The sequence below is a fragment of the Sus scrofa genome, chromosome 17 (assembly GCF_000003025.6).
Source record: "Sus scrofa isolate TJ Tabasco breed Duroc chromosome 17, Sscrofa11.1, whole genome shotgun sequence".
NCBI lineage: Eukaryota > Metazoa > Chordata > Mammalia > Artiodactyla > Suidae > Sus > Sus scrofa.
The window spans coordinates 54,577,981-54,722,159 of NC_010459.5; the positions used below are offsets into that span (position 1 = coordinate 54,577,981).

Here is a 144,179-nt window from a genome sequence, read left to right on the forward strand (position 1 = left end):
GGTATACCTTACAATTACCTGGCTCTCCTCAGACTCTCGAGTACCTAGGGCTTGCTGGCTGCCCTGGGCACGCAGGTCAGCATTCTTGTTCCTAACTGGCTTCCCAGGCAGTTCCGATACTCACCGAAGGCCCTAGCTGTTAGGAAAACAATATGTTCATTCAATAAATATGTACAGAGATATTTATTGCACCGACTATGTGCAAGGATCATTCTAGATTCTGGAGACACACCCGTCAACAAACGAGGCAACCGTGTCCCTGTCTGTTAGGGGCTGTCCTTTTAGAAGAGAGAAAGAAAAGAGGTGCATAAATATATACACTATAGCGATGGCTCAGGAGCTAGAAAAATCCTCATTGAGTAAGGAGGTGCTTTTTTGACAAAAGTCTAAGGAAAACCAAAGGAGGGAATAGTTAATGGAGCTGGAGGAGAGAAGGCATGAAGAGTTGGGAGCAGAGGAACTGAGAGTCCAGCATACCTTTTAAGAGGGTCCTTCTGCTACTGCATGCAGCAGTGACTCTACCGGTACCGGGGATAAAGAGGAGCGAGGTTTATGGCAAGTGCAGCCAACCTAGTGAGAGGTGATGGGGGTGGACCAGGATGGTAACTGACACGAGAAGACATGACTGCATTTGGGATGCAGTTCAAAGTTAGAACTATGGGGACGGCTCCTGCATTAGATTTGGGATATGAAATGAAGCCAGGTTTTAAGGATGTCATCTATGTCCCAGCCTTAGTAACAAGAATCATGGCATGGCCACTCTTTGGACAGAGAAGACAGAGAAACAATTGTTTGCAGAATGAAGATCAGGAGTTCAGTTTTTCATGTGTTGTGTTTGAGATGCGGCATCACCTATTGCCGCACAATAAATTTTCCCGAAACTCGGAGTTCCCATCGCGGCTCAGTGGTTAACGAACCCGACCAGTAACTGTGAGGTTGTGGGTTTGATCCTTGGCCTTCCTCAGTGGGTTAAGGATCTGGCGTTGCTGTGAGCTGTGGTGTGGGTCGCAGACGCAGCTCAGATCCCACGTTGCTGGTGCTGTAATGTAGGCTGGCGGCTACAGCTCCAGTTCGACCCCTAGCCTAGGAACCTCCATATGCTGTGGGTGTGGCCCACAAAAGGCAAAAAAATAAAAATTTTTTTAAATAAAAATAAAAAAATAAATTTTCCCAAAACTTAACATCTTAAAAGAACAAATAGGAGTTTCCGCTGTGGCTCGACAGGTTCAGAACCCGACTAGTATCCATGAGGATGTGGGTTACACTGCTGGCCTCCCTCAGTGGGTTAAGGATCTGTTATTGCCATGAGCTGTGGTGCAGGCTGCAGCTGCAGCTCTGATTAGACTCCTAGCCTGGGAACTTTCATAAGCTGAGGGTATGGCCCTAAAAAGAAAAAAATATATATATTATCTCACAGTTTCTGTGAGTTGGGAATTTGGGAGCAGCTTGACTGGGTGGTTCTAGCTCACGATTTCTCACGGGGTGGCCATCAAGATGCCCGCTGGGGCTGCAGTCATCAGAAGGCTTAACTGGCACTGGAGGATCCAGCTTCAAGATGGCACACTCAACACGGCGGTTGGCAGGAGGCTTCAGTGTCTTGCTGACTCTGGGCGGGAGGCCTCATTTCCTCACCTTGGTTCTCTCCCCAGGACTTGTAGAGGGGTCTCTCATCATGGCAGCCGGCTACCCCCAGAGTGAGGGATCCAGGAGGGCAAGGCAGAGTCGCCTCGGCTTTGATGACCCAGCCTTGAACTCACACGCTGTGACCTCCATAATATGCTGTTAGACGAATGTCATCAACACAGCTCACACCCAAGGAGAGAGGAATTCAGCTTCACTCCTTGATGACGTGGTATGAAAGAATTCATATGCACTGGCGTTCCCCTTGTGACTCAGCAGAAACACACCTGACTGGTATCCATGAGGATGCGGGTTCCATCGCCAGCCCAGCGCAGGGGGTTCAAAGGATCCAGCTTTGCCGTGAGCTGTGGTATAGGTCAGCTCAGATCCCATGTGGCTGTGGCTGTGGTGTAACCTGGCAGCTGTAGCTCCTATTCAACCCCTAGCCTGGGAACTTCCATGTGCCTGGGTATGGCCCTAAAAAAAGAATTCATGAACATTTTTTTTTGGCTTTTTGGCTTTTTGCCATTTCTTGGACCGCTCCCGCGGCATATGGATGTTCCCAGGCTAGGGGTCTAATCAGAGCTGTAGCCACAGGCCTACACCACAGCCAGAGCAACGCCAGATCCGAGCCGCGTCTACGAGCTACACCCCAGCTCATGGCAACGCCGGATTCTTAACCAACTGAGCAAGGCACCAGGGATCAAACCCGCAACCTCATGGTTCCTAGTTGGATTCGTTAACCACTGAGCCATGACGGGAACTCCTGATGAACTTTTTTTTTTTTTTTTTGTCTTTCCTAGGGCTGCACCTGTGGCATATGGAGGTTCCCAGGCTAGGGGTCTAACTGGAGCTGTAGCCACAGGCCTATGCCAGGGCCCCAGCAACTCGGGATCCAAGCCACATCTGCGACCTACACCACAGCTCATGGCAACACCGGATCCTTAACCCACCGAGCGAGGCCAGGGATAGAACCCGCAACTTCATGGTTCCTAGTTGGATTCGTTAACCACTGAGCCATGATGGGAACTCCTGATGAACTTTTTTTTTAAAAGCCATCATAGATGCCTATTAGGCATCGAAGGGGAGATGTTGTAAATTCAATACAAGTCTGGAGATCGGCGGAGAGGTCCGGAGTGGGGATACAGCCTGAGGGTGGATGGTATATGGTTATTTTCATCATGATTATATTTTTATGACCACACCCACAACATATGGAAGCTCTCGGCCTAAGGGCTGAATCTGAGCTGCGACTGCCACCTACACTGCAGCTGTGGCAATCCTGGATCCTTTTAACCCACTGCACTGGGCTAGGGATGGAACCTGCACTTGCTCAGCAACCCACTTAACTCACTGCACCAGCGGGGACTCCCCATCATTATATTCATACACCGTGGGGGCTGTGAGCACCAGCTTTGGCGTTAGGTCTGTGCTCAGATCACACTCTTGCTAGCTGTCTGACCTTGATCTCCACGTGCAAAGCTCTTGCAGTCTCACCCTCCTTCATAAAAAGGGGATAACAGGAGTTCCCATTGTGGCTTAGCAGTAAGGAACCTGACTAATATCCATGAGGACACGGGTTCAACCCCTGGCCCTGCTCCGTGGATGAAGGATCCACCATCGCTGTGAGCTGTGGTGCAGGCCGAAGATGCGGCTCAGATCCCGTGTTGTGTGGCTGTGGTGCAGGCTGCGGCTGCAGATCCAATTAGACTTCTAGCCTGGGAATTTCCATAAGCTCAGGGTATGGCCCTAAAAAGACAAAATAAATAAACAAATAAAACAGAGATTTAAAAAATAAATAAAAAGGAGATAATAATACCTAGTCTTATCTCTCTGGTGCTCTGGTCCATCCAAAAGCCTGAAAGGGAGGCAGGGTGGTTTCCCAAAGAAAATATAAATTGCAGCACGAAGATAAGGAGAAAGGAAGCTAGACAAATACCAGCGGAAGCCCCTACAGACAAGTCAAGGAGAGCCAGGCCAATGAATCCCTTTAAAAGACGGTTGCCAGTTGATATGCAAAACCCTTTTCTATTTGTGCCACAAAAATGGTCAAGAGAGAGATGGGCGCCTAGGAAAGAAATGGCCTGAAGGGGTTTTTACAGTTTTAAATGAGGGAGAGACAGGGACTTGGGGAGGCAGGGAGGAGAAAGAGACGGCATACTCAGAAGCCAGAGTCTGGAGTTCCTGTCTTGGCTCAGTGGTGAACGAACCTGACTAGTATCCATGAGGACGCGGGTTCGAACCCTGTGACCTGTGGTGTAGGTCGCAGACGTGGCTCCGATCCCGTGTTGCTAGGGAACCTCCACATACGGCCCGAAAAAGACAAAGGACAAAAAAAAAAAAAAAAGAGAGAGAGAAAGAAACCAGAGCCTGAGAGAGAGAAGAGCCCTAAACGAAGCCGCAGAGGGAAGGTTTTGGAATTGCACGAGCTTGGAGAAGGTGGACCTCAAGTCATTTTAACCCGGATCTCAAGGGGCCCGGGGTTCTCTAGCTGTCATCCAAGTTGTAACTGTGATCATGATTAGAATTTTCCATCTGTCCCCACCGCCACGCCCAGCAGAGATGAGGACAACTCACCTGAGTTATGACACCCCCCACCCAGACTTCTGAACTGCGGGACTCGGATCCAATGGGCGGGGAAGTGAGGTATAACTGACTAACGAGAAGCTAGCGGGAGGCGAGACGGACGAATCCCAGTTTTAAAAAAGTTTAAGATGGCTCTCCTTGCAGACACAGAGCTATGCGGAAGGAGGCTGATTCATTTTTTATCACGATTTTATGAAAGCCTGGGTATTTTTTTAATAAGTTTCAGATTTATAAAAAGGTATTGGAAAGGCATAAAGCAAAAACATTTGCGCCTACTACTCAATTTAAAAAAAAAAAAGAAAAAACTTTATATAGTTAAAAAGCGTGTAGAATGATTCGAGTCTTTAAACTATGGCTGTGAAAAATGGAAAAAGTGAAAAGAAGTTATTAAAAACTGAAACGAACAGTAGACAGAGCAAAAGAAGAAAATTTAGCAATACAATTACAGTGGCAGCATCTCGCATGCTCATAATGGACTGTGTCTTTAAATAGCTGTTTTTCTTTCATGAATAAAAAATTTCATCCATTTTTTTTTTACCATAGACCCCTGTAAACCTCTCCCCTCTCTGATCATATTTCCCTCCCTCTCCCCTAAGATACTATGATCCTGAATTTGATGTTTTCTTCCCATGCATATTTTCATATTTTTTAATTTTTATCCCTGTATGATATACACTCTTCTGCATGTTTTTTTAACTTATACCGGTGGTATCATTCTGCACTTATCCTGCAACCTGCTTTTCTCACTACAGAGTAGTTTTTTTGTTTTTGTTTTGTTTTGGTTTGGGGTTTTTTGTGGTTTTTTTTTTTTCTTTTTTGGTCTTTTTAGGGCTGCACCTGTGGCATATGGAGGTTCCCAGGCTAGGGGTCGAATCAGAGCTGCAGCTGCTGGCCTACACCACAGCCACAGCAACACCAGATCTGAGCTGAGTCTGCGACCTGGACCACAGCTCAAGGCAACACCGGATCCTTAACCCACTGAGCAAGGCCAGGGATCGAACCAGCAACCTCATGGTTCCTCGTCGGATTCGTTTCCACTGCGCCACGATGGGAACTCCCACAGGGTAGTTTTTGAAAGGTATCCATGCTGATTAGGCTAACTCTGGGTTGCTTCATTTCTGCAGTAACCTGACTTCCCCTTCTAGGAAAAGGACACAAATTAGTTATTCAGTCTCCTGATGTTGAACTTTAGTATCCAATGTTTGGCAACACAGACATTTTGGCAGCTGATGCCTTGTCCACATGTGTGTTTTTCTAGGTAAACACCTAGGAGGGAAATCGTGGGTCTTGGAGGATTCCTGTGAAAAATCCCCTTTGCTCCCGCCCCTACCATTTCTTGCTTAAAAAAAAAAAAAAATTTAAAAATGTTTTTGGCTGCACCCGTGGCATGCAGAAGTTCCTGTGCCAAGGATCAAATCCACACCACAGCAGCCACCCAAGCCACAGCAGTGACAAAGCTGGATCTTCAACCTGCTGAGCTACAAGGGAACCCCAAAATGAATTTTTAAGAATATGGTTAAGGGAGTTCCCTTCATGGCTCAGCAGTTAATGAACCTGACTAGGATCCATGAGGACACAGGTTCAATCCCTGGCCTCACTCAGTGGGTTAAGGATCCGGCGTTGCTGTGAGCTGTGGTGTAGGTCACAGACTTAGCTCGGATCTGGCATTGCTGTGGCTCTGGTGCAGGCAGGCAGCTACAGCTCCGATTAGACCTCTAGCCTGGGAACCTCCTTATGCCTCGGGTGCAGCCCCCCAAAAGCCAAAAGCTGCAAAAAAAAAACAAACACAACAACTCGGAGTTCCCTTTGTGGTACAGCAGAAACAAATCCAACTAGGAACCATGAGATTTCAGGTTTGATCCCTGGCCTCGCTCCGTGGGTTAAGGATCTGGCGTTGCCGTGAGCTGTGGTGTAGGTCAGCAGCTGTACCTCCGATTTGACCCCTAACCTGGGAACCTCCATATGCCACTCGTGAGGCCCTGAAAAGCAAAAAACAAACAAACAAACAAAAAACAAACTCAAACAGTTTCCAGCAAAAACGCAAATGATTTTCCACCAAGAACCTTCACCCTTTCTTTTTTCTTCTTAGGGCCACGCCCGTGGCGTATGGAAGTTCCCAGACCAGGAGTGGTGTTGGAGCTGCAGCTGCCAGCCTACACCACAGCTCACGGCAACGCGGGATCCTTAACCCACTGAGTGAGGCCAGGGGTTGAGCCTGAGTCCTCACGGATGCTCGTTGGTTTTGTAACCGCTGAGCCACAGCGGGAACTCCACCCTTTCTTCTTCACCAGCAGAACCCCGATTTTGTTTCGGGCCTCTTTCCTCTCTGACGCGGCCCAGGTGACCCGTGAAGCTGAGATGATGCCAGCTGTTCAACCTTAGAGGTGACAGATCCAAGAGCTCAGCTCTCCCGACCCCAAAGGCCAGGGTTTTCATTGTCAACAGAGTAGCAGTGGCACATAAAGCAGGAAGATGCTCAGCTGTCAGACGGGAAAGCGTTGACAAGACTGAGAACATTCAACCTCCGCACGAGAGGGGAGAGCTAGGCAATCATCCGACCTGCTGGTGGGCGTGAGAATCTGTGCATCTGTGGCAGAAGCGAATTTAGCAATAAAAACTCAAGTTGAGGAGTTCTCATTGTGGTGCAGAGGAAACGAATCCGACTAGGAACCATGAAGTTGCGGGTTCGATCCCTGGCCTTGCTCCGTGGGTCAAGGTTCCTTAACCCAGAGCTGTGGTGTAGGTCGAAGATGAGGCTCGGATCCTGTATTGCTGTGACTGTGGTGTAGGCCAGTGGCTGTGGCTCTGATTTGACCTCTAGCCTGGAAACCTCCCTATGCCATGGGGGCAGGCCTAAAAAGACAAAAAAAAAAAAAAAAAAAAAAAAAACCCTCAGGTTGGACAAGCACATACCCAATCCCCCAGCAAGTCCACTTCTGGGCATGTGCCCGAGAGAAGTACCATCACATGTGCCCTAGTGGACAAAGCAGGGCTGTTTTCAGCAGCACATGTGCAAGCCGACCCCTTCATGGAGAAAGGCCTCACGTGTAACCAATACAGCCACCAGCCACTTCACCGAGGCTGCATGTCACCGCACCGGAAGTCTATGGTAGGGACGTGACCTCTGCCCTCTACCTAATGTTAAAAGTGAAAAATAAGCAAATTACAGGAAAACGTATGAGAACGAGGCTACCTGCATTTTTTAAAAACGTTACCTATCTCGGTGATCCATGGGGAAAGATGCCGAAAGATACACTCACTGCCGGCACGGGTGATCTCCGAGAAGCGGGTGGCTGAGCCAGGGCAGAGGCTTAAAGAGCGACTCGTTTTTTCCTGCAGTATTTGCAGAGCTTACCAGACTATTCATGCTTCCTTGGGACATTTTTGCAGAGCGCCGGGATTAGATAAGGCTCAGTAGAAAGGGAGACCACCGCACAGTGATTCATAATTTTCCTGACAGCTCATTCCGCTGGGGGGAAAAGTGCACATTTTGCACATCTGTACAAAACTGCAGGCAGGGGTTTCACCAAAAAATGTCTGCGAGACCTAGGGACCCCGGGTTGAACATGCCCACAACACAGGCAAGGATTGTGGTGGATGAAGCTGCCATCCTCACTGCCCTCCCGTGGAGAGGTGGGGTCTGGTCCCCCGACCTTGAACTGAGTGGCCTCAGTGATCGGCTGGACCCGCAGAGCGCAGCAGCAGCGCGGTTCTGTGACCTCCGAGGCTTCTCCGAAGCCCTGGCTGCAGCTCCACCTTTGGGATGCTCGCTCTGGGGGGATCAGACCTCCCAGACCTACCCGCTGGGTCCAGCCTTGTGGCCATCACCCCAATGGACACGGAGCAAAGCCACCTTCACTTCCAGACCAGCCGGTCCACTAGATCTCAAGTGACCACAGTCCACACCGCGAGTGGCTGGCAAACCACCCAGGTGAGCTCTGACCCGCAGCATCAGGAGACAGACTGCACGGCTTGTGGCTTTAAGCCACTGAGTTTTGGGATATCTGTTGCTTGGCAATAACCGGAATGGGAGGCACTCCTGCCATCGGGGGTGAAGTTGGGGACCCCACCTACCCAGGGACCCTGGAAGGGGTTTGCCCTTCAGACCTGATATCCGAAGGTGTGTCCTAGCCTTCCACTGAGAAAACTACCTTCTTCCTTCTTCTCTCTCTTCCTTCCTTCCTTTCTCCCTTCCTGCCTTTCCTTTTCCAAACATTAATTGAGCACCTACTAAATAAGTACAAAGCACCGCCAGACTCTGGGGAAACATCATCCTATTATTCCTATTCTCACGCGGCCATATCAGCCGGAAATGGATGGACAGGCGCAGTGACAATAATTGTCAAAAATCATAGTATCTACAATTGTTTCATGATACTAAAATAATTAGCATAGTAGCAAAATATGGATAAACCCGTGGCCCCTCTAAGACAGAGGCCATTATTATTTCCACCCATCTGATGGCGGAGACTGAGGCACAGACATTAAGAGATGCCCCCGAGCAAATGAATAAGGAGCGGCAGAGTCCCAGTGTGACCCAGGCTGCTGGCTCCCAAAGCCCAGGAGCTCTTGGGGGTCAGACCAGACGGTGGGGCCCCAGGGAAATCGGGGAGACCCTCGAGGGGCCGATGGCCACAGCTCAGGTCCAGGGGAAGATGTTTGTCACCGATTAGGACTGAAGGGATGAGCGCAGTCAGGAGCCATCAGGCTGGAGTTGCACCGAGACGGTCAGCCTGATGGGGTCGCCAGAGAGCTGGGTTCCCACGAGCCCTTTGAAGCACGTGGGGCTTGGGGTGGGGGTGGGGTGGAGAGGGAGAGAGAGGTCAAAAATGGGGCAAGACCTGGTGGGAATTTCACTGCTAAAAAACAAAAACCAAAAAAACACCCCAAACTGCTCAAAATCAGAGGGACAGAAAGCACCAGGGTTGCCAGGGGCTGGGGGGAGGGGGAGTTAGCAGTTAGCGTGTGGAGTTTCAGCGTGGGAAGATGAAAAGTTCTGGAAATGGAGCAGGCCAATGGCTGCAGAACAATATGAATGGACTTAATTAAGGTCACAGATTTGTGCCTGGAATGGGTGAAATGGTACATTTTATGTTATGTGTATTTTACCACCACCCCCCCAAAAAAATCACTGGATTTTTGGACTCTGGAAAATTTAGAAAATTCGGCAAGTCTGTGATGTGCCTCCAGGTGCCCAGGCCCCCAGCTCAGGGGTCAGGACCTTTGGAGACCCGGGTTTCACGCCTCCTCTGGCTGCTTCCTTCGGCTCTGTCCTGGTCCCGAGGCCCAGGAAGGGTCAGGTGAGAGAGCCGCCGGCACAGCTGGGACCTCGGGCTGAGTCCATCTCTAATCACCAGGACTGTTGCTGCCCAGCGCTGAGCCAGCTCTGCGCCAGCATTGAGCAGTCACTTAGCAAACCCTGAAGCTCCTCCAACAGAAAAGCATGGCCTGGCCCAGGCCTTGGCAGACAGGCCAGGCCAGGCCACCCTCCAAGATATGGCAGGGGCTCCCGGCCTGGAAGAAAGAGTGGATGCAAGGCCACTGACACAGTGAGGGGACACTTCTGCATGTCGCCAGCCTGTCTGTGGGTGCGCATGCGCGCGCGTGCGTACGTGTGTGTGTGTGTGTGTGAGTGCACGCGCGCACACGAGTGCATGCATGCAGGTGCGTCTGCACACACGTGCCTGCTTTAAGGATGCTCAGGATGCAGCCAGAGGAGGGGACACAGTGAGGCCGGTGCTCATGGCAAGAGCGGCCCAGCCGCCCGGGTCTCAGTCTGTAGACTGAGGGAGGTAAGAAACAGCAACTTTGATTTTCATTCCTTTTAATTTTTTTTTTTTTTTTTTAGTCCCTCTATATTAGTTTCCTAGGGCTGCTGCAACCAATCCCTCTAACGCGAGGGGTGGGCAGGACCTGCTCTCAGGGCCACGTGCTTCCTGCCTCTTCAGGTCCCTGGCAGCTCAGGGCTCATCCTGGCAGCAGCGCTCCCAGCTCCACCCTCGTCTCCACCCGCCCTCTTCCCCGTGGCTGTCTGCCTCCTTTCTTCACCTTCCGCCAGAGGACCCCCCAGCCCAGGACCCCCTCAGCTCGCCATTCTTACCTTAGTACACCTGCCAGGTCTCTGATGCTAAATTAGGCCACATCCTGAAGTCCCAGATGGACATAACTTGGGGAGGGGGACATAATTTAACCCACACATCTTCTCATTTCAAACTTGGGTCCTCCAGTCACAGGGCCCAGGGAATGTGCCGCCTCCACCCACACCCCTCCCGCCTCCCACTCAGGTATTTCCTTGCTGTGCAACTTGGGTCACTTGCTTAACCTCTCTGTGCACAGTTTCCTCCTCTTATTAATAGGGATAATAGTCATACTTACCTCCTAGGATTGTTGTAAAGACTGAATGAAGCGATGCAGCCTGGCACATAGCCCATATGTGTGTCTTTCACCTCCATCACTATATTTGTTTGTTTGTTTGTTTAATGTGTCTGCACTATGTTTTTTGGTTTTGTTTTGTTTTATTTTTTGTCTTTTTGCCATTTCTTGGGCCGCTCCCACGGCATATGGAGGTTCCCAGGCTAGGGGTCGAATTGGAGCTATAGCTGCCGGCCTACGCCACAGCCACAGCAAAGCCAGATCCGATCCGAGTCTGCAACCTACACCACAGCTCATGGCAATGCCAGATCCTTAACCCACTGAGCAAGGCCAGGGATTGAACCTGCAACCTCATGGTTCCTAGTCGGATTCGTTAACCACTGCGCCACGACGGGAGCTCCACCACCATCACTATTATCTGAGCTGCATAGATCAGGACACACAAGCTGGAAGTTTGCCAGGATGTTTCATTTGTCTTACATGTCTTTTAAATTTTGAACCAGTTTTTTTTTTTTAGGGTCTCACCCTTGGCCTACAGAAGTTCTCAAGCTAGGGGTCGAATCAGAGCTATAGCTGACAGCCTACACCACAGCCACAGCAATGCCAGATTGCTGACCCACTGAGCGAGGCCAGGATTCAAAACTGCATCCTCGTGGGTACTAGTTGGATTCATTTCCACTCATCCACAATGGTAACTTCCTGAATCAATATTTTTATAAAGGGAGTTCCCGTCGTGGCGCAGTGGTTAACGAATCCGACTAGGAACCATGAGGTCGCGGGTTCGGTCCCTGCCCTTGCTCAGTGGGTTAACGATCCGGCGTTGCCGTGAGCTGTGGTGTAGGTTGCAGACACGGCTCGGATCCCGCGTTGCTGTGGCTCTGGCGTAGGCTGGTGGTTACAGCTCCGATTCAACCCCTAGCCTGGGAACCTCCATATGCCGCAGAAGCGGCCCAAGAAATAGCAACAATAACAACAACAACAACAACAACAAAAAGACAAAAAAAAAAAAAAAAGACCAAAAAAAAATATTTTTATAAAGGGAGATTTCACGTAAATATCCAGGTTTCTGGCTTCTTTCCAAATGCTGAAGATTTGGGGTTCCCATCGTGGCTCGGGGGAAACAAATCTGACTAGCATCCATGCGAACGTAGGTTTGATCCCTGGTCTCATTCAGTGGGTAAAGGATCTGGTGTTGCTGTGAGCTGTGGTGTAGGTCTCAGATGAGGCTCGGATCTGACATCGGTGTAGGCCAGCAATTACAGCTCTGATTTGACCCCTAGCCTGAGAACCTCCATATGCCCTGGGAGCAGCCCTAAAAGGATTGAAAAAAAATTAAAAAATAAAAGCTGAAGATTTGGCAACATGGGGCTTGCACTCCCACCTGGCCCCAGTCAGCCAGAGCTAAATAGCCACTGCTCCTTTAAAATGGGTCCAGGTCCCCAGGCTGCCCCCACCCTAATTCACAGGTGCACATGTCTGCTCACACTTGAGCCATTTGACTGGCCTGATGGCCTTGGAGTTTGTCACCTCCACTCTAATTCAATCCCTTCATTTCCTCAGTGGGGCAACTGATGCCCAGAGAGGTTATGTGGCCCACCCAAAGTCACACAGCAAGTTGCAGTGGAACTGGGTCTGGACCCCAGGGCCCTTGGCTTCCAGCTTTTTTGTTGTCACTAAGATACTTATAAATGAAGGGCTTCCAGCTTCCAGAACTGTGAGGAATAAATGTTTGCTGTTCAAGCTCACCCAGTTGACGGTATTTTGGTTGTGGAATGCTGAGATTTTGAAAAATAAGCCTCCTTCTCTCTACATTCAGATTTTTTTCTCAAAAGTGAAATATAATTTTTTTAAATGTTTGATTAGACAGACACCAGAAATGACTAAATAGAGATACTGTCTCTTCCCTCATAAGAAAATGTATAGATGACATATGCACATATTTTAGATTAAATCATGTGACCTTTATTATGACAATTAACAGTTTATGCTCTGCCTCATTTCACAAAGGCCTTAAAACAGAAATTTGGACGTATTTCATGGACATAACTATCTACCTCAGACTCTGCTTCGTTACCGTAATATTCAAAAAGTTTCTTTGAGAATTATATTTTTAGGGGAACTCATAGGCCATCAAACGAGATGCTGGTATATCCAAAGAAAATGAAAACACTAATTTGAAAAGCTACATGCACCTCAATGTTCAGAGTAGCATTAGTTACAATAGCCAAGAAAGGAAAGGAACCTAAGTCTCCATCAACAGATGATGGATAAACAAGGTGCCATAAACATATAATGGAATACTACTCAGCCCTAAAAAATGAGGTTTTTGCCCTCTACAACAATGCGGATGGGCCTGAGGGTATTATGTTTCATGAACTAAGTCAGGCAGAGAAAGACAACCACTGCGAGTATGTTATCATTTATATGTCAAATCTAAAAAATTAAATGAATGGGAGTTCCCTTGTGGCACAGCAGGTTAAGAACCTGGTGTTGTCACTGCAGTGGCTCAGGTTGCTACTGTGGCTCAGGTTGCTACTGTGGAGTGGGTTCAATCCCTGCCCCAGGAACTTCCACATGCTGCAGAGGCAGCCAAAAAAAAAAAAATGAATAAGAATGAATAGGACAAAACAGAAACAGACTGACAGATACAGAGAATGACCTAGTGATCACCAGTGGAGATGGGGGGGCAGACAATGGAGGTAGGGGATTCAGAGGTACAAGCTACTATGTATAAAATAAATAAGCTACAAGGATCTATCATACAGCACAAGGAATCTTGCTAATATTTTATGAGAACTATAAATGGAATGTAATCTACAAAAATTCTGAATCACTACATTGTGCACCTGAAACTAATGCAATATTGTAAATCAATGAAACCTCAGTAAAAATAAATAAATAAATACAATAACAAGGTGCTCAACCAGGGTCCCCAAGCTTTTTCTGTGAAGGACCAGATAGTAAATGTTTTAGGCTCGGTGGGTTACAGGGTCCATGTTGCCACAAAAGCAGCCACAGACAACACATAGCCAGAGGAGGGCGCTGTGTTCCCATGAAACCTGAGTGGATCTCTATGAGAAGACGCATGTTGGCCAAACCTTCTGTGCAGTCGTTTCACAATCTATGCAAATCAAGCCATCCCCATGGACCCCTTAAACTTATACAGCGAGATATGTCAATTCTTTCTCAATGGAACTGGGGGGATTTTTTAAAAAAGAAAAAAATAAAATATTCTAGCCTTTGGCCCGATAATTCTGCTTCTGAAAAACCTAACCATAAGGAAATCCGAAATGTACAAAAAGCTAAATGCACAAAGACATCCCGTGCGATATTTTCTATAAACAGTGGACACGTGGAGACAATTAAGTAAGTACTGTGGGGAGTTCCCATCCTGGCTCAGCGGTTAACGAACCCGACCAGGACCCATGAGGATGCGGGTTTGATCCCTGGCCTCGCTCAGTGGGTTAATGATCAGGCGTTGCTGTGAGCTGTGGTGTGGGTCGAAGACGTGGCTTGGATTCTGAGTGGCTGTGGCTGTGGCTGTGGTGCAGGCTGGCAGCTGCAGCTCTGATTCAACCCCTAGCCTGGGAACCTCCATGGGCCGCAGGTGCAGCCCCGAAAAGCAAAATTAATTAATTAATTAATTAAAGTAAGTGCTGTGGTTTGTGGGTTTGTGTTCTCCCGAAGTCCATATGCGGAAGTCAGGGCCTTTGGGAGGGGTGTGTCATGAGGGTGCAGCTTCCTGGGTGGGAGCCGCCTTGCAAAGGAGACCCTAGCCCCTTCCACCTGTGTGAGTCTGTAACCAGAGGAGGGCCTCCCCCTGCCATACGGACCCCCCCAATCACAGGTCTCCCATCTCCTGAACTGCAAGAAATAAACTTCTGTTGTTTATAAGCCACTCCGTCTGTGGCATCTTGTTACAGCAGCAGGAGCAGACCAAGACACTAAGACAGGGTAGTAGCGTCAAAATACACATTTCATTCATCAAGGGGAAACGGGGCAACCTTCAATAATGAAGCCCACGGAGGCCACGGAGAACTGGGAAGAACGCTCTATTTTCTACTGTTAAGGGAGCCCCAGAGGATGTAAATTTGTTTCTAAAGTTCTACCTCAAAAAATGACTCTTTAAAAGAAAAAATAATGAAAAGAACCATGCTCACACATTAGCTGCCTCAAAACTGGGAAAGAACAGATGATTTTTCCTTTTCTTTTTTTTTTTTTTTTTTTTTAATTTAGGGCCACACCCATGGCATATGGAGGTTCCCAGGCTAGGGGTCCAATCAGAGCTACAGCTGCCGGCCTACACCACAGCCACAGCAACACCAGATCCCAGCCGACTCTACGACCTATACCGCAGCTCACAGCAACACCAGATCCTTAACTCACTGAGTGAGACCAGGGATCGAACCTGCATCCTCATGGATACTAGTCAGGTTTGTTACGTCTGAGCCACAATGGGAACTCCTAGATGATTGCCTTTTTGATGGTGTACTGGGGTGGTGGTTATTTGGGGGTTTTTTATTTTGATTGATTCATTGATTCATTGATTTTTTTTTTAATTTTATTTTATTTATTTTATTTTATTTTTTGTCTTTTGTCTTTTTGTTGTTGTTGTTGTTGCTATTTCTTGGGCTGCTCCTGCGACATATGGAGGTTCCCGGGCTAGGGGTTGAATCGGAGCTGTAGCCACCGGCCTACGCCAGAGCCACAGCAACGAGGGATCCGAGCCGTGTCTGCAACCTACACCACAGCTCACAGCAACGCCGGATCGTTAACCCACTGAGCAGGGGCAGGGACCGAACCCTCAACCTCATGGTTCCTAGTCGGATGCGTTAACCACTGCGCCACGACGGGAACTCCTGATTTTTTTTTTATTGTTATTTCCCCAACACAATTTTTTTTCTACTGTACAGCATGGTTCACTTGTTAATTTATCAGAAAGCCCATGTCTTTTCTTTCCAGAGCAACCTGGAGCAACCAGCGAACAGCGAAGTCGTGTGGCCCAGTGGCTAGGTGGGGTCGGGGGAGGGGAAGCTGTTGCCACAGTTGGGGTTCACCAGCTGTCTGCAGGTTACATAAACTCTTCCAGGCCTGGTTTTCTTCCCTGCAAAATGGGGATGATAACAAGTTGCTATTTCCAAGGGGAGTCATGAGAATTAAAGGTCAGTGCAAGGAAAATAAAAATATGGAAATACCATGTCGTACAAGTGCAAGGAAAATAAAAATATGGAAATACCATGTCGTACAGCTGAAACTAATATTGTAAGTCAACTATACTTCAACTAAAAAAAGAGGAGTTCCCTGGTGGCCCAGCAGGTTAAGGATTCGCTTTGTCTCTGCTGTGGTGTGGGTTCAATCCTTGGGCCGGGAACTTTTACATGCCATGGCTGTGACCAAAAAAAAGGAGGGGATGGGGGGGAAGAGAGAGAGGAAGGGAGGGAGGAAGTGGGGGGCACAGCCCATTGCATATGGTCAGGAAAGGTGAGTTCTCCTCCAGCCTGATGGAAACAGGCAATGAATTTAGGGAAATTCAGATGAGTTAGCCGGCTTTGGCTGCCTTGATTTCCTTAACAAGTTTCTGTCAAACCAAAAGAATTAATACCTTGGAGTTCTCATCGTGGCTCAGCTGAGAGGAATCCAACGAGCAACCATGAGGTTGTGGGTTCGATCCCTGGCCTCGCTCAGTGGGTTAAGGATCCGGCATTGCCATGAGCTGTGGTGCAGGTCACAGATGTGGCTCAGATGCCAAGTTGCTGTGACTGTGGTGTAGGCCATCGGCTACAGCTCTTGGTTCGATCCCTAGGCTGGAAACCTCCATATGCCGCAGGTGCGGCCCTAAAAGCCAAAAAAAAAAAAAAAAAAAAAAGTTAATACCTTTAGATTAATGCCTCCCCTGGTCTTAAGAAAGTTTTCACTGATCTGCTTCTCATGAAAGTTTTTTTGGTTTGGGGTTTTTTTGGTCAATTGAAAGGATTACCCTTTAGTTTTCAAATATATTTTTCTGCTGTCTTGCCCTCTCTTTTATGAACTGATGGTGATTGTAAATACCAACTGTATCTTTTCACTCCCTTAACCGGTAAACTCAAAACTTCATATCCACCCCTATGACGACGCTGGTTTTTTCAATGCTACTGGTTAATGAATTCCAAAAATCTGAGCACCCTGCCCCCAAAACAAGGCTTCCTGGAGCGCTGCTCTTGAGATGTTTGCAGGCACTGGGCTGCCCGCTCAGAAAGAGACGAGCTAGAAAGTTCCTCCGCGGGAAGCGGTGCCCTTTCTTTGGGTCCTCATTTGTCTGGAGCCATAAATGCGGGGGCCCCGTCCGGACAGCTCTGCAGGCACCTGTCCCGCAGACCTTGGGGAGCGTGTGCTGGGAGCCCCTTTCTCCCATGGAAGAGGTGAGCCTCCTCGCTGTGATTTTCGCAGCTGATGCCTGGTCTGTTTTCTATTTGTTTACCCAGCGTTCTGCAGTTGCTGATGAATTTCCTCAAGTTGGCCTAGAAACCCTGCCTGGCTGCTGGCGCCGGCCGCCTTTGTTCCAATTGCTCTTCTTAGCGAATACTGCCCCCGCGTGGACAGAGGCTGCGTTGCCATCGCCTGGGAAAAACCTTTCCCGAGGCCACCATTTAAGGAAGTCGCTCTAAGGAGCTTTCCCTACTAAAACTCAAGTGCCCTCTCTCCCTGTGTCAGGGTTTGGAGTGTTCCAGAGCTTTCCAGAGAACATAACCCAATTAAGCAGAGACCTCTCTAAGCTGTGGGTGTGAATCTGGGATCCACTGCTGAGAGGACACCCCCTTCTCAGGCCTCAGTTTCCTAAGCAGTAAAGTGGAACAGCAGACCTCATACATAATTCATGAGACTGAGATAGAACACCCAAAACCAAAATACAGTCTATGCTCCTTGACATGGAAGGATCAATAAGCATTTACTATAATTCGGTCTTTGTGGATACTCAATTATTAGCTCAGCATATACAGTACATATATAACAATTTTTCAAATATTATAATTAATAAAGTACAAATACACTGACTAGAACCATAGGACTCTTGGTGGTATCTGTCATGAAGGGTTGCCTCAGTGACTATCATTCATTCATTTACTCAAAATATATTTATTTAGCTGGAGTTCCTATTGTGGTGCAGTGGAAACAAATCAACTAGGAACCATGAGGTTGCAGGTTCAACTCCTGACCTTGTTCAGTGGGTTAAGGATCTAGTGTTGCCCTGAGCTGTGGTGTAGGTCACAGACTCGGCTCAGATCTAGCATTGCTATGACTGTAGAGTAGGCCAGCAGCTGTAGCTCCGATTGGACCCCTAGCCTGGGAACCCCCATATGCTGCGGGTGTGGTCCTAAAAAGCAAAAATATATATATATATATATATATATGTATATAGCACCTCCTGCTTATCACAGTTCCGGGCATTAAAATATCAGTAGTAAAAAAAAAAGGTATAATTGCAATGTCATCAGCACTATTCAAAACAGCCAAAAGGGAAAACAACACAAATGCCTGCCAAGGACTAGAAGATAAACAAATGTGGTCTATCCATACAATGGAATATTACTCAGCCATAAAAAAGCACTGATTCATGCTGCCACATGGATGAACCTTCCAAACATGGTCATCAAAGTGTATGATTTCATCAATATGAAATATCCAGAGTAGGAAAATGCAGAGAGACATTTGCACATTACAACTGCTGATTTTTCAGCTTTTGGAATCAAGTTATGTAGGGGATGGACCACTTCTTATGGTTCCGGAACCCTAGTTAAGTGTCGCCAGTCTTGAACATGGAACAGGAAAAGTACAAATGACAAAAATTGACAAGTGGAGGAGTTCCCATTGAGGTGCAGCAGAAACGAATCCAACTAGGCACCATGAGGTTGTGGGTTGGATGCCTGGCCTCGCTCAGTGGGTTAAGGATCTGGCATTGCCGTGGCTGTGCTATAGGCCGGCAACTGTAGATCTGATTAGACCCCTAGCCTGGGAACCTCCATGTGCCACAAGTGCAGCCCTAAAAAGACAAATAGTAATAATAATAATAATAATGAGATGTGGAAGCAGAGATGTGATAAGGTGGGGCAGGTACCATTGTCACCGTCATCCTACGTAGAGGGGAGGCAAGAAATACTAAGTATGAGGAAGCAAAAATGAGACCTCACCGCTTAGGCTTTGGAAGGTCAGCGGTAGAGCTGTTGTTCTCAACAGAAGGAAGTACCACTCACCCAAAGGACACTTGGAAATATTTTCCTCTCTAACAGGCAGAGCCTCCAGTTGGGGTGGGGCTGGGGACAGGACTACTAGCGGTCCATCTCGCAATAAAGGGACAGCCCCACAAACACGGCGCTGTCCCACTCAAAATGCACATCGGGTCCCCACCGAGAAACACCGCAGACTTAAAGTCCTGGCAGTCAGAGTGGGGAGGGTTCGAGAAACAAGAGCCAACAGCCGTGTCGCTGGCAGTGCCAACAGAAGCTGGCAACACGGTCTTGTAGCAGAAGAGCAAGATTGGGATGGGGGGGGCGGCGCAGACAAGACCCTCATTTTTCATTAAAATACTGCCTGGTGGTTTTAACCATCTGCATAAAATGTTCATTTTTACATGAATGGCGGCGTCAACCGTATGGAAAGGGCCAGGACATAAGGAACCACCATCGGCTACAATCTTACACTTGACATTTTTAAATCTTTTCTAATGCCACATGGCCTTTGGTTTCAAAGGCATATCCGCTTTGGAACTACAGAGCAGCTGCCTGGTTTTCAAGAGAAGGATATGCCTCCTTTGAAGCCACATCTCATCACAACAAAGGAGCGCCCGCATTTCTGTTTACCTGATGACGGGCGCCCCCTTGTGGCGATGCCGTTTCCGGCTCTTCAGGACACTGCCTGCAGTTACGACTTCGAATTTTCTGGCATTCACGCTTTTGCACACGTGGTGCCTACAATGGAACTCCGACCAAGTTGCCGGTTCGCAGTTTTAGATTTGCATAATTCAAATCTGCATAAAATAAGACCTGGCTGAGTCAGCTGGGGTCCAGTCAGGGTGAAAATCTGAAAACCTCTCAACCCCCAGCCACATTTGTGTGGCAGGTGCAAGGAGGCCATCGAGCAGGCTGTGATTTATGCTTACTTGCTTTAGATTAAGGATCAGCAAAAAGAATTTTAAAAAGTCATAGAGGAGTCCATTTTCCAATTCGCTAGTCTTGCCTGCTCACCTTCAAAAATCTAACCAATAATAATGAGGGAGAGTTAATACAAGTTCACCCCAAAGATCAAGTCTTGCCGTTGATTTTTGACATTGCCTTGCTGCTTCTGGGCAATAAAACCATGGGTCTGGTTATTCTTCAACTTTGCCCCCTGCATCTGTTGGCCACAAGATGATGAAAACTCCTTAACCAGCCAACCAGGGCTTATCCAGTCTCCTCAACCCTGCCCTGGCGGAAGACTCTCCACTGAAGTGGATCCCATCCATGGATGATCCCAGAAGTGGGTCTTGCTGCCTTCAGCCTCCAGAGGGAAGTTGGAACAGCAGGTGCAAAGCCTCTCAGCTCCATGTGCAAGTCTCAGATTAGATGGCACTTCTTCCAGGAAGCCCTCCTGACCCTCCTCATGGGAGTCAGATACACCTACAGGTAGGACCTTCCAGAAATGGGAATCCAGTTCAACATGGCAGGAAGAGCAGCCCCACAGAGTCTGTGCTGCATGAAGGCTCGACCTCACTTGGAGGTAACATCAGTGGTTCAGTGATGATACCCCAAACCTTGTTAGGAGCTGGAATGAGAGCTGTGACTCCGTCAGCTTAATTCTCTGCTCAAAGCCCCCCGTGTTTCCCCATCAGGCTCAGAGCAAAAGCCAAACCCTTCCACAGCCAGATCTACTTCTGAAAGTTCTTGATGGAGTCACCTTGCTGGGGGATGGGTGGGGGTGGGGGCGGGGAGAGGAAGGAGAAGTAGGGAGACAGGAAAGCAGGATGAGGTCCATGGAGAAAGAGGGAGAGGCTGGAGGACACAGGCTCACTCTGCTCTCCCTGGAATTAAGAGGCAGCCTTCCTCCAGGACTAGATTTTCTGTCATTTTAGGACTTCGCGCCCCCCCCCAGGATCGGGATCATTGATTTGAACCTGGACCCTCCTGCCCCCACATCCTCCCTGCCAACCAGTAGGCATACCATCCTGCCCCAGCTCTCTCTCAGAAGCCAGCATCAGAGGCAGAGTGGAGAGACGACAGTGACCAGTTTATTCCTTTTTTAAAAAATTAAACCGGGTTTGGGGCATTCCTGGAAATAAACACCAAATAGAAGTGGTGTCTTTCTGCTCCAGTGTAAATACAAGCACGAGGCAATGAACAGAACTAGTTCATGGGATGTTGAACTGCAAAAATATTAAATATTTCCCCCAAAATAAAATTAATAGAGTCTCATATGAAATGACACAAACCATTATTGGTCTGTCTTTGAAATTTTTTCCCAAATAGTTGAATATCAAAGCTGGTTGACCAAGGAAATGAAGTTTGTTTACAACAGCGCCACCTGGTGGCAAAGTTTATTTAACACTTTGCAGTGTTAAAATGTCCCTGGTCTAGTCAATTAGTTTTATGGGGTAAAGTCTTGAATTATTCAAAGTGTTCAGTTATCGGCAATCTTCAAGAACGCACCTCTCACTTACAATTTGGCAGAAGTGTTTTGTACGCATCATCTTCCTCATGACTAGAGACCGGTTTGATGCCGAATGCACTCAAATCTGAGTAACTGCTTCAGCTTAGTTCACAGAAATACCCACATTTTTCAAACCTCAGGTACAAAATCTAGCCAGCTACCTATCTGTGTGTTAAAAGCACAGACCTAGCTCAACCTCTTTATCAGCGGAAATTGACGCAACATTGTAAATCAACTATACTTTAAAAAAATTAATAAATAAAACTGGGGGGGGGGTCATGGGCAAGTTACTTAACTACCCTGAGCCTCAGCAGCCTCGTCTGTAAAATAGTGAGAATAAATGCTCCACCTTAAGATAATACATATGAAGCCCTTTAGTGCTGTCTCTGGCACATAGTCGGTGCTCAAAGCCTTTCTTTCTCTCTCTGTCTTCTTCTTTTTTTTTTTTTTTTTTCCAGAAAATTGGTGTCATTTGTTTCATTCTGAAGGTCTTGTTTTTCTTTTTTCTTTTTCTTTCCTTATTTGCTTTTTAGGGCCACACTTGCGGTGTATGGAAGTTCCCGCCAGGGATCAAATCAGCCAGCCACAGCCACAGCCACAGCAACCTGGGAGCCAAGCCGCATCTGTGACCTACACCACAGCTCATGGCATGGCCAGATCCCCCACCCACTGAGCGAGGCCAGGGATCGAACCCGCATCCTCACGGATACTAGTCAGATTTGTTTCCACTGCGCCACAATGGGAATTCCCAAAGGTGTTTTATCTTCCAAGGAGGGAAGTTTCACTTTCTACACTGTAGCTCTACATGAAGCTTGCTTTTTCACATAGAGTGCTTGTAGTTTTTCAAGCAGGCGAGTTTTGTATTGTGGCAAAATATACACGAAATTTACCATTTTTGTCATTTTTAAGTGTGCAATTCAGGGGCACGAAGCGCATTCACGCTGTCGTGCTTCTGTGACAATCCTCCATCCCCAGGACTTTTCATCTTCCCAAACCCAAACTCTGTCCCCATTAAACTCTTCGTCTTCCTCCCCCACCCCTCGCTCCTGGCAATCCCCGGTCTACCTTCTGTCTATGGATTGGACTGTTCTAAGTGGAATCCTATAGGATTTGTCCTTTTGTGCAAAATTCATTTTGTTGCAGAGTATATAGGAGGCTCTCAAGCAATACCTCCATGCCCTGTATTATTCCAGAAGTTCCTGCCCGGGATCCCCAGGGTCAAAAGGTCAAATACTAGGAAGTTATTTGATCTTCACACTCTCAGGGGCCACATGATGTGTGATGTTTCAAAGGACCGAATGCAAGGGCAGAAAGACACTTGTCACAGTGACAAAACAGTGAAACGCCACCACTCTTCTCCTAAAGTGTTTTTGCCTTGGAAATGTCGTTACTGACCGTAAAAAGATATGTCATTTATATTAACATGTAGTGGGTGTATTGCTTTTCCTCTTGAATTATAGTTTTGTTTTAGGAGTTCCCATCGTGGCTCAGTGGTTAATGATTCCAACTAGGAACCGTGAAGTGGAGGGTTCGATCCCTGGCCTTGCTCAGTGGGTTAAGGATCCGGCGTTGCTGTGAGCTGTGGTATAGGTCACAGATGTAGCTCACATCCCACATTGCTGTGGCTGTGGCATAGGCCAGTGGCTGCAGCTCCGATTAGACCCCTAGCCTGGGAACCTCCATATGCTGCAGGAGCAGCCCTAGAAATGCCAAAAAGACACACACACCCAAAAAAAAAAGTTTTGTTTTAAATTTGAAATGGGAGTGCCCATCATGGCTCAGCAGAAACAAATCTGACTAGCATCCATGAGGTTGCAGGTTCAATCCCTGGTCTTGCTCAGTGGGTTAAGGATCCAGTGCTGCCATGAGCTGTGGTGTAGATTGCAGACTCGGCTTGGATCCCGTGTGGCTGTGGCTGTGGTGTAGGCCAGCCACTGCAGCTCTGATTCAACTCCTAGCCTGGGAACCTCCATATGCTGAGGATGCAGACCTAAAAAAAAAAAAAAAAAAAAAAAATTTAAATTAAATAAATTTGAATATGGTAATTATCAATCGTCATAACACACAGAAACCTTTGAGGGCCCTGAAGAACTTTGAAGAGTGTAAAGTGATTGGAGCCAGAAAGTCCCAAGAAAGGTTACATGATATCTCCTTGGTCTGGCAGAGGCCAAGGCGAGATTTTGCTCTTTGTATGGCTGACTTGTGAATGGCTAAATGTCTCAGCTGTGAAGAATACTGTTTTCCAAGCGCTCTCTCTTATTGCCTACAAACTGCTTATCAAATGTTGCCCTCCAGCCACTCCACACCAACCCCACCCTACCCCCAGCCCACCCTGCAGAAAAACTATCATTCAAGTCTTCCAAACCAAAGCTCTCCCTTCCTACCTACCTTTCACTCCTCCTAAATTACCTGTCCTCCCCCCAAAAGGAAATACCCGTCCACCCCACAATCACCCTGTCTGGAAAACCCCTCTCACATGGTATAAAGATGTCTAAGGAATTATACACCAACCAATGGTGCGTGTGCCTCACATCTGTTGTCATGGAGACATGAAAATGCTTATGTCAAGGAACTCGGTAAATAGCTTCAAAGGTATGAGGTTATTCTAAGCTCATTCTCGGCCACTACCTCTCTGTCATCAATGAATTGCTAGGCTGGGATAACCCATGCGTATTATCCACCCACCCATCCATCCAACCATCCAAGCAACATATATTAAGAGTGTCAATCTTGGAGTTCCCGTCGTGGCACAGTGGTTCATGAATCCGACTAGGAGCCATGAGGTTGCGGGTTCGATCCCTGCCCTTGCTCAGTGGGTTAAGGATCTGGCGTTGCCATGAGCTGTGGTGTAGGTCGCAGACACGGCTCGGATCCCGCGTTGCTGTGGCTCTGGCATAGGCCAGCAGCTACAGCTCCGGTTAGACCCCTAGCCTGGGAACCTCCATATGCTGCAGGAGTGGCTCAAGAAAAAGGCAAAAAGACAAAAAAAACAAAAAAGGTGTCAAGCTCTGGAGTTTCTTTGTGGCTCAGTGGTAATGAATCCTCCTCTTAAGATCCATGAGGATGCGGGTTCGATCCCTGGTCCTGCTCAGTGGGTTAAGGATCTGGCGTTGCCATGAGCTGTGATGTAGGATGTAGGTCACAGATGCGGTTGGGATCTCCTAGCCTGGGAACTTCCACATACCACGTGCGCAGCCCTAAAAAGACTAAATAAATAAAGAGTGCCAAGCTCTGCATAGGGCTGGGGGATACTGATAGCAAATGTCTGCCCTCAGGGAGCTCACCTTCAAGTGAGAAAACCAACCAACCAAACTGTAATAGCAGGTAGTGCTGAGTGCTATGGAGACAAATAAGGCCAGGCCAGACCCCGAGAGAGGGGGCACTGGAAGAGCTTGGGGGCTGAATGACGCATGAGCAATGGAATGTGGATTATTTGAGATCAAAATCATCCCAGGCATGCAACAGCAAGGGCACCGCTGCACAAAGAGGAAGGCGCCTTAAGGTTCCAGAGGGAAAACCGAGTCCCCTCTGGCTTCTGTCATCACTGAGGGGTCTGGGGAAACAGGGGCCAGCCCCAGTAAGCAAAGCCATGGCCAGGGCTAGGTTTCATTCTGAGTCACATAAGGTTATGGGAGGGTTTGAGCAAGGACAGGGTCAAATTCCAGTCAGAGGTCGTTCTGGAAGCCTCTGGAGATTAGACTGAAAGAGACCAGGCAGAAGAGGAAATCGGGGCATCGTCCAGGTCCAGTTAGGGCTGGGGCAACGGCAGTGAGGTGATGGCCAAATGTCCAGATGTGTTTTGGGGGCTTTTTGTCGTTGTTTGCTTCCCTGCTTGCTTTTTAGGGCTGGATCTGTAGCATGTGGGAGTTTCCAGGCTAAGGGTTGAATCAGAGCTGCAGCTGCTGGTCTACACCACTGCCACAGGATCCGAGCCACATCTGCAACCTACACCACAGCTCACAGCAGCGCCAGATCCTTAACCCTCTGAGCGAGGCCAGGGATGGAACCCGGGTCCTCATGGATGCTCGTCAGGTGCGTTACTGCAGATGTGGGAGAGGCAGCAGGGAGCCACACATCTGGGCGCAGGGCCTTGAGACAGTCCTGAGGTTGGACGAATGCAGCCAGAGCCCTGGTCCCAGGGGTCCAGCCGTGTCAGGCGTGAACAGAAAAGAGCCCGCTGCTCTAAAATCCCTGCTGTGACCGGGGGTGGAGGGTGGGGGTTAAAGCGAAAATCCCCAGGGCCCTGAGAAGGCAGCGAGGCCTCTGACGAGCGTGCCTGTGAGGCACGAAGCTCAGGGATATTTTAATAACCTTTTGTCACAGGACTATGTCCCATTCATACTGGGAAGTAGAACCTCATCGAAAGGACAGACAGTCGGGTTACCATCAGGTCCCCCCCCGGTCTGGACACTGGCGCAGAGATGTCACCCAGGCACCACAAACTGCCAAGTGCTAAGGACAGGCTCAGGTCTGACGAAGTCTGAAAATGAACCTGAAATGACGCGCTTCTCTCTGACCCTTGGTAGGAGAGCCGAGGGTTGACAGAAGAGATGCCAAAAGATCCAGCGCCTCCCTCACGGCACCTGGCAAAGTTGTCTGGCCTTGGGGACATGTGGCCCTCTGGAGCCCTCGGGCTCCTCATCTGTCCGGAGCGGATCAGATGCAGCCTCTGAAAGCCCAGCTCTCTCACCCTGGGCCTGTGACATGTCACAGCCACGGGAGGGGGTGGAGCGGGGGCGGGGGGGTCGCCTTATTTCTTTTTCCTTATTTCTTGCCTAGCAGTGTGGTCAGCATATCCAGACCAAAATTTAGCCATTTCCACTTCAGTGAGTGAAAAAGAAGGGAAAAAAAAGGCTTGAATACAGAAAAGTAATTTGCGGTCACACTTTTTCTGGCTTCTTTTAACCACTGCAGCAGCGATGCACTGAGGGATGAAGGCTTCTGGTTTCATGCCCGCCCCTCTGGCCTGCTTTGCCCAGTTACCCTAAAACACCAATCTGAACCCTTTTGAGACCTGGCACTGTGCCTGGTCCATCCCAAGTCTTCCCTGACCTTTAGCGGGACTCTTGACCCTTGCATCGCCTGCAGCCACTTTTGGCCGCGAGCACCGGGGGAGGAGGGCGCTACCGGTGTCTGGTGGCTGGAGGCAGAGATGCCACTCGACATCCTACAGTGCCCAGGACACTGATCTGGCCTCACACGTCACGGGTGCCGAGGTGGAGACCTCTGTCCTGTAGCTACACTGATGCCCGTTCAGATCTTCCCAACACACGGAGCTCTTCCCCACTTCAGGGTCCTGCCCCTGCTTTATTACAGGCTCTGTATCAAAGGCTCGGATTGCACGGCCAGCAACTTTTACTTTGGGGGTCTCTGCTCGGCACCTGGCCTGACCACCCACCTCGTGTCCCTTCTCCGTGCTCTTCTATCTCTTGGTTTCCTCTCACTATTGGGACAGGTCCTGAATGGGTCTGTGCACCAGTTTCCAGTGTGTATCCAGCACCCCCAGGAGAACGTTAGCTGGTTCCTGGACACACTTCCCCAGCACCGGCACCGGCAGGAAAGATGTGCTCCATGATTAAAAACAGCAAGAGAAGCCGCCAACTTCCACCTCTCCAAGTTAGATCTTTCAAGCCCTTTGATTTGTCCAAAACTTACTGAGCCAACTTAAAGTAGACCCTGGACCTCAAAACGATGCCTGCAATTGCTCAAAACACATCATTTTAACACAACATTTTAAAGCTCACTCAACCCCTCGTGTCTGGTGGATGCTGGCCACCCACTCGGCTGTCCTCAAAGCTGGTTAATCAAGGGGGAATCAAGCATTTAAATTTTTTGTTGTTGTTCAAGCTGTATTTCAGGCTCACCTAAGAATCACAAGTGAGGCTTTCTTGCTGCAATTCCAACTAATACATGAGAACTCCTTAAAAAAAAAAAAAATTACCTTTTGCAGCATTCCAGTTCACCGACGGCTGCTAAAGTCCAAAGGGGAAAGGCTGGTGGGGACGTTACAACGGCCGGTCAGCCTGACATCTGACCCACGGATCAAATTCAGTAGCACTACAGGCTGGAAAAACCAAACACTGTGCAATGGGAGAGAGAAGCCCGCTGTTCCCCAAGACTGAGCTCCAACCTACTTTTCACCTCTAGACTTCAGATTCTACCCGTTTATACGACTATAAAGAGAGGCTAGAGAAACAGGTTAGATGAGACCACAAATATACAATAAACCCAAACAAGAATGTGAAAACTTCAGTAGGACAGATGGCCCAGTTTCTTCAATAAGTAAAAGGTCATGGGGGCAGGGAGGTTATATCAAAATAGACTAAAGAAGCCTATCAGCTAAACTGAGTAAAAAGATTTTGTCTGGATCCTGGTTGCAACTCAGCAGTTGTCAGACGACATTTTTGAGACAATCAGCAAGTGTGGACGATAGAGGCTGCTTAGGAGAAACCGCTGTCCACTTAGATGTGAGCAGGTAAGGCCCTTACCTGGTAGAGATACTCACTGAAGTATTTTAGGGATGAAATTAAATCATGTCTAAGATTTGCTTAAAAACACCCGGGAGGAAGGGCTGGGGAATCGCAAAAAACACTGGCAAGATGCTGCTGGGGAGCTCAAGGGGATGCATTTTTCTAACCTCTCTACGATGGTGCACGTTTACAACTGTCCTCATAAGAAGTTAAAATCAGACACCAGGGACACAATAAAGACCAAAACCCAAGACTGCAAAACACCAAATCTATATTTACATCCACATATAATAACATAACTTTAAGCTGAAATATATCATAAATAAAACAAGTAATGTCTACTGTTTGACAAGTATCGACAATTAAAATAAATCAAACTGGAATGAAATAAATACATAAACAAAAATCCAACGCACTGTACCTCTATTATATGTACTGCTGTCTCAAAAAAAAAAAAAAAAAAAAACAAAACCAGTAGTATCCCAATAGTTAATACTGATGGACTAAAAAAAAAAAAAAAAAAAAATTTTGGAGTACAAGGGCTGTGGAAAAAAAAAAAAACAAAACTTATTTTTATTATTCACTCAGAAATGTGGTTAAAAAGGAGAAATCTGAAAGCCCCCAAAATTTCAGCATAACATGAATTGACTTGTTTTCAAATAGATTTGGTGATTTTTTTTTTTAAATACAGATTTAAATTTCAGCCCTCTATTATCATGTATCCCCTTTTAAGATTTATACTTCTCGTCACAGCAAGCTCTCTGTAACACTCATTGGATTAGGTAAGGACAGGGTCAATCATCTTGAAAATGTGTTAATCTTCAAAAATAGGCTATAAAAGTGCAAAACTATGAAAACAAAAATCTAGATTATGTACATATGGCTCAGCTTGTGAACAGGAGAACAGGTCGACAGTGTACGCCTTCCCGGTACAAAGCACTTTGTTGCAGGTGCCAGCAGACGGTCTCAAGTCAGGCCTCCCTTCTCACGAGGGGGTTAAGACGTCTCTGTCAAGTAGGAGTCGTGTCGCATAATGAAAATAAACACAAAAATCAAGATTCTTTTAGGACATCACCCTCGCTCTAATGGAGAAGGGCAGGGCAAGAAAAACGAACAGTGCAAATTTATGTCTGAAGCAGGTTTCTTAATGAAGTATTTTGTGGTCGCGAACCCCAGGTACTGCCCTATACCCAGCCACGGACAGTGGATGGCGGGAAGAGAAGTTTACAACAGCCAGCGAGCCAGCTGGTGGCCAGCCTCTCCACGGAACTCCAACTGCAGGTACGCCGCGGGAAACCACCAGGAATGGGCAGGCGGCCGAGCTCTCAAAAGAGGGCACCTCCTCCCCGAGGCCCAGCAGGCTCAGGCAGCCCGAGAGAGGGCCCGAGCGCTCGGCCAGCGGGCCTGGCGCCTGCAGCCTGCAGAACCGTGTCTCTGCAACGAGCCTGAACACGCCCAGTTAACCCAATCGCCAGACACACCAAGACGTCCAAGTACAGACCTACCGTTTCCCCAGAACTTTCATTGCTTTTGAAATTGCTTCCAATATCAGTCAGTCACAGGTAGAATTGAGCATTTCTATTTCGACATGCTAATTTAGGCAAAGGCCAAACAAACGGCCCACAAGTTGTCCAACAAAAATGATTAATTGGATAGAAAACAAATTTCAGTAACTCCGTATGCACTCTGGTACGTTTACCGCACGTGTGGCCGGCCTGGCGGAGGGAAGTTTCTCCGCAGACGCACACACTGTAAAACTCCCCACGAACCACCACCGGTCCCCTCAGGAAAGGATTGTGGGTCTGGGCCTCTCTCAGGTGACAGACAGACTGAAATGTGCAGGAAAAGGGCACCAAATTCAGAAGAGCTGACCTCAGTATGCGCAGCACGTGTTCACAGATGGTCGATGCTTCCGTTTACACTTTTTTGTTAAGACAATAGACTGAGGAGGATTTAACATAATACAAATCATTGAGAAATTTTTTTAAAAAACGTACATTTTTAAATGAAAGAGGACAAGTAGCAGAAACTTGCTCAGCGTGATGAGCTACATTAGAGAAAAAGAATACACACAGTATTTAAACAAGCAGGTTTACAACATATATTTACACATTTTTACCTGAGGTGCAAGCAGTATATACTTTCTCCCCACCCCCCGCCCCAAAGGATTTCTTTTCAGCAGCGCTCAAGTATGCAAAAAACTTCTTTTTTGGTCAATTCTAAAAAAAATATTATTCAGGACAAAATAGAGATGTCCGGTCTCCATTTGTGTACAACCCAGCTGTTCCAACTAGTTTTTATTGCTATTTGGTACAAAAGTTAACAGAACAACTTTACAAAACCGTAGTGTTCCTTGTATGTTGTATGTACAGTACAATCACAGCTTATTTCAGTAGCTTTCACCAGTTGCTTTTTCAAAGGATGAACTGATTTGATTCCGTGGAGAGTACACACTTACATCCATCAAGACCTAAGGAGGGAAAAAAAGGTTTAAAAATGATTAGAAATAACTAAATACGGTTTCGGAAAAAGCATAACAAATAAATAGAACTACAGGAATCTCAAATGCAGTGGGTTCCACTTAAGCTTAACTGTTTCGATCAAAGTCTCGGGAGACTAAGCAGATGAGCTGTGCTACTGAGGAGGTGCTAAGACCTACTTGGCAGTGATTTGATCAAGAACCAGAATTTCTATCATTCTAATCATTCAATGATTAGCCACCCATAAGAAACTCTGGAAGTGAACACCTTATGAGAGGGGAATACATGACATGGACCAGGAGGACCTAGCAGATGACTTAGAATAACCTCCTCCATCGCTCTGGGGGTTTTTTGTTTTATTTTTAATCGCCACACCCACAGCTAAGGAAGTTCTCAGGCCAGGCATTGAATCCGAGCTGCAGATGCAAGCTATGCTGCAGCAGCAATCCACACCACAGCTGCGGCAATGCAGATCCTTTAACCCACTGCACTGAGCCGGGACTGGACCTGTGCCTCCAGAGCAACCTGAGTCGCTGTCATGAAGTTCTTAACCCACTGTGCCACAGCGGGAACTCTCACCCATGATAACTGCCAACGTCCATCGAGTTTCATCGATGACATACTCAGCAATGGGTGAGGCACCAAATGAAGCCACCGCCTGGGCTGAGCTGGGGTGGAAGTCGGCACACAGAGGAGGTGAGTGCAGAGGGTACGAAAACGGGGCACAGAGGAGACACAAACGGAGAGGACCCAGCTCCCCACAGACATTCTGGTCCTGAAGGATCAAAAGGAGGCTGGGTGGCAGAGAGGGTGCAGGATATTCCCGATAAAGGGAGATGCAGGCAACGAAGCCCAGAGTCTTCAAGAAGAGGCCGGAGCTGGCCGAGCCGAGCAGCCCCCTTGCTCTTCCTGACTGGCTGTCGCGCACAGTGCGTGTCACGTGCTGCGGGTGATGCCCGTCACTTGTCTTTCTGCTCTAAGGCAGAGTGGGTTTCATCTTGCTCTGTGATGAGGCCCCTCCTGTGCTGACGCTATCCGAGCCAGAGAGAAGCATGCGAACCGCGCGGGCTGATGTGTGCCGAGCGGCTCCGTCAGAGGGAGAAATCCTGCCCTGGACCCTCAGAGGCGCCTCGGTACCAAGACTGCCCGTGGTGAGAGCGCGAGACGAGGTGCTGGTTTAACAGGAGAACTACCCCCAGAGGGAATGAATCTGTCCTTGAGCCCCAGAATCTCTTTCAATTTACGGTTAAAAATGCCCTAGTGTAACGCACATGGACCTTACGCCCTCTGCCCAAACCTGGAATTACCTAGCACGTGGGCGCCTCTGAGAATCCCACCTGAGACTCTGGGGTTCCTAGAGGGTAGATACATGTGCCACGTGAACCAAAGTCAAAATAAACCCTACTCTGCCTACTCTGTCCCATCCCCCACCCCCACCAACAGCTGAGGACTTCGCACAAGCGCTTCGACTGAAGGCGTGGGGCACGGCCTTGGATGGTGCAGGCCGAGGACCAAAACCAGGCAGAGCAAGGCACTCAGTCTGCACATCTGTGAAGTGCGCACAGGACCTCCCAGGCCTGCGGTCAGTAAACTGCTTCTGTAACGGGCCAGGTGGTTAATAGTCTCCGCTTTATAGGCCACAAAGTCCCTGTCACAACTACCCATCTCTGGCTGTGGTGGCACAGAGCAGACACAGACAATACGTAAAGGAATGGACATGGCTGTGCGCCAATAAAACTTTATTGACAAAAGCAGGGGTGGGCAGTTGGCTAACCCCTGACTAGTGCCCCTGATGTTTGAAAGATTAAATGGGCTCAAGATGATAAAACATTCAACACCAAATACGAAATGAATGCTCAGTAAATTCCAGTTGCTATTACTGTTTTCACCATCACCGTAACCCACTGATAGCCAGAGACCCTGAGGACTCTGTTTTAAAACACTTCGAAATTCAAATTAAAAGCAAATCTACTCAATATTATTATACTGGATAAGCTAGACTGTTGTTTTAAAAAAAAAAAATACATTACATTTGCTCACCTTTTGTCCCCAAAACAGGAAATCAAGTTTTTTTGTCATTTGGTCGATAATGTGCGTTCCCAATAAAATTCTCATAGTTTCGCTTCTGTAGCATGCTGCTAGACAAGTGTTGATAGGACACAGGCCTTTTTCCTGATTGAAGAAAAAGCATAAAGGGGCATTTAGGATTAAGCTCAACAATTAGGTAAGACATGTGGGTTGTTAGATATCAATTTTCAAAATTCCTAACTGATAACTTCGATCAGAACACATAAGACACACATGTTTAAAAGTTATAGGTGAAATGTTTTTAAGTGCCACAAGGACATTTCTTAGCACAGAACTTTAAGTCACTTGTGCTAAAATTATTGAAGTACTAGAGGGTTATTTTTAAGAAGTAAAAAGCCAAAATAAAATGGCAACATAAAAATGTTAAACCTTTGTGCATCATGAACCAAAACCGTGTGGAAAAGGAGGGAAAAAAAACTGATTTACTTGCAACACAGAGCCATTCCTCTCCAAGTAAAGACAAAGTCATAGAACTCATGTCCATTTTAAGCACCAAGGAGGTAAAAATGGACACTTTTAATCAGAAGGCTGCAAAAACTATTTTATCATCACAATTTTTATACGTCAGTGGCGTGTGTGAAAGCAACTGCTTTTTAAGTCACTATTCCTATGAGATCAACTGGCATCAGGCCATCCTTGACAGAGTATTGTCACCACCCAGAATCTTTAACTTGGAGTTAATACAAACTGAAAGTTTAGAATGACTCTGTACCTTTGGGGCGAACAAACCTGCAGATCTTCCATCTGACAAAGGCGGGGTGGTGGTTTAATCTACTTTGCCAAGTGGGACAGGTCCCCAGGACACTGATCTACGTTTTTACATGCACAGGTATGTGCTGGACACCTCTACAAAACGCTGCCATGAGCAGGCAGGGGCTTCAAAAACATTTCCACGGGGAGAGAGAACTCCAGAGTACCTACGAGTACTCTGCAATACGGGAAAAACTGCTTTTAAAATTCGCTTAGTAGTTAACAAAGGCTAAATGAGGTGATATGATTCTGTAAATCCTCACTACAGCAAAGATGTTCAACAAACCCCGTCTGTTCCTACGGATGGAGGGCCTTTTTGGGTATTTACTAAGGACCCCCCACAGCGGAGGGCACTGACAAGGCTGCACCCCCAAGGTGCACAAAATGCCGTTTTCTGTCCTGAATGAGCTCACAGCCTAGTAAGGGTGGTTAAGACATGGACCCAAGTGCCCCGCCTCCCACCTGGGAGGCTGGGGCCGGGCTGCAGCGCTGGGCACACCACAAGCGTGCAAAGGAGACATGGAGACCGTGGGGAAGTGAGCTGAGCCAGGCGCAGGAAATGACACCTGAGATGTCCCCGGCAAGGCAAGGAATGGCTCAGACTCCTGGTCCTCCACTACTTTCCATTATCCCCCCAAACTTAAATTTAGGAAGAGAAAGGCATCCCTGGGGAATAAGCTTTTTTCCCCGGAGGGGGCGAGTTTTGGGGTCCTGAGCTTTTAGTGCCCCATCTAACTAAGCACGTCTCACCCTCTTAGAAACCCCGCTCCCCTGGTCCAGGGTGCCCCCACCTGGCGACCCACCTTCCAGCGCCGCGCCGGCCACCGGGCCCGCGGGGCCGCAGGCGTACAGGCCGGCCCCGGCGAAGGACTTCTGCGCGGTCAGCACCCCAGCTGCGTCGGCCTCGCCGGCGCCCAGGAAGCGGGGCTTGGCAGGCAGCATGGTGGGCGGCGGGCACACGCACTCGGGGGGCAGCAGCGACGTGAGGCTGCGGACCACGTGGTACTTGGGGAGGTCGAAGCCCCGGCGGTAGTGGGGGCCGGGCTGCTCCGGCCGCGGCCTCTTGGGGAGCGGCTCGCCCAGCTCGGCGCCAGCCCGGCCGCAGAAGTAGTCTCTGGCCGGGGGCGCCCAGGGGCCGTCATTCTTGGGGGGGTGGTCGGCGCAGCCGTTGACAGCGCCCGGGGCGGCCGGAGCTGGGGCCCCAGCGGGAGGCTTGGGCTTGGGCTCGGGCCTCTTGCTTTTATCCGGGGCCGGGGACACGCTGGTTTTGGCGAACATCTCGGAGGCCGGCCTGGTGGCCGGGGCCCCGGGGCCCCCGACACTCTGCGGCGGCCGATGGGACTTCAGGTTGCTTGGGGCTAAAGTGCTGGGGTCGATCCCTGAAGTCGGAGGGGCTTTGCCGCCAGGCCCCGGGGGCGCAGGCTTCGCCTTCTCGGCGGGCAGGGGTTTGGGCTGCGCCGGGAAGGTGGGCTTGGGCTTGGGCCTGTAGGAATTAGGCAAGGGGGGCACATCCTTTCCTAGCAGAGCAGGTGGGCATCCTGTCCGCCGGCTTCGCAGCAAAGACTTGTTTCGACAGTTTTTTTGGATTTCAGGATTGTATTTATGCTCCAGTCTCTGGTGCATGGTTAAGACTTCTGGATAAAACGTCTTGAAGGTACAAAACGGGCAGGTGGTACTTGTGGTTACACTTTTACCCAAAGAAACTGCCGGGCAACCGTGGAGCGGCCCGAGGGACAAGTTCAAGGGTTTTTCCTGACAGTCTGGGCCTGGCTGGTACTTGCAGTCCGAGGCCTCCGCTTTCTTCTCTCTGTGGCTGACTGGGCCGTGATGGGCAGCACTGCCCTCGGGGGGAGAGGGGGTGTCCACTTCTGTCCTACAGATGAGGTTGTTTGCCTGAGGTTCAATGGCTGTTCTCTTTTTTAACCTGTCCAAATAAGCAGGAGCAGGATTTTTGCTCATTTTATCGGCACTGTCGTCAGCTGAATTCTTCCTGAAATCCTGAGTATCTTTGTGTACTGGTGCGAGGACAGTGCTGCCCAGAACGGTCTGCAAGGCAGGGGCCACCCCCTTCAGCTGCTTTGCAGGTGGGCTGCCTTTAACATCTTTGGCACCATCAAAACATCTTTTCAAATTTTTGGTTTGCACACTGTCAACGGTTGTAAGTGCATCTTCGGTCTCCTGGGTTTTCCCGTCGCTCTTGACTTCGGCGGTGGCGTCCACCTGCTTGTCCTTGTGATGTCTCTCCAAGTGATACCGCAGAGAGGTCTTCTGGGCTGCAGCATAGTCACAGAATTCACATTTGTATGGTTTTTCACCTACAACAAGAAAGGTCACTCTGTTACAAAGTTTAGGGAAAGCATCGAAATAGAAGAGACAGAGGAAATGCGGGTCTTCCTTTTCCCTTTCTGTCCATTAATCTTCCAACCCAACATCTGCCAAGAGTCGTCTGTTTCATCACCCCTTCCACACTGAATATTTGAAAATAGGAACATACACCTTTAAAAATGAAAAAGGGAGTTCCCACTGTGGCTCAGTGGGAACGAACCCAACCAGTATCCATGAGAACTCGGGTTCGATTCCTGGCCCCGCTCAGTGGGTTAAGGATCCAGCCTTGCTGTGAGCTGTGGTGTAGGTTGAAGATGCAGCTCAGATCTGGCACTGCTGTGGTGGAGGCCAGCAGCTACAGCTCTGATTTGACCCCCAGCCTGGGAACCTCCATATGCCTCAAGTATGGCCCAAAAAAGACAAAAAAAAAAAAAAAAAAAAAGACTATTAAATATATTCATTTTAAATCATAAAAATTAATACAAAGAAACCCACTACGGCATTAAAAAATACTAAAGCAGTTTTGGAGTTCCTGCCGTGGCACAACAGGATCAGCAGGATCTCTGCAATGCCAGGACGCAGGTTCAATCCCTGGCGGGGTACAAAGAATTAAAGATCTGGCATTGCCTTAGCCATGGCATAGGGGACAACGGTGGCTTGGATCTGACCCTGGCCCAGGACTTCTCCACATGCCGTGGCTAAAAAAGAAAAAAGGGGAGAAAAGGAAATGAAATCAGAACTTAAGTTACTTGAACACAGGAACAATTCAAGACAATGACACTTAATGGAATCAAAAGTGACAGCTACAGTCGACACTACATACTCCATCTCAGGCTATTCCAAAGGTCTAGGAGACGATCTGACAACAAAAATCTGACACAGAACTACATCATAATCCTCTGAACGAACACACGCTGTGGGGAAAAAAAAAAAAATCTACAGGAGTTCCTGTTGTGGCTCAGCGGGTTAAGAACCCAACTAGTATCCATGAGGATGCGGGTTCGTTCCTTGGCCTCCCCCTCAGTAGGTTAAGGATCCAGCATTGCCACAAGCTGTGGTGTAGGTCACAGATGTGGCTCAGATCTGGCGTTGCTGTAGCTCTGGCATAGGCCGGCAGCCACAGCTCCAATTTGACCCCTAGTCTGGGAACTTTCATATGCTGGTGTGGCCCTAAAAAAAAAAAAAAAAAAAAAAAAATCTACGAAGTTCCTTACCTGTATGCGTTCTGAGATGAATATTGAGGTAATAATTTGAACGGAAAAACTTTCCACAATAACTACATTCTCTTGAGGATGTAAGATGCTTTATTTTTCCTCCATCATCATTTTTATCTTAAAATAGAAACAAAAATATTCATATAAGAAGACAGCTCTAATATGTGAAAAGGGCAAGCTGACTTAAATATTCATGAGAGGTACCACCCTCATACCTGTCAGTATGGCCATCGTTAACAAGTCAACAAACAAAAAATGCTAGAGAGGGTGGAGAGAAAAGGGAACCCTCCTACACTGTTGGTGGGAATATAAACTGGTACAACCACTATGGAAAACAGTATGGAGGTACCTCAGAAAATTAAATACAGAACTACCAAAGGACACAGCATTTCCACTCTTGGGCATCTATCTGGACAAAACTTTCCTTGAAAAAGACACATGCACCTGTATGTTCACTGCATCACTATTGACAATAGCCAAGACATGGTAACAACCTAAATGTCCATCGACAGATGAATAGATTAAGAAGATGTGGTACATATACGCAATGAAATACTACTCAGCCATAAAAAAGAACAAATAATGCCAACTGCAGTAATACAGATGGAACTAGAGACTCTCGTACTAAGTGAAGTCAGTCAGAAGAGAAAGACAAATATCATATGATATCGCTTATATCTGGAATCTAATATACAGCACAAACAAACCTTTCCACAGAAAAGAAGCTCATGGACTTGGAGAATAGACTTGTGGTTGCCAAGGGGGAGAGGGAGGGAGTGGGATGGACTGGGAATCTGGGGTTAATAGATGCAAACTATTGCCTTTGGAGTGGATAAGCAATGAGATCCTGCTGTATGGCACTGGCAACTATATCCCGTCACTTAAGATGGAGCAGGATGGAGGATAATGTGAGAAAAAGGATGTGTGTATATATATATATGCATGACCGGTTCACCTTGCTGTACAGCAGAAACTGACAGAACACTATAAACCAACTCTAATGGAAAAAATAAAAATCATAAAATTTTAAAAAAAGAAAAACATTCATGATAGAAACATTTTTTGGAAAGTACAAAATAATTTTTATGTTAGGTGTTGGGGTAAACGAGAAAGGCTAAAAACACGCCAGATGTTGTTCTGAGGTTGCCTGTAGTTATCACAGTATGTGTGAGTCAGGTTTTTTTTTTTTTCTGAGCATAGCAGAGTTCACTGTTAAAGATTCAGTTCTTCATGTGCTTGATCACACAGACTGAGAGGCACGAACAGTTTCCTGTTCTCCCAACAAGTCTGAGACAAGCAGAATCTGGCAAACTCAAGCAGGACCTGCATACGGGCTGGACTAACCAGCCTCTCCAGAACAGGGGTTTAGAAAACTGCGCCAATACAACTCACCAACTTTCCCACCCACCAGAGGAAGGTTTTCATCTTAAGCTGAGGCAAGTCACCACTAGAGGGTAGCAAGCACAGCTTAATCTTTACGGAAAATTAAAAGTTCGATCCTGGGCAAACACCTAGGAAAGTTTGTCAAAATCGAGCGCTGCTTTGGAAAGCAGACTGTATGGTCCACAAGCACACACGTGGGCAAAATGGACCTGTAGAATTAAAATCTGTCCCCGCATGACAAAGTCAAGTTAATCTTCACTCTGCAGGGTGATCGAGACAGTGTAGCCGGTGTGCAAGGAAGTAAATAAAGGCCCACTGGGAACACCAAGGAAAGGAATAGACTGTACTTCCCACACCAGCCCTCCCTGACCTCAGAGATGCTGCAGTTCAGCATCCGCTCAGCCAAATACGAGCACTTCAGTCCTAGTGGCCCTCCTCCTACTGTCGGCCACATTACATACATTACAACAGCCTTACAACAGAAGTCAGGTCATTTCTTTAAATTTACCATAACTGGTCATTTTGCCTTGAAAAACTATAATTTCCAACCAAATGGCCTCTTCCTGGCTCCTTCCGCATTCTGCAGTCTAGATTTACAGATTTACTGATTTTAAAAAGCAGCTTATAAGCAAACCACAGTGAGCCTCCAGCTACAATTAATACAGGACTGTTTAATCTGTGGCCCCTAAACTTCCCTGAGGACAACGTATCCACCTCTAAACCTCTAAACTCCAAGCAGCAGAGGCAGCCCTTGGTCTAAAAAGGTGTCATGCATTGTTAACCAACTATATTTCAATAAAATGAAAAGGAAAAATAAAATAAAAAGCTGTCATGAAGACTTTAAAAAATAATTGACATCAAAACTACTACGAAACCTTGTATTTATAAACACTGAAAAGAATAAAAATATATTTTGCTTTTTCATCTTCTTTAAAATAAACCTAAAGAAAGCCAGATTGACAGTAAATAACAATAAGGTAACCCTAGAGCAGCTCACATCATAACATGACTTCAGGAAAATCCATATCCTAACGCAGAATGCCCAGCTCTCTTTCTCACAATCCCTCCCAAGCAGCTGAGTCTGTAACTGGACTTGCACTTCCTTGCAATTTCCTACTTCCAACTATGTGTCAGGATTCATGATATGTTGCATCATATCCAAAAGGTTATGAAATGCCTTTATTCTAACACGAAGGACATGAAATGTCCACATCTACCTGCTTCCTGCTCCTAAGCATCACCTTTGACTTTGTTGTGCTGTCCTCCAAAGGACTTTTTATAAATAGGCAGTTGAAATCATCCTTGGGTGGTGGAAGACAAGGGTCGATGAACCAATCTCACAAACAGGAAAATCAGGCAAAGAAAGGTTAAGCAACACGTAATGGGTCACAGAACAATACCCTGGTAGAACCAGACGCGATGCAAGTATTGGTGCCCCCAGCTATTATGGGCTATTCTATCTGCCTGCTGGCTGGGCCCAAGTTTGCCATCCAGTTCTTCTGCCCATACCACCTGGTAGATGAGACCAGCCCGCCCTCTTCTTTCAGGGCACTGGGGCATCTCGAAGGCCTCATTATCTCCCCATCACTGCAGGCCCACCAACAGCACTGACACTAAGAGGAACCACTTGAAGACTGGAGGTCTGTGTTTAAAGTCATTTTTATGATGTCATTAAGACACCATAACGCATTTCCTAGATTTCTGGAAAGGGACTATTTTAAGCAAGCTAAGTGCTAGGTTCTCCCGTGTCCCAGGAAACTCAAAACATTCTAAATATTTGATATGAAAACTACGCCTCCCACGCCCATCACATGATCAGAAAAAAAAAAAGCTGGGCACTGGCTCAAGAGACGATGTATTATCTATAGGTCACATTCATCCTGTGTCTCATCCACGGAGTTCTTAGAAGACATCAACACACAGCATTCGTCTAAACCCAAGACCACGTCTCTGACAAATAGTTTCTCCAAGACTAACTTATGTCTCATCATTCACGTGTTGATTATGCAGGGCTTTATTAACTGTTCTCCAGCAGCAGAATCCTCTAGTCAAACAAAATATTATTAAATGGATACGAGAAGCTGTGGTTTAAGCGAAGATGGGCACAACTAGAACCACAGGTGGATCCTTTGCCAGGACTCAAGAAATACATCAACGAGCCTTCAGTGATGGCTTCCATTTCCTCTAATTGCCATTAGTACCTTAGAAATTTGAGCAAAGGAGCGAGATCTTCTTTCAAACATCTTTGGTGTGTTCACATGCTTTACAAACTGCTTCAGTTCCTGGGCTGACTGTGAATGGACACTTGCCCCAGACATAAAGGACAGGGTACCAGGCAGCACCAGATGGCCTAACAGCAATCTCTCAGCTCTGGTTGAGAACCATTCTCAGTAGTGTCTGGGACCACAGATACCCATTTGTGGAATAAATGACTGAAAGCTGGTCCTTGACCGAAAGGGAAGTTGACTGCATTTATGGATAACTTGTTTTCATAGATTAAGATCAGGAATGCTGGGGAAGTGGAAGGCAAGGGTCTCTCAACCCTGCCACTACTGACACCTGGGGCCAGACTGTTCTCCGCTGGGGGGTCTGCCCTGCACACGGGCACCTTTAACAACATCCCTGGCCTCCACCCACCGGGGCCAGTGGCGCACACACACCAACACAGTGTCGACAACCAAAAGAGTCTCCAGACAGTGCCAGTGTCCGCTGGGGGCCAAACCGCCCCATGAAGCAGCACTGCTTTAGGCTGATGCACAAGGTGAGATCACCTGTGAACTTTGCAAAATATGAAATCATCATTTTAGAACAGGAAGAAACTTCCCTAGACCTTTTAACTCAAGCCTATTGCTTCAGAAATGAGAAAAGTAAGGCCAAGAGGTTAAGCGATTTCCAAGAAGGTAACCCCAAAGAGCCAGGCCTCTAAGCCAGCTCTCCACGCCCCTAAGCTGCCGGCGCACCCGGGGGCCAACTGTTGGGGGGGGGGGGGTCGGGTCCCGGCCACGCAGCAGCTTACCCAGGTGGAGCCCTTCTGGAAGCCCATCCTCGGACCCGTCCTCGGAGCCCCCCTCTCGATCCATGGCTCCATTCTCATCCAGGCTGGGGGGCGGGTCGGGGGAACACGTCGGCGGCTGCCTCCCGTCCACTGACATGGTCGGCGACTCGGCGTCCGCCCTCCTGTCCTTCTTGTGCACCCGGGAGTGCAGGACCAGCTGGTGGTAGGTTCGGAAAGCTTTGCCGCACTCGGAGCAGTGCGTCGGCTTCTCCTTGTTAGTGGATACCTTGGGGTCGGCGTCGGCGGAAGGCACTTCACCGGTGGGGTGTCGAGGCTTCTCCTTATCTTGCGAGAGGCCTGGACAAGCGCTTTTGCTCGTCTTGGACTTTGCAGAAGCTTCGGGATGGCTTTTACTCCCGCTCCAAATCTCCCCCAGCTCTTCTTTGTCTGAACAGGACTCGTCGTTGTCCGTGCTCCCTTCCTGGCCCGGCTGCTCCTTCACTTCCCGGCACACGGCCACCTTCCCCCGGGTGGCCAGCTGCCAGGCCTGGTAGGTGGTGAACGGGTCCAGCTGGGGGATCCATTTGGCCGGCTTCTTGGCGACCTCGGGGTGAGACGTGGGTCTTAAGTTTAAAAACTGCAGCAACTCCTGGCCCGGGGACGGCGCGCCCTCCGGCCGACACTCCGCCTGCGCGCCGCCGCCGCCGCCGCCGGAGGAAGCCGTTTCTTTGGTGTGCATCTTCCTGTGATCAATGAGACTTTCTTTATTTGGAAACAGAAAGCCACAAACCATGCAGATCTTGTAGGGAGATGAGACGCTCTCGGCCGCGTGCTCCTGCACCACCTCGTTGATGGTCGCCGGGCTCTCCAGGCCCTGCTGCAGCCGGCTCTTGGCCCCCGACTTCCCAGTGTGTGTGCGCATGTGATTCTTCAGAAACCACGGCTCCTTGAATCGCCTTCCGCACACGGTACACCCGTAAGTGAACGAGTCCTTGTGTTTCTTCATGTGGATCTCGACGTCGAAAGCGACTCGGAACGCCTGCCCACACACTTCACAGCTAAATTCTTCGTTTTCCTTGCAATTCTTGTCCTTTGGAGGTTCCGCTCTCACTTGACCTTTGTCAAGAGGACTCAGGTACTCGGCTTCCACTCGCAGGACGGCGGGCTCACAGAGGATGGGCCGATGTTGCATCAAGACGTGTTTATTGAGGTCTTCCGAACGTGTGAAGGTCTGACTGCAAAACATGCAGTCCAAGGGCATGTACCCTTCCATCGGGATCACGTTCTTCTCCTGCGTGGCTCTGAAAGGAACCGTGGTGGCCCCTTTTATTGTCATGGCATCATCTATCTCCATCTGGCTGCCAAGAGAATTGCCAATAACTTCTGGTCCGTCCATATACACCAAGAGGGACTGCGTTGGCATGTTTCCTGTCTCTTCAGGATTGTATATAAAATAAGAATCCGGCTGAGGAATCTCTGGAGTTGGAATAAGGCCACTTGTAAAGACTTGTCACTCAGCACGCACCCGGCAGCCCGAGGCTTCAAAACTAGAGCAAAAGATTTGTTATAAAAATGCAAAAGAAAATGTGTATTCCTCCAACTTCTTATCTTCAGAAGTCTTAGGAAGCTCAGTGATAGAGGCTATCACTGGATCCTTCCACAAACGAGGCAGACAGACTCCCTGGTGCTTTGATTCAGAGATGAGTCAGCACAAAGCATTAGTTCTCTTTGTCTCCATCGGGTGAGTGATTCAGTTGAGCAAGAAGTCAATTCCAGCAACCTGGAGACAAGGGATTTCCAAAACCTAGAGGGAAAAAAATAGCAACGGGTCAGCTCCAGTCAGAGAAAGAGAGGCGGGTGGCTGGTGGCTGACGCCCCGTGGTCCTTCCCACGGAGAGCAGAGAAGGGACCTAATTGGGAGGCTTCACTTTTAACTAATACAGTGCATCCTGTTAAACATGCTTGTTAATGAAATCATTAGCATCTTATCCAATCAGTACCCTTATCAAAATGCTAGACATTCATGCTGGTTAAGAAACTTAAAACATGGTGCTTTAATGACTTAAATCTGAAATGTAAAGTTTCAGGACAGAAATTGTTAAATTCAGCTCAGTCTGTTTTAACTGCCACTAAAAGGCACGTGTATCCTTACAAACAGCCTCTACAAATCTAGATTATAAAGAACTGTGAAAAATAAGGTGACAACGAAAGCACTTTAGGTAAAATTTTCAAAGCCAGAGATTCACACTGTCTTCCATACAAGGAAACGCACACAATGCCTAAAAGATGATTACACACACACAGGTCAACAAAAGCACCCAAAAACTGGAAACCTTTCCTAAAATCCCCATTCAAGAAACATACCTCAGAATGGTTGCTCATCTTGGCCAAGGGGAACCTTGATATTTTTCGGTTCCCTGGATATTCTGAACCTATTGTACGGCCCAAATCCCAGTTTGCTTCTGCCTTCAACAGGCATCAGGGTAGGGCTTCCTTGCCCAAACGACAAATAAGGAAATACACACACAAAGCTACTTTGTGAATGTACACACTTAAAATCCTCAACATAGCTGGTTCAACATGTCTTAGTCTTCAAGAAAACTGATCCTCTCATTTTTAATCTACCTTTCACATTATGCTTGGGCTAGGTGAAAAATGGATGACTTGATTTAACTCTGCAGGCTGATTCAGAAGCTAATGTTCACTCTGGGAGAAGAATTAACCTCAAAAACCAATACCCTCCACCTTCACAGCAGGCATAGGAACTGTTTTTAACTAGTCCCAGCAACTTTAACAGAAGTCAGTTAATTCCACACAAGAAAACAAAAAGACATGCAAACTACTCCCACCACAGTCAACGTTAAATTAAACACACACACACACACACACACACACACACAACTTTCCTTTCCTTCTCTCCACTTCCTCAAAGAGCAGAGGCCTGTAGGCTCAGAAGAGGAGGAAACATTTCTTCCTCTTCTTTACACTCAGAAGAAGAAAATTCTCATACTCCTGGTTATCTTTAGTTTTGAATAAACTAGCTCTTTAACATTAAACTTTTCTAAATAAGACTGCTGATCAAAGCTTAGGGTAAAGAAAGAATGGACAGAAGTGTTTTATCTTGATTTCTTAGTCTTTTGTTGCAATCACAATGGATAAACACATGGGCCGGCTACCGGCTGGCTGGGCAGGATATGATAGAACACTCCAGAGACCCGAGTTCTAGTCCTAAGTCACAACCTTAAAGCTGTCACGACCACCTCCCCCTCTTTCTCCGTCTGCTTAACGCAGATGGTTCAATTATACGGTGACCTGCAGAGTGCCAGTGTTGAATCTACATTTATGGACACACATACTCAAAAGAGTATTTCAAGATTATGTTCATCAAGACATTAAATGATATTTGGATATGTGGCTGATAATTCAGGTTTCTGTGTAGTCGTTTACTCATTCAACAAATATTTACTGAGTGCCAGTGTCCTGGGTAACATTTTAACAACACATACTCCAGAAAAGCAGTTCTCAAACCCTGACAACACTGTCTTCACTGGCCAACAGCTGAAAGAGAAAGAGAAAAACAACTTAAGGAGCTCTACACAAAGTACATCAATCTACAGGAATTAATTTCAATTTTGAATGAAGACTGTCCTTTATTTGAGGTCCTTTCTACTTTTTGTGCCAACATACCTTTCTTATAAAAGGGAAGTGTGGCTGGCAAGAGCAGAGTTTTGGTGGTTGTTTTTTTTTTAATGTCCTAATTTGGCAAAATCAAAGTCCCCCATCAGACTTCAACGTGATTGTTACTTTTCCTTTTTTTGGCTGCACCTGCGGCATGCCCAAGTTCCCTGAGCCAGGGATCAAACCCGTGCCACAAATACCAGATCCTTAATCCCTAGGCCACCAGGGAACTATTTATTATTATTATTATTTTAGAAATTTGCCTAGGCTGTGACATCTTTAAGTATGGGGGAACTCCACTTTTCTATAAATAATCTTTCCCCAAAAGACCAATCCTAAACTCAGTCTCTGGATTAGAAACATGATTTGGGTACATCCCTCTTATTTTCCCTGTGAGGTAACAGCATATACTAGAAATTCCGGTGTGAGAGGGACGGTTTGGTTTCAACTTTTATCTCTGAAACGCTCAACCATGTGGGCTAAGGCAGTCGTCATCAGCTCCCAACACAAGACACAGTGGGGAAATCCTAGGAGAAAGAGCTTCAGTGCTGCCCAGGAAGGTGAACAGGATGGAGGCCTGAAGATGCAGGAAGGATGTCCTAGGCTAGGGAGTCTTGCGGCGCCGTCAGATGGGGACGAAGACCCTCCCAGGCAGAACTGAAGGACTGCTTCCTCCAGGGAAGCTTCTGGGACAGATTCTCGTAGTCATGACCTGTGCCCAACTGCCCTAGCACTAGACTACCTGGGTCACGACAGCTTCACTATTCTCCCGAATCTTAGAAAAATCATGAGCCATTCCTTTAAAGGCAGATCCCTGGGGCAGAAACCCTGTGGGCCTGGCTCACTGCTGCCCCCCAGTGTCTACAAGGGGTTTCTGGCACAGGGTCAGTTAGGCCCTCAAGAAACAGCTGGTGAATAAAGAGACACCACATAATCAATACAGTGTAGTGAGTGTGTGAATCTCTGGCCACAGTCACCAACATAACTTGATATTAAATTAATGCGAATGCTCATCAAGACTTCTCCATGGCTCTCTGTGGCTGTCATCTAATTACCGTCTTCTGCAATGTTAAGAGTATAATAAAAAATGAATCATATACAATCATACCATAAAGTTGACTAGCACAAGCAAAACTGTATCATTTGGATTTATAACCACTCTCCTTACAGGCCCACAACAAAAATGCAGGCATGCCAGGGAAATCTCTCCGAGCAAATGCCCTCAACTCTTGACTCAGGCAAAACACTTCCTTAAACTATAAATCAATAACCACATTACTTAAAACCAATCTGCTAAACAAAAATCAAAAATCTTTAGAGTGCCTGTAATAATAAAGACTTTAATAATAACAGAACTAACCCCAAACAGACATGCTAACCTATTACGACTGTTAACGACCAACCACCATGCCAGTCGAGAAGAGTGTGTGTGCACACAGGCTTCCCAGAACCTTCGCGTTCTGTGTGTGCAGCAGCGTGGGGGCACACAGTCGCCAGCAGCTCGGCGATGGCAGAGCTGATAAAGTAGATTGTCCTGACAAAGAACTGGGGGTGGGGGGCAAGGGCGATATAAGCCAACACCTCCCGTCTCAACTGCTTTTAGCTTGCAGAAAAGTGAGCATTCGGAACACACTGAGCTCGTTAAAAGGGACTCAGCCAGAGTGTTTTTCAAGGTCTAAAAAAAATGTTCTTAACCTTTACTCAGGTTAATGACAGCACTTAACCATCAGCCATAGACACCTAAGGTACCCAAAGCAAGAAGTTATTCTGCAGAACCTTATATTTGAAGAGAAGAACTAGGGTTTAATTTACATTGTGATCACTTAAGTAGATACTTTTCAATTTACCACAACATAAGCTTGGAAAAGAATGGGAACCACACTGCAATAACTACATGAAATCTAAGTCTGATGGCCTTTAGTCCACTTCTATTTTTTTAAAAACATTTTCATTTGTGAGTAAAGTCACCATGAATTGTCATACCTACAGACCTGGAAATTAGCAACCGCTACCCATGACACAATGCTTAGTGAAAAGCACCAACAAAACAGAGTAAACAGCATCCTGCTGACAACAGCTGCAACTTGGAAATCCTGTTCTTTGTGTCAGGCGGCACTCAAACCGTTACCATTCGAGGCTACACATCTCTGCTTCAACTGAACGGGTTATCTTATATGGCTGGGTATGAAATATTTATAACCAGAGTATGGAGCAGTAAGGTATTCAAGGTCCTTACAATCTGTCAAAAACACACAAATTCTATTTATTCTATCTGCAGTATATGCCTCCAATGTTCCTCCCTACCACCACCCAAGTTATCCAAATAAATGATCGTTAAAACATGGAGTCTAAACAAACTAGTAGGCTCTGGCTAATTCGTTTGTATCCTTTAAACTTCAAAATTATCTCCAAGATCTGGTTAGGAAATTGACGGGCTTTCTATAGGTTTCCCTTCTAAATTTTACACATCCTACTTTTTTCTTAATCTGACAAGCAAAGAGAACTCTCTACATAGTAATCTACAGTAGCAATCAAAACCTATAACTCAACCCTTCAACTCTATTTCAAGGCAATCACCAAGGTCACACCCATTGAACTAGATGGTCAACCCAACTTTCCTAATTATAGCTGTGGAAGGATGTTTAAAAAGTAAGAGAAAAAGATTAAAATAGTCAAGGGGCTTATATTCAACATTACAACCTCAACTATTCAAAAGCAAATGACTGTTCAAAGGCAAAGCTTGTAAAAACCCTATAGGACAGTCTCATTTTCTTGAAATTGTATGCAGATGCTCAGTTCTCAGTGGGATCAGAGGCGAACGTGTAATAAAAAAATATAATCAGACCAGCATATGTGGGTGTTATGATTAAGAACTCTGCCCATTCCTCCTAAATCAATTAAGGTCAGTTACGGGACCTTAAAGTGAACTTAAAGCACCACATATTAGTTTTAGTTTCAGTATTATCAATATTAACAGATACTGTGGTCTGTAAACTGGCTTTTAAAAATTGCATCTTGACCTGAAAAAGAGAATTATAAGGGAAATTAATTTTTAAAACATTTAGGCAAGATTAAGCACTCCTATCAGTGAGTTTCTATTATCACCACTTAACCAGTACGATTTTAAATGCTGTGAAAAGATTGTGAATAGGACAAACTGCAGAGAGATTTCCACAAACTAAAAAAAACTATTCTATCTTTACCTGTATTCCTTAACTCTCTACAAAGACACACACACACACACACACACACACACACACACACACACACACATATCACCCTAACCATTATATCACCCATTACCCTACACACCTACACTTCTTTTTCCACCCTGCCAAATGGTGAGTGTTCTTAATTATAACCAATTTAACCAACTTCAGATTATATATAAACATGGGCAATGCCTTTTAAAGCATGTGATCTTTCTTTAGCTACACTTAAATATTCCCCTCCCTATCTCTGCTGAGTAAATACTAAAGCTGTGTGTCTGGCTCTTACAAATCACCTATTTGCTTTTAAAAATAAGGGAGGGGAAAGTCTCTCTTCAAGTAATACAATCACTGTTCAGCAGATTTCATATACTCAATTGGAAAGAACTTATCTACTGATACAAAAAAAAAAAAAAAACAAAACACTCCTGCTCTGAGCTGTGTTGAAGTTATCCTGATTTGCTACAGGTAGGAAATATAAAAACAAGTGTTTCTCCTAATACTGATTCAGAAACAAAACAGATTTGGACTTGATAATTTCCAGACAGAAAACTATATTTTAAATTCAAAAGCTTTCCTGACACCCTAGAAACTAAGGGACTCCAATACACAAGATGCCCACGAACCCGTTAAAAAACTAGCAGCTCCAGGGGCTGCTTTCCTTCCTCAAGAGGAGGAACATGTAGGTCAAAAGCAACTCCGGCAAAGCTGGAGAACAAAGGCTAAAGAATTAAACTAATTCTCCCGTACAACTTACTCAGCTGTCTTCTCGGGTTTAGTAATTTTATTTCTCAACTTTATCATAAAATTACCAAACTGGCCCCAAATTTCCAGTAACTCAGTTATGTTGTTACCCTGGGCAGGAAGTAAAGGGGATGTTCAGAACAGTCTGTCAACAAATGCTCAAATATACAGTTTTTTTTTAACAAGCATTCCAATATTAAGCATAAATGGGCAATTTGTGGTGGCCCTTGGTTGACAGGGGCTGCCCCTCTATTTATTGGGAAGACAGATTTATGGAAGAATTGTGCTTACTCATCACAAGCTGCAAACTTTAGGAAAGGATGGTCCCTGTCCTCCCACTCCCTCAAAGTCAGATTTCTATCTGCCCTCATGGTCTCAATTCCAAATCCTCCGCCCTACACACCGCTGCAAATGTGCCTAACGCTGGTATCAGCTGGGGAAGAATAATCCTGCTCACCTTACAGCCAAATGCCAGCATCTCACCAACATTTCAGGTTTTGTACGGCCCTGAGAATGAGGCCATTCAGCAATAATGATCAAGCGGCCCTCACCCAAATTTAAGAAATTTCCTGCTGTCTTTGTGTAATTCATCCTTTCTTCCATGCGTGTTTCAACTCGCCAACACCCTCCCCCAAAGGTCTGGCAATGAAGGCAGACAAATCAAGACTCTTCCACTGTCACGACTTCCATTCACATATGCTGTAACTAAACCCTCCACTATTCAGAATATTTAATATGATTGGGATTCCTTTAATTCCACTTCGGGACTGTCCTGTTAAATACCATCCAGGTTTTTTGTTTTGTAGCACACCTTAGCAACGTGAGAGCTACTCTGTGTATTCCAAATGAAGACATTTATCTTACAATCTCATTACATTTATCTTCTGCTATTGGAATGAATACGCATCAGTTTATCCAATTGTCCCAGGTGTTTCATTCCTACTGCATAATTCTGAAGCTTGAAAATATATAGCCATTGTTCAGTTCTTTGACTTCATCTTTCCAATTCACCTATTAAACATACTGCTACATGATTAAACTGACCTAAGAAATTAGAAAGGAGCCACTGAAAACAAGTCATACCCAGCAACCTAAAACACCCTTACAGGCCATTAATGGCATCCTTGAGCTGGAGTGATCTGAACTGAAGAAAAAAAAAAAAATTTTTTTTTTTTTTTTTGGGCAAACAGAAACAAAGGTTCACGTAAAACATAAAAAAAGGCCCAATCATTTACAGTCCAAAGAGATGACATTCTATTTTCTTTTAACTAGTAGACTGGAAGCAGTCAAGAGTCATTAAAACTGCTTGAAAGTTCTTATCAACCAATATCATGTTTGCGACAACTGTGAGAAAAGAATGTAATTTCACAAAGTGGGAAAACAGTACATCTTTTGGGACCCCCGAGGCTCTAATCAAGCGTGTCAGAATTAAGAGTGCTCCGGGGTTGGGAAAGCAACCCTGCTGTGGCAAAAACATGCCATTTCATCATAAATGTTGTTAAAAGAGAGAGAAGTGATTAGCATTTATCTGAAATGAGGAGATAGAGGGACTCTGTCCTTGCCAGGCCATTATATTCCTTAATTATTTCATCCGTTTGTAAGTGACTTGATTGAGTCTTATGTTCAGATTTCCTCTTGAAAAGGACCACTGGAGGGGGCTTTTATGAAAACAGGAGCTGCTGATCCTCCCTCAAGTTCCACTGCCAAAAATGGAGGCTCCCTAAGAGAAGGCAGACCTACCTCCACCTCAAACCTTCCCAGGCAGACTCAATGTCTCCACCCCTCCTTCTTCCTCCCATACTGGGGGGGGGGGGGAATCAAGCTGTTATCTAAATCAATTCTTCAGGGTGAAGGGGGAAATATCTTCTACACGTTTTATCTAAGGGGAGCACTAGTTCCTTTTTTTGATTAAGAAGTGAAAGGGAATAATATGAACCCAAGACAACTACTAAACTTCGATCTTACAAGTTATTAAAAACACAGCAAAGGTCAAACTGCAGTGCTAAGACGGTGCTGGGAAGATAAAAGGACTGAAAAGTTGGACACGAAAGAAAAGTATGTGTCCTTTACCTAGAAAAGGCATGATCTCTCTACTTCCTCCTCCAGCATGCAAATCAATGTGCAATTCTAAAGGAGCGGCCTCCCTCCTCAGCCAAATAATTAAAATTCCAAACAATCAGATTATTAACCCTATTCTACCAAACCAGCTAAATGAATGATAAATTTGGCTTGCAGCTACTGACAACCAAAAACTTTTAAATAAGTCATTGCCTCTTGAATTGAATACTTAAATATAACTGACTTAAAATGGCAGCAGTTTGGGGTGGGGGGGGTCCTCTCTGACTAAAACACCAGGATTACACACACACGCACACGCACACACACACAACTACAGTCTTTAGAATCCTAAACAAAACAGTATCTAAAATAAACAGGACTTCTCAGAAAAAGTAATCTACCATTAAGGACACACCTTAAAAGTTCTTAGCACACATTAACTAAGCAAGCACAAACTAGTGGTTAGACTGTTATATTTTTCAGACAAAAAGCAATTAGGTTATTATTCTGTTCTTGTCACTTCTCTACTAAAGGCTTTTTAGAAAATCTAGATCTATTACTCATTCTCAAAGTATTACAAAATCCAGCATTTTAAGTCTTATTGGTTATCAATCAAGGCAGTCCCTCCATTCCGGGGGGGGGGGGGGGAGAGAAAAAGTACAGTAAAGAACATTTTAAATGTACTTCTTGACACATACAAAAGAGAAGGTGAAAGGCCTCCTCAAGACCCCTACCTAGTGGCCAGGCCCGGCCGGCAGCTGCTGTTACCCTGCCTTTTCTTTTGTTGAGCTTAATCTCATGTCAACTCATTCAACCAACTCAAAAGCGATGAAGACATAATTGAATCAACCTGAACTAAATCAGACCTAGGCTTCTTAAAATATACAGCTTAATGGTTCCCAACAATCTAGAAAACCAGGAAACCAGCTAGTATACACGGTGGTCAATAACACAGGATCCCAGACGGGCCAAAGAACCACCGTACCCGCCATACCTTTAATACACGTTAAGGAATGTTCAAGCTCAACGCTCCAAGCCCTATAGGCTGATCCAGAAAGATAAACTGAGGCTCAAGGAATTTCAAAGGGGAACAACACTCCAAGGCCTTAAAAACTCTGAAGGGACTCTCCTTTTCTTGGGAGAAACAACAAGAGAAAAAAGAAAGTTTTCACTGCTCCAAGTGTGAACAGGCTACTTGGGGTCCCAGAAGTGGCCACTGGTGGCCCTTTCCTGCTCTCCTGACTACGCCTTGCGGGAAAACTACCCCCCCCCCCGCCCACCCCACCCCCACCCACCCGCCCAGGAATACGGCTTCCCGTCCTCGGTGGCCCTACCCCGAATCCTAAAATAAAGGTTCCCACTCGGGACCTGAACGTCCGTCCCGACCCCCTGGACGCAGGTAACGGCCGGTGCACCCCGCAGGCCAGGTCTGACCCCCTCGGGGCAGGACCGCCCCGGCCGCCACAAATCCAGCCTCCTGGAGCCCCCAGTAGCGCCCACCCCTCCTCCCATTCTGTGCGGCTCGCATTTTGAGGCCAAATCTAGAGTGAAGAGGGCTCTACATCTGAAACTGAGCGGTTTCGCCACTCAGCGCCTCCTGGCAGAAACTTCCCTTTTAAAAAAAAAAAAAAGAAAGAAAGAAACACTTTTAGGCTAACATTTCAATCCCTTCTGCCCCTTAGAGTTCCTAGCTCTGCTTCCAGCTGGCTTTGTGTCTCCCACTAGAATTGAGTGATTAAAGATAATTCTTAAAGCGTTTAAGGGCTATTTTTTTTAAAGTTTTCTCTTAAAAAAATCTTTTAAAATTAAAAAAAAAAAAAAAAACCTTATCACACACACACCCAGGAAACGCAGCCCGGTGCACCGCCTGCTCAGGGATGGGCAGAGGATCAGGACTCCCGGGGACGGATTTAGGGGAACCTGGGGGGCTGGCTGGGGTGCGCGTCGGGGTCCGCGGCGAGGCCAAGCCCCCTCCCTCGGCCCCTATAGACGCGCCCTCCGCCCGGCCCGTGCGGACGGTCCCGGCCATTGTTTGCGGGGGACGCCTGTTAGGACGCATTGTTTTGGCTGTTTCCAACTTGCCCGGGCCCCTCCCGGGCCATCGCAGGGGTCCCCGCGCCGGCCCGCTCCCTTCCGCCCGCCCCCCACGGCCGAGAGGGCAAACGCGGAGACCTGCCGGCGGAGCCACCCAACTTTTCAGGAACAGCCCCCCACCCAGCCACCCACGCAGCCCCCGGGCCCCCTCCGGCGGGCCCCTCTCTCCCGACCTAGGGAAGGGGGGGGGACTCCCCCGCCCCCAAGCCATCTTGACTGGTTCCATGAGTGAGTGTGATGGTCAAACACAGTACACACCGGGGGCTCGCCCGACACCTTCTCTCCGGTGGAAATGCTCAGAAGCCGGATGGGGAGGGGGCGCCCGAGAGGAGCCGAATAGAGAGTGGGGATGGGGGGGCGGGCGGGGCGGGCAGACAATCTGGGGAGGGGGGCGAGATAACGAGCACCGGAGACTCGAGGGCGGGCTCGGGGGACGCCGGAGGGGCGAGGGCGAGGCGCCCCCCAAGGCCCCGCGCGGGCGGGGGGGCGCGCCCCCTTTACCTGCGGCTCCGGCTCCTCGGCCATTTCCTCGCTCGGCGGCGGCCGGGACTGAACTGACACCACACGAGCGAGCCGAGGTTTGAATGAGGAGGGAGCAGGCGAGGAGGGGAGGGGGCGGGGAAGGCAGGAGGGAGGGGAGGCGACGGGGAGTTTCTCTCGGCCTTTTGTGCGGACACCTCCCGGATTCCGCGCCCGCACCGGCCCCCAAAAGAGGCAGGGGGCCACTGGGCGAGGGGCGAGGCTATCCCTCAGGGCGCCTCAGCGCCTCACTCCTTGAAGACCCCCCCAAAAGCAGCGCCCCCACCCCCACCCCACCCCCGCCCGGAAGATTTGGGGGCCGGGCTCACCTCGGGCGCGGGGCTAAGGTGAGCGGGGCGGGGGGTGCTCACGGGGGGCAAAGGCGCGGGCGCCCCCTACTCGTCCGCGCGGGGACAGTGCAGGCGCGGGGGGTCCCTAGAGCCGCCGGGGCGCGGCGCGTCCGGCGCAGGGGGACTGTTGGGTCAGAAAGTGCTCAGGGAGCAGCTGTTGCGCCCTCCCTCGGCCCGGCAGCTCGGAGACGCCCCGCCTCCTGCCTTCACCGGCCGCCCCGCCCTCGGGCCCGCCCCTCACCCACGTGATCTGCGCAGGCGCGCCCCTGCCCCGCCCACCGCCGAGGACTCCGCCTCCGGAACGCGGGCGAGCCGAGGAGCGCGCGCACTCCCTGTTCTCGCCCTGCGACTCCCGCGCACGCGCGCGCCTTTCACCGCCCCTACACCCCCGCCTCCCGCCATCCGGCTTAACGTGGCCGGCGCGCGCCCGGCAGTTCCAGTGACAGGTATGCGGGGAGGGGGCCCACGAAGGCAGTGCGCAGGCGCAGTTCCAGGCCTCTGCCTCTCCGCTTCCCCCTCCCTTGCAAGGTGTGCCCGGGCGAGGGGAGGGGCTGGTTGCCCGAACTCCTGGGTCATCCGGTATTACTAATAGGCGAAAAGCGTTTACACTTATTTGGGTAGGTGAGGAGACAGCTGTGCACAAACAATATTTTTTCGGATTTTCTTCAAGCATGAGAAAGGTCGATGAATAAAGATGATTAAAATATTTTTAAATTAGTATCTTCATTAAGGCATCCTTTAATGCCTGGTTGCTGGTTTTCTAAAAGGGCAGGGCTTGCGCTGCTGTAAAAACTTGAGATTTCTAAACTTGGCCTAGGTTCCAGGAATCCACTTGGCTTTGATAGAAATCCACGTGGATGAAACCAGGCTTTAAACTAGGGACAAAAACAACAACAAAAACTAGCTTTTCCCCTCTTCACGTAAAGCGTTTCCCAGCCATTTTTTTATTTGCTCACGAAAAAAGAAAAAGTTATGATTCCGAAGGCCAGTGATATTACCCCATTTAAATAAGCCCCTAGGAGGAACCACAGAAGTAACAGTCACATCCACCAAATTCTCTGTCCCAAGATACAAACACAAAAGGGAGCTATGCAAGTCACCACAAACAAAATAGCGAAGTTTTTTGGGTTCTTTGTTTTTCTTTTTTTTTTTTTTTGTATTGGCCTTCAGTGTATCCAAAAGGGGAAATCTTAAAATATATCAAGACAGGCACTTAAAGCATATATTTTAATAAGTCGGGACCCAAAAAAGCCCTACATAAATGCTCTGCTGGTGAGCAATGCAATCCTTAATAAATAAGAAATGGAGTTTAGGGGACAGTTTCTTAGCAAAGGGGAAGAATTTGCCAAGTGTGATGTTTTTGCTGTCATTTTATGTATAACTCCTAACCCCACATATGGTCTGGTTAGTCTTTGTTAAAAAGGAAGCACACCAACTACTTCTCACCATTAATTAGCAGGGCCAGAAGTAGACTCTTAGGCCAGAACTCTTTTTTTTTTCCACTCAAGTATACTAATATTGATCGTTTCTAGTACCAGAGTTCTTTTCTCAGGGAAGATGAACATCTTTCTTTAATATATTTTTTAAAGCCTTATCAATAGTCACAGCCCAAAAACAGTCCAAAGACACACTCTTCCTCAACAAGAAACTTCATTTAACTTATCGAAACAAATGACTTCTGGCATTGCTGTAAAACAAAGAAACTATGAACAAGTGAAACCAAATTGAGTCTTCACTTAGTGCAGCCTCACTCTACATGTTAATGGATAACCTTTGAACTCTGAAACCTTGAATGCTGTAAACACAATAGCACCGATAGTTAAAAATCCTAGTGTCAAAAATAGAGCAAAAAGAACAGTCCAAACTTTTCAGTAGAAATAGGGAAACAATCAAATGTTTTGACAAATAATCGTTTCACTAAGAACAATGAGGCTCCTGGTTCTCAGACCTTGTTGCTACTGAATTATTTTCTGAGCAAAAAAGGGGGGGGGTGCTTTTCCCTATGCCTTCACAGAGCTACCACTTTGTGAGCATAATAGCATCCTATGGTTTGTTAGTAACTGTTTCTCCTCTCTTCTCTGCCACCCGCCCCCCCCCCCCGCGCGCCCAGCAAAAACAAACAAAAACAAAAACAAAACAAAACAAACACATTATGTTGTAGCTTTTAAAATTGAAAGATAATTGTATGAATTGATCTATCTGCTAAGAGTTTTATAGGCGATCCTTATGTTTGAGCAAAGAATTACAAAGAACCTTATTCCTGGAGACGTGCCAACAAAACTGGGAAGTCGTTGCAAAATTCTGCCAGTGGCTGAGTCCTGGGTTGCAAACACAAACTGTGTTTTTAAATGGACGTAGAGTGATCTGAATGCGCGGTTCGGGCGTCTGTGCGACACATTCGCCTCTTAGAAGGTGGAGACTCACACTTAAGATTTATTTGGAAAGTATGTCTAGTTAAAACAACTAAGAATGGAAACTCCAAAAGCAACAGGAGGACACTAGGAGCATTTGGTTTCGTAGTAAAGCTAAGAACTCGTTAGTATGAAATGAAAATCGAACGTTGATCTCCATATACTTAGCTCCGCCCTCGCGTAATCCTGTTTTGCCATCGCCCCCCCCCCCACGTCTCCCCTCCCCCCGCCCCCATCTAGACTATCTCTAGAGTCAGGTGCTGCTGAGACGCAGGCAACACAAACAATGGAACTAGAAATGTCCCTTCAAGTGGGAGCTGATGCTCTGCACACGTTATCCGGGGAGAGGACGAAAGACCCCACTTCATCGCTTTGTAATGCAACAAACATCAGCTACACCTCATATTTCACAATTATCCAAACAGACCGGCCCTCCTTAAGATATGTTACCCAGTGTATGCTTATAAAATCGCGCCATTGGCTCTGATTTAATCCTAGTGATAGGAGACCTCTGCCTTTAGCTAACTTCTAATTTTCTCCCCAGCTCCTGCCTGCCACTGCAGTCTCAGATCTAATAACAAAACCAAAAAAAAAAAAAAAAAACCTTCTAATTTGCTATATTTAACATTCACTGGAATCATCTTTTGAGACAGCCTTAATTAGAAGAAAATGCCGGTATGATCTTCTTATTTCTCAAGTATTTATCTTACTGTGGAACTATTCGATTTGGAAACTGTATGTAAATCCCTGGAGCTGAAATGGAGCCAACACAGACCTAAAAGAATTCAGTGTTCAGAGCAGGAAAACCTGAAAAACTGCAGTGAGGAGTTAGCAGGAAAAGAAAATGAAAAAGTTGGGCAAACCTGCCAGCTTTGCAAACTACAAAGGACATTTGAGAAGGAAACCGGGGCAGCTCTTTTCATGGGACTGAATGCCCTGAATGAGGTAGGGAACAGCAACGACTCCAGGGAACACCAAACTTCTCTCTTTTCTAGCAAGTTTCCTGACCCCACTCAAGTCATGTCACAAATTTAAACGCCCTATAAAACATCATAGTAATACACGATAAAAATAAAGAGCAGAAATTACCTTTCAGAAGTGGAGGCAGGGTCTGAAGCCTGGAGACACTTCTCTCTCCCTGAGTTGGCTGGTCCACCTGGCTCGGAACAATACTGGAAGAGATGTGATTGCTGGTTTTTATAAGCAAACCAAAAAAGGGAGGGGCCAAGAATAAGGCTCAATATAAATAGAGGTTTGGATGAAGGCTCACTTGACTGTATCTGTCCCATTGGCAAGTTTGGTGAGTGCCCTCCCTGCCCCCCCTTTACCAGCACAACTTATTGGCATCTTCCTCCAATATCCTGGATGGGTTTTCCAAGGTTGACTCCAGTCAAAATGTAAGTGTAAAGGTTTTGTTTTTTTTTTTTTTTAAATGACTTGGGTCTCAAATAAAACAAACTAGGCAATATAATGAACAAGAAACACTTACAGATATAGAGAACCAACTCGTGGTTACAAGGGGGGGGAAGGGGTGGAGCTAAGATGGTGGGGGATTAAGAGGCACAAACTGGTGTGCGTATAAAAGAAATGAGCCACAAGGATGTATTGTACAGCACAGGGGCTATAGCCAATATTTTATAATCACTGTAAATGGACCTTTAAAAATTATGAATCATAATAATATACACCTGAAACTTATATAATGTACATCAACTATATCTCAATTAAATATATATATATAAATAAGTCCTAGGGATGAAATATGCAATGTGATTACTGTAATGAACACTTCCGTATGTCATATGTGAAAGTTAAGAGGAAAGATATCCTGAGTTCTCATCCCAAGGGAAAAAAAGAATTTTTTTTTTTCATTTCGTAAGTATGTGAGATGATGGATGTTCACTCAGCTTAGCCGGGTAATCATTTCATGATGTGTAATCAAATCACCATGCTGAACACTGAACCTCATACCGTGCCTGTGCCAGGTGCCTTGATTATATCACAAGAAAACTGGAAAAAAAGATAAATCCCACGGGGCACTTAAACGCTTGGAGCACTTCTTTAAAGCCTCTGTGCTCAGCCAATATTGCAACGGGGGAAGTGGGGGAGGGGCGGCAGAGGACGGTAACTAATATCTACTGAAATCCAGGTTTCATCATCATCTCAATAAATGGAACTATCTTCCACCCACCCGCTTAAGCCAGAACCTGGAAGTCAAACTATGATATTCTGATATTTCATCTCCACTCCCCCCCACCACCACACACATCCTTAATCCATCAGCAGGCCCTATAATTTCTATCCTAATGTATCTCAAGTGTGCCCGCTCACCTTCTTCTCTAACGAGGCTACTTCGGGGCACCACGTTTGCTCCCTCTCTTCTCCAAACACAGAGTAGGCCAGGTGTCTCCAAGCTTCTTCCTCTCTAGGTTTCCCTTAATATGTTCTCCACCCATAGCCCAAGAGATCTTTTATGGTATAAATCAGATCGTGTCACCGCCCTGCTTAATGGCTTCCTATTGCCTCAGGAAAAAGGAACAAACTTCAGAGCTGGCCTGCCAACCCAGTCGATCTGGCCCCTGCCTAACTCTCCAGCCTCAAGTCTTGGCAAGCCCGTCCCTTGGGTTTGAAGCTTCAGCCATGGGGACTTCTCTCTGACCCAGAGGCATCAGCCCTGTGCTTGCCTTGCCTCCTTCTCACTCCCCGCTCTTGTAGGAAAACAGCTTCTGCTCGTCCTGAAAGGTTTAAACTCCCAGGCTCTCTGGGCGGGGCCCTCTGAAAAGGTGCTAGAAGGTCTCCTCTCCAATGAGCCAATACTGGGCTCAAATATTCCTGCTCCAGCCCCTTGCCCGCTGCATTAATCCTACAGCACTATTTAACCTCTATGGGCTTCAAGTCTTGAGTCATCACCTGGTGTGAAAAAAGTAAATCTTTTTAATTTTTTTTTTGTCTTTTTAATTTTTTAAACTGAAGTATAGTTGATTCATAACATGATGTGTTTCAGGTGTACAATAGAGTGATTCAAAGTTTTTATAGATGATACTCCATTTAAAATTATCATAGGGGACTTCCTGTTGTGGTGCAGGGGAAACAAATTTGACTAGTATCCATGAGGATGCGGGTTCAATCCCTCGCCTCACTCCATGGGTTGGGGATAGGGCCTTGCCGTGAGCTGTGGTGTGGGTTGAAGACACATATCGGATTCCCCACTGCTGGGGCTGTGGTGTAGGCCAGCGGCTATAGCTCCGATTTGACCCCTAGCCTGGGAACTTCCATATGCAGCAGGTACAGCCATAAAAAGCAAAACAAAAATAAAATAAAAAATAATTTTAAGAAGTCATTATAAGAAGTTTCCAAAAAAATTAAAAAAAAAACAAAAAAACCTTGTTGAGATTAAAGGAAAAAAAAAACTTATGGAGATATTAAAAAAAAAAAAAAGTTTCCTCGTGGCGCAGCGCGTAAGGATCCATCATCAATCCCTGGCCTGGAACTTCCACATGCTGGGGGCCACAGCCCACCCCCTCAAAAACAAAAAAAAAAGAAAGAAAAGAAAAAAAGAAAGTGGATCCTGAAAATTCTCATCACAAGGAAAAAAAAATCTGTAACTATATGAGGTGATACATGCTCTCAAAACTGATCCATGATCGACTCAATATATTTCAAAAAATATATATTATATATCAAACTACCTTGCACACTTACACTTATACAATATATGATGTTACTCCTCTTTCAATAAAGCTGGAGGAAATATATATTGTTGATAGAAATAATATTTCTATTTATCTAAGACTCAGGAGAATTGAGACACACCGCGTAAAGCTCCTAAGGCCAGAGCGTTGCAGGGCCTGGCATTTTCTAGGGGCAGGAGCAAGACCCTACAGTCAGCAAAGGTCTCTCCCCATTGGAGCTTATCTTCTAGAGGGGACAGCTTCCTCCAGGAAGCTGGGTGGCAAGGCTTCCTAGGAAGGGCAGCAGAAGGTAGGAAGGCTCAGAGCAGGAGACACCCTGGCCTGGCAAAAGCACTGCCGGGAGGCAGTGCATGGGGCCCAGCGAGTACAGACAGAGGAGCAGGGAAATAAGGCAGGACCTTGTAAAGACACAGGCGAGGGCTCGTTTTTGATTCTAGTAGTAGCGATAGGCTCTCGGTGATGGTTGATGCAATGCTCGTGTCAACAACTGCAGCACCGAATCCCCTTCCTCTTCCTTAAAACCCTTTACCCTCCGCTTGGGACAGGGCATTCTCCTGACTTCCCCCCAGTCCTCACTGGCCACCCCTTCCCCGTCCCCTCTGTGGGTTCTTGTCCCCTGACCTCCAGACTCCGAAGTGCCCCAGGGCCCAGGGCTGGAGCCCGGTCTTTCCCCTAGTCATTCCCTAAGTGTTTCATCCAGTCTAAGGGCTCCAAACGCCATCCCCGAGGCTCCTAAATGAATCTGTTTCCCACCCAGTCCTTCCCCCTCAACTCCGCAAACATTATTTCCAGCTGTCTACTCCATCTGCATTGAGATGCCCAAAAAGTATTTCTAGATTTCAATCGCAGACCTTCTCCCACAATCCCCCACCGCCGATGGATATTTGAAGATATGGAATTGCAGGCTCTCCAGGAAAAGAATGTAGATGGAGAAGAAACGGAGGTAGAGAGATGGGTCCGCCCCAACCGCGGGTCACAAACCCCGCCCAGGTGCCCCTGCCCCCAGCTCAAACCCAGGCAGTTATGCTTATCATGCATTATAGTAGTTATTCCTGCCTGGCCTCCTCCCACTGGAGTCTCAACTCCAAACAAGACAACTGCACTGCGTCTGCTGTAGCTCCAAGCCAAATGATGTCTGCCTGTTGCAGCGATCAATAAATGCATTCCACACACGAGTATGGAAATGATATTAATGCACAGAACTCAGCCAGTAAGATCCAGCCAAAAGGGATGTTCGGTCACTGGGGGTGTCTTGGTTCAGTTTGCTCATCTGTAGAATGGGCATCTAACGTCTATGACTGGGTCGCTTCATGTCATACCACAGGAAAGCTCTGCGTTGTATGACAGCAAAGGGTAGCTTTTACAATGACTCTTGTGACTACTGAGTATTGACCGAAGGGAGCTCCGCTATTTTTTTTTTTTTTTTTTTTTGGTCTTTTTGCCATTTCTAGGGCCGCTCCTGCGGCATATGGAGGTTCCCAGGCTAAGGGTCCAATCGGAGCTGTAGCCACCAGCCTCCACCAGAGCCACAGCAGCACGGGATCCGAGCCATGTCTGCAACCTACACCACAGCTCACAACAACGCCGGATCCTTAACCCACTGAGCAAGGCCAGGGGTCGAACCCGCAACCGCATGGTTCCTAGTCGGATTCGTTAACCACTGCGCCACGACGGGAACTCTGGGAGCTCCGCTTTTGTGAGGACTCATTTTTGAATACACTTGAAACTCTAAACTCAGCTCTCCAGAGTTCCCACTGTGGCACAATAGAATCATCGTCTCTACAGCGCCAGGACGCAGGTTCAATCCCAGGCCCAGTGCGCTAAAGAATCCTGTGTTGCCGCAGCTGCGGTGACCTGAGCAGCGGGGCGGCCAAAAAAGAAAAACAAAGAAAGCAAGAAAAAAAAGACTCAGCTCCCCTGATGACGTGTATATCAGACCTGAAACCCAAGGGTTTCCATACTTCGCCAGAAAAACATTCAAACCCTTTGACCTCACTTTTCTCTTTTTCTGCATCTCTCCCTTTGGGATAAGTGGTGTCGTGAGCGGTTTGTATAGTTGGTTGGTTAGGAATTTTCTTTTTTTTGGTCTGAAGCAGACTGCTCACTCCATCAAGAGCAGGGACCTGTCCCCAGTCACACCCATTGTCTCCTGCGTCTCTGCCTTGATAGGCTGGGTGGACTAGGGCACTACTTCAAAAAACTCCTGAACCAGAAGCAAGGCTGGCATGCCGAGGGGCTTAGCTGATAAGCACTAACGTGTGTGCTTTTCACTTTGTAACTCACTCACCCCACCTAAAGAGCCTGCAGAATAGAGCCTCTATTTGTCCATTTTTATGGATGACGATCCTGGGCACAAAGGGTTAAGTGGCTGGTAATAAGGAGCAGAGCTGGGCATGGAAATCCACACCTGTATCTGGGCTTTTGTCCTCATCCAGGGAGGCCCCTGCCTCCCCTCCCTCCCTCCCTCCCTCGCTGTCTTTCATCACAAGGGCCTCCTGACACTGGCCAAGCCTCACCCCACCACCTCATGGTGTATCCCCTGGACCCTGACATGTGCCTGGACATAACAGATGCTCATTAAACTCGGGATGCACCGTGTGTAAGCACTTGCCATCTATTCTCTCATTACCTCCTAGTAACTTCACAAAGTGGCTCTCCTTGGGTCTTGCCTGAAATGCAGGTGTCAAATATGCATTCTGAGTTCCCCGTGTGGTTCAGTGGGTTAAAAATCTGGCTGCAGCAGCTCAGGTTGCTGCAAGAGGTGTGGTTCAATCCCCTGTCCTGTGCAGTGGTTTAAAGGATCCAGGGTTGCCTGTGCAATAGCGGTGCAGGTCGCAACTGCTGCTCAGATTCAGTCCCTGGCCCGGAAAATTCCCTATGCCACAGATTTGGCCATTAAAAAAAAAAATGCATTCAATCAATAGAATTTGTACCTACTATGGGCCTGGCATTTTCCCATATGCCGGGGATCCAGCTGGAAGGAAGGTGACCTCTGTGCTTGCAGAACTACCTTTCCAGCAGCCATGCAGACAACCACATCTCTGTCACTTTGAGCTCTTCAAAATCAGCATTGATCTTTTGAGAAGTCAAACCCAATCACATCAGAACCCAGCCCCAAACTCCCAGTGTCTCTTGGAATAAAAGCAAAACTCAGGAGTTCCCATAGAAGCTCAGCAGAAGCGAATCTGACTAGGAACCATGAGGTTGTGGGTTTGTTCCCTGGCCTCGCTCAGTGGGTTAAGGATCCCGTGCCGTGGGCTGTGGTGTATGTCACAGACTCAGCTTGGGGCTCAGATCCTGCGTTGCTGTGGCTGGGGTGTAGGCCGGCAGCTGTAGCTCCGATGCGACCCCTGGCCTGGGAACTTCCATATGCCGCCGGTGTGGCCCTAAAAAGCAAAAGAAAAAAAGCAAAATCTCTGGCAGGATCTGGTGGGCCCTGTGCAGACTGTGGGATCCATCCCAAGAGCCCTGGAATGCCGCTGGACACAAAAACAGAAGTAAAACCGAAAGAACCACCAAACTTCAAGTAAGCCTTTCTTCCTCGAGAGATTATCTTCTGAAAGATCTCATCCTGGTGAAACAAAGAGGCCACGGCAAATGTGAAGAGGTCACTACCCTCTCACTTCCAGCCTGCATCTCCCTCTCCTGTGCCAAGGTCGCCGAATCAGAGCCGTCACTGAGGGCTACACCTGGCCCTGGGCTGGCTATCCGCTGATCCGTCTTCACCCCTGAAGTTATCACCGCCTTTCCTTTTCAGAGAGGGAACAGGCCCAGGAGAGTCCAGGAGGCCACACAGCTACGTCTGCTTCCCTATCTTCCAGACCAAGACCAACGGGCCCTGTGAACCCAATGCCAAACCCCAGCTGTCACCCACCTCAGTGTCCTCCCTTCTCAAAATCAACACCGATGCACATGTGACACCGTTTCCTGCGTGTTCAGCAGTCCGCCGTGTGGGGCTCTGGGGCAAGGCTGAAACATCCTCACCCAAGACGCCGCCTCTCCCCTCCCCCGACTCTGGAACAGCAGTATTTCACCCAGTGGCCCAGGGGCCGGGCCCCTCCCACCTCAGTCCCTGCCTGGGTTCCCGCTGTACCTGGGTATGCAGCCTGTCTTCCCCAACCGTCTGCAAATCTCCTTTGAAAGTAGGGAAGAAAGGTCACGCAAGGTATGTCCCGACGGCAATTAGCAGAATGCTTTTCACGCTGAGCTGGGAGGGAATGCATGTTTGTAAGATGAAAATATCCTGTGCCAGGTCCCTCTGCCTTCCTCTGCAGCGCCCCTCAGAGCGCATCATTCGCAAATCTACCATCCTCTCCTCTCAGCATCGCTCAACTGCACCCTGTTCCTTTTTATTTTCACAGCCCTTGTTTCTTGTTTCATTTCTTTTTTTTTTTTTTTGCCACATTTGGCTGCCCCCGCAGCATGTGGAGTTCCCTGGCCAGGGATCAGATCCAAGCAGAAGTCTCGACCTAAGCTGAAGCTGCAGCAACCCCGGATCCTTAACCCACGGTTTGAGCCAGGGATCGAACCCGAGTCTCAGTGCTCCCAAGATGGCTGTCAATCCCGCTGCGCCACAGCGGGAGCTCCTCTTGTTTCATTCTCATCTGCGTAGTAATCTCCTAACCGGTCCTCCAGTACCTGTCCCCTTCCTGACCCAGAATGCTTTTTCCGGAACCCCACAAATAACCATCCTGCTACTGTCCTGTGCAAAAATCTACAGTTCTACCCAAATAAGCCAAAGTTCCCATCTCTCTTAGGATGCAAATCTACACATGGCCCCAGCCAAGCTTCCAGCCAGATTCATTTCATGAATATTTGGGAGCACTCCTTTGTCCCAGGCCCTTGGCTAGGTAGTAATTAAAGAGTGAGGTGCAAAACAAATGGGATTCCTACCCTCGTGGAGCTTATATTTCAATAGCAGAAATAGACATTAAACAAATAAAAACATGAATAAATAGAAAAGCATGTAAGTATAGCATCTGCCCTAGAGAAATAATCCCTCAGATGCATAAAGAAGCCCACACAAGGATGTTCATTGCAGCATCGTTTGTTACAGTGAAAACTTAGAAACAACGTATATGTTCACCAAAAGGCAAATGGCCACTATCGAGTGGCACATCCAAATTTAAAAATACAGATGGCAGTTGGAAAGAATAAAGTGGGATGGCTAGATCACCAAGACCTTGTGGAACAAAAAAAAGCTGCAAAAAGCTATGCCATGTTTGCTTAAAAACACACACAATAATATATTTTCTTTTCTTTTCTTTTTGTCTTTTTGCCTTTTCTAGGGCCACTCCCGCGGCATGTGGAGGTTCCCAGGCTAGGGGCCAAATAGGAGCTACAGCTGCCGGCCACAGCCACAGCCACAGCCACACGGGATCCAAGCCGCATCTGCGACCTACATCACAGCTCAGGCAACGCCAGATCCTTAACCCACTGAGCAAGGCCAGGGATCGAACCCCCAACCTCATGGTTTCTAGTCGGATTTGTTAACCACTGAGCCACGACGGGAACTCCAATAATATATTTTCTAAAGGAAATGCTTGTCTTAAGTTCCCTCATGGCAAAGCAGGTTAAGGATCCAGCATTGCTGTAGTTCACAACTGCAGCACGAGTTCGATCCATGGCCCAGGAACTTCCACATGCTACAGGTGTGACCAAAACAAATAACTAAAGGGAATACATGTATATGTGTATAATGTGTAAATTATATATAAATCTATTTCACACATATACATATATTTGCATTACACATACATGTGTACACGTGTGTACAGTGTACATGTTTAATGTGTACGCACATGTGTACACACACATCATAAAAAACATATGCTGATCATCTCTCTCAATATATGCAAACACCGAATCATCACACCAGACAACTTCGAATATAATGTTAGATGTCAATGACATCTCAAAAATAAATAAGAAAGAAATACACACATATGCAAACACACGAATAAAAGTTGGTTAATTCTCAGATGTGGGCAAGCTAAGTATTTTAATCTCTTTACATGTAAAGCAGACTTATATGCCTTCTAACAAAAAATTCCAAACTGTGTTAAATCCCTCGGACATAAAAAATAAGGAAGATGTTTAGAATCTCCATCACCTGCTTTTTGTGTGTGTGTGTCTTTTCTAGGGCCACTCCCATGGCATATGGAGGTTCCCAGGCTAGGGGTCCAATTGGAGCTGTAGCTGCCGGCCACAGCCACAGCCACAGCAGATCTGCGCCGCATCTGCAACCCACACCACAGCTCACGGCAACACCGGATCCTTAACCCACCGAGCCAGGCCAGGGATCAAATCTGCAACCTCATGGTTCCTACTCGGATTCGTTAACCACTGAGCCACGATGGGAACTCCTCTATCACCTGCTTTTTGATAAGCATTTGATAAGCGCTTCTCTGCTTACCCACCTCCTTGGTCTGCGCTGGCTGCCCGTCCCACCTTCACTTTCAACCTCTCCAAACCCACATGCCACATATGTGCAAAAGCCAATCCATCGCCATCCTACCCGTTCCTGCTCCAAAAGCCACCCCCCTTCTCTTTGTTCAGTCACTCTGTTTGTCCAGCCCCTCCTTTGTGACACGTGCTGCATTATGCTTAGCCCTCTGAATAAACTGCAGGCCCCTAGAGGGGAAGGCCAGTTTCCCTCATGTCACAGTTGCGGGCACACAGGAAGGGTCTTGATATTTAGCTGTTCTAAATAAGTATGCTCCCTGGATTCTTTCATCCACTCCTTCCTCTGCTCTCTCACTCAACAAAGATTTACTAAGCACCTACTATGTACCAGACACTAGTCCAGGTGCTGGGATGCAGCAGCAAAGCAAACCAATCAAAATGTCTTTCCTCTTGGAGTTAACATTGAATCGTGTATTAAGTAAGTGCTTTGGAGAAAAAGGCGTGGCAGAGGGGCCAGGAAATGGAGGGGGTAGGTGGGGGTTAAAGAGGCTAATCCTTCGTAAGTAGAGACTCCTGAGTAAAGATCTGAACAGGGTGACAGTGGGAGCCATGCTGAGTTCTGGGGAAACAGCGTTACAGGCTAAAAGACTGACCTGCAAGGACCTTGAAGAGTGTGCCCAGTGGTTGAGGGAACAGCCATGAAGCCAGCATGGCGTGGTGGTTGGTGCTAGTGGTTGGTGCAGAGTAAGAGGAGACAAGAGGAGACAAGAAGAGACAATCAGAAAATTAGAATGGAGGAGGTGCATATTAATTGCCTGGGGCCTTTGGGGCTTTGTAAAGAGGATTTTATCTGAATGAGCCCCAGGGCCACTGAATGGTTTGAGCAAAGGAATAATGACCTGGCTCAGGTATTAAGAGGCTTATTAAACAGATGATCAAATTAAGAACACTTCTAAAATAGTAATGCAGAGAGTCTTCTTTGCTGAAATCACTCAGCTGTTTAAGTGGGTTCGTATGTTCAGGCTATTTTTATAACAACAACAACGAGGATAATAGAAGCGATAAAAAGAAGGAAAAATAAACAATTTGTTGAGCCTCTGCTATGCGCCAGAGTCCTAACTCCACATCTAAAGGGTCCAGTCATGCTTAGCTCTCCGGATAACTTCTTTGTATTTGTATACACACATATACATTTAAACTTCTATATAATATTTAAATCCACGTGGCAGATGAAGAAACTGTGGCCATCAGAGGTCATCTTGCCTTCTGACTTACTACCTTCTCTATCTTCCTTGAGGTTCCACAACAAGCATAAAGTGAAATTCTAGCCCCGTCTAATTCCAAAGCACATGCTGACTCATGCCATCCTGTCTTGGTCCTGAGTCAATGACCTTGGCTTCAGGAGAATAGAGAATAGTAATTAGTAATCATGGACGACGTATGATAGGCCAAGCACATTGCAAGCACCGTTTCTGGGACCCAGGCCGTCAGTGCTACCTTCCCCCAGATCAGAAACCAGGAATTCTGAGGGGTGAGCGAGGGAGTGGTTAAAGGGCTGAGCTCTTGAAACTGACTTCCTGGGTTCAAACCAAAACTCTGGGCTACCCAGCTGGGTAGACGTTGTCGCCACCTCAGCTGAGGCTCTCTCTGCCTCTGTTCTCCACATTCTACAGATGGAGGTAAGAGTACTCCCTGACAAGGGTATTGAAGAGGAATCAGGACGAGCTGCTTTGGAGGAACCTGGATGGAACCCAAAGACGATCATACCAAGTGAGCCAGAGAAGGGCAAATACCTGATGTCACTTCCATGTGGAATCCAATCAAAAATGATACAAAGGGACTTACGGATAAAACAACTCGAGGGGAAACCGTAGGGGGAGGGATATCCTGGGAGGATGGGATTAACACACATACACACGGCTATACACAAAACAGATCATGAAGGACCTTCGGGGCATAGCGCAGGGAAATCCGCCCAATATTCTGTAATAACCTACATGGGAAAAAAGAATGGCTATATGTATACCTGATTCACTTTGCTGTACACCTGAAACTAATACAATATTCTAAGTCAGCGACACTCCAATAAAATGTTTTTGAAAAAAGAAAAGAAAAGAAAAAAAAAAAAAAAAAGCCCTCGCTTATAAAATTCTTTGGGGAGAATGTGGCACCCAGGAAGCCCTTACTTAAGACATGCTATTATGGGGAGTTCTCTTGTGGTGCAGCGGGTTAAGGACCCAGCATTGTCACTGCAGCGGCTTGGGTTCTGCTGTGGCCCGGGTCGGTCTCTGGCCCGGGGAACTTCACGGACTCTGTGTCGGATTCTTAACCCACAGACATACAACCGGGTATTCCTGGCCTGGGAACTTCCACATGCCTCGGGAGGGCCAAAAAACAAACAAACAAAAAAAAACTCAAGCTATTGTACCAGTCGTGGCCCAGAGTCACAGAAGCTCCTCACTGCAGGACCCCGCCAAGGGCACTTCTTCATAGGTTGAAGAAGAGAAGCGAGCCTGTTTAGAACAGGCTCCGGAGTTCCCGTCGTGGCGCAGTGGTTAACGAATCCGACTAGGAACCATGAGGTTGCGGGTTCGGTCCCTGCCCTTGCTCAGTGGGTTGACGATCCGGCATTGCCATGAGCTGTGGTGTAGGTTGCAGACGCGGCTCGGATCCCGCGTTGCTGTGGCTCTGGCGTAGGCCAGTGGCTACAGCTCCGATTGGACCCCTAGCCTGGGAACCTCCATATGCCGCGGGAGCAGCCCAAGAAACAGCAAAAAGACAAAAAAAATAAAAATAAAATAAAATATTAAAAAAAAAAAAAAGAACAAGCTCCATTTGAAGACAAATGGTTACGGACCCAGATTTGTCCTCTCTGAGTCGCTCTCAGTTATCCGCCGCTAGACCGCCCAACATAGATTAAGCAAGTGGAGGAATTCTTTGAGAAAAAGATACCTCAATCTGGGTGATCCTCCCAGAAGGTCGGAGACACACCACCTTTCAATGTTCCTTGGGCATCTTCTCCAAAGTGAAGGTCAGGGGAGGCCTGAGGGACCCCTGGAGGCAGAGGTCAGAGGTGGGTGGCAGCAGGAAAGGATGTGGGATAAACCAGCTCCAAGTCTCCTGACTTTAGGTGTGCGCTCTCAAGCCACACCCTCCGAGAGGAAACTGGGATTTGGGGAAAATGCTGGAGAGGAGATTAAGATCAGAGCCACGCCCTTGACAGGCTGAGAGTGACCAAAAATCTCCCAGTCTAGACTTAAGATCAGACAGCTGGGAGTTCCCTTCATGGCTCAGAGGTTAAGGAACATGAAGATGCGAGTTCCGAGTCCCTGTGGCCTCGCTCAGTGGGTTAAGGATCCGGTGTTGCCATGAGCTGTGGTGTAGGTCGCAGATGAGGCTCAGATCTGGTGTTGCCCTGGCTGTGGCTTCGACTGGACCCCTAGCCTGGGAATTTAAATATGCTGCGGGTATGGCCCTAAGAAGCAAAAAAAAAAAAAAATCTGGCGTCAAGTTAATCCTAAACCATCACTTCACTTTCAGCTCCCAACAGTAACCCAGCAAGTTTTCCCAGAAACCGGAACTGAATAAAAGAGTCTCCAGCGCCTTGCTGGATCCAAGTTCTGACTCCACTGCTCAGCTGCTGGGAGACCCCAGCGCTATGATTTAGCCACTCCGCCTCCCCTGTAAAATGGGACGAATAATGTCCTTTCTGCGTGGGGTGCAGTGAAGGGTTAAACGAGCTCATGGAGATGAGACCTTAGAAATCGTAAAACTGACTTGGTAAACGGCAGCCAAAAAGACATTAGCCATTCTTCACTGTCCTAAAACAGCCCTTCAGCTTAACTAATCCCCTTGGCTTCTTTGACAAACTTTTTTTCAAACGTGGTTAGCACATTTTGTTGACATATTTTCACAAATACCAAGCCTGCGTGTCCTCTTAAAAATATTTTAAGAGATTATGTTTTGTTCCCACTTGCTTTGAGGAACAGCTTCAGCGTCGCTAAGTGGGATAAAAACAGTATAAAAGCCAATGAGGATAATAGGACCATTTTTCCTGAACTTTTTCAGAAAGAAAAACAAAAGAAAAAGCAAAGAATTAAAGATTCAAATGCTGGGCTTTTAAAGATCATCTTGTGAAGTATTTTCTTATCAAGTTCCTTCCTTTTTTTTTTTCCTCCCCCCTAAACAAGAAAGTAATAAGATAGTTTTTCTTTCTCCCTGCTTCAGGGGGAAAAAAAAAATCTGTCACATAAATTTCTCCAAACTAATACAAGTGAATTCTCTATAATGATTGGTCAGTGATGTGCTGTGTCCTTTAAAGCAAAGAAGGCTATGAACAGAAATAAACAGTTTCCGAAGCAGTTTTATTTGAAGTCAAGGAGTAAGAACGACGTGTCCCCAAGGACACAAAGTCGAATTTGGACTCCAAGCTAAAATGGCTCTGCCTTAATCCTCTGTTACCCGGCACGATGCGTTTACAGGAAACGCCTGCCACCAGAAGTTTTCTGCTAGTTTTCAGCCCACTTTCAACTGTATTTTTACATCATCAATTTAGCCATATGGAAGCAAATAAAACACTCTACTTTAAAAAAAAAAAAATCGTTAAGGAGAAGAAGAAATTGCTGACCTGTTGGTTTCTACCTTCTCCAGGATGGGTAGAAGGCTCCCCTCCCCCTCCACGACTGGGCTTCCCGCTGGGTGGAAACTATCTCATTACCACATTTTCAACAAGCAGACCGGTTTCCTCGTTTAATCAAAGTTGGTTTGTGGTTGTTTGGCAGTCTGCGCATGCCAGGTTTTTCTGGCTATAGAAAACGGGTATTTATTTATTTTGAGATGGCTATGACCAGATGACACAGAAGCCAGCCTTAGCCAATGATTTATAAGAGCTCTGAAAAGCACTGCCTTTAAACATTTTAATAGAGGCTCTCTCATCCTTTGTAAGTGCAAGTGTAAATTGGTACAGTCCTTCTGTAAACAACTCAGTGAGACAAGCCAAGGACCTTACACATGTTCATACACTTGGGTGCAGCAATGACGCTCCCGAAATCAATCCTAAGGAAAGAGCCCTAATCCAGGAAAAGGTGTTAAGAACAAAGACATTCGTGGCAACAAGATTTACTATAAAGGGAAGAAAAATACACACACGCCCGCTCTCTCGGTTACGTCTGTGTGGAGACACACAGAGGAATAGCCAGTCATGCAACTTTTCCCCACCTTTGCACGTGGCCATTTTGCAAGTAGAAAGTTTTAGAAAATAATGCCTTTGGAAAAGAGCTATGAGAGCAAGTGGAAAATGATCAAGAAGCAAAATCATAGTTTTAATAAGCTATATCTTTTTCTTAGTAAAGCAAAAAGAGTACAGAGCAAAAAGCACACATAAAGCTGTTGTTTTTTTAATTTAATGATTTTTATTTTATTCCATTATAGCTGGTTTACAGCGTTCTGTCACATAAAGCTGTTAAAATTGGTTTTCTTATCAGGGAGATTTTATTTTATTTTATTTTATTATTCATTTATTTATTTTTGCTTTTTAGGGCCACGCCCGAGGCATATGGAGGTTCCCAGGCTAGGGGTCCAAACAGAGCCATAGCTGCTGGCCTACACTACAGCCACAGCAACGCCAGATCCAAGCCGCATCTTTGACCTACACCACAGGTCAAGGCGATGCCGGATCCTTAACCGACTGAGCAAGGCCCCCGGGATCGAACTGGTAACCTCATGGTTCCTAGTCAGATTCGCTTTCCCTGCACCAGGACGGGAGCTCCGTATCAGGGAAATTTTAGTATGGACTGTGCATTATGTGATACCAAGCACTTATTGTTAATTCATTCGATGTGATAAGGGCATTAGGAATCACTAGGGAAAAAAATGGACATTTTTTTAGAGACATATATTGAAGAGGAGGAGAATGGGAATTTATAACACTTGAGCAAATTTTAAAAAGGGGAAAATTCAAGCAAATGTGGTTCACATCTTGAAACTGCAGAACTGGGTATTGAGTATGGGGGGGTTCATTTTACTGTTTTCTCTACTTTTACATTCATTTCAAAATTTTTATTTAAAATTTTTATTTTTATTTTAGTTTAATTTTTTATTTTTTTGCTGCCCCGACAAGCATGCAGAAGTTCCCAGCCCATGGATGGAACCCATGCCTTAGCAGTGGTAATGCTGAGTCCTTAACCCACTGAGCCACCAGGGAACTCCTAAATGGTTTTTTGATCATGGGATATGCATAATCTTTTTCTGCCTCCTATTTTCTTCACATTATTTTCTATTGTATGCCTGTATTGCCTTAGAAATAAAACAAGGCGTCTTTATTTTACCAAAAAGAAATTAAAAAGAGAAAGAGCTGACAGTCCCACAGAGATGTTTTTATTGCTGTGTAATAGTAGCAAATCCTCAGACTGTTGTGATAAGCCGAGGTACCTTAAAATGTGAGCTCATAAATGGTTCAAATCCTCTCTGTGGGCAGCATGGCTAACTGAGACTATGCCGTACGTACGATCAGCTGATAACAAGGCCAGCTGCAGCAAACCATTTTAAAGATTAGGAACCATTTAAACACACACACACACACACACACACCACCTCCTGCCTCTTAAGTGTTAAATGGCAAGATACTCTGGTTTTATTTCCCAACTTTCATGCCATAATCGTGTAAGCAGCAAGTAGCACAGAGTTCCACATACCAGCCAAGCTGACTCAGAAGGAAGGGTTCCACATTCCTTAATTAGCAGCATCAGAAAAGCACCACTTCCTGCAGTGGAGTTTCCCATTTCACCCAGCTACTCAGCTGGCTCAACACACCCCACGAGTTCATGTGGAAGATTTCCATCAAGCCTGGCAACACACATAGTGTTCTTTAATTTACTTTATTAATTTCCTCTTTGTTTCGTTTTGTTTTCTGCTGGTTTATTCTATTCTACCATTCCATCAGTGTGTTCTGTTGTACTCAAATGTTTTGCAGATTGAAGAAATTCATGATGATACCACACATGTCTCTGTTTCCCGACTGCATAACCACCCTGTAAATATTGAGATCAAGGCGGGAGCAGAAGAGAATGATGCACCAGCTTGAGAAAAGCAGTTTTCTCGGTTATTAATAGTCCAAAGAGTCAAAGGACTGTGCCAGAGATTTCTTTTTTAGTACTATTTACTTGAATTAAGGTTCTGATTTGTATTAGAGTTCCCTGGCAGATCCCTTACAGGGTGCTGGAGCATGAGGCAGGGCTCCAAACGAGATTACACGGTTTTCCAATGGGATATATTTGATCATCTTTGAAAAGGCAGTGGCTGCCCATTGCAACCTTAATTGAAATGTCAAATTCTCAGGAAACATGCTCCTTGTAAATATTGGATTTAACCACTGTAACAATTATTTACTTTGAACTTCAGAGGTTTGGGAGAAATGTAAAATAACCCTAAGCAGGTGATTGACAGATTTGACAAGCACTTAAAAAGCTATTTGGAAAACATGATTTTGCACTTTGAGGGGGTCCTCAATCTGCTCTATGACGCCATTATTCCGTTTTTCTCTTCTGGACCTCTCTTCCTTCAACTCTGGCTTTTCAAAGATTTTTTTTTCTCTTTGACCATCGGGTTGGTAGATTGATATTTAACTTTTTATCAAGTCCCGTAGCTATAAATAAGAAGATAGGTACGAAAAGCTCACAGTATTAGACCTCGAGATAAAGCAAGTATTGGAGTTCCCTTGTGACTCAGTGGGTTAAGGATCTGGTGTAAAGATGTCCCAGATTTTCTCCTTGAAAATAATGTGTATAAAAACAGTACTTGGAGTTCCTGTCGTGGCGCAGTGGTTAACGAATCCTACTAGGAACCATGAGGTTGTGGGTTCGGTCCCTGCCCTTGCTCAGCAGGTTAACAATCCAGCGTTGCCGTGAGCTGTGGTGTAGGTTGCAGACATGGCTCGGATCCCGAGTTGCTGTGGCTCCGGTGTAGGCCGGTGGCTACAGCTCCGATTGGACCCCTCGCCTGGGAATCTCCATATGCTGCGGGAGCGGCCCAAGAAATAGCAAAAAAACAAAAAAACAAAAAAAACCCCAGTACTTTGTAAGAGGATCCTGAACCCCAAAAGCTGTCTCCTTTCACTGTCAAAGAAATCATGATTGAAATAAAACTGTTATTATTATTTTAGAGATTATATCTAAGTGAGAGTTTTGCTTGTGAAAAAATAATACCTGAATTCACCTTCGGGTTTTGTTTCCTTCCGTGTCTGTGTATTAAAAGAAAATTCTGGGAGTTCCCATGGTGGCCCAGCTATTAAGGATCAGATGTTGCCACAGCTGCAACTCAGATTTGATCCCTGGTCCAGGAATTTCCATATGCCATGGATGGGGCCAAAAAAAATTATTATTATTATTTTTGTGTGTGTGTGTGTCTTTTTAGGGCCACGCTCATGGTATATGGAAGTACCCAGGCTAGGGCTTGAATCAGAGTTGTAGCTGTGGGCCTATGACACAGCCACAGCAACACCGGATGGATCCTTAACCCACTGAGCAAGGCCAGGGATAGACCCCTTGTCCTCATGTATACTAGGCAGGTTTGCTGTCTCTGAGCCACAGTGGGACCTCTTTTTTTTTCTTTTTTTTTTTTAAGTGTGATTTACAAAGTTGTGAGCCCTCCTCTGTATTTCTCCAGGTTATTAAAGATTTTCTGTCTTTCTGAGTTTTCAAATATACAGCAAAACACTAGAAAATGCATCAGAGAAACCCTGCAGTGTCAGCATGGGGGAATTCAAAGCTTCCACTTGGAACACAGGGCACCCACCATTCATGCACATCCTATTGCATTCGGGTTACCTGGGATCCGGTATGAGTGGAGCCCACGAGGAGTTGTTCAAGGGGCATCTTAGCAGAGCGCAGTGGTCTGGGCACAACCACTGCTCCTCAGCACGGAGCCGGGCCTGCTGCTGGTGCCACCATCTGTTAGATAAGGACGCAGGAGCCCTCCTGGCCTTGCTGATATTTCGTCTCCTATCAGCAGATCATAAGCTGGAGTATTTCCTTAGTCATAGAGACTGGCCGTTTACTGGGATGTTTGCAGTAGGAACTACAGTTGAAGATAACAAAATTAAACACGAATGTGAAATATGTATATAGGCTTTCTTGTTGGGGGCTTCAGATCGTTTTGCCATCTTCGGATTCTTCAGCTAGGAATCGTTTTTTACAAGTAGAGATTTGATTTTTTTAAAAAAAAAATCTTTCCCATGACATTTGAATGTTTAAATCTTTTGAAAATATTTACATTTTCTGACCAGTACAATATCATTTATGGTTCCTAAGATTAAGAAAATAAGAGAGGGAGTTCCCGTCGTGGCTCAACCGTAACTAACCCAATTGGTATCCAAGTGGATGCGGGTTCGATCCCTGGCCTCGATCAGCGGGTTGAGGATCTTGCTTGCGTCGCCCTGAGCTGTGGTGCAGGCTGGCAGCTGCAGCTCCAATTCAACCCCGAGCCTGGGAACGTCCATGTGCCGTGGGTGCGGCTCTAAAAAGAAAAGAAAAAAAAAAAGAGAGAGAGAGAAAAAAAACTAGAGAGATTTGGCAAGCAATTATGTAATAATCTAGCAAAGAAATTCTTGAGCAAGAGTATATGGGTTTGAGTTTATTGGAACATTTGAAAGCTATTAAAATGTTCCCCCCCCAAACTTATTTTTGTCCTTTTTACTTGAGGCATACAACTGAAAAATAACATTACAATATAAATGAATCATTAAGCCAATCAAGCCAAGAAGCTACTGCCAAGAGTCTCTGTAAAATACTAGAGGAAGTGTCTGAAATCCATTGTCAGGCTTCATCTAGGTGTTAAGACCAACCTTTTAAGGAAGGGTGGCCAGATCCTCAATATTCAAGTTTAGTTTCTATTTATTGACCTGCATCGTATTAAAAATACTAACTTCCAAACTGTAGGGATAGGTGCAGGTTATCTATATGATTAAACTATATAGAATATATGTTTATATGTTGAATAACTATAAATAGTAAATAGGATATTGTGGAGGCCACAGTAGATGAATCAGAAATATTCAGGATAACTCCACAATAAGTAGAAAAATACTGTTCTTAGGCCTATGCACTGCTATATGTATTTTTAAAGTTTTATTCATTTGTTTGTTTATTCCTTTATTTTGGCCATGCCCGCAGCATGTGGGAGCTTCTGGGCCAGGGATCAAACCCGAGTTACAGCAGTGACAATGCCAGATCCTTAACAGCTAGGCCAGCAGGGAACGCCTCTGCCGTATTTTTTTTTTTTTTTTTTTTTTTTTTTTTTTGGTCTTTTTTGCTATTTCTTGGGCTGCTCCCACGGCATATGGAGGTTCCCAGGCTAGGGCTCGAATCAGAGCTGTAGCCGCCGGCCTACGCCAGAGCCACAGCAACACGGGATCCGAGCCGCGTCTGCAACCTACACCACAGCTCACGGCAACGCCAGATCGTTAACCCACTGAGCAAGGGCAGGGACCGAACCCGCAACCTCATGGTTCCTAGTCGGATTCGTTAACCACTGCGCCACGACAGGAATTCCTCCTCTGCCGTATTTTAAAAACAGGAGTTCTGAAATTTTATGTGATCACCGAGAAAAGTCCAGAGAGTACATTCTTCTAGCACACAATCCTTACAAGATACTTTTTGCTGTTTATGATTAGAAAGACTTACTGTTCATTTTACAGAAAATTTGAAAACTGCAGAAAATACCCAGAAACCCAACACACGACCCTCAGAAACAACCAGGGTTCCTAAATTGGTGTGTTCCCGTGCAACTTTGGAAACATGGCATAGTACCTGGGTTTATTCTGATTTTCTTCACCTCATCATTCACAATGATGATTTCTCTCCTGTGCTGTAAATAATGTTAGCTTCTTAAATCAGGCCTTGTGTCCTTTCTCTTATAAAAATGTACAAAATACAAATGCTGTACAGGCTCCCCCCACACCCACCCCCACCTCCTTCTGGTCGGCAGAAGGGTGCAGAACAGCTCTGAAAAGTGAAACAGAAGAAGAAGAAAAAAAAGGTTTCACTGACAGTTGAAATAAAACCCTAATAGGTAAAGATTACCATACCACTGAAACTCTTTTTTTCCCTTTGTATCCTAAGATATTTCAGAGCAAATTAGCCAGGAATAAAGACCACAAAAGAGGTATTCACATTGTAAAGGAAAACCAAATTGACAGGGTAATTATCTTCTTTTTAAAAAATCTTCACTCTGGCCACAGTGCTGACCTCTAGGGAGGGGCCCTGGGAGGCTGGGGGACCCCAGTGGGAGGGGAACAGGTTTCTTCTCTGTGTCCCCTTTGTACCTCTTGAACTTGATATCAGAAACAGGTGTGAACTAGGACAAAGATACAGAGGTAGATTTTTTTAAGTACAGTAATGCATGTCTGTATTACAGACTTAAGGGACCAAGTTCATTAAAGAGGCAGCCTACCACCTCTGTTTCTCACCACCTAAGCCTCTCATCAGTGCTCTTTTCTCAATTTCCACTTCAGAATCAAACTTTATGGGGGGGTAGGTTGCACAGTTACTAAAAATAGGAGACCTGCTCCATCTTGTCCAGGAGTAAATCGTCAGAAGAGCCTTGACAACGTCCCCAAAGCTAGATGATCTAACTGTGTAAAATAGAAATACCTACAGTTGGTTATGAAATGGGTCTTTAAAGCATCTGTATTTGTTGCTACTCTAAGCATTTGTTACCCAGTCTTATGCACGGCTGACCTCAAAGAGAGTGAATCCCTGTGAGAAGGTGAGGGGGTGTCAGATTTGCTGTCCAAAGTGGGAGATGCTGGGAGTTCCCGTCGTGACTCAGCGATAACAAACCCGACTGGTATTCATGAGGACGCGGGTTCGATCCCTGGCCCTGCTCAGTGGGTTAAGGATCTGGCCTTGTGGTGAGCTGTGGTGCGGGCCACAGATGCGACTTCGATCCTGTGTTGCTGTGGCTGTGGTGTAGGCCGGCAGCTGCAGCTCCAGTTTGCCCCCTAGCCTTGCCCAAAAAGAAAAAAAAAAAAAAAACCACCAAAGGGGGAGATGCTCTCTGCCGTGGGGACCACACGCCTTGCACCAGTGCATCTGTATCAGCCTGTGATGCGCTTTCCCTGCTCCCTCCCCACCACAGGAGTAATTGAGACATTTTCTGAAGCTTTACGTATTTATGTATTTTTTGGCTACACCTGTGCTTGTGGAAGTTTCGGGGCCAGGGATCGAACCCATGCCACAGCAGCGACAACACTGGATCCTTAACCTGATGAGCCACAAGGGAACTCCAGACATTTTCTGAAGCTTTAAATCCTTTCTCTTCCTGAGTCAGTATGGACTTTGCCCAATCTATTTCCTTGAACTATTTCCACCACGCATGGATGAGCGATGCCAGGAAAGCACAGTTTCTTGGGGAGCACAAAACGCTAATATGTGCTTACGCACTTGTATAATATGAGCTTTTCTTGCAAAACGAGGACAAGTGATTCTGGCTTTAATTCACAGTGTTAAATGTGGCAAGATTTGGGATTTGATAGACAGCATGAGAATCTACTTGGGGGCTCCTTCCTTTTTGTCTTTATTCTATTTCAGTGTGACTGTCTGTCTGGCTTGCAGAACTAGCGTAGCCATTAGCCCACAGCCTGAGCAGGGCAGACTCCTGAAACCAGAGGAGTCACCCAATCTGTCCTGGTCTAACCCACCAGACGTGAGTGACAAAAAGTCTGATTGTGTAATTTTCTCAGTAAGATGACCTGAGGCTAGTGCCTCGTTTGCTTTCTATAGTCTAGAAAATGATTCTAATGTGTTTTGGATTCTTCCGCACTAAGCATTTTTTTTTTGGCTTGTGAACAGGGCCTGAACTGGGGTTGCCTTATTATAAGACTGTATTTTGAGAACATGTGGTGAAAGTTGGGATTTTCCTCTCCCTCCTTTCTTTTCCTTACTGCTTTAAAAACAAGATAAGCCTGTATGCAAATAGAGTCCCCAGTAACCACAGTAACATTCTCCACCTTATTTATTGAATTGCAGAGTCTTCCTTCACCGATTAAGCTCTATTTGCATACCTTTAACATGAGAAACATTTATTCCAGTAATGAGTCATTTGAGACCTCGTCTGGGTTTATATTCTGAAGCTGGATGTAACAGTGCTAATGCCGGAGGAATGGGTATCTTCTGCCTTCAAACTTCAGGATTTTCTCTGTGCAGAGAGAGACAGAAGAGAGAGAGGCTGCTGGTTTTGGTTTGTTTGTTTAATTCTAAAACGGAACTGGGCCTAAATGAATTAAGGATAATATTTGAAAACATACCTCGTTATTTACTTCGTACCCTAAAGAAATATACACTGTATGACATTTTAATGGTGTCAAGAGAGAAAGAACTTGCTCTTCTCTTCTGGTCTGAATAGAGCTCATCGTATAAAGGGTAATAGCTTTGTCTTCTGAATATTTTCTCCAGCTCGATTGGGATGTAATTGACACATAACACTGTCAGCTTTACTGCACAAGTTCATTTGATACATTCTATTTTACATTTTTAAATGGAAAAAAAAAAAAAAAAAAAGGAAAGAAAGAGAGAAAGAAAAGGCAACCTCAATTCTTTTCTCAGAAAGAACAGGAAGCCTGAAGGAGGAAGTATGTGACAGTTTGTTTTTCAACAAGTTCACGTTATCAAGTGAATGAAATTCCTCTGGAAGCTATAAAAACGAAGATGGAAGGATGGCTGTGTTCAGATAGCACAAAAGACTCCTCAATATTTAGAACCTTTTTTTTTTTCCCAAAGCTAAGTTATTCATGAAAGCCAATTATTGCACTTTTCCAAAAGGAAACACTGAGTCATTCATGAAATGATCTAAGATTTCGAAACACGCTTACACCATTTTTTTTTTTCTCCTCCTTTCCTACCTGTGCCAAAAACAGGCTCAGAAAAGCCAACCAGTAACCGTGGCCTAAATCCAGGAAGCCGGCACCAAATTTGTCCATACTGCGGCAATTTCACAAAGGCTCCCGCTGCCCCAGGGGATCACAGTCCCACCCAAGCACCCTGGTCCAGAGAGGAGGGGCCTCTGTGGCCCCTGCTCTGGAGGGCCTGTGATGAACTAGACACGGTAGTTACTTGGCCATACCCTGGCCTGCCTCCAAGTTTCATATGGAACAGCAGAGGGGCGTGGGCCCACAGATAGGCAGGTCCATGTTCCTAAGAGGCGTTACATATTTATGGCCAGAGCCCTACAGAATTTGGGCAGAGATGGAGTCCAGATGAAAATGTGTTTGGCGAGGAAACACGGACCTCTCGATCCATTTATCAAGAGGGCTTAAGCTTAGGCCATTAAACCCTGTCCAAAAACAGTCAGCCCATGTTCGAGGAGTCGGGAATAAACAGTGAGGGAGGTGGTTTTAACCTCGGGACAGCTGAGGAAGAGTATTTCTAGGGACGAATTTTTAAAAACATGACTTGAGATACATCTGCAAAGAATTGAACCAACCCAAGTTTCTGAACAGGCTCCGTGGAAGCAGCTTATTTCATCTTTGCAAACACCAGTAAGTCCATGTAGATAAATAATGTAGACAAGGAAATCATGTTTTCATCCAAACAATACAGAAGAGCTTGGAATGGTGCCTCTTTAACAGAATGTCTGCATTGTGCCACTAAAAGGATTTCACAGATAGATTATCTTCATATGACTCTGCAAGGTAGAAAGGGGAAGTGTGTTGTCCCATTTCAAAGATTAGGAAACGCTGGCTCAGAGAGACCTTGACCTTTCCAAGGTCACAACGTTAGTCCATTACAGAGCTCAAAGTTAAATCCAGGACTTCTGGCTGAGAGTGCTGGCCTGTCCCTGGGATGCCTGGTGCCTTGTAACCTGAGTCTTGATGTCCCCTTCTGTACATCCAGACTCTGTAAGCTCCTATGCCTGTTGCTTTTACGGCAAGCCCGGGCTTTCCAAGCCCTGGAACTCCCAAGGAATACACGAGTCTTGTTTCTACCCCTTCCCTTGAAGATCCTGGTCCTTTTTCACCACAGAGGATGTACCTGTTTGAGGAGGAAGCAGTTTCGATTCTGCCATTCAAGTAGAATGACTTCCTCTGTTTTCTCCTTGAATGTATTTTTGTCTTAGTTTATCCCGACACCTAAAAAAAAAAAAAAAATCCCAGATTCTGCACTGCGTGAAGGATTTTTCTTAAACAAAACAAAACAAACCCCTTTCTTGTCTACTAAAATGTTACGAATAATCATCAGTACTTTTTATTTTTCTCTGTGTATGTGTATTTATTTTTCACATTTGTTTACAATGATTTTTTTTTTTTGGTTACCGAGGGAAAAATTATTTTTAAAAACTATCTTAGCGTTTTTTTTTGTGTCACTCATATGGTGTAATTCACACAATGGATTTTCTTGCTAACACCAGTAGAAAACAAACCAGCAACGTGTTCTTTAGATAGCCCTTATTTAGAATATGCCCAGGGAGCACTGGTTAAAAATTGATGATGCGGGGGCAGTCTTTCTCCGGTGATTTTTGTAAAATACCTAGGAGACTTTGAACATTCTGTTACAGAGTTTTACAATCCCAGGGAGAAGGACAGAGGGTAGCGTTCACCAGGAATATTGCTTTATAACTCAGCTAAAAGTCCCTTTGGCTTGAAGAGTCCCTCCTCCTCGGTGCCAGAGGCTGGGAGAAGTCAGCATTTTCTCTTTTTCACTGGCATTTTTACTCTGCAGAAGCGCTGTCTTCTGTGAAGGATTCCATTTTCAAAACACATGAAAGAAAACTCTGTTCTTTCAGTAATGACTTTCCCCCAAAGGTCCGTCCCTCCCAACTGGGGCTGGGGGAGGGGTGTTACCCACTCATTTTGCAATATTGGCCAACATTTTTATGCCTCGATCACCATGTCTCAGAGGGCTGTTCTAAGCATTTTATACCTGTTCGCTCTGTGTCTCCTTACTGCAGCCCAGTGGGGCAGGTGCCATTTTACAGAGGAGGAAAAAGGCACAGAAACGTCAACTCACCTGCCCCAGATCACACAGCAAGAAGCCCTGCTCTGACCCATTATACTTTGCTGCCTCCAGGCACTAATGCAACCAGCAGTGCACCTTCAAGGAAGTCAGCTCACTGACCTTTGTCCCAGAGGCAGAATTTTTTTCCTAAAGTCACAGGAGTGTAGGTGATAGTCGGGGGAATCTCCTACAGAGACTCGAATCCGATAGAGAGCTGGGACCCACTGAAAAAGAGAAGGTGAGGGACACTGATTTCCATCAGCACTTCATTTCTACACATTAATATTCCCTTTAAACCCTTGAGCCAAATCATTTGTTGCAACACCAACAGGTTGTGGTTCCCTAGCTACTAAGTCAGATAAGCTAGAAAATAAGACCTGTCTTTAAGAGTGAGTGCTACTTACTCTAGCTTTGATCAACCAGATTCATTTCAATTCATTTTAAATGCCTAAAAAAACTTAAACTGAAGTGTTAAAACATAGATGATTTTATTCACTAGCTGAAGGACTCAGAGTTCCTGTCTTAAAAAAAAAACAGCAATTGACAAGCACACTAGAAACAAATCAAAAATGCGACCAAACAACAAATTCGATTTAGCCATAATGCTCGCAAAAATAGATATTTCACTTAATTATATTTTCTGGTTACTCAGATGTCCACAAAGAACAGCTTTGTTTCAGCTTTTATGTATTTTAAACACATACTAGAAATATACTTATATGTATATATAAATATTTCTTGTACATTGAAAAATATACAATTTTTAAAAATCTTTCAATATGTGTAATATGTCCTCTTTTATAAAACAAGTTTGGATAGCAATAAAATCAACCACAAGTAGGAAAAAAAGTATCATTTTTCATGGATACTTCACAATTCTTCAGCGCCCTGATTCTGAGCTGACTAATCACTCATGATGAAAAAGAAGGTATCTGAAGTTTTACCTACATGAACTGGAACCTTCTTTTTTGGGACCAAATTCCTAATATCAGTTCTGTTTGCACGATTTATCTCTTTCTCCTTCTCAAGGGGAAGTGAAAAAATAAAAGGCCTCCATTTTTACACACACATTTAAAAAAATTTTTTAAATATGTATTCTTTTTCATATTTGTTTATTATGGTTTATCCTAAGATACTGACTATAGTTCCCTGTGCTGTACAGTAGGCCTTGCTTTTTATCCATCCCACAGACAGCAGTTTGCATCTGCTAATCCCAAACTCCCAGCCCAACCCTCCCCTTCCCGCCTCCGCTTAGGAACCACAAGCCTGTTCTCTACGTCACACACACACACGTTTGTTTTTTTTTTTAACTAAAAAAATTTTTTTTTTCCTTTTTAGGGCCACACCTGTGGCATATGGAAGTTCCCAGGCTAGGGATTGAATTGGAGCTGTAGCTGCCGGGCTATGCCACAGCCACAGCAATGTGGGATCCAAGCTGCATCCATGACCACAGCTTGCAGCTTGTAGCAATGCTGGATTCTTAAGCCACTGAGCAAGGCCAGGGATTGAACCCTCATCCTCATAGATATTACTCAGGTTCTTAACTCACTGAGCCACCAAGGGAACTCCACGCACACATAATTTTAAATGCAGCATCCACTCTGTGGATACTGCAGTGAGATTTTAATTTTTTTTTTTTTTTTTTTTTTTTTGGTCTTTTTCTAGGGCTGAACCCGTGGCATATGGAGATTCCCAGGCTAGGGGTCTAATCGGAGCTGTAGCTGCTGGCCTACACCACAGCCACAGTGACTTGGGATCTGAGCCGCCTGTGCAACCTACACCACAGCTCACGGCAACGCCGGATCCTTAACACACTGATCAAGGCCAGGGATCGAACCCACAACCTCATGGTTCCTAGTCGGATTCATTAACCATTGAACCACGACGGGAACTCCTTTATTTTTTTTATTTTTTATTTTTTTTTGATACTGCAGTGAGATTTTAACAAGAGAAAGAAAAGCTGCTATCTTTGGGACACAACTGAAAAATCCAGAATTTATACGGATCATTAAGACCTATCTTTATGATCAGGCTGCTAACCACTAAAGAACACATACAAATGCTATGACAAGTATAATTTAATTAAGCTCTCTGTTCTGTGGATAATGAAAAGATCTGAAGGCCCCCTTTTAAAGTGAACTCAATGTAAATTCCACACAAGAAAGTTGAAATGATTTCATCGTATGAAAGAGTTCAATGAACTTTTAAATCCTTATTGTGTGTAAGAGAATTGTACTGCGAAAGCCAAATATCATGAACACAAAAGGCTATGCCAATCCGGAGTCCCATTATGGCTCAGCAGGTTACGAACACTACTAGGAACCATGAGGATGTGGGTTCGATCCCCGGCCTCACTCAGTGAGTTAAGGATCTGGGGTTGATGTGAGCTGGGATGTAGGCCAGCAGCTGCTGTTCCGATTCGACCCCTAGCCTGGGAACTTCCATATGCTGCAAGTCTTTGGCATTAGAAATCTTGGATTCAAATAAATTAAAAAAAGAGATTGCTGAGATGACTCATCTGCAATCTGGGTAAAATCATGGACGTGTGCAATATACGAAAACGGTGGACGACCATTCAACAGCACACACCTACCAGGCAATATTTTCGGGGAATAAATAAATCTTACAATGATATATAAAACTCACAATGTCCTTGAAAATGTACTTTCTGGAGTTCCTGTCATGGCTCAGGAGAAACAAATCTGACTAGTATCCATGAGGATGCAGGTTCGATCCCTGGCCTCACTCAGTGGGTTAAGGATCCGGCATTGCCATGAGCTATGGTGTAGGTCGCAGATGCAGCCTGGATCTGGCATTGCTGTGGCTGTGACTGTGGCCTGCTGGTGAAGCTCTGACTCGACTCCTAGCCTGGGTGCAGCCCTAAAAAGACAAAAAGAGAGAAAGAAAGAAAGAGAGAAAGAAAGAGAGAGAGAAAGAAAGAAAGGGAGAAAGAGAAAGAGAGAAAGAAAGAAAGAGAGAGAGAAAGAAAGAGAGAGAGAAAGAAAGAAAGGGAGGAAGAGAGAAAGAGAGAAAGAAAGAAAGAGAGAAAGAGAGAGAAAGAAAGAGAAAGAAAGAGAGAGAGAAAGAAAGAAAGAGAGAAAGAGAGAAAGAAAGAAAGAAAGAAAGAAAGAAAGAAAGAAAGAAAGGAAGAAAGGAAGAAAGAAAGGAAGAAAGAAAGAAGGAAAGAAAGAAAGGAAGAAAGAAAGGAAGAAAGAAAAGGAAGAAAGAAAAAAAGAAAGAAAAGGAAGAAAGAAAGGAAGAAAGAAAAGGAAGAAAGAAAAGGAAGAAAGAAAGAAAAGGAAGAAAGAAAGAAAGAAAAGGAAGAAAGAAAAGGAAGAAAGAAAAGGAAGAAAGAAAAGGAAGAAAGAAAGAAAAGGAAGAAAGAAAGGAAGAAAGAAAGAAAGAAAAGGAAGAAAGAAAAGGAAGAAAGAAAGAAAAGAAAGAAAGAAAAGGAAGAAAGAAAAGGAAGAAAGAAAGAAAAGGAAGAAAGAAAGAAAGAAAAGGAAGAAAGAAAGAAAAGGAAGAAAGAAAGGAAGAAAGAAAAGGAAGAAAGAAAGAAAAGAAAGAAAGAAAAGGAAGAAAGAAAGGAAGAAAGAAAAGGAAGAAAGAAAAAAAGAAAGAAAAGGAAGAAAGAAAGGAAGAAAGAAAAGGAAGAAAGAAAGAAAAAGATACACTTTCCTACAGCCATGACAAAATGGGAGCCTCCAGCTGATACTGAATATGTCTTCCAGAAGGAGGCTTGGTTTCCCTGACCCTGAGGTCTCAGCTAGGCAGGATAACCAAGTTGTCACTGCTAGTGCGACAGTCTGGAAAGCTCTCAAAAACTTCATGTCTGATTGTTAGAATAGTCAAGGAGATTTTCATTTCCAAATACTCTCCTGCTACATGGAAGGAGAGAAGAGAAGCAAAACTGTGAAGCTCTCGCCCCACTCCACGTCTGCAGCACAGGCGCATGACACGGACTGTCATGTCACATCACCCAGGGGCCTCCTGTCACCATACCCCCCTCATAGTGGAAGGGCTCTGGGGGGGTGGCCACAGTCCATGTCAGCTGGATGTTGTGTGGAAATACTGGGCTACTACTGATGAATGTTCCACTTTCCCAAAAGGAGCCAGAGGTCTGAGTTTTTATGTGAAGTCTCCACTTTCTAGACACCACACACTGACCCAAAGGCCCCGTGGCCACATTCAGCCTGTGAGCTTCAAATTCAGGGTCACTGCTGTGTATTCACACAGCTCCAGGGGGGACCATTCAGAGAGCAGTGCCCAGAGCTGTGCAGCATGGCAGCCTGGCCTCCGAATCACAACTCACTCATTCTTCATAGCTTCTAGAATTTAGACCCCAGGCCTGTTCCATTCTCAGCCTGACTGGTGTCTAACCCACAGGCAGCACTGGATAAATATTTGTTGAATGAATCAGGATCTTGCCTTCTTTACAAAGATTTGCCAGCTGACTCTAGCCCTTTCTCTCCTTCTAAAACCTTCCTCCTCAATACTGTCCGTCCATCCTATCTTCACAGCTTATAAGCTGTGTGACCTTGGACAAATTACTTAACCTCTCTGGGCTTCTGTTTTCTCAACTGTAAAAGGAAATGACAACAACTCTCAATCTTGTTTGAAGACTAATTAATTAATAAGTGTAAAGTGCTTAGAATAATGTCTGGCACATAATATGTACTCAATATATGCTAACTAGGATTATTTAATCATATCTTAATTAATCATCTTATAGTTCGAGTATCTTTCTTTCAGTTAAATTGACAAATCCTTTATTTTTTTATTTTTTGTCTTTTTTAGGGCCACACCCGAGGCATATGGAGGTTCCCAGCCTAGGGGTCTAATTGGAGCTGCAGCTGCCAGCCTACACCACAGCCACAGCAACGCCAGATCCTTAACCCACTGAGCGAGGCCAGGGATTGAACCTGCAACCTCATGGTTCCTAGTCGGATTGGTTTCCACTGCACCATGACAGGAACTCCCAACAAATCCTTTATACTGAATCTATAACTATTTTTTTGGCTCTGCCCACAGCATGCAGAGGTACACAGGCCAGGGAGACTGAAACCACACCACACCAGTGACAACACTCGGTCCTTAGCCACTAGGCCACCAGGGAATCCTGAATCTATAGCTTTTTATCTTGTTTCCCTCACAGCAATTAACATGATACCCCCTCCCCCACGAGAAGAGTTCCCACTGTGGCTCAGCAGTCATGAACCTGACTGGTATCCATGAGGACTCGGGTTCCATCCCTGGCCCCGATCAGTGTGTTAGGATCTGACGTTGCCGTGAACTGTGGTGTAGGTCGAAGATGCAGCTGGGATCCCACTTTGCTATGGCTCTGGCCGGCAGATGCAGCTCTGATTCAACCCCTAGGCTGGGAACTTCCATATGCCATGGGTCTGATCCTAAAAAGACACACACACACACAAGATACCCCCTACAGAGTCAATACTCAATAAATATCAGGGAATTGATACATACACATTTTAGCAAGTATACTAATTAGGATCTGAATTAGTTGTGAATAAGAGAAAAACACAAGAGTTTATTTCTCCCCCATGAAAAATAAATGTGGGGGTTCCTGCTGTGGTTCAGTGGGTTAAGAATCAACCGCAGTGGCTCAGGTCGATGCAGAGGCAAGGATGTGATCCCGATAGTGGGTTAAGGATCTGGTGTTACCACGACTGTGGCTTGGATTCGATACCTGGCCCAGGAACTTTCATATGCCGTGGGTGTGGCCATAAAATTTAAAAAAAAGGTTTTTTTACACTAATAATAATTTTAGAAAAGAGAGCTTCTCATTTATAAGTGTCAGTGTTCACTCGTAAGGGTACTCTCTAAGGACAAAAGACATATACATAAAACTGGTTGATTAAGCAGTATTCACGAAAGTTTTCTTATTACGGACAATTTCAAGCAAATACCGATAGAAGAGAGAATAATGTGCCTCCAGCCACCCATTACACAGCTTTGATGACTATTAGCTCAGGAAACTCTTGTATCATCAACACACCACTTCCTCCTCTATGTCATGCTGATGAAAATTCTAGATATCAAATAATTTCATCTATTGATATTCTTGTATCTCTAAAACATAAGGACTTCCTTCGAAAGCATTACCTCAATATCATTGTCCCACCTTACACAATTAGCAATGTCTTTAATATCATCAAAGATTTTTTTGCCAGTGTTTAAGGTATCTCATAGGTTTCTTCTTCTTCTTTTTTTTTTTTTTCTTTTTAGGGCTGCACTTGCAGCATATGGAAGTTCCCAGGCTAAGGGTCAAATAGGAGCTGCAGCTGCTGGCCTACGCCACAGCCACAGCCACACGGGATCCGAGCCACGTCTGCGACCTACACCACAGCTCACGGCACAACGCCAGATCCTTAACCCACTGAGCAAGCAAGGCCAGGAATCACACCTGTGTCCTCATGGATACTAGTCAGATTTGTTTCCGCTGGGCCACGACAGGAACTCCCCAGACTTCTTTTTTTTTTTTTTTTTTTAAGTTCATTTGTTTGACCAAGAATCCAAAGTCTTTTTTTTTTTTTTGGCTGCACCCACGACCTGTGGAAGTTCCCAGGCCAGAGATCGAACCTGCACTGCAGCAGCGACAGGAGCCAATGCTGTGACAATACCAGATACTTAATCTCAAAGAACCACATGGAATTCCCAAGAATCCAGTCTTGACAATGCAGGTGGCCGACATGCCACCTGTTAATCTATAGCTGCATAGTTCAGTGCAGTAGCCATCAGCCACATGTGGCTATTTTTGTTTTGTTTTGTTTTGTTTTTTTGTTTTTTGTTTTTTTTTTGTCTTTTGTCTTTTTGTCTTTTGTTGTTGCTATTTCTTGGGCCGCTCCCGCGGCATATGGAGGTCCCCAGGCTAGGGGTTGAATCGGAGCTGTAGCCACCGGCCTACGCCAGAGCCATAGCAACTCGGGATCCGAGCTGCATCTGCGACCTACACCACAGCTCATGGCAACGCCGGATCGTTAACCCACTGAGCAAGGGCAGGGACCGAACCCGCAACCTCATGGTTCCTAGTTGGATTCGTTAACCACTGCGCCACGACGGGAACTCCTATTTTTTTGTTTTTTTAGGGCCGTGCCTGAGGCATATGGAGGTTCCCAGGCTAGGAGTCTAATTGAAGCTACAGCTGCCAGCCTACACCACAGCTCACAGCAATGCTGGATCCTTAACCCACTGAGCGAGGCCAGGGATCGAACTCGAAACCTCATGGTTCCTAGTCGGATTCATTTCTGCTGTGCCACGACAGGAACTTCCACATGTGGCTATTTAATGTTAACAAAATTAAAAATTCAATCCTAAAAAAAAAAAAATTGAGTTCCCTGGTGGCTCAGTGAGTGAGAAGGATCCAGCATTGTCACTGCTGCAGCTCAGGTCGCTACTGTGGCTCGGGTTTGATCACTGGCCCAGGCACTTTCACATGCACAGATGTGCCCGCCCCTCCACCAAAATATACAGTCCTCTGGCCACACAAGCCACGTTTCAAGCACGTACTAGCTGCCTATGGCTGGTGCCCAGCAGTGCGGACACAGGACACATCTCCATCATCACAGAACATTCTCTCCGACAGCCCTGCTCTGCAGGATGCACCTGACCGGTTTACCCCCTGCAATTTATCTATCGAAGAAACTGGGGTGTTTGTCCTGTAGACGTCCCCACATTTTAAACTCTGCTGATTCCAACCTCTTCATGTCATCGAACATGTTTCTATGTTCTCTGCACTCCCTGTAAACCAGGAATTAGACTTAGAACCTTGATTAGAATCAGGGTCGATTCCTTGGTGCCGTTTACAATGACGGGCAACCCAATTCTCAGTATTGTGTTAAAAAAAAGTGCAGAGCGAGCAAAATCTAGAAGGATGTACACCAGAAAACCTTATCAGTGGCTATTTTGGGGAAGCAGAATGACCTTATTTTTCGCCTTATTTTTGCTGATTTATCTTTCATTAATTATTCCCCCGCGCGTGCCTCTCTCATGAAAAGCAAATAATCACTGCTATTTATTGCAAACAATGTGCCAAGCACCGTGCTGACAGATTCACTTACATGAGCTCATGGAATCCTCGTGACAATACTATGAAGTAATTGTGATCTCCACGGTTGCAGTAAACACTCGGGAAGATTAAGTAACTCGCCCAAGGTCATCTGGTCAGTATCTGGGGGAGTCTGGATTTAATCTCTCCACTGTCTGCCTCTCAAGGGATTCTGATTTTGGTGCGTGTAGACTGCAAGCGGAGAGACGCAATGACTGGAAAACGCTGCCGGGTTATTTTGAGGCAGACCTGGGTCAGGGAACTGAAGCCCGTCCCTGCCTACCACCAGGCATCGGGATCCACAAACATCTCCGCTGCCAGAAGCTACTCTCAGCTGGAAGGTATTCCACATCTGGCGCGGACTGAGCCTGCAGCCTGTCTGCCCAGAGCGTGTGCTTCACAAACGCAGCCTTGGCTCCCCCGGGTCCCGGAGACCAAGCCGGCGTCCAAACCCCCGACTTCCCTTCCCTGCAGTTTTTGCTCCCAGGTGCCACTCTTGCAGGGATCTGCTTCCTGCTGCCTCCCTGCCCATGCCAGGGACATCAGGACACATCCATGCACCAAAACAGACCAAGATTGCTGCCCTGGTGGAGATCACAGGTGAAGGTTTGGGAGGAGAGATTTTAAAAATACATACATTTTCCCACCGTAGCTCACCAGAAAGGAATCTGACTAGCATCCATGATTCGATCCCTGGCCTTGCTCAGTGGGTTAAGGATCCGGTGTTGTCATGAGCTGTGGTGTAGTTTGCAGATGTGACTCAGATCTGGCGTTGCTGTGTCTATGGTGTAGGCCAGTGGCTACAGCTCCGATTTGAGCCCTAGCCTGGGAACCTCCATATGCCATGGGTGTGCCCTAAAAAGGCCAAAAAATAAAAATAAACAAAATAGTAAGTTAAATATAGAGAAAGCCAGATGGCAATAAGCTGTGAGAGAAGGATATGAAACACAGGGAGAGTGTGTGTGTGTGTGTGTGTGTGTGTGTGTGCGCGCGCACACACACGTGCCCTCATATCATTTGGAGAGGATGGCCAGGGCGTGTTCTCCAAGGCAGGGGTGGACACACCAGAGACTGAGGGACAAACCCAGCCCGCTGCCTGTTTTGGTGCAGCTGTGAGCTAAGCACGGCTCTTCCATTTTTAACTTGTTGGAATAAAAATCAAAAGAAAGACATTTGGGAACACATGAAAACCATCGGAAATTCCATTTCAGCGTCCATACATAAAGTTTTATTAGCTCACAGCTCTGCTTGTTTGTCTGTGGCCGCTGTTGCACGACAAAGGGTTGAGTATTGCCAAAGAGACCATGTGGCCCGCAGTGCCTAAAATATTGACTCTCTGGCCGTTTGCAGCAAAAGAGAAAGACCTGAACTAAGTGAAGGAGCGAAGCACACATTGCTCTGAAGGAATATCCAAGTAGGTATTGCAGCACATGCAAAGGCCCTGAGGTAGGATCACAGCCGATGTGCACTTGGCGGGAGAAGGGATGCACGGTGACTGGAGCGCAGCGGCTGGGTCAGAAAGCACAGGGACCACATCACGTGCAGTCCGCTGTAAGGCCTTAGGCTCCTAGCCTGAGCGAGATGGGAGCCTTGGCAGTTTTGTGGCGAGGGGCCATGTGGTCTGGCTTATTTTAACAGATTTCCCTATTTTAAGACCAGACTAAAGTGAAGTGGGGCACAGATGGAAACCATGAAAATGGTTATGAGAAGATGAGGGGTGACACAAGGAAGTAATGGAGGAGTTCCCATTGTGGCTCGGTGGGTTAAGGACCCAACTAGTATCCATGGGTTGGGGTTCTATCTCTGGCCTTGCTCAGTGGGCTAAAGATCCAGCGTTTGCCACGAGCTTCAGCATAGGTTGAGGATGGAGCTTGGATGCATCTGGCCTTGCTGTGGCTGTGGCGCAGGCCAGACGCAGCAGCTCTGATTCTACCCCTAGGCTGAGAACCTCCATATGCTGAGGGTGTGACCCTAAAAAGACCAACCCCCCCAAAAAAAAACTGAAAAGGAAGTGATAGAATTGCTGAGGTTTATTTAATAGGATTCTTAATAATGTTGAAGGTAGATTTGGCAGGACTCGCTCTGGATTAGAAAGGGGAGCTGAGTGAAAGGAACAACTGAGAGTGACTCCAAGGTTTTTGGCCTGAGCCAACAGAAGCCTGGAATTTTCCTTCTTTTCATCTTTTTAGAGCAGCACCCATGGCATATGGAGGTTCCCAGGCTAGGGGTTGAATGGGAGCTACAGCTGCCAGCCTACACCACAGCTCACAGCAATGCCAGATCCTTAACCCACTGCGCGAGGCAAGGGATCGAACCTGCGTCTTCATGGATGCTAGTCAGATTCGTTTCCACTGTACCACGACAGGAACTCCACCAAGATACACATATGGTGTCATCATGTAGGGCTACGGTGAGCTCTAGATGCGACTGATGAGTCAAGACAGAAGAGATAAAATAGAACTCACTGGATGCTCCCCGTTCCCATCCCACACAGCCTCCCCCCTGAGCTCTCATCTTGCTCATAATAATATCCTAAGCACCCACGGTGTCAACCCTGTAGGATCACTACCCCTTCCAACTCCTCCTCCCGTCCTATCAGCTCCATCTCATCCTTCCCTTTCCTCCAAAAGATCCAGCTCATCCAGTCTGAGGCCTCTTGTCTGCTCCCCCTTCTGCCCCGGAGGCTCTAGGTGCAGACTTTTGCAAGCCTGCTGGCCCATTCCATGCACAGGTCCGTTAAGACCAGCTCTGCAGGAACCTTCCCCGACACACCCAACAAAGAGCTCCCTCCTCACCCCCACCACCCCGTGTCGTCTTTGTAAATGCCTGTGTTCAGTATTTGTCCTCTCCTGCCAGACTGTAGGCTCCCCGAGGGCAAGAACTTTGTCTTACTCTGGAGCCCAGCCGGCACTTGGTAGGCACTCAAAATATTTGTTGAGTACTTTAATAGAGGAATGGATGAGGTATGATAATTTTCTGCTTTTTCTAGTCTGCAGTCTGTACCCCAAAGCCCAGCAATCCATCCCCTAACCTTTTGCTTTAGAAGCCTCTGACCTCAATCACAGGCTTAAGAGCCTGACACTCGACATTCACACAGTCATAGAGGGAACTTGGGGGGCAAGACGGAGCCACACTGTGTTGGGGCAGCTGAATAAGATAACCAGTAGGTGCAGATATAAATTCAAGTGAAGAGTTCCTGGTTAAGGATCCAGCATTGTGTCTGCAGTGGCCGAGCTGCAGGTTTGATCCCCAGCCCAGCACAGTTGCTCTGACTGCAGGTTGCCGCTATGGCTTGGATTCCTTCCCTGGCCTAGGAACTTCCATGTGCCACGGGTGTGGCCAAAAATTATAATAAATAAATAAAGTAAAAGAAAAGAAAAGAAAGTGAGTGCAGGGGAGGGGCAGGACATACCCCTTCTAGCTTTGCTTCTTTTACTATTTCTGGGAAAGGGGCTTCCTGTTCGGTTCTTGGCAAGGTGAGTTTTTGGTATTTGGGTGTTTTCCTGCACGGGCAAAAACACCACCATCAGGAGAGGAGATTTTTCCAGGGATCTCCAAGTGGGAGCCAAACAAAGTGACTTTGGGTCTCTGCCAAAAAGGAGAATCAGCTCTCTTCTATTCCTAAAAGAAAATTCCCTTGGAGAAGGAAAAAAGGGAAAAAAATAGCAGTTATGTTGAAAGTACAGAATTTAGAAGTGCTGCTTGCTGGAACAGAAAGAGAGATTTTTAGGGCAGTGAAACTGCTCTGTGTGATGCTATAACAGTGGGTCTGTGTCACGATGCATTTTTCAAAACATATGGAACTGTACGACATAAAGAATGAACCTTAGAGTAAATGATGATTTATTGGTTAATAATCACATATTGAGGAGTTCCTGCCGTGGCTCAGCGGAAATGAATCTGACCAGCATCTGTGAGGACGCGGGTTCGGTCCCTGGCCTCGCTCAGTGGGTTAAGGATCCGGCATCACCGGATGAGCTGTCAGTGTAGGTGTAGGTTGCAGATGCAGCTCGGATCTGGCATTGCTGTGGCTGTGGTGTAGGCCAGCGGCTACAGCTCTGATTCAATCTCTAGCCTGGGAACCTCCATATGCCTCGTGTATGGCCCTTAAAAAAAAAAAAAAAAAAAAAAAAAAAAGGTAAAAAAAAATCTTATATTGATATTGGTTCATCAGTTGTACCAAATATAGCACAGTCATCCAAGATGTTAATAACAGGGAAATGGCCTGGGGGACCGGACGAGGGTAAATGGCAACTTTTTGTACTTCCTGTTCACTTTTTCTTTATACTTACAACTGCTCTGAAAAATAGCCTTAGTTTTTTAAAAATCATAAAAGCTTAAAAGGCAGACTTTTTAATGCATGTACATCTTGTGACGATAAGCCTTCATTTCACTATTGCATAAATAGGCAAGAGAAACATGTTTAAGCCCACAGAAGTCTTAGGAGAGTGAAAAAGACACCACCAGTTACTCTGGAATCCCCTCTGCCGTTCCTGAGTTTGAACAGCGTGTGTGGGATTTGCTGGGGCCGTTGTTGCTTTTAAATGTCAGAATTTTGTCATCCACAGAAAGCCCTCAGAGCTCTGTGACTCTTAAAAGACAATATCAAATGTTTCAACAACTGACAAACCTCAGACTTCCTGTATTTCTGTAACTTGTAGTTTTCCCTTCCTTCTTCTTTTAATTTGTTAGTGATCTCTCCGGCCGCAGGCTCTCCCTGCCACACATCCCTCACTAGATCACTAGATCAAAGGTGAAGCTTTGCTAAGTAATCAGTGTAATTTCACCCGTGTGGCGAGCTATTAACAACAGACCTTACGGGCGGTTTCAAGGACAACCAGCCTATTGATCTGGCAACCAGAAGACTCCTATCGGGCCAGCGGTAGTAGACCAGGGGCCGTGTTTTGCACACCATTCCTGTTCCTGATTCACTTGCTCCCCAGTGAAATCCTGCAGGCTCAGCAAAGGAAAATACACCCAGCGCCTCCCCACCCCCACCCTGGCCGCCTGGGTTCCTGCCTTCAGGAAGGAATGTCACTGTTACAAATTAGACAGGGAAAGAGAAACCTCTTTTCTTTGACAAGCTTTTTTTGTTGTTTTTTTCTCCCCCCACCCCCGAGATTTGTTTTCCCACACATAAGGTTTCCTTCCAGTCGTTACACCTTTACGTGGATGTTTTTGTAAAGCACATATTTCTTATGTAATAGGGTTTGCATTTGTGGAATGAGGAAACTTTCCTGCTCCTATTTGTTAAAATCGAGTCAAGGCGCTGGTGTGATAGATCACTCCGAGCCGTGGAAGGAAATGATTCACCGCCGAGACCGTAACCGAAAGTGTTCTACCACCAGCGACGAAGGCATTACAGGAGGTACCTGCACAAAGCGGACGCTCCTCCGCCCCGCTCAGCTCAGCCTCTCCCATCACCTCTGCTCCGGTTCTCTTTTTCCTGCAGCTGAAATAATTGATGCTGGAAACGCATCCTCCATATTTAATTTCTAAAAGAAACCCACTCACTGATGCTTTTAATCATCCACATCTGTCCATCTGCTTCCATATCGTCTTTCCCAGGCTACCATCTTCTCTGAACTTGAACTTTTTGCGCTTAAAACATGTTCACCCTTAACACTTGTTGGATGAATGCATGAATAAAATCCCAAATGTGGGAGTTCCCATCCTGGCTCAGTGGAAACGAAACTGACTAGTATCCCTGAGGACACAGGTTCGATCCCTGGCCTCACTCAGTAGGTTAAGGATCCAGCATTGCCGTGAGCTGTGGTGTAGGCAGATGTGGCTCAGATCTGGCGTTGCTGTGGCTGTGGTGTAGGCTCAGTTACAGCTCTGATTCAGCCCCTAGCCTGGGAACCTCCATATGCCAAGGGTCCATCCCTAAAAAGACAAAAATAAAAAACAAAATAAAAGGCTTTGGATGAAAACTACTCTATGAAACTTCTCAGATGGATAAAATGATTGAAGACCAAATCATATAAGGGCTGTGGCTTAAAAAAAAAATCCAAAATGTTCTGAATGAACCCAAAGTTGTAAAAATTAAAGATATGTTAAATTTTTAATGAAGTACATTTTTATTTAAACAAAAAACATCTTGGAGTTCTCTTGTGGCAGCAGGTTAAGGATCTAGCGTTGTCACTGCAGTGACTTGAGTCACTGCTGTGGGGTTCGATCCCTGGCCCTGGTACTTCAGCATGTCACAAGGGTTCGGCCAAAAAAAACAAAACAGAAACGAAAACAGAACCCATCACATTAAAGCAAGTACGTGGGAGAGGCGAACATGGGACATGCTTATTACTAACAAAAAGATGCCCCCAAATAAAACAAACGAAAAATGTATATTTTGTTTCCCTCTTAATGTTTTGGTGAAGGAGGATGACAGACAGACCTCGAGATTCATCATTCTCTACAAAAAGTGACGTGAAATATTTCTCATTTGCCTTTATTTAAGCAATTTTATTTAACATTTCAGAATCAAAAATGGATCATTAATGATGCAAAACTGCCTGAATATTTTACACACTGAGATTCAAGTTGCTACTTTTATTTCACTTGTTCTGCACGGGAGCCACCAGATTTGATCCATGTGTTTTTTTTTTGGTTTTTTTTTTTTTGTCTTTTCTAGGGTCGCACCTGCAGCATATGGAGGTTCCCAGGCTAGGGGTGTAATCAGAGCTGTAGCCACCGGCCTACGCCAGAGCCATAGCAATGCGGGATCCAAGCCGCATCTGTGACCTACACCACAGCTCACGGCAACGCCAGATCGTTAACCCACTGAGCAAGGGCAGGGACCGAACCCGCAACCTCAAGGTTCCTAGTCGGATTCGTTAACCACTGCGCCACTACGGGAACTCCAGATCCATGTGTTTTGAACAAATATGCTAAAACTAGGGCCACAACGTGTGTCCCTTCCCCCATAAAAAAACAAATTATATTTTATAACTGCATTGGTGTAAAAATAAATACCTGAACATTAAATATTAAAACATTTTCTTCAACCTAAAAGGTCAAATTTTTTCTTCGGATTTTAAAAGCCATTTAAAAAAAAAAGAATGGAGGAGTTCCCGCTGTGGCTTAGTGGTAATGAACCCGACTAGTACTCACGATGACACGGTTCAATCCCTGGCCCGGAACAGTGGGTTAAGGATCTGGCATTGCTGTGAGCTATGGTATAGGTCACAGATGAGGCTGGGATCCCAAGTTGCTGTGGTTGTGGTGTAGGCCGGCAGCTGCAGCTCTGATTCAACCCCTAACCTGGGAACTTCTGTATGCTGCAGGTGCAACCCTAAAAAGATTTAAAAAAAAAAAAAGAATGGATATATCCATATGTATAACTGATTCATTTGCAGTAACCTGAAACTAATACAACATTGTAAATCTACTATGATCCAATAAAGTTAAAAATATATAATTAAAAAAAAGGAGTTCCCGTCGTGGCTCAGTGGTTAACGAATCTGACTAGGAACCATGAGGTTGCGGGTTCGATCCCTGGCCTTGCTCAGTGGGTTAAGGATCTGGCGTTGCCGTGAGCTGTGGTATAGGTCACAGATGCGGCTTGGATCCCGTGTTACTGTGCCTCTGGCGTGGGCCAGCGGCTACAGCTCCAATTGGACCCCTAGCCTGGGAACCTCCATATGCTGCAAGAGCGGCCCAAGAAATGGCAAAAAAAAAAAAAAAAAAAAAGACAAAAAAAATAAGACAAAAAAATATATATATATAATTAAAAAAAAGACATACAAACTTTTTTCATGGGCCCACTGTGTCCAGTGAAGAAACTGCCTTGAAGGAAGGGCATTTTATAGCAACACAGATTAAATAATCATTAAATCCAATGACCACATGACAGTTAACATTAACAAAAAAAATCTGCCAGTGATTTGTCACAATTATGAAAAACATCGGCATTCCAAAAAAAACTTCAGTACAAAATAATAATAAACTGAGAGCTCAAATTGAAAGACTATAAATAAATTGTGGTGCCTTTATTCAATGGAGCATTATTCCATCACTAAGAAAATCAGAGTTTTCAACAAACATATAACTGTTTTTTAATGTGTTTGAAGAGCAAAGTACTTTTTAATGGATTTTCTCCCTAGAGTTATTGGAGGTCTGTGGAAATGAACACATCCATTTAGTGGGTAAGCTAACATTGACTTTGGGAAATTTTGGGGAAGGCCTAGGGGTGATATCTATTGAAATATAAACTGTGTATACTCTTTTTTTTTTTTTTTTTTGGTCTTTTCAGGGCCACGCCTGTGGCATATGGAAGTTCCCAGGCTAGGGGCTGAATTGGAGTTGCAGATGCCGGCCTATAGCCATAGCAACACCAGGTCCGAGCCGCACCTGTGACCTACACCACAGCTCACAGCAATGCTGGATCCTTAACCTACTACGTGAGGCCAGGAATTGAGCCTTCATCCTCATAGATACTAGTTAGGTTTGTTATCGCTGATCCATGACAGGAACTCCTGTGCATACTCTTTAATTCCACTTTTAGGCATTTATTCTATAAATTCATTCTCAGATGTGTGCAAACATGTAAGGGCATCAATATTCCTGGCAACATTGTAACAGCAGAAAATTGAAAAAGAAATTCATATCCATCATTGATGGAGCAGTTATATAAATAATGGTCTATCCCCCCCCGGAGTACTATACAGTCATTAAGAAGAATAGACATGAGAAAACATGACTCATTGGCCAGAACAGTATTACTTGCTTATTCCTAAGTCAATGGCTCTTAATCAGGTGTATTTTTGCTCTCCAGGGAGACTCAGCAATGTCTGGAGACATTTTTGTTTGTCACAGCTGGGGTAGAGAAGGCATGTTGTTGCTACAGGCATCTAGGGAGCAGAGGCCAAGGAGGCTTCGAAGCACACTACAAGGCACAGAACAGCCCTCCACAACAAAGAATCATCCAGCCCCAAATATCAAAAGTTTCAAGGTTGAGGGAGTTCCTGTGTGGCTCAGTGGGTTAAGGATCTGGTGTTGTCACCACAGTGGCTTAAGTCACTGCTGTGGTGTGGGATCGATCCCTGACCTGGGAACTTCCGCATGCTGTGGGCATAGCCAAAAACAAAAACAAAGGTTTTGAGGTTGAGAAATCCTGTTATAAACTGATCACTGAGAGGAGAATGGCACATCAAGATTTGTGTGTTTAAATTAATAGTTTTACCTTTTAGGACAAAAGAGGGTCCAGCCTCCCTTCTGAAGCATAATATCTAAAAAGAGTCAACATTCTGGGAGCAAAGAGGAACAGAATGGTTGCTGTGTAAGGAGTTGAGAGTATTTGACACATATATAGAAAATAGAGTCTACATAGAAAATCAGAGAACAGTATAAATACAATATTTCCATATGTATGTAAAAGATTGAAAAGGATATACATTAAACTGTTAAAGGCATTAGCTGGGGAGGAGTAGAATTTTAAGAGATTTTTATTTTTATTTATTTAATTTATTTATTTTTTTCCTTTTTAGGGCCAGACCTGTGGCATATGGAAGTTCCCAGGCTAGGGGTTGAATTGAAGCTACAGCAACGCCAGATCTGAGCCGTGTCTTCAGCCTATGCTGCAGTTTGCAGCAATGCCAGATCCTTAACCCACTCTTGAGCGAGGCCAGGGATTGAATCCGCATCCTTATGGATCCTACTCAGATTCTTAATCCACTGAGCCACAGCAGGGACTACTATTTTTGTTTTTCGTACTGCTTCATATTTAAAAAATTTTCTATAATGTTTACATTTTATTAATAGAAGAAAAATTACAAAAATATTTCAAGGATCTCCCCTGTGGCAATGGGATAAGCATCTGGCACTGTCATTGCAGTGGCCTGGGTCTGATCCCTGCCCTGGGAACTTTGACATGCCAAGGGCACGGCCAAAATAAATAAATAAATAAATAAATAAATAAATAAACAAACACAATAAAATTGAGGCATAAATCCAGCAAGAATATAGTTCTTGAGGTTTGTGGGGTTTTTTGTTTGTTTTTTTGTTTTGTTTTGTTTTGTTTTTTTGCTATGCTGCCATTTTCTAAAGTTGATTAATGAAATTTAAAAATTGAATGTGTCTATGAAAGCTGAATAAATCTGACATTTTCTGACAAAAGCTTAATTTCCCATATTATAGCAGAAACTGAATTAACCTGATGAAAATACTCAGGTTGTTTAAAAATTCTTCTTTGCTTTGAGTACTTTTATTTTCCATATATTGCACTGAATGAAATGGGAATGAGAAAGCCCAGTTTCTAGAACACAGTTTGTTAGGTATGAGAAACTAGGCGAGTTTTTCATCTCTCAGAATATCAAAAGCACCCAAAGGAAATGAAATCACTATCTCAAAGAGATAGCTGTGCTTCCAAGTTCCCTGCAATATTATTCAGAGTAGATTAGATATGCAGACAATCTAAGTGTCCATCAAAGGATAAATGAATTAAAAAAAATTTAATATATAGTGGAAATTTTGTATAGCTAGCTATTTAGCTATATAGGGAGGGGAATATTATCCAGCCATAAATAAGGAAGGAAGAACTGCCATTTTCCACAACATGGATGAAGTTTCAGGGCATTATGCTAAGTGAAATAAGCCAGAGAGAGACAAAGACATAGTACTACTTATCTATCTATCTATCTATTTATTTATTTATTTGTCTTTTTGCCATTTCTAGGGCCGCTCCTGTGGCATATGGAGGTTCCCAGGCTAGGAGTCCAATGGGAGCTGTAGCCGCTGGCCTACGCCAGAGCCACAGCAATGCGGGATCCGAGCCACATGTGCAACCTACAACACAGCTCATGGCAACACTGGATCCTCAACCCACTGAGCAAGGCCAGGGATTGAACCCGCAACCTCATGGTTCCTAGTTGGATCCGTTAACCATTGAGCCACGATGGGAATTCCCATAGTACTACTTATATGTAGAATTAAAAAAAAAAAATAGGGAGTTCCCGTCATGGCGCAGTGGTTAACGAATCCGACTGGGAACCATGAGGTTGCGGGTTCGGTCCCTGCCCTTGCTCAGTGGGTTAATGATCCGGCGTTGCCGTGAGCTGTGGTGTAGGTTGCAGACGTGGCTCGGATCTGGCATTGCTGTGGCTCTGGCGTAGGCCAGTGGCTACAGCGCCGATTCGACCCCTAGCCTGGGAACCTCCATATGCCGCGGGAGCGGCCCAAAGAAATAGCAAAAAGACAAAAAAATAAATAAATAAATAAATAAAATAAAAATAAAAAAGAAAAAGAGTTCTACACACAAACACACACACATACACCAACACCCACACTTAAAAAAATAAAAAATTAAAAAATTAAAAAATAAAAAGTTGAAGTCATAGAAACAGCAGAATGGTCAGGGGCTGGGGGGTGGGAAATCGGGGAGCTGTCAGCCAAAGGGTATAAGCTTTCAGTTGTAAGATGAGTAAGTTCTGAGGATCTAATGGACAGCATAGTGACTGCAGTTAATAGCACTGTATTATGTATATATACAAGTGTGTGTGTGTGTGTGTGTGTGTGTGTGTGTGTGTGTGTGTGTGTGTGTGTGTGTGTGTGTGTGTGTGTGTTGAAAGTTCTTGGAGTTCCTCAGTGGCTCAGCAAGTTAAGGATCCAGCATCGTCACGGCTGTGGCGAGGGTTTGATCCCTGGCCAGGGAACTTCCGCATTTTGTGATAGGGTGCAGCCCAGGGGGAAAAAAATGCTAAGAGAGTAAATCTTTTTTGCGTTTTAGAGCCACATCTGCAGTCTATGGAAGTTCCCAGGCTCAGGGTGGAATCAGAGCTGCAGGTCTATGCCAGAGCCACAGCAACGTGGGATCCAAGGGGAGTCTGTGACCTTACAGCTCAAGGCGAGGTGGGATCCTTAACCCACTGACTGAGGCCAGGGATCAAACCCGCATCCTGCTGGATACTAGTCGGGTTCATTACAGCTGAGTCAAGACAGGAACTCCAGAAAGTAAATCTCAAAAGTTCTCACACATACACAAAAAAGGTAACTGTGACGTGGTTGAAGGAGGTATCAATTCATTGGTTATAGGCATCATCTGACAATGACAATATCAAATCATCACTTTGCACACTTTAAATACATTACAATTTTGTCTGTTATACCTCAGTAGAGCCGGGGGGCGGGGAAATAACAGGAAACACCTACATAGGACCTACTGTGGGCTGGGCATGGTCCTACATACTTTAGAGCTCACTGTGTGCCTGCAGCTGTTACTATTATCCCAATTTCACACAGGTGGGCACAGAACTCTGCATGCCACGTCCTCCCTCTGTCAATTGCCTGGGTTTTTGTTGTTGTTGTTGTTTTTGTTTTTTTGGCTTTTTTTAGGGCTGCACCCGAGGCATATGGAGGTTCTATATGCCATAGGTGTGGTCCTAATAAGCAAAAAAAAAAAAAAAAAAAAAAAAAAAATCATTTGTTTGTTATTTGCTTCCCCTCCTGAGAATCTAAGTACACAAAGACAGAGCTACTTCTATTTACTATGTCCAGAACAGTGGCAGGCACAGGGGAAGTCTTCAGAACATGTCTGCTGAATGAATGGATGAATGAATGAGTGACTAGAACAAGCCAGCAGCCCAGATGGGGTGGTTCTGAACTGAAACTGCCTGTCCCATCCAAAAGGGGCACTTCCTACTATGCTCCCCCTGCTTGAGCTCAAAGGGAATCTGGGAACTTCTTGCAATGTCTCATGCTAAGCCAAAAATCTGGACTTCATAATGTAAACTCTCCAGGTTATTTTATTTTCTATTAAAAATAACCTTTTGGGAGTTCCTGTCGTGGCGCAGTGGTTAACGAATCCGACTAGAAACCATGAGGTTGTGGGTTCGGTCCCTGCCCTTGCTCAGTGGGTTAACCATCCGGTGTTGCCGTGAGCTGTGGTGTAGGTTGCAGATGCGGCTCAGATCCCATGTTGCTGTGGCTCTGGCGTAGGCTGGTGGCTACAGCTCCGATTGGACCCCCAGCCTGGGAACCTCCATATGCCGTGGGAGTGGCCCAAAGAAATAGCAAAAAACAAAAAAAAACAAAAAAAAAAAACCTTTTGTCGGAGTTCCCTGATGGCTCATGAGGTTAAAGATCAGGAATTGTCACTGCTGTGGCTCAGGCTGCTGCTGCGGTGGGGGTTTGATACCTGGCCCTGGAACTCCTGCATACCAAAAAAACCCCAAACAAAAAAACCCAGGCGGGAGTTCCTGTCATGGCTCAGTGGTTAACGAACCTGACTAGTAACCATGAGGTTCCGGGTTCAATCTGTGGCCTTGCTCAGTGGGTTAAGGATCTGGCATTGCCGTGAGCTGTGCTGTAGGTCGCAGACTCGGCTATTTTCCATGCACCCTTATGCAGATTAGGCTAGGGGTCTAATTGGAGCTACAGCCAATGGCCTGCGCCACAGCTACAGCAACGCCAGATCTGAGCCACGTCTGCAACTTACACCACAGCTCACAGCAACTCCGGATCCTTAACCCACTGAGCAAGGCCAGGGATTGAACCTGCAACCTCATGGTTCCTAGTCGGATTCGTTTCTGCTGCGCCACGACGGGAACTCCAACAAACAAGTGATTATTTAACACACGTTTCAGGTGGAAATACAACTTTGAAAAAGTATAGAGACTGGTGAGGGGAGAGGTTTTGGCCCAGGCGTGGGGGAACAAGATCAGGCCAGAGGCCGGAGCTTGAGGGGGAAGGAGGTGAGCCTTTGGTAAGTAGATGGGACCCAAAGCCAAGGAAGGGCTGAGGCCACCCTGGCAATGAATCCTCAAAAGTCCTGAGGAACTCAGCAGGGCTCTCTGCCTATGTCTGGACCCACATGACAAATAAGGAGGAAAAGGAAAAAAAAAAACACCAAAAAACCAAAAAACAGAGGAAACAAATGAAGCCCAAGAAAGCCGGCAGTCGTGAAGCAAAGAGGTTTCAGGTTCTGAACTCCAGGATGAGCCAGGCTCACCAGCCAGTGGCAGGCAGCCCAGGACCAGCCCAGGATGTGGGCACAAGGGCAGGACATTGACTTGAAGGCTGCCGGTCGAAAGCTTGACAGCACACTTTGCTGGCTCCCCAGGGAATGCCGGGAGCTGAGGGGGCTCAGCCAACCCACCCCAGCTCTCGCTCCCGACTCAGCCTTCCCATCAACCCACTCCGCCCACGGCAGGCACACGTGACAGGCAGCCAGAGGGAGGCCGGCTGCCCGGCTAGTGGCTCCTCCCGCGCGGAGGGAACCCTCAGGTGGAAGGAGGGTCCCCTCAGGTGGAAGAGGGGTCTCCTTGCTCAGGCACCAACCCCGTGTCTCAGCTCTCTTCCCACCTCCCTTTGAGCAGGACGCCCCCTCGACGCTTCACTCACAACCACACCCCCTAATACCTCCATATACACCTTGCAATAACAATAGGTAAGTTGACGTTGCGCTGGGCTTTTTTCCATGCACCCCTCTGCGGATTCGCACCTTTAAACCCTCCCAGGGTGAGACTCTAATAAGATCCCATCATGAAGATGCAGGCGGTGGGGCAGGGGGAGTTTCTGGCATCACAGGCAGTAAGCGGAGCACCTAGGGTTTGAATCTGCCACCCTGGCTCCAGACTCTGCACCATTCCTACCAGGGTTAGCAGATAATTCTCAACTTCCATCCCGGTTTCCACAGTCACTGGCTGTGTGCCTGAGGTTAAGTTACTTAGGCTCTCTCCAGCTTCTGCTTCCCCCTTCTAAAATGGGATGAGGGGAGTTCCCGTAGTGGCGCAGTGGTTAACGAATCCGACTAGGAACCATGAGGTTGCGGGTTCGGTCCCTGCCCTTGCTCAGTGGGTTAAGGATCCGGCGTTGCCGTGAGCTGTGGTGTAGGTTGCAGACGCGGCTCGGATCCCGCGTTGATGTGGCTCTGGCGTAGGCCGGTGGCTACAGCTCCGATTCAACCCCTAGCCTGGGAACCAACACATGCCGCGGGAGCGGCCCAAGAAATAGCAACAACAACAACAACAAAAGACAAAAAAAAAAAAAAAAAAAAAAAAAAAGGGATGATAATAATAATTGTGCTGGCCTCCAGGGAAGGTGGTGACAGCTGAATGACTTAATACATAGAAAGCCGGTTTTAGCAATCAACTAAATGCCCAGGGCAAATCCGGGCAGCTGCCTGCTTTTACAAATAAAGTTTTATTGGAACGCAGCCGTACTGATCCTCTGTGGCTACTTTCTCACTATGACTTGGTAGTTGAGACAGACGATATGGCTCTCAAAGCCTAATATGTGTACCTGATGTTTATATGTGACATAAATTCAAGAGCAGACATCGGATCCCATTTATCATTCTATCCCCAGGTCCAGGAAATACCTTGCACATAGTAGGTGCTTTGTAAAAACCAGCATCATCAGCGGTAATAAATCATAATTGTTACGACATAGCATGCAGAGGAAATTGGTAATCACAAAACTTCAGGCACGCTTCCAATTTAAAATGACCCCGATCTGCTTTTTCAGTATTCTGTAATTTCAGCTAGAAGGCAAGTAATTATATAGTATTGGAATGTCATTCGGCTGCTTGAATTTATATGGAAGGGGTTGGTCGGTGTGGGAGGAGACCAGCTTTCCTACCTTTTATTGTTTTTGAAGCTATAATGATCATAAGATGAAATGTAGATCCATTCTGCAAACTTCAAATAGTATTTTTAAAACAATTTTATTAAAGTAGAGTTATTTGCAACGTTGTGGTAATTTCTGCGCAAGAGCGAAGTGACTTGAGTTATACACACACATGCACATACTCTTTTTCATATTCTTTCCATGGTTTATCACAGGATACTGAATATAGTTCCCTGTGCTATACAGTAGGACCTTGTGTCGGATAATGTATTTTTTCTTTTTTTTTTTAAGGCCCACCCTCGGGATGTGGAGGTTCCCAGGCTAAGGGTCGAATGGGAGCTGCAGCTGCCAGCCTACACGACAGCCACAGCAATGCAGGATCCAAGCTGCGTCTGCGACCTACACCACAGCTCACGGTAACGGTGGGTCCTTGACCTACTGAGCAAGGCCAGGGATTGAACCCGCGACCTCATGGTTCCGCTGCGCCATGATGGGAACTCCGAATAATGTATCTTTTAAATGTATCTAGAGCAGACACAGACTAGTGTCCTGGACACTGTTTGAGGCGGTGATGATAGATAGGGTGGTGGCAGAGTGAGAAAGAGGGCAGAAAAAGGGTAAGGAGAAGTGGCATTAGCTCATCACCCCAGCTGAAAATCAGCTCAATGAAGGGTTGTAAGCAGGCCCCGCCCCCGGTACCCAGCATGGGCGCTCCTAAGTACACTCAATGGGCATTTTGTTTTTAGGGGAGGAAGGTTAACTTCTGCACAGAACTTCACCAGAGGCAATTCCCAAGCATTCCCACGAGAACGGTCAGCTTTGTGGCTTCCCCACGGTACGTTTGGAACAGAGGGCTGATTTCCCCCAGCCATCTACAGATGGAGCCTGGGCTGCCCTGCCTGGCCACCAGTTACTGGGTCTTTCCACTTACTTTTACCATTAAATTAAGACAAAAAGGACAAAAATCCCCCGAGACGCTCAGCCCAAACAAAGTACTTTAATATAAAGTCGTTTGGGAACTAGCTGGTTGTTTTGCATTAGCCACTTTTTCTTCAATTAGTGCAGGAAACGGTGTTAATAGTTAGTGTTCATTCAACCAATGTTGCCTTTTGCTTCGTTTTTCACTTGTTTATGCAAAGACTGTAACCCCTGAAGACAGAAACCAGCTCACAGCTGTATTCCCAGCACCTAAAGCAGCCCCTGACAGGTAGGCTGTAGTCAGCTCTATTTGCTGAAAGGAAGTGTACACTGGTTCTCTTCCAAGGGCTGGTGATCCCAGGGTCGGTGAGATTAGCATGTTCCCTGCCCTCCTGGTGCTTATATTTTATTGGGAAGAGGCTGAAAAGGATCAAGAGAACAAACAAGTTCCTTATTGCTAATCCTGACAAATGCTATGAAGGAAACAGGATGCCATCAAGAATTCAGGGTCTTTAGGAGTTTCTGTCGTGGCTCAGTGGTTAGGACGCAGGTTTGATCCCTGGCCTCGCTCAGTGGGGCAAGGATCTGGCATTGCCATGAGCTGTGGTGTGGGTTGCAGACTCGGCTCAGATCCCGACTTGCGGTGGCTCTAGCGTAGCCCAGTGGCTAGAGCTCTGCTTCAACCCTTAGCCTGGGAACCTTCATATGCTGCCAGTGCAGCCCTGAAAGACAAAAAGATAAAAAAAAAAAAAAAAAAAAAAAAAAAAAAAAAAAAAGAAAGAAAGAAAGAAAAAGAAATTCAGGGTCTTTACATGAGACCTGGGTCTGAATTTTGGTTCTAGATCCAGTTCTGAAACTAGGGTGAGGCAAGTGAGGCACTAGCCTCAGGCACAAACTCTCAGAGGCACCACAAAAACCTCAGTAATTGAGATACATATTCTTTTATTTTATTTATTTTTTTGTCTTTTGTCTTTTTAGGGCCACACCCATGGCATATGGAGGTTCTCAGGCTAGGGGGTCTAATCGGAGCTATAGCTGCCGGCCTATGCCACAGCCTCAGGAACGCCGGATCCTTAACCCACTGATCGAGGCCAGGGATTGAACCCTCAACCTCATGGTTCCTAGTCAGATTCCTTTCTGCTGCACCATGACGGGAACTCCCATATTATTTTAATACAATATATTTTTTAAAAAGATCAAACTAATGCTCCCCAAATCTATGCTGAACAAAACACAAAATTTTTAAATAAAGACAGGACTGAGATTAGGGTGGGGCAAGAGAGGGGGGCCGTGCAAATGTTCTCTGCACCTGTTTCTCCCTCTACAAAGTGAGGTAACAGTAGTGCTACCTGGAGGTTCCCTGGGGGCTCAGGGGGTTAAGGATCCAGCACTGTCGCTGCTATGGCATAGGTTCGATCTCTGGCTCCAGAACGTCCATGTGCTATAAGCGTGGACAAAAAAAAATCTAACAATAGTGCTGCCTTTAAGGCTTTGTGAAGATCAAATGTGAAGGGGAGTCACACAGGTGCTGACACCCAGAAAGAGCTCCATAAATGGCAGTTATTATTATCTTATTATTTTCATCAGTGTTATTAGTTCTGCAGAAGTCCCTCAATAGGAAGTAATACTTAAGCAGTAACATCAACATAATTCAGAAAACTAAAGGGACAGTCACAGCATTTTGTCGGACAAGCATCACTACTTGTGATGCCATGATTATTTTATGGACCATTAAGAAACACTTCCAAGTATAATTTTGTGTGTGTGTGTGTCTTTTGTCTTTTTTTAGGGCCACACCCACAGCATATGGAGGTTCCCAGGCTAGGGGTCTAATCAGAGCTGTAGCTGTGGGCTTAAGCCAGAGCCACGGCAGTGCCAGATCCGAGCTGCGTCTACAACCCACACCACAGCTCACAGCAATGCCAGATCCTTACCCCACTGAGCGAGGCCAGGGATCGAACCCACAACCTCATGGTTCCTAGTAGGATTTGTTTCTGCTGCACCACCACAATGGGAACTCCCCAAATATAAGTGTCAGATGCCATCAATTACAAAATGCAGGCTAATTTCAACATGTTGAAATTTTAAAAACTAGTACTGGGTCACCCAAAACCATGACAATGAAGCATAAATGTATGTATTAAAGATTATTTCCAACCAGGAGTACGTAAATAAACATTTTCTTGGACATTGTGACGAGTTCATAAATTCTAGGATCCTTGAGCATCTAGAACTCATCATTTAATAATGATGGCTGAGTGAAAAAAAAATGAATGAATGAGACATGAAAGAATTAGTTAAAGCTACAATTGAAAGGTCTGTGTTCATAAATAGCAATGGAAATTATGTAAAATAGCAACAAATGCCCTGGAGAAAGGCAGATGGAAAACTCTAATGATATAAAAATAAGGAAGACTTGGGTAGACATTTTTTAAATTAAAACAGCAGTGGCCGTGTAATCCTGCCGTGGTTAACCTGGGTTGTTTTTAGAAGAATTCTACATCATTTTGACAAAATGACACATGTTAAAATCCATCACATGTGCTGTCTCTGTCCTGGATAGGTAAATGGGCAGTCACCATGTTTAGGAGGTGAATCTTAATAAATATTGAAAGGATGAATGAGTGAATTCTGTACATATGGGATCCTGAACCTAGCCCGCTAATTTAATCAGTCCAATTTTCAACATCAGAAAAATATGTGGATTCCTCCCACAGAGGGGATATTCACAGACGGCAAGCATTCTTTCCAAGGGATTGGGCTTGATGTATTCAATTGAGGTTTATGACAATTAACTTAAAAGAAAAACTGTCCATTTTTTAAACTATTATTATTTCCAGATATTTTATAAGAAAGGAGCTACACACATTTCTGTAACTAATAAATGATTTTCCTGCTGGGAGTTAATTTTTCAGTCACTTTGCATAGTTACACGAGCTAATTTTTCCAAGATTAGCAGTATTCTAACACTGCCTTGGAATATTAACACCAGTCCACGTTGTTGCTTTGTTCAGTTAAGTGCATATCTTAGCATTTATAAAATTCGGTAAATATTATTACTGTACCGTTCTGTTTCTGTTCTTTTGAAGAAAGCAGGGGAAAAAAGTATACCTCCTGTATTGAATTAAGAGTATACAGACTTCTTTCTCCCCTTTAAAAAAAAAAAGCATGCTGGCAGTTGAAAACAGGTGCTTATTCAGTTCCCTCAAGATATGAAAACAGATCAATGTACATTTGAAACTCCTCTTTCCTCAGAGCAGAAAATTGTAAGGGTTGAGCAAAACAGAAAACAGAGTCCTTTTCTAAATATAGCAACGTCATCTGACCCCACTCGTCTTTGTACTCAGAGCATTAAGGTATCAGACACATTGCTTCATGGATGTGGCATATAATTACTCCAGGAAAGGAGCATATGACCAACCAGCACAGAGAGACATGTTGGGCTTCTGTCTGTCCTTTTTGATCTAAGGAAATAAACTTAAGAATGTTGTTGGGACAACCCCACGTGACAGCATGTCATTGGGGTAAACTTCCCTACTGCACACAGAAAGCACTTCTTTGGTTTTATTTTCATAATCCCTTTCATAGCCACCGATGTTTAAACACTTTTCACACAGTAGACCTTTTTTTTTTTTTTTTTTTTTTTTCCTGTTTGCTTTTTTAACCGTGAGTCTGCACACTGGGGCTAATTCCATTTTGCCGGCTATCGTGGTCATTCCTGCAGCATTACATTGTTCTCAGTGTCAATCCCCTGTAATTAATCTCTGAAGGTGGCGTTTTGCTTGTCTTACTTTCAAAGGCTCCTTTAGGGAGCAGTTTGGACTGGGCTCCTTCACGTTTTTAGGGCTTTCCATCTTTGGTTTTTTTTTTTTTTTAATGTTTAAAGAGCAGGCCACAGGTTGACTGCATTTCTGGACATTTCAATTAAAGATGAAATTGGGAAGGAGGGGCCATCCCCACACGTGGAGGTGTGCACCCGTAAACGCACATTCTTAAAATGCCTCTTCTATTTTGCAGAAGGGAGATCTTTCTAGCCAAGCAAGGGTTTACAAAGCCATAATTAAGAAGGAACTAAGACTTGCTTTTGGAGGGGTGGGGGATGGGAGAACGGATACATATTAAAATTGAGAAAAGGCCTGCCCAAGACTGGGAAAAGGCAGTTGTTCTCATACTGCTAGCAACGTTTACCAAGGGGGAAATTTCTGTTTGTCCTCTGGGCCCACGGGAGGGAAGGAGTAGAAGGAAGTAACTCGGATTGTCCCATAGTTGAAGGAAGCAGAGGCCTCAGCTGCTTGCTAAAAGTTCAACTTTAAAAAAACAAAAAAGTAGCTCAGGCACATGGCAAGTTGTGGACCACAACTGAGAATTTAGTTTGAGAATTCTGGTATTTCTCCTCGGAAACCAACCACCCTGTCCCCCTGACCTGTTCAATGATGATATCCCCTGATTTGTTCTGGATGTATTTCCTCACAAATCTTCTAATACATGGTATCATTATTATTTTTTTTTAACAACTAGAATGCATTTAGGTATTATTACATAGTGAAAACTATTTTTTTCAGACTATGTATTCTCGACAGACATGGCAAAAGACTCTAGTTTTCTTTAAATATCCCTTTTTTCAAAACAACCCTCAGAAGTTAGATTAAACACTGAGTTTGTCTCTCTGACCTTTACTTGTCTTTAAAAAAAAATTTAAACTGCTTTTTTGGAATGTCCCTCGCAACATGATAAATCATAACTTAATCAACTTCCCCAGAGGCTTTCAGAACAAGAGAAAAAAAGTTCAGCTAAGATCAATTGCTCTGGGAATTCATCCTAAAAGGTAACACTCCCCGCTATGTATTTTGTTCACGGTGCAGCATTTCAACAATTCACCGCGAAAACCAGCTTTCCTTTTTGATGCTGGCTGAGGAGCCTAGGCCGGAGGGAAAAGGCAGACAGACACCAAGCATAGCTCAGGGATTATCCAGCTCCAGGTTTTACTTCCTTAACTGCTGAACTGAAGCCTGCTCTGTGATGAGGGATCCCGAGTTAAGTTTCAACATTAAGGAAACAGTAAACTCATTTCCAAGAGCTGTCTTCCCAAATTGCTCGGCTTCTAAATATGGAAGCTTCCTTTGTTTTCCAGGGCTTGTGCATACAGCATTTTCCCAGTCTATGGAGAACTCTCTCTCTCTTTCTCTCTTCTCCCTTTTAATAATCAAGAGTCCTTGAGAGCTCATTAATACTCAAGAGTATTCGTAGTTTCCTCTGTACAATGTGGAGCTTGTCGAGAAGCAAAAGAGTTCCTCCAATAACATTATCTATGGACATTTTCTGCCTCTTTTTCCCCGAATCCTATTCGTGACTTCATTTCTAATTAATCACTTGGCTCTCAAGATAATTCAGGCAGCGAACTATCTTTAGGAAATGAACTCACTAAAATTCGCTGTGTTTTACTACTTGAGTTTGCCCAAGCTGCTGCATTTTTTTCTTTTCTCATAAAATCTAGAGGTATTTCAATCTTTGCAATAAAAAAGGTGGATCTAAAAAACCCCACTATTTTCCCATATCGCTGTAATCAATTTCATTGTATCACAAAAATAGAGAATTTAAAATCTCCAAAAATATCCAGCTTCCCCCTTTTTCCCCCTTATATAGTCAGTAGGTCAAAAAACCCACATGTAGTCATAGGGAGTGAACACATTAGATACAAGTTTTAAAAATTCTGTCATATACAAGTCATTTTAAACTTGAATCTTCAAAACTCTGTTCCTATAGAATTTTTCACTGAAGTATGGTATTTTCGCATATCCATGTACATTCATATATGTTTATACACTCGCAAACACTTCGGTTCAGTGATGTTATTGAGAATGAGAACTGGAGATTAAAAGAATTTTGTTTATTCCAACTCTTTGATTATTTAAAGGGAAGTTTATGCTAAGAAAAGCTATTTTGCTTGTCTTAGGATCTTTAGATTCTGGTTCTGGATTTGCCATACAGTTTTGCACTGAACCTGAAGTGGCTCCATTTTCTCATCTATAAAGTGGGTCCATTGGGAGACATTGTTTTAAGTTATTTAAATGTGTATGATTTTCAGAGCTGGGATTTAGATCATGCAAAAGGAGACATCCAAGTCTCTTGTGACTAGCTGGTGCCACCTTTTCACTGATAGTTTATTTTGGCCCCGGACAGGCATTAGCCAAAAAAGGCTGGGTTCTGGGAGTTCCCATCGTGGCTCAGAGGAAATGAATCTGACTAGTAGCCATGAGGATGTAGGTTAGATCCCTGGCCTTGCTCAGTGGGTTAAGGATCCGGTGTTGCCATGAGCTGTGGTTAGCTCACAGATGCAGCTCTGATCTGGCGTTGCTGTGGCTGTGGCATAGGCCAGTGGCTATAGCTCCGATTGGACCCCTGGCCTGGGAACCTCCACATGCCACGGGTGCGGCCCTAAAAAGACAAAAACATAAAATAAAAAATAAAAAATAAAAATAAAAGGTTGGGTTCTGGCACCCGGGCTTTCCTGCCCATTTTCTGTACATTTTCACCAGCCTTTGACTCAAAAGAATCTGATTAGAGTCAATTCCTTTAGTGCAAGTGGCAGCAGATACCAGAATATCCAGAATTGTCAGAATCTCATTTCCGGCTTCACGCAGCCTCCCTGTCTCCGTTTTGCATAGTTTTCAGCTTTGCCAGAATGGGTCCGTTGTACTTTTGGGAATTTCCTCAATCACTCATCATTTTAGGCTGAACAGTAATGATTTATCCAGCAAGAGTTATTACAATGGACTGTGGTCTCAGAAGGTGGGAGAGTGTATCAGACCTACACCTTCAGACTCATTTAGATGTATTTTGCATGAGTTGTGATTAATGCCAGGTAATTTCAGAGGATGGTTTTTACTAGTAAACGAATCACCTTGACTCCTCTTGGTAGACTCAACTTTAAAAGTTCATTTACTGACATGTTCAAAACCAGGATCTCACACATAGAGTTTAGTGGTTTAATGTCATGCTTCTTAAGAAAGCAGGCAGATTGAGCAATATTTTAATTCAGAAACAAGTTGCTCAATGTGTGTCCTCTGAACACAACAAGCCAGAGAAATGGAAACGATAAAGCACAGGCTGTACATGAGTGTGTTCCCGCTTTTTGATGGATTTCACATTTACAACCAAACACCCATTGTTATTAAGAATTGCCTGGAAAGGTCAGATGGAAGCATCTTACTACCCCCAGAAGGTTCTCTGAAATAGCTGAAGGCACCCAATTCACCTAAAACAACACAGTAAGAAGAACTTTATCTGAGTTGTTGTAACGTGTCTGGCTCTAAAACCCTATGGAGCATGTGAGATCAATGCAGGTGGATTTTTTTTTTTTTCTTCTGCCCACAGAGACGTTGAATTATTTAAAAAGCCACTGGAGTTAGGGTTTCAAGAAAGGCAAATGGTTTGTGTTTTTCTGATGTCAAAAGGGATAAACACACCATTTAACAGTCAACAGACAGCAATAAGGGGCCTTGTAAAGAGTCTCCCTGAAGCTAATTTCAGGGGAGCCTGAACCAGATAATACACATACACACCTAGCACCTTTCAGTAAAAGATAATTCAGATCCTGTGTAAATTAAACCTAAAAGTATATTTCTCAAAGTGTATTTTCTCTTTTCTGTTTCTAGAATATTTCGAAAATGCCTCCATGGAGAAACAGGTGTTTAATGAGTGTCAAACCAAAGGAAGCAGAGCTTGGGTCCCAGCCCTGAAGGGGGTTAGAACCACACAGAGAAATACAGTTCTGCATATCTCCGTGACTCTGGGCCCAGGACCCTGGTTTCTCTGGATGGGGAGGGAGAGGGGAGAGAGTGAAAAGAGCTCCCGGAGGTGGGAGGGTGAAAAGGTGTAAGAAGGAGATGAATTTAGAAAGATCCAGAACATCCATCTATGCCAACCTTTTTTTTTGGAACTTGAAAACAGACCAAAATTTATTTATTTTTCCATTTTTTCAACTTTTATTGAAGCGTAGCTGATTTACAATGTGATTCCATGCCCACCCTTAATAGCTATTGTACTTATGGAGTTCCCACTGTGGAGCAGTAGGTTAAGAACCTGACGGCAGCAGCTTAGGTCGAGGAAGAGGTGCGGGTTCATTCCTGGCCTAGTGCAGTGGGTTAAAGGATCTGGTGATGCTGCAGCTGCCTTGTAGGGCAGGGATTCAATCCCTGGCCTGGGAACTTCCACATGCCACGGTGTGGCCAAAAAAAAAAAAAAAAAGTTGTTGCCCTTAGAATTCTTCTCTGGAATGCAGATACGGTATGCACAGCCAATCAGGTCTCCTGAGTAGATTAATGAGTAGTCAGCCATTTTGCTCAGGTAGGAGGAGGACAAAGAAATGGAGAGAAAAAGGAATTTTTTTTAATTAAAAGGAAGGGCGAGGTAGAGTAATAACAACAATAATAGTAATGATGGCAATAACTAGCTGGTATGGATGTTTCTGGAGGGCGGGGTTTAGGGCAAGGGCTTTCTTTCTCTTTCTTGGCCCAGTAGGCAGCATGTGGAAGTTCCTGGGCCATGCTACAGCAGCGACGGCACTGGATCCTTAACCTGCTGAGCCACCAGGGAGCTCCAAGGCTTTTTTTATTCTTATTCCCTACTTATCTGGTTAGGAAAACCTCAGCCTAGCTGAGGCTCCCTCAGTTTCCTAAAATCCTTTAGTCATCTTTCCTGAGGGCATCTGATACTTTTCCCACCTTGAACTCCCACTCTTGCTAAGGGTCATCTATGTAAGACAGCTGCACCGGCCAGGGTGAAATTATGAGGTTTCCAGTTAAAATAGGAGAGAGAAATATCTGGGTTCTCCCACGGTGTAATGTATGATCTCTGGTACCCTAAACAGTCATAGCCATTCTCCATTGGAATCTGCATTCTGCCACTCGAAACTGTGTGACCTTGAGCCACCTAGCCATACCTCAGTTTTGCCTTCTATAAAATGGGTATAATAATGGTAGAAAGCCCTAGCACCATTATGAGAACCAAATATCTTAATGCATATGTCTGGCACAGAAGAAGCTCTATATTGGATATTGTTTTTGTGGTGGTTTTGTAGGTTGTTTGTTAAGAAACTGCCAAGTGCTGATGACTTTCTTCAGCATGGAACTGGATTAACTAATAATCTTCTAAAGAAAATATTAAAAATCAATGATTCTTGGGAAAATTTATCTTGCTAATAGCATGACTTATCCACTGCAGAAACGTCTAAGAGCTGAATTAATTTATATACGAGCCCATTTTTAGACTAGAATTCTTTATGCTTGGAGTTCCCCCTGTGGTGCAGTGGGTTAAGGATCTGGCATTGCCATAGCTGTGATGTATGTTGAAACTGCTGGTCAAATTCAATCCCTGGCCTGGGAACTTCCATATACCATGAGTTTGGCCATTAAAAAAAAATGCTAGGAGTTCCTGTCATGGTGCAGCAGAAACGAATCCGACTAGGAACCATGAGGTTTCAGGTTCGATCCCTGGCCTTGCTCAGTAGGTTAAGGATCCAGTGTTGCCTTGAGCCGTGGTGTAGGTCAAAGATGCGGCTCGCATCTGGCATTGCTGTGTCTGTGGTGTACACCGCAGGCATGTGTAGATCCGATTAGACCCCTAGCCTGGGAACCTCCACATGCCAAGGGTGCAGCCCTAAAAGGCAAAGAAAAAAAAATTTTACACACTTGAACCCATCCTGTTTCCTGAGAATAGAATAATTCCGTGATAAAAGAAAGCGAGCTCCGCCACAGTTTCTACAACATATTTAACAAATATTGCATTGACCCAACAGGTGAGGAAAAGGAATACTTCCAGGTGTAAATAGAACACCTGATTAGGCTAATTTTGGCAATTCATTTTTTTTCCCTAGACAAAAGTAGAGTTTTCAAGCCAAATGATAATAGTACCAAAAAATTGAAAACGTCTGTTCTCTACCTGGAATTATATCTGTTTTAATTTTAAAAATTATTTTTTTTCTTACATTTTTTGGCAGCACCCGCAACATACAGAAGTTCCAGGGCCAGGGATCGAACCCACCATGGCGGAGACAACACTGAATCCTGAACTGCTGGGCCACCAGGAAACTCCGTGTTTTTATTCTTAATGTTTGTATGTGTGTTCCCTCTTGTTTTTCTTACTCATACCTGTGAACAATGATCTGTCTTAATTTTATGGGACTCTGCAAATTGTTGGTTTTTTTTTTTTTTTTTTTGGTCACAATTGTCTGCTTTTGAGTTCACGGAGTCCTTCCTTCTATTTCGATTTACAGATATATCCATACCTCTGTGGTCTGGGAGGGACACAGTTCATTGAGAAGAGCCCTTGCTGAGGGGGGATGGAGACCAGGAAGCTAGAACTGGAAGAGGCACCTCACACATGATTTCACCCCTAAGAAAAATGTGTTTTTTTTTTTTTTTTTTAATTTTGTTTTGCTTCGAGTTTTTCCACTTTTCAACCAGACTGTATTCAGATTTTACTCGAAAAATTAAAAATACAAAAAAAACACCCCAAGTTTCCCCAACTTATCTACTGCCTGCTGGGCTCACCTGCCAGGTCCAAAGAGCAAGAAGCAGGGAGAGGGGTGAGCTGGGCAGGGGAAAGGGGGGCAGATGCGGGGCAGGAAGAAAGGGGTGGGGCGGTGTGTGTGTGTGTGGGGGGGGGGGACTCGGGCTGCTTTCTTAGGTCGCCTGGTTCTCATTTTTTGTCTCTCCCTCCCCATGGATTTCCCCAAAGTGTGGAAAACCAGCACATCTTTTAAAGTTGGTGAGAGAGAGAGGGAGGGAGGGAAGGAGGTGCAAAGAAAGAGGGAGGAGTGGGGGGGGGGGAGAGAAAAAGAAAGGGAGAGGTCACGTGATTTTCTGGAACGCAGACTCACTTCTTTATTTTGATTCTCGCGTAAACGTCCTGCCTCCAACACACTTTGCCTGGATCAGAAAGGGTAAAGGCACGTCCCCCCGGAAAGGGTCACTTCTTCAGTTCACGGCGAACCAATTCTTTGATCCTCCCTCATTTTGTTCCTAAGATTTACTTCTCTTTCAAATCAAATAATTTGTCTCTTTCTCCTTCTGAGAAAAGCTTTCTAGATGCGATTTCCCTTTTGAAAGGAGGACTTTGAAGTCCTTCCCCAGCACATCCTTTCTTAAAGGGAGGGGGTGAAAGGGGGCAGCCCCCGGGGCCGAGAGCAGTTTAAAAAGTCGCTTTCCAAAGACCCCCCCCCCCCCCCCCGGTGCAGACTCTCAGACGGAAACTTCCCAGCTGCGGGAAGACATTTCCAAATGCCAGTCTGTGGCTGGCACACCTTTGCTCCCAGGTGAGGCACACAAAACGGCTTTCTTTGGACCCCGAGGGCCCCATGCAGGTGGAGGCAGGCAATGCAGAAAGGAAGCCTATTTTTAGACTTGAGTACAACCACGTCCATGGGAGGGCTACAGGCTTTGAATTAGCAAGGCTTCTATAAGGTATTTAGTCCTCGTTGCCTGGGACGTCAAGGCGGAATAGCGGGAATCCAAGGTAGTATATTTCCTGGGGGGTTCGATTTCAAGCTTCCGGTGTGTGCAGCGTTACCTTAATCCCATCTGGAGCATCACTGTGGATGACGCCAGGCTGCAGCACCTGCCCCACAGTGGCCAAAAATGGTGACAACAATTCAAGCCTCTCAATGAGGAATGAGATGTTTGTACACGAAATGACCTTTAATTGTGTCTTAGAAACTCTTGTCAGATCAACATGTGGTTTCAGTTACTCTGCAGAGGTTATTGCATTTCAAGCTGTTTTTTTTTTTTTCAGCATTTAAATGAAGTATTTTCTCTTTCATATATTTGATGTGGCTCAAAGAAGCTTGCTGCTTTTTTCTCCTTTTTCTCACAGATTTTATTGTTTGATTAGATCTTTTTGTTAAGTCAGATCAAAGATGGCTTTTTCTTTCTTTAGGAGAGGTATTTTCTTAAAACAAATCAGTAGAATGGAATTCACAGTAAAGAAGCATTTTATTCAAAAGATTTTGAAAAGGGAAAAGATTTCAATAGGCATGAAGAGACTTTTTTTTTTTTGGCCACAACTGCAGCACGTGGAAGTTCCCAGGCCAGGGACTGAACCCACGCCACAGCAGCAACCTGAGCTGCTACAGCGACAACGCTAATGCCAGATCCTTAACCCACTGAGCCACCGAGGAGCTTTTTATTGTTGGCTGCCCCGCAGCACATGGAGTTCCCGGGGCCAGGGATCAGATCTGAACGGCAGCGGAGACCCTAGCCAAAGCTGCGGCAACCTCAACGCCGGACCCCTAGCCCACTGTGCCTGGCCAGCCGGGAATCCAACCCATGTCCCAGTGCCCCCAAGATGCCACGGATCCCGTTGTGACACAGCAGGAACTCTGGAGGGACATTTTTATTTTTGTATTATGTTTATTTGTCAAAGAGTTTGATGAAAGTAAATACCTGGGCATTCTAAACTTTGGATTTTCCACGGAAAGACTTCGGCAATCTTAGCTGGACAGGTGAATGGTTACGGAAAACATCCACCTCACATTTTAGGACCTGGGAAGGAATATCAGAGGGCGAGTAGTTCTGCCCTTCTTAGCCCACTCCCGCCTTTAATGTGCAGATGCTGGCCTGAGGTCCCTGCTCCTGCTGTTCTAGCCACTTGGAGTGTCCTTTCCATGCCTCTTGGTTGGACCCGCTTCTTCCTGTATTTCTTTGCTTTTTTTCCCCCTGCATCTGTTGAGATGACCATACACTGGAATTTTCTTTCTCATTCTCTTAATGTGGTGCAGTATTCATTGTTTATTTATTAGCTTCTTTCTTTTTTTTTTTTTTTTAGGGCCATGCCTGCGGCATATGGAACTTCCCAGGCTAGCAGGCCTACGCCACAGCCACAGCAATGCAGGATCTGAGCTGTGTCTGTGACCTACGCCAAAGCTTGCAGCAATGCTGGATCCTTAACTCACTGAGTGAGGCCAGGGATCCAAGGCGCATCTTCATGGATACTAGTCAGGGTCCTAACCTGCTGAGCCACCATGGGAACTCCCTCTTCCTGTATTTTAAGAGGAAACCCAGGAGTTTCTAGAAAGCACCGGTGTCCCTGTAACAACCTGTAGTTGCTCTATCAAGGCACATTACATGGAAATGACGTGTTCATTTGGTGGCCCTCGCCTCAGGGGCACGAATTGTTCTGCTCTCCTCTGTCTTTCTCCCCTCCCCGTGCTGGATGGAGCACAACGTGCATCCGTCAGTCTGAAGTGAACAAAGACAGAAATGTGGTATTTGCTTCACTATAAAAACAGTGTTGGGGGGATTCTTGGGAGTATGCGCAGTCACACAGTAAATGGTAGCTGTAAAATGTCACATGGATGATGCTATAGCGCGCTTATTTATTTATTTTTTTGGCCACACCCGTGGCAGTGACCTGAGCCACAGCAATGTCAACATCAGATCCTTAACCCACCAGGCCACCAGGGAACTCCCTAGATAGCACATACTACAATTTCAAATGATATGTATTTTTCTTATTTACTGTGTTAATTCATCTATCTCTTTAGCTTAAAATATCTACTCTAGGGAGTTCCCATGGTGGCTCAGCAGGTTAAGAACCCACCTAGTATCTATAAGGCTGCAGGTTCGATGCTTGGCCTCTCTCAGTGAGTTAAGGATCTGGCGTGAGCTGTGGCGTAGGCTGGCAGCTGCAGCTCAGATTCGACTCCTAGCCTGGGAACTTCCATATGCTGCAGGGGTGACATAAGAAGAAGGAAAAACAAAACAAACAAACAAAATACTTCTTTTGCTCTCCTCTCCCTCAGCACCCTTCAAAGAGGAGGCACAACAGAACTTTCCTGACTTGGCCTTCGCCAAGGAAATTGAAAAAGGCAAAGCATTTGGTGTATAGAACAAGTGCTCCGTGATACCAGGACCGGCCAGGTTATATTTGCTGCCCTATGCCACGCTCTTTGGCAGGTTGCCTGGCACACAGTAGGCATCAAGAGCTGTGTTGATGAATGAGCGAATGCATGAATGAACGTCCATCTCAGCTACTGGTACATCCATTGAACTTCAGGCACCGTTTAAGATCATGAATCGTTGTGGGAGAAATTTCCCCTGCATTTACAATGCAGTGGTTGGATGGCTAACCATTTAATTTGAACATTAGGTGGCCATTTGTATGCCCAATTAAAAGTTTCCAACCACAGTTTTCCTTGTGTACATAGGGCCCCTGTAATTAACCGTGTATGTAAAATGCATTAGGTTTTTGTGCTAGAAGAAACGACAAGGAAATAAATATACCTGTGGAAGAGAGATGCACCTTCAAGGAATTCTAGGAGTGATAAACACCACAGGAGTTCCCTGGTGGCTCAGCAGGTTAAGAATCTGGCGTTGTCACTGCTGTGGCTCTGCTTACTGGCAGGGGCTTGATCCCAGCACTGGGAACTTCAGAATCCCCAGGCATAGCCAAAAACAAACAAACAAATTAAAGCAATTAGGAAATGCTTTTTCCTTGTTTAGAGCACAAGGCTTCTGAGAGCGCAGATCCAGGGTCTGGCCAAAAAAGAAACGCAAAAAATACAATTAAGAAAATAATTTTAAGGCCAATGAAAGATCTGACCATGTAAAAAAAAATTTTTTTTTTTTTTGTCTTTTTGTTGTTGTTTTTGTTGCTATTTCTTGGGCCGCTTCCGCGGCATATGGAGGTTCCCAGGCTAGGGGTTGAATCGGAGCTGTAGCCACCGGCCAACGCCAGAGCCACAGCAACGCGGGATCCGAGCCGTGTCTGCAACCTACACCACAGCTCACGGCAACGCGGGATCCTTAACCCACTGAGCAAGGGCAGGGACCGAACCCGCAACCTCATGGTTCCTAGTCGGATTTGTTAACCACTGCGCCACGACGGGAACTCCTTTTTTTTTTTTTTTTGGCCGCATCTGCAGCATGCAGAAGTTCCCAGGCCAGGGACTGAAACTGCACCCTGGCAGTGACACCACCAGATCCCTAACCACCAGGCCACCAGCGACTAAATATCTTGACTCAGTGTATCAATTAGCTTTTTCTGTAGAGCAGTTGTAGGTTCACAGTAAAACTTAGAGGAAGGTAGAGAGATTTTCCAAACACCCCCTGCCATTTTTTTCTAGGTCTTCTTTTTTTTTTTGTCTTTTTGCCTTTTCTAGGGCTGCTCCCATGGCATATGCAGGTTCCCAGGCTAGGGGTTGAATCGAATCTGTAGCCACCGGCCTATGCCAGAACCATAGTAACGTGGAATCCGAGATGCGTCTGCAACCCACACCACAGCTCACGGCAACGCTGGATCCTCAACCCACTGAGCAAGGCCAGGGATCGAACCCGCAACCTCATGGTTTCTAGTCGGACTCGTTAACCACTGAGCCGCGACGGGAACTCCCTCTTTTTCTTTTTTGAATGAATTATTTTTATTTATGTATTTTACTGTTATTTCCCCAACACAACTTTTTTCTTCCCCACTGTACAGCATGGGGACCCAGTTACACATACATGCATACATTCTTTTTTCTCCCGTTATCATGCTCCATCATATGTAGCTAGACATAGTTCTCAGGGCTACACAGCAGGATCTCATTGTTAATCTAGGTCATATTCTTCTAGATTAAACCAGAAGAGTGTTTGGGCTTATCTGTGCAAACAAGCTGTGACTGCTGGACTCTCTCATGCAGTGGTGGTTGGCGGGCCATCTCTGGGTGATGCAGAATGGCGTCCCGCACGTGTCTGCTGGCTGTCCCACTGGCTCGTGTTGGAGTCCTCAGCTTGGACCTTTGTCCCTGTTCCAAGGGGTCACTCATCCTCCAGGAGGGTAACCCAAACTTCTTCACCTGATGGTCTCAAAGAATGAAATATACAAAGTGGCTTGAGGGCTGGGCTCAAGCCCTGGGCCACAGTCGCCTGGGCCTGAAGAGCATGCTAATAAAGTATTACCATTGGGGCGAAACTGGTTGAGGCAAAACTCAGAATATAATCAGTAAATCAACTCCATCTGGCAGACATAAATCACTGAGTAAACACGCAGAAGAGAGGATGTCACTACTAGGGCTGTGAGCTTCAAGCAAAGCAATATTAGCAGGCAAGAGTTGGGCTATACTTATATTCAAAAATTAGTTGTTGTTTGTCTGCAGGTCCAATTTAGCTGGGCATCTTGGGTTTTTCGGGCAACCCTACTGTTAACTCCCATGTTGTAGAGCTTCACTTTTCCATCAGGAGACCTGGAATTCACTGTATGACAAGTGACCCAACAACTTAGAGTGAGGAGTCAAGAGCCGAGTGTATAAACAATAGTAAAGTTTAAGTTCTTATTTTTTTATAATATAAGAAGGAGGTTATATGGAGGTTCCCAGGCTAGGGGTTGAATCCGAGCTGCAGCTGCCGGCCTGCACCATAGCCACCCAGAGCAATGCAGGATCCTAGCCTCATCTGCCACCTACACCACAGCTCACAGCAATGCGAGATCCTTAACCCACTGAGCGAGGCCAGGGATCGAACCTGAATCTTCACGGATTCTAGTCGGGTTCTTTACCTCTGAGCCATGAAGGGAACTCCACGTTATCAATTTTTTTTTTTGTCTTTTTTAGGGCTGCACTCGCGGCATATGGAGGTTCCCAGGCTAGGGGTTTAATCGGAGCTGTAGCCACCGGCCTATGCCAGAGCCACAGAAACTCCAGATCAGAGCCGTGTCTTCGACCTACTCCACAGCTCACAGCAACGCCAGATCCTTAACCCACTGAGCGAGGCCAGGGATCAAACCCACAACCTCATGGTTCCTGGTTGGATTTGTTTCTGCTTCGTCACAATAGGAACTCCCACATTATCAATTATTACACCCAAGAAGCCTTTGCTTCTTTGGTGGCGGGCTAGTGTAAATCCATTTTCAGACCCCCAAAGTGGACATTAAAATTATTTAAAAAAAAAAAAGAGTTCCCTGATGGCTTAGTGGTTGAAGATTCATTATTGTCACTGCTGTGGCTTAGGTTCAGTCCCTGGCCTAGGAACTTCTGCATGCTGCAGGTGCAGCCAAAAAAAAAAAATTTATTTTCAACTTTATGGTTGAAAATCAAACACTTAATCTTAAATCCCAACCTTTTATTACTTTTGGCCACATCCTTGGTATGCGAAGGTTCCTGATACCAGGTCCTTCACCTACTAAGCCATTAGGGAACTCCCCAACCTCTCCTAATGCACAAAGTTTTGACCGTAGTCACTCTGAGTGTGGTTTGGGCGAACCTTGCTTTTGTGGGCTGAGTGTAGTATTCAGCATGTTGAACACAAGGCCTCGCTTCTAATAGGTGCTCAAGATATAGGTGTGGTTGAAAAGAAGAGTAAACGAACAGGATGTCCCGAGGAAATGGATACACTCTATGCTGGTGGAGATCCTGCGCGTCTTTACCAGGGTTACTCTGCCCCTGCGGGTTACCATAAATCTATGCGCTATGCAGAGCTGGTTCTTCAATGGACTGAAGTCCAGTCCAGCCCAGAGAACCACTCCTTGATATAAGGCATTTACACAGTGTTCACATAATAAGAGTTAACCAGTGAGCTTTCAGTTTCGGTCTGGGCCAGGACTACATTCATGAAAAAATTTTCTGGTTAAGAGTTTGAACACTTGGGAGTTCCTGTCTTGGCTCAACAGAAGCGAATCTCACTAGCATCCATGAGGACGCAGGTTCGATCCGTGGCCTTGCTCAGTGGGTTAAGGATCTGGCATTGCTGTCAGCTGTGGTGTAGGCTGGCAGCTACAGCTCTCATTCAATCCCTAGCCTGAACTTCCATATGCTGTGGGTTAGGCCCTAAAAAGACCAAAAAAAAAAAAAAAAAAAAGAGGTTGAACTCTTAGGTCAAATGACCTGAGTTTTAATACTTGACCCATTGTTCACTCCTGTGTGACTTTGTGCAGCTGTCCTAACTGTTCTGGGTCTCCATTTTCTCATTTGTAAATTGTGGGAGCCAACGGGGCTCAGGCCACTGAGTTGTAATCAAAGAATAGTTACACTTGGATAATACTTATTGGTCCTTATTATAGGTCAGGCATTTTCTGACTACTCATCATCAAGGTAGGTAAAGTAGGTTATAAAAACAGATCCCACCCAATGCAATGAAGTTATTTCATCTGGAGTAATTTATTTTATTATTATTATTATTATTATTTTTTTTGTCTTTTTGCCTTTTTTTTTGTCTTGGGCCGCTCCCACGGCATATGGAGGTTCCCAGGCTAGGGGTCGAATCGGAGCTGTAGCCACCGGCCTACACCACAGCCACAGCAACGCGGGATCCGAGCCGCGTCTGCGACCTACACCACAGTTCACGGCAATGCCGGATCCTTAACCCACTGAGCAAGGCCAGGGATTGAACCCGCAACCTCATGGTTCCTAGTCGGATTCGTTAACCACTGCGCCAGGACGGGAACTCCCTGGAGTAATTTATATATATATACCTTTACAGATATTTTCATTTTTTTCTGGATTGTTCCTCATTATTGGTCTGGGGGACACTGGGATGAAGAAATAAATGAGTAGCTGTGGATCAGTAAGAATTAGTAGTGGAGGAGTTCCTGTCGTGACGCAGTGGTTAACGAATCCGACTAGGAACCATGAGGTTGTGGGTTCGATCCCTGGCCTTGCTCAGTGGGTTAAGGATATGGCGCTGCCGTGAGCTGTGGTGTAAGGTGCAGACGCGGCTCGGATCCCACATTGCTGTGGCTGTGGCTGTGGTGTAGGCCGGTGGCTACAGCTCCGATTGGACCCCTAGCCTGGGAACCTCCATATGCTGCGGGAGCGGCTCAAGAAAAAGGCGAAAAGACAAAAAAAAAAAAAAAAAAAAAAAAAAAGAGTAGTGGAATACGAAAAATAAGTTTTTGGTTTTTTTTAAGCAAGGATGACTCATGCATTATTACCCGTTTGAAGAACTTAATTGTTCTTCTGGGAGGGACCAGTTCCATAGTCAATACATTCAGGAAATACAATCTCTTCCCTTTAAAAGCCCACAGCACATGTTTTCATAGAAGTTCTATAGGAAAGAAAACCATTTGATTTTCTCTAACCCAACATTTCCTATGCTAACATGACCGCGGACATTTTCCTTGTTGTATTCTAGCTGCTATCACTTATCAACCCTGTGGAACACAGGCTGGAAAGCCCTAGCTGTGCCCACAGGAAACTCACGCAAACACTGGTTTGCTCGTGAGAATCAGGCTGGCGGCCGGCGAATGACCAGCTCATTCATTTTTCAACCGATGCTTGCGGTTGGGTGCAGATGCAGCTTCAAAAGCTGAACTGCAAAGGGCAGAAGACCTGGTGAGTAATAGCAACAGCGAGGAAATGAAAAGAGAAGGTGCTGTTTGTTGCCTGTACAGTGTGACGAAAGCACTAACAGTGCCCTGTCCTTTCAGCCACAGTCCCATTCAGGGTAATGCTGTGTGGCCCCAGGCTGAGGGGCAAAGGGCAAAACCATGCGGTACCCTGCGATGCCTATCCATAGAGAGGGCTGTTCTATCTTCAGGATATTGCCAGGAGGGCCATAACTCAACTTGGGGTCAACCCTATGATCAGCCTTTTTCCCTTTCAGTTTTCTCGAGCCGTCACTGACATCGGTACCATGTAAGTTTAAGGTGGACAGCTGCATGATTTGACTTGCACGCATCATGAAATGATGCACCCTAATATGTTTAGTGAACATCTGTCATTTTTTCATTTTTATTTTTTGTCCTTTTAGGGCTGCACCCAAGGCATCTGGAAGCTCCCGGACTAGGGGCAGAATCAAAGCGGCAGCTGGCGGCCTTCGCCCCAAGCCACAGCAATAGGGGATCTGAGCTGCATCTGTGACCTATGCCACAGCTCACGGCAACATCAGATCCTTAACCCACTGAGCAAGGCCAGGGCTGGAACCCACATCCTCATGGATACTAGTCGGGTTCCTTATCACTGAGCTGCAACGGAAACTCTGGGAAGTGGTTCACTTCTGAGCAAACTACCTTCAACATAGAATCCAGTTAATTTTCCATTTTGTCTATATAATGCCAAAAGACAAATGTGAATGTCTCTTTCAGGGAATTACTAGTGTTTTAAGCAATTGAGAGATAAAATTGGGGCTCAGTACTGTAATGCAGACACAAAGGAGAAAAAGTTCCATCTTTTCCAAGGCTTGAGAAATGCTTAAAGAGTCTAAGTAGTTACGAATCTATGAAATCAAAGATTTAATTACTTAATGTACAAGACACAACCTGATAATTTAGGAGAGCATATTGCGTTCCAAACCTGCTTCATGTAACTTTCTTGGAATTACTGACTGCCTATGTCCGAAAGACCCTGTTTCTAGTGATGGATTTCCCTTCAGACAAGGGCACTCCAGACAATGCCTAGTTCCTGGCGTAGGAAATGTTTCATTTAAAAAAATAGTTGAGGAGTTCCCGTCATGGCTCAGTGGTAATAAGCCTGACCAGGATCCATGAGGATGTGGGTTTCATTCCTGGCCTGGCTCAGCGGGTTAAGGATCTGCCTTCGCTGTGAGCTGGGGTGTAGGCTGCAGATGTGGCTCGGATCTGGCATTGCGGTGGCTCTGGTGTAGGCTGGCAGCTGTAGCTCCGATTGGACCCCTAGCCTGGGACCTTCCATAAGCCTCTGCTTATGGAAGGTGTCAATCAGAGTCTATCTAATCAGCCCGAGTTATTCAGGAACTATTCATAGGTTACCAATGGGTGTTAACTACAAGCTCTGAACAATTTTTTTTTTCTGGATTTTCGCATTCTCCGTAAGACTGGTGCCCACGTGCCACACTCATGGTTTTTTAATTTTTATTTCTTTGGCACGGCTGGTCTTTAAACATTTTGAAGTAGTGGCCAACATTTCTAAAGTAAGCTTTTACCTAAAAATCTGGGGGCCTGGCTTTTCTGTAACAGAAAGCGAACTCCCAGCCACCTGACAATGGAGGGCGGGGCGTGAGGCACGGCCGCCCCTCCCCCAGACGCCACAGCCCCCACCTGGCTGCGGGCTCACCTCTCCGCCGGCCTGGTCCCTGTAGGCATCTTGATTCAGCCACACCTTTTTTCTTTCTTTTTTTTCTTCCCCCTCGTTTGCTCGGTGTACCTTGGCGATCTCCTTATCTTAGATGATTCTTTAAATTCAGAGACGTTTACTTGCCCTCTCTGTGCCGGATTTTTAGGAACTTGCTATTCCCAAACCTTCCTTGATCGCTTTTTTTTTTTTTTTTTTTTTTTTGCTGTTGTTCTTTGTCTTCCCCAGACCAGCAGGGACAACTCCCTAGAGAGACCCGTCTCTCAGCAAACTCTCCACTGTAGGTGGATGGCCATCACAGACCCGGGAATACTTTCTCCCGTGCACGTGGGGTGGGGGAGGGGAGACTGGGAGAAAAGAGGCAGAAAGATTCCGGAGGGTTAATGCTCAACCCTTCTGCTCTGGGCCAATCCCGGCTGTCGCACTAACCCCAGCAAGACACTGTACCCGAAATACATATCTTTGGGGGGGTGGGGTGGGGGAGAAACGCTCTCCATTCTACTCCTCTTTGAGCAGAAAACTGTTGACTCTCTTCCGATTATATAATGAGACATAAAGATAGAGAAACATCCTTACCATTTTGCTCTCACAAAAGCGGACATTTCAGACATTGCGGATGACATACAAATATACACATCGCCCAGTGCCCCTCATGAGGGGGGGAGATAACAAGAATAAACGCCAAACTTCCATTCCCAATTCGTAGGTAGTCTACAACAGCTTTATTTTCTCCTCCGTCAGTAGGTGTTTGGTGTCAGTGTACTTTTTTTTTCTTCCTACCACAATGCTTCCTTTCCCCAAACTATTAATTTTGTTTTTATGAATAATACAGTATGCCCCGGTTATTATCTAGTTTGATTGTATGCTAGCCTCATGCTCTGCATTTTAATTTAAGTGTAACTGCTCAGGAAAAATGCAAATCTCTCCTATTCAAATTCAAAAGAAAATAAATGGATTTTTTATGGCCTAAAGGATCTATTCATTACCAAATCATTTATCTTTTCAGAAAGAGCAGTTTATATATCCAATATGCTCCAGTGCTGTCTTTATTTTCTTCATTTTTTTCTCCTTTGATAAATACGCTTGCTCTTTCAAATCTCTCTTGAATCTCTGCCGATAGGGGCAGCTTATAGCCGACTGAACAAGAATATAATTAATGGCATTAAACAAAAAGCAAAGGTGGCATGGAAAGCACCAACATACTGGATATTCACAAAAATAATAATAAACCTAAAACAGGAATTGCAACGGTTGAAAGGAAAAAAAGCTACACCTCTGGCTTTATTCAAGCGAAATGACATAAAGGGTCAAGAAGCCACAAGAATGTATCTTTCTAACAGAGTAGTTTTGTAGCTGGTATCTTTAAGAGCTGGGAACACTGAGGCTCTAATCTTGCTCTTTGATTTTTAATTCTAACGTTATGTGCTATTAGAAGTTTGGCATTTTGAATGCCACGCTGTGTTTTTATTGAGCACCGTTTATATTTATGTCTGAATAAGAGAAGCCAGCTTAGAGGCCATTGCTTCTGGGAGGGTGTCAGAATACACAAACAGCTGTGATACAAAAAGCAATTTCCGCTAAAATACCTTTCACTGTAGCAGCTCAAATCGCTTCCTCCTGAATTAGGAAGGCCCCTAAGTGAGAAACAGTAGTGGCAAGTGCAAGTTTGTGGCCTTTTCAATTTTGTAGACATTTAACTTTCTCTGGCACATTGTATTTAAAAATCATATGATTGCATTAAAGTCGCCCAGAATGTTGACTTTCCCTCTTCATGTTTATGTATTAAATAGGATTTCAGGGCAAACTGAATGGATTTCTTTGTTCTCACTAGATTAAGTCCAGATAGATAATCTGGTTTAGTTATGGCTACATTGTTTCAATAGTGCTAATTATAGTACTCACTATACAATGGCAGTGGGGGGGATTTAAATGTTCATTTTGAAGAAAGAAAAAAAAAATCCTATGGCAAGCTCAAAAAATGTACAGTCATTCTGACTCCCTGTAGGCCAATTGAAAGCCTGGTTTTCAAAGAATTGTTTACCTGGAAATTCTCAAACACCGCGGCTGTGCTTACAGGAAGCCCTGAGTATAGGACTGATGGGGTGATGGGGGCGGGGTGGGGGGGGGGCGGGTGCTGATGTGGAGTCTTAGGCTGAGCGGGCTTGCGACTCCACACCAGCCTGCATGGCTCTTGCTTTTCATAGGCTCTCAGGAAGGGAAGGGGCTGGGTGAGACCTCCCCTGGCCCCAAACTCAGAGGCCCTTTTGGACTGAAGGCTTCGCACATGGAAGGAAGGGGGCCGGTTTTAACGAGGCAAAGGAAGGATCTTGGGGGGACTTTTTCGAGGGAGCACGGGCACCAGGGCAACCCACTGAACATCTGATAGCGAACTCCCTAAGAGACCAAAATAAATCAGGGTTTCCTGAGATGCTTTTTACTAAGTGCCGTGTGTTTTTTATAAAGAGAAATTGTAGGATCAGGATGAGAAGGGAAAACAGGGGGCATATAAGCAAATGTTTACCCAGGCCACTTCTTCTAGATTTTAGGGATTGGCTCTTCACTTCGTGTGTATGTGTGTGTGTGTGTGTGTCTTCACTTTATGTGTGTGTGTGTGTGTGTGTGTTACTTTCTGGTGCACAGCAAAGTGATTCAGTTATACATACGTACATATACATAAATATATCATTCTTTTCCCTTATGGTTTATTACAGGATATTAAATATAATTCCCTGGCTCTTAACTTCCAATTGTCCTCCGTTTCATGGTTTATTTGGGAAATTCCTGAGGTAGGAGCAAAGGGAAATATCAAGGCCTTGGCACCGCGGACTAAAACAAAGAACTCGGAATAGTTCTGGAAGAGAATGCAGGATACAGGGAAATAGATTGAGGACGATGAAGAAGAAACACATATGGATGATCCGACTTGAAAGGGGTGGAACAGTGATTATTTAGGGAATGCGTGTGGAATTCCTCTCTATAAATCATTTGTGACTCAGGGTCTAGGCGGCTGCGTGAGGTGGACAGGCCAATCCAGCACCTCTTGGAAGAAAAGACAAGACAGTCACCATGCCAACGACAGCTTTTTTGTTTAGCATGTCAAGAACAGTAATACAGCTAACAGATGATGCTTAAAAAATTGAGTATAACGTGTGAGGAGGATATGGGATCAGATTTTAACATTTTTCCAATAAAGGACAAATTTGAATAAGGATGGTACTGAATCCATGTTACCGTCATGCTTTTGATAGTTATCCCACGATTATGTAAAAGAATGTTATTTTTAAACCCAAAATACATGCTAAAAAGGGGGAAAAAAAATCAGGAATGTGGAAAGAGAAGTTCACTTTTGCTTGTGGCCACATTTCCAGGAATTGTCCACAACTTGAAGCTACTGTGATTTCATGCAAGATAATGACACTGGAAGGAAAAGTGAACTGCTCAGTTGTTGGCCTGACCTGCTCTACTGCTTAAGGTCCTGAGCAAGTTAATTAGGCACTTGCTTTGTACCTGCATTCTCTTAGCTATAAAGTGAGTTTAATAATAGTTCATTCCATTTAGTTGTTGGGTGGATTAAAGGAGAGAATGTACTTAGAGCCTTCGGCTGGCACTTGGTTCACGGCAGGTATCAGAAGTTGTCTAGTATGGGGTCAAGATTTTGCCTAACATTTTCTTGATAGCTTCTATTTCGATGAGTTGGCTTTAGTCTGGTTGGGAAGAACTTAAAATAGAATGGCTTGCCTGTAAATCCATGTACCTGGAAAATGTTCATATGCTTTAGGAAACACTGCGTTTGGAAGGTGAACTTAATTCTTACCAAGATAAACACTTTTACAGTTACAGGGAGGTGATGTTCTTTCCTTGTGGAAAAATATTTTCTGAAAAGCATAGCAAACTTGGGCTTGGAGGAATAAGGCTATATTGGTAACAGTGAGTAGTTGCTGGTTTTCTTGTGTAAGAAGAAAAGAGAAAATTGTCCCAAAATAGACACCTGATAGTAAGAGTGATAACAGGTAGCACTTGCGTGTCTATGCACTGCTATAGCTACACCCAGAGTCCTGACCCCTCTGCTCTCATGCTCCTTGAGACATGTCTTGCAAGTTTTGTAAGTTTCACTATTTCAATTTTTTACAATCTATTTTTTGGGGTCATTGAGAAAAAGAAAAGAGCATTATGAGATAATAAAAATATTCCAGATCCAATTTTAGCCATTATTTCTGCTCTTTTCTTTCTTTCCTTTTTTTTTTTTGCTATTTCTTGGTCTGCTCCCGCGGCATATGGAGGTTCCCAGGCTAGGGGTTGAATCGGAGCTGTAGCCGCAAGCCTACACCAGAGCCACAGCAATGCGGGATCCGAGCAGCGTCTGCGACCTACATCACAGCTCACGGTAACACCGGATCTTTAACCCACTGAGCAAGGGCAGGGACCGAACCCACAACCTCATGGTTCCTAGTCGGATTCATTAACCACTGCACCAACGATGGGAACGCCTTGTTTTTTTTGTTTTTTTTTGGCCGCCCTCCCTGGGCATGTGGAAGTTCCATAGCCAGAGCCTGAGCCTGCATCACAGCATCAACCTGAATCACTGCAGTGACAATGCAGCGGGATCTTTAACCTGCTGCACCACGAGGGAACTGCTTGCCTTCTTTCTTTTGGTCAGAGCTGTGCTGTGTGTTCAGAGTAGAAAACTGGGAAAGTTCTACAACTGACAGCTGTTCTATTTGCTAACAGAACAGGAAAAATTCTCTATCACCCTCCACCCCAAAGTAACAACACTCTCAGCTGTTTGTTGTAACCAACCAACTACAAGTTTCCTAGGCATCTATTTAGCGACTTATTACTGCGCTTGGGTGTCACTTGAGGACAGAAGTGGCACCAGGTGCCTTTCCACACCGTGCACACAACCCTGGAGAAGCAGGCAAGCAGATGCAGCAACTGGAACATCAGAGGATAAGAAGAGGTGCTGGGCTGAGATGGACAGATAACGCCTGGAATGGGCGGATGGTGAGAGATACAAAAGGTCAAAATTGTCAGGAGAACTAACCAATCAGACAGTGCAGCCCTAAGAGCGTGGACTTCACACTCACTGGCCCTAAGAAAGATTCCTGGCTGGTGTCAAATACAGGTTGTGTGACCTTGAGCAAGCTAGTTAGGGTGCAGAAGCCTTAGCCTTCTGATCTGTACAACAGTGTAACAGGTGACAACAGCATGGAACGAGGCAGGGCACGTATGATTCCGCAGAGGAAGGACCACCATCATTCATAGCACGACTGTTATTTCACAGTTCTGGAGACCGGATTCCAGAGTAGGAAGGATACCCACATTCTCATCTTAGAATTTAAGGCTGCAGGAGTTCCGCTATGGTGCAGCGGGCTCAGTGGCAGTGTCTCTGCAGCACTGGGACACAGATTTGATCCCTGGCCTGGCACAGTAGGTTAAGGATCCTAGGTTGCAACTGCTGCTCGTATCTGATCCCTGGCCCAGGAACTCCATATGCCAGAGGGCAGCTAAAAAAGAAAAAAAAAGAATTTAAGGCTGCAATTTGGTGATCCAGGAGGCCAAACTGCATTTGCATATATATTGTGTTTGGTTCATTATTTAAACATTTTTAGAAGAATGAAGATTGCATAGACATTCAGATATTCCGTAGAAAAACTGGAAAACTCAGGCAGCGATAGCCGAGTAACACATTACACTGATGTCATCAACTCTGCTAGAATCCCTTTTCCTTCAGGATTTTCCTTGTTCTCCTTTGACACCCTTGAGGGTTGTTTTGTTTTGTCTTTTTTAGGGCCATAGCCAAGGTATATGTAGGCTCCCAGGCTAGGGATCCAATTGGAGCTACAGCTGCCGGTCTACACCACAGCCACAGCAACACGGGATCCAAGCCACATCTTCGACCTACACCACAGCTCATGGCAACGCTGGATCCTTAACCCACTGAGCAAGGCCAGGGATTGAACCTGCAACCTCATGGTTCCTAGTCGGTTTCATTAACCACTGAGCCACAACGGGAACTCCCAAGTTGAGTTCTTTTTTATTTTTCTTTTTTATTTTATTTTTTTTGTCTTTTTGCCATTTCTTGGGCCACTCCCGTGGCATATGGAGGTTCCCAGACTAGGGGTCTAATCGGAGCTATAGCTGCCAGCCTACGCCAGAGCCACAGCAACATGGGATCCAAGCCACATCTTCGACCTACATCACAGCTCACGGCAACACCGGATCGTTAACCCACTGAGCAAGGCCAGGGATCGAACCCTCAACCTCATGGTTCCTAGTCGGATTCGTTAACCACTGCGCCACGGCGGGAACTCCCCAAGTTGAGTTCTTTTTTAAATACTTGCACTGAAGGTGATGTTGCTGGTCTGGAATCCACACTTTGAGATCCATGGACCTAGAAAATGTGTATCTTTGTGGGGAGGGGGCAGTGCCTGTGGCATGTGGAAGTTCTTGGGCCAGGGGTTGAATTCACATAGCAGCAGTGACCCAAGCCGCAGCAGTGACGATGCCAGCTCCTTAACCCACTGAGCTACCAGGGAACTCCAAATATATGTATCTTTTTTTTGTTGTTGTCTTTTTGCTATTTCTTGGGCCGCTCCCACGGCATATGGAGGTTCCCAGGCTAGGGGTCTAATCGGAGCTGTAGCCACCGGCCTACGCCAGAGCCACAGCAATGCGGGATCCAAGCCGCATCTGTGACCTACACCACAGCTCACGGCAACGCCGGATCGTTAACCCACCGAGCAAGGGTAGGGACCGAACCCGCAACCTCATGGTTCCTAGTCAGATTCGTTAACCACTGCGCCACGATGGGAACTCCCCAAACATATGTATCTTTATTTGGCTTTATTTGCAAAAGTAATATTTGCTGATGCTTCAAAGAAAATGCAGACAGTGAAGGAAGGTATAAAACAGAAAGTAAAAATCAATAGTTAATTTCTATCTTTCTGGAAGAATTAAGTAAAAAAGCTAATTAAGAATTATTTGTTTCTTGGTAAACCAAAATGGTACATGCCAGACTACACTTAAGAGCTGTGACGTTTTTGGGGTTTTTTTGGCTGTGCTCATGGCACATGGACGTTCCTGGGCAGGGATCAAACCTGTGCCACAGCAGAGACCTGAGCTGTAGCAGTGATGCCAGGTCCTTAACCCGCGTGCCACTTGGGAACACCAAGAGCTGAGAAGTTTTATCTTTCTTTTCTAGATTGATTTGAAGTTATAACAAATTCAACAGAAGAAATACGTAAGGTGTGAGGGAGGTACAATGAGCACGAACACAGGCGGGGACGCGGTGGACCTGCCGCCTTACTCTCTTTCTATAGATGAAGAAATAAAAACTTGGGCTTCCCTGGTGGCTTGGTGGGTTAAGGAGCCAGTGTTATCACTGCTGTGGGTCAGGTCACTGCTGTGGTGCGGGTTTGATCCCTGGCCTGGGAACTTCTGCATGCCATGGGCATCGCCAAAAGATAAAATAAAATAAAACAAAACAAAATAAAATAAAACAAAACGGGAGTTCCTGTCGTGGCTCAGTGGGTAACAAATCTGACTAGCATCCATGAGGATGCAGGTTCAATCCCCGTCCTTGTTCAGCGCGTTAAGGATCCGGTGTTGCCATGAGCTGTGGTGTAGGTCGAAGACACGCCTCAGATTCTGCGCTGCTGTGGCTGTGGGGTAGGCTGGCGGCTACAGCTCTGATTAGACTCCTAGCCTGGGAACCTCCATATGCTGTGGGTGTGGCCCTAAAAAGCAAAATAAAATTTAAAAAATATTAAAAAAAATAAAAAAATAAAACAAAATGAAGTGACTTACGGAAGTCACACAGCTAGTGACACTGGCTTTGGGATTTGAACACAAGCAGCCTTCGTAATAATGCTACTTGCTCCTGGACCCAGTCACCTACTCCTTCTCCCCATCTTTGCCACCTGGCATTTACAATCAGTAAACTGTCCACTAGTTACTGGACACCGCGCTAAGAGCTGAGGAACACAAAGATCTCAGGGATGCGAAGCCCAGTGGAGTGGTTCCAACCCCGTTTTTATAGCCGTGGATTCTCTAGGGACTGTTTCCCCAGGAAAGGACACAGGAACATGACACTTGATGCACAATGTCAGGGGTTTCGGAGACACTCCCCAAGCTTATTATTTTTATTATTTTTCTGTTTCAACCACCCCCATTGGCATATGGAAGTTCCGGGGCCAGAGACTGAATCCAGGCTGGAGCTGTGACCTATGCCACAGCTACGGCAACCAGATTCTTAACCCGCTGCACCGGGCCAAGGATGGAGGGGGTGTCTCTACAGACACAAGCCAGATCATTAATCCACTCAGGAGCCACAGTGGGAACGCCTCCTCAAGCTAATTTATAAGTCTAGCCTCCTTAAGCTCAGGACACTTGACCTTGTACCATAATCCCCAAATTTTATCCCACGGGTTCAAAGAATGTAACTTGTGCCTGAGACTGAACTGAAACCTGGCTTAGTGTCTTTCTTAGGCTATTTGTGTCAACACCTGGGCCTCAGTATTTGCTTTATTAGACAACAGGGCCAGCTTCAGGGGCCTGTGTTCGGGCCTCAGGCAAGTCCCACACTTGTTTAATGTGCTACTGTCACCACCCTGAAATTCTTAATCTTTTAAAAAAAAATTATTATAGTTGATTTACAATGTTCTGTCCATTTCTGCTGGACAGCAAAGTGACCCAGTATATACATTCTTTTTTCTCATATTATCTTTATCATGTTTCATCACAAGTGACTGGATATAGTTCCCTAGGCTACACAGCAGCTGAAATTCTTAATTTTCGAAAAGGGGAGCTCACATTCCCTCCCTCCCTCTTCCTTTCTTCTTCCTTTCTAAGGCTGTGTCTGTGACATATGGAAATTTCCGGGCTAAGGGTTCCATCACAGCAGCAGCTGCCGGCCTACCCCACAGCCACAGCAACACTGGATCTGAGCCACCTCTGTGACCTACACTGTGGCTTGCGACAACACGGATCCTTAACCCGCTGAGCGAGGCCAGGGATTGAGCCTGCATCCCCATGGATGAAGTCAGGTTCTTACCCTGCTAAGCCATAACAGGAACTCTGGGGGCTCATATCTTTTTCTTTTTGTTTTGTTTTAGGGCCACATGCAAGCATATGGAGGTTCCCAGGCCCTAGGCGTTGAATTGGAGCTGCAGCTGCCAACCTACGCTACAGCAACGCCAGATCTGAGCCGTGTCTGTGACCTACACAGAAGCTCATGGCAACGCTGGGTCCTTAACCCACTGATCCAGGCCAGGGGTCGAACCCGAATCCTCATGGATACTAGTCGGGTTCATTACTGCTGAGCCACAATGGGAACTCTTGGGAGCTCACATTTCCATTTCAAACTAGTCCCTACAGGTTGTATACCTGGTCCTGATTAGACTGTGACACTCAAGAGACCCCTGGAAGACTGAACACCTGACAGTCATGATTATTGGGCAGATATTAACTCATTTCTCCTTCACAATGACCCAGTGCGACTGGTCCTACTTTCACCTCCATTTAACAGAGAACTAGTCTGTAAATGCAGTCAGCCCGTGAAATGTCTAGCGTTACTTAGTAATGAGTGAGCCTTCTTAGTGTACTGAGTCTAGAATTCTACCTATTTGTATAAATTCCCCATCTATTTTAGACACACAAAAAGTTGAATCTCTGGGGACCTGGCCCAGCTGTGCAGATTATTTTCTTTCTGCAAACACTGAGTTGTTATCGTTAATGTTTTTGTGCTAATTCAGGAAGCGTTTTCACCTATTGATCCATCTACCGATCACATCAGAATCCAACTCTTGGTAATAATGAATGTGGCTGGATCCCCCCACATTGAGCTGGGTTGGGTCTGCAGGTGGCTGAGCTGGCTGTGAAGGTGAAGGCAGCTGGGCTGGGCTGTGCCTGGCGAGGAAGGAGGTGAGGCTGGCACATGGCTCCCACAGCTGGAGGCAGGTGGCCTGTGGGTGAGGAGGCTGGCAGGTCAACAGCAGTTGGGGCACCTCTGATTCATGACGAGGTCTGGAGGACCCTAGAGTATCAGCTAGAATTCAGAAACTCAAATTTCACCTTTAGGAGTTCCTGTTGTGGTGCAGTGGAAACGAATCCGACTAGCAACCATGAGGTTGCAGGTTCGATCCCTGGCCTCGCGCAGTGGGTCAAGGATCTGGCGTTGCCGTGAGCTGTGGAGTAGGTCGAAGATGCGGCTTGGATCTAGTGTTGCTGTGGCTGTGGTATAGGCTAGCAGCTGTAGCTCTGATTCAACCCCTAGCCTGGGAACTACCATGTGCCACAGGTGTGGCCCTAAAAAGCAAAAAAAAAAAAAAAATTTTCACCTTTACTTTCATCCCAAGTCAGTGCATGGTTCAACTGTGATTATTTAAAAGCCATATGGACTGGTAACTCAAAAGAGAACTGAAAGTTTTCTATTTTTGATTAAAAAAAAAACACTGGTACGTTTAAATGCTAAAAGAAATATGTACTACATCTCTTAATTAGTCTTCTCTAATAAAATACTTATGGTTTTCTGTGCCAATGGTAAGCTATTACCATAAGTATTTGATTAAAAAGGAAAGAATTCTTTGAAAACCATTTTATTGTAATATCAGAACTGAAATTTTTTTTTTCTTTTTAGGGCCACATCTGCAGCATATGGAAGTTCCCAGGCTAGGTGTCCAACTAGAGCTGCAGCAGACGACCTGGACCACAGTCACAGCAACACTGGATCCAAGCCACATACGTGACCTACACTACAGCTCACGGCAATACCAGATCCTTAACCCACTGAGAGAGGCCAGGGATTGAACCCACATCCTCATGGATACCAGTTGGGTTTGTAACCCGCTAAGCCATGCCAGGAATTCCTAGAACTGAAATTATATCTGTTCTTCCATGCTATTATTGCTTGTGGGGTTTTTGCCTTTCTCATTACACCAATCGGTGAAATTGTCTTTCTTTCTGTGGGAAAACTCCGTGGTTTGCCCGTGGTTTTTTTCTTTTCTTTTCCTTCCTTCCTGTCTCCCTCTCTCCTTTTCTCCTTCCCTTTCTCCTTTTCTTCATTCCTTCCTTCTAAAAGACATCAACTGCTTTCTCACTGTCGCATGGTATGTGTCGTTTGCTACATAATTTTGGGTATGAGCTGGCATTCTCCCATGAGTAATTCATTAATAAAACACTGCATTAGAAACTATGTATCTAAATATTATACTTGAGCTCAAGTGCATTAAATATAATTTGCAGACTGGAAATTGAAATGAATTCCCATGCATGTTTTAAATTTTTGTTTATTTACCGATTGGCTGCACCCACAGCATATGGAAGTTCTCCAGCCAGGGATCAAACCCTTGCCACAGCAATACCCAGAGCCAGCAGTGACAATGCTAGATCCTTAACCCACTGAGCCACCAGGGAACTTCTCCAAGCATGTTTTCAAACATGCATATACTAGGTTTTTGACAGGTTTTTAACTGTTAACACTGAAACTGATGAAAATCCAGTTTGGAAAATTACTACTTTATTTTTACCATTTACAGAGGTTCTGTGCTAAGAACTATAAATGGATTGTTTCATTTAATCCTCACAACCATGCAAAGAAATATTATCGTTATACTTGTATCATCCATGAGAAAAGCTCAGAGAGGTAAACAACTTGCCCAAGGACACACAGCCATTAAATGGTGGTGCTGGATAAAAACAAACAAACAAACAGATCTGTCTGGTTGGAAAGTAAGATCACTTATAACCTACATGCATTCTAGGAACGCCGTTGGGTTGAGTTAAGAAGGAAAGCTAAGAGGGTTAAGGCATTTCCAGGGCCGAGTGTCTTACTTGACTTATATCTCTCTCCTTCCTGAAAATAAAACTGAAAGTGTGATGTCTTTTGATTTGATTCTGTTTTCTTTCAGCCTCCAAAGAAAGAAGACTCATTTGTTTCTACCAGAGGAGTTCCCGTCATGGCTCAGGGATCACTAACCTGACTACTATCCATAAGGATGCAGGTTCGATCCCTGGCTTCGCCCTGTGGGTTAAGGATCTGGTGTTGCCATGAGCTGTGTGGTAGGCTGCAGATTCGGCTCAGATCCTGTGCTGCTGTGGCTGTGGTGTAGGCCAGCAGCTGTAGCTCCCATTTGATCCCTAGCCTGGGAACGTCCATAGGCCTCGGGTGCAGCCCTAAAGAGCCAAAAAAAAAAACAAAACAACAAAACCTCCACTGGTGTTTATGATGGTGATGAATGCTCACCAGTTCAGCCTACCACATACATACATTTATTTTTTGCAGATTTATTGAAATACTGACATATGGCCCTACATAAGGTTAAAGGGGAAAGCATAACTTCATATGCTGTAAAATGATTACCAGAGTAAGTGTAGTTAACATCCATCATCTCATATAGATACTGGGGGGGAAAGCTGCTACGTTCTTAGCGATTTTTATAAATACACCAGACAGCAGTGCTAACTCTAGTCATCAGATTGTACATGATACCCCGAGGTTTATCTATCTTATACCTGGGAGTCTGAACCATTTGACTGCCCTCCTCCAATTTCTCCACCCTCCACCCCACCTCTGGCAACCACCCATGCGTTCTCTCTCTCTTTTTTTAATGGCCACGCCTGAGGCATATGGAAGTTCCTGAGCTCGGAGTCTAACTGGAGCTGCAGCTGCTGGCCTATGCCACAGCCACAGCAGTGCCGGATCTGAGCTGCCACCTGTGTAGGCCGCAGCTTGAGCTAGATCCTTAACCCACTGAGCGAGGCCAGGGATCAAACCTGCATCCTCATGGATGTTACTGTGAGGGTCCTTAGCCCCCTGAGCCACAATGGGCACTCCTGTTCTGTTTTATGGGTTCAATTTTCAAGTTCTGAACCCTTGCCACAGCAGTGACCCGAGCCATTGCCGTGACAACACCTGATCCTTAATTCGCTGAGCAACCAGGGATGAGCAACCAGGGAACTTCTCTTTGTTCATTTTTTTAAAATATTTTTGTCTTTTTTTTTTTTTTTTTTTTTTTTTAAGGGCCGCACCCATGGTATATGGATTTCCCAGACTAGGGGTCAAATTGGAGCTACAGCCACCGGCCTACACCACAGCCAAAGTAACGCCAGATCTGAGCCACGTCTGCGACCTACACTACACCTCATGGCAACACTGGATCCTTAACCCACTGAGTGAGGCTAGTGATCGAACGTGCGTCCTCACGGACTCTATGTTAGGTTCTGAACCCATGGAGCCACCTTCTCACTGAAGGTTTCTGAACACAGATGAGGCATGATTCCATTGGTATTTTAGGTGGAATCACTTAGGGATCGACTATTGACTGCATGTTTCCTATGCGCCAGCTACACAGCGAAGTAACTTGAGGAAACCATCCTGAGTCAAAGCGGATGCAGGCTCTGCGCTAAGAACCTCCAAGGTGGCTCTGATGATCCCGGGTGGTCACCCCCTTGAGTGTGGGCTGAATCCAGTGACTCAGCTCTAATGACGAGACTAGGACAGCAGTAGGGGAGGCCATTTTAAAGGGTGGCTTGCACAGAGATTGGGACTTGCAGCTTGTTCACACTCGCTGCTCTTTCTTGCCAACTCCCTCACCCTGGGAGAAGCCAGTTCTCGGGTGGTGAGCTGCCTTGTGAAGACGTCCCCTTGGCAGGGGCTAAGCAGGGTCTCCAGCCAACAGCCAGAGAAGAACCGTATCCCTCACTCCAAGAGCCCATCAGGAACGGAGTTTCGCCCACAATCACATGTGTGAGCTGCAAGCGGACCCTCCCCCAGTGAGGCCTTCCCATCAGGCGGTTCCCCAGCCTACAGTTTAACTGCGCTTTGAGCTAGAGGCAGCCACTAAAGCCGTGTCCAGATTCCACTCTGATACTAACTGCAAAAATCACTCTTGTTTTTAGCAGCTACATTTTGGGATAATTTGTGATTCAGAAATGGATAACTAATATGGCTCTGTCCTCATGGAACTTACAGCCCGAGGAAGGGGAGTTTAAAATGTTCTTTAAATATGATACCAACTGGTGTGGCATCACAGCTGTGTCAAGGGTGGTGGGGGAGAGATGCCTGAAACTAATAGGCCATATCATGGGATAGGCTGATTTTGGGTACCAGGAGCCAGGCCTTCTTGGGAAATGATGGGTAAGCTGGGATCTGGAGAGTACACTGCATTAACGTGACAATCTGGGGAAGGAAAAGCATTTCTGGCTGGAGGAACAGCATGGACACATCTTTCATGAAAGGAGGAATCTTGAAGTGTGTGTAGGGCTGACAAAACAAGCGAGCCTGCAGCCCAGAAGAGGCTGGAGGGGGCGGCAGGGGCTAGCCCCGCAGCATCTCATGGGTCATGTTAAGGAGCTCAGTCTCCACTCTCAGCCCCATGAGAAGTGTTCTAGCAAGGGGGTGGCAAGCTCACAGGTCCACTTGTAAAAGTTTAGGAGTTCCCCTTGTGGCTCAGTGGGTTAAGAACCCGGCTAGTATCCATGAGGATGTAGGTTCAGTTCCTGGCCTCACTCAGTGGGTTAAAGATCTGGTGTTGCTGGGGCTGTGGCATAGGCTGGCAGCTGCAGCTCTGATTCAACCCAGAACTTTCATATGCCACAGGTGTGGCCCTAAACAGAAAAAAAAAAAAAAGTTTGCCCCAGCAGTGAAGGAGACGGATTGCACAAGGACCAGAGCGGATGCAGAGACCAGCGCAGAGGTACCTGCAATGGTTCGATGGAGGATGGACTGGACGGGTGTCCGTGGGGGGATGAAGGTGTGTGGACAGTCTTGAGAGATTCCTAAGCAGCGAAATTGGTAGGACTTGTTGACAGTTCGGACAGGAGGGTGGGGAGGAAGGAAGTGTCAAACACTGACTCAATGCTTTGAACCAGGGAAACCGGAGAAGAGAGGCCTTTCAGTTCCCTGGGGAAGGGGTCATGGAGACTGAGTCAGGGACGGCAGGCCTGGCAGAAGGACCCCGGGGCCTTGTAGAAGAAACATCAATAGGATTTAGCAGCTGATTGGCTGCTGGGTAAAGGCCTTGTGGGAAAAAGAAGAATCCAGAAGGACATCATCCCCCGATGGCTTTTTTTTTTTTTGGCTGTCTCTGTCTTGCACATGTCTTGAACTCGATCCTGACCACATCATGTGAACCACCTCAAGCTATCCTTTTATACAGAAGTGAGCTGGTCTGTGAATGGTCAGAGGGAAGCAGCACAAACAGAGAGTAACAGAGCTTTTCACATCCACAAAGTATGTTATCGAAGCCAAAGGGGGAAAGGTACTATTTTAACGAATCCATTAGACACACTTTGGGACTCACCACAGCCACAGAAACTGTCGGGAATGAGCTGAGTGATAAAAAAACCATGTTCCTACTTGAACAGGATTGTGCTGATCCTGCAGTTAGAATTCTTAGTCTAAATGGATTTGAGGAGTTCCCGTCATGGCTCAGCAGAAACAAATCTGACTGGCATCCATGAGGACACAGGTTTGATCCCTGGCCTCAGTGGGTTAAGGATCTGGCGCTGCTGTGAGCTGTGGTGTAGGTTGCAGACGTGTCTCGGATCCTGCGCTGCTGTGGCTGTGGTGTAGGCCAGCAGCTGTACCTCTGATTCGACCCCTAGCCTGGGAACCTCCATATGCCACCTTAAAAAAAAAGAAATGGATTTGAATGCCACTAAATGATTTTGATTTGGGTGGACCTGGGTGCACCCACTGTAAACCTGGATACATTTCTATATACATATGGGATCAAAGACTATATATAGAATATACTACTTATATAGTGCATAATATGCCAATATCTAATATAACATATAATTACTATATTATATACTACATAGACGGTGTATATTATAAATAAATTATGTTAATGTATAATTTTTATTTATTAAGCTGTAATGTATATAAGCGAATGGAGGATGGTAGGTACCTATATCAGATCCTTCACATCTTTAGTAATCACTCGACCCATCTGACATCTGCACAAGCTTTAGAAACATCCGCTACACCGCGGTGTCAGGTGCCAGGTGTCAGGCTGCAGGACAGCACAGCCTGGCAAAGAAGGCCACCCCCCCACAACCGCATTCAATCTGGTTGAGATTAAGAACCTACGTGCATGTGCTGCTGCATTTAAGCACAGAGGCCCTCTGCATTTCAACTCACCCCTCTACATTTTTGTTCAAAGAAATTAGGCTTGTAAATACTTGAGACAATTTTAACAACAAAGAAAGGCCCTCCATCCTGCTTTTGAGACCAGACAGACAGCACAGAACAGGACAGACAGCTGCAATAGTGTCCCGACTGGTCTCTCAGCTCCACGCTGGCCCTCCCACAATCCATTCTCTGCACCACTGTCAGAGCCATCTTTTCAAAAACCAGCTCAAGCCACTGTGTCTTCACTCCCTCTACAGCAGCTTCCCATCTGGCTTGAAACAAAATCCAAACTCCTTACGACAGTCTACGGGAACCGGACCACTGCCTGCCTCTGCATCCCTTTCCTGCCTCTCTGCATCTCTTTTTGCTCTCCCCGTTGCTCCTGATTGAATGCACCAG

The 144,179-nt window shown here is 45.6% G+C and overlaps 1 protein-coding gene and 1 long non-coding RNA gene across 8 annotated transcripts; both read right to left on the reverse strand.

The window, feature by feature from the left end:
• ZNF217 (zinc finger protein 217) lies at positions 27,959-70,888 on the reverse strand. 6 transcript variants are annotated; one of them, XM_005673023.3, is made up of 7 exons: positions 70,727-70,888; positions 57,092-57,174; positions 40,961-42,743; positions 36,562-36,678; positions 33,826-35,337; positions 32,225-32,356; positions 27,959-30,174 (listed from the first exon to the last, which is right to left on the reverse strand). In XM_005673023.3, exons 3-6 carry the CDS (start codon positions 42,360-42,362, stop codon positions 32,247-32,249), a joined length of 3,141 nt encoding a protein of 1,046 aa, XP_005673080.1. In that variant the 5' UTR covers positions 42,363-42,743; positions 57,092-57,174; positions 70,727-70,888; the 3' UTR covers positions 27,959-30,174; positions 32,225-32,246. The 6 variants fall into 6 exon arrangements, with proteins under 6 accessions (XP_005673080.1, XP_005673081.1, XP_013840925.1 ...); XM_005673024.3 differs by lacking the exon at positions 70,727-70,888 and adding an exon at positions 63,788-64,033; XM_013985471.2 differs by lacking the exon at positions 70,727-70,888 and adding an exon at positions 63,569-63,674.
• On the reverse strand, positions 78,112-95,841 carry LOC106506721. 2 transcript variants are annotated; one of them, XR_001302218.2, is made up of 4 exons: positions 95,523-95,841; positions 82,206-82,309; positions 81,123-81,220; positions 78,112-79,290 (listed from the first exon to the last, which is right to left on the reverse strand). It is a non-coding gene; the product is annotated as an uncharacterized LOC106506721 (long non-coding RNA). The 2 variants fall into 2 exon arrangements; XR_002339963.1 differs by lacking the exon at positions 95,523-95,841 and adding an exon at positions 90,164-90,744.

Coding starts and splice junctions, on each gene's coding strand:
- ZNF217 (XM_005673023.3), bottom strand. CDS start 42,362: ATGCCAACGCAGTCCCTCTTGGTGTATATGGACGGACCAGAAGTTATT. Junction 36,679..40,960: donor TCCAGAAGGGCTCCACCTGG/GTAAGCTGCTGC, acceptor TTCTATTTTAAG/ATAAAAATGATGATGGAGGA. Junction 35,338..36,561: donor TCATCTCAGAACGCATACAG/GTAAGGAACTTC, acceptor TTCTTGTTGTAG/GTGAAAAACCATACAAATGT.